Source organism: Mytilus trossulus, chromosome 4 (assembly GCF_036588685.1).
Source record: "Mytilus trossulus isolate FHL-02 chromosome 4, PNRI_Mtr1.1.1.hap1, whole genome shotgun sequence".
NCBI classification, from domain to species: Eukaryota; Metazoa; Mollusca; class Bivalvia; order Mytilida; family Mytilidae; genus Mytilus; species Mytilus trossulus.
In genome coordinates, this window is record NC_086376.1 from 50,132,882 (window position 1) to 50,253,722 (window position 120,841).

General features: G+C 32.8%; 4 protein-coding genes and 1 long non-coding RNA gene across 6 annotated transcripts; 3 read left to right on the plus strand and 2 right to left on the minus strand.

Annotated features, from left to right (window-relative positions):
* The first annotated feature begins 6,994 nt into the window (after positions 1–6,994).
* Positions 6,995–30,838, plus strand: LOC134715456 (TNFAIP3-interacting protein 2-like). The gene is made up of 7 exons (XM_063577636.1): positions 6,995–7,753; positions 9,021–9,317; positions 11,473–11,550; positions 20,441–20,605; positions 25,707–25,964; positions 27,069–27,176; positions 29,883–30,838. The coding sequence occupies exons 1-7, from the start codon at positions 7,328–7,330 to the stop codon at positions 30,249–30,251; spliced, it is 1,701 nt and encodes a 566-aa protein (XP_063433706.1). The 5' UTR covers positions 6,995–7,327; the 3' UTR covers positions 30,252–30,838.
* An 11,721-nt stretch (positions 30,839–42,559) lies between these two features.
* On the minus strand, positions 42,560–80,727 carry LOC134715457 (uncharacterized). Of its 2 annotated transcripts, none has more exons than XM_063577637.1 (7): positions 80,503–80,727; positions 61,187–61,347; positions 60,151–60,222; positions 48,104–48,262; positions 46,419–46,545; positions 46,137–46,261; positions 42,560–45,440 (listed from the first exon to the last, which is right to left on the minus strand). In XM_063577637.1, the coding sequence occupies exons 1-7, from the start codon at positions 80,599–80,601 to the stop codon at positions 45,251–45,253; spliced, it is 933 nt and encodes a 310-aa protein (XP_063433707.1). In that variant the 5' UTR covers positions 80,602–80,727; the 3' UTR covers positions 42,560–45,250. The 2 variants fall into 2 exon arrangements, with proteins under 2 accessions (XP_063433707.1, XP_063433708.1); XM_063577638.1 differs by lacking the exon at positions 42,560–45,440 and adding an exon at positions 45,502–46,009.
* Positions 80,728–83,114: 2,387 nt separating this feature from the next.
* Positions 83,115–87,173, plus strand: LOC134715458 (uncharacterized). Its single transcript, XM_063577639.1, has one exon. It carries the CDS (start codon positions 83,299–83,301, stop codon positions 86,890–86,892), a length of 3,594 nt encoding a protein of 1,197 aa, XP_063433709.1. The 5' UTR covers positions 83,115–83,298; the 3' UTR covers positions 86,893–87,173.
* A 1,555-nt stretch (positions 87,174–88,728) lies between these two features.
* LOC134715459 (uncharacterized) lies at positions 88,729–98,692 on the minus strand. The gene is made up of 5 exons (XM_063577640.1): positions 98,629–98,692; positions 97,257–97,421; positions 92,035–92,243; positions 91,163–91,282; positions 88,729–90,779 (listed from the first exon to the last, which is right to left on the minus strand). The coding sequence occupies exons 3-5, from the start codon at positions 92,099–92,101 to the stop codon at positions 90,640–90,642; spliced, it is 327 nt and encodes a 108-aa protein (XP_063433710.1). The 5' UTR covers positions 92,102–92,243; positions 97,257–97,421; positions 98,629–98,692; the 3' UTR covers positions 88,729–90,639.
* Positions 98,693–98,700: 8 nt separating this feature from the next.
* LOC134715460 (uncharacterized) lies at positions 98,701–112,815 on the plus strand. The gene is made up of 5 exons (XR_010106718.1): positions 98,701–99,087; positions 100,759–100,830; positions 101,605–101,701; positions 102,451–102,563; positions 112,390–112,815. It is a non-coding gene; the product is annotated as an uncharacterized LOC134715460 (long non-coding RNA).
* The last annotated feature ends 8,026 nt before the right edge of the window (positions 112,816–120,841 follow it).

Sequence of the window (120,841 nt, forward strand, 5' to 3'; positions counted from 1 at the left end):
ATATAATACATAATTTACTGTTCAATCAACACAGCCTTGAAAGTCTTACTGATCTATAAATGTAAGCGAAATATATATCTACTAGAACACACCCGTGACCTCGCGGGTCCGTGACTTAAGTATATAACTATGCGCAAGCCTTGCTTTAGTATTAGTATTGTCATCTGATAAAATCATGCGGATTATAAGATACACAGTTTTCTCTGCTTTCAAATCTTTCTGTTTGAACCCGTCGAACTGGAACTTATCAATTATTGGTCATGATAAATACTAATTATTTGGAAAACTGTGTGACAAAAGGTCCTGGAATGGAGTATTTTTTAATCAACAGCATTGTCCTATATTAGTTATAAATTAAGTTGAATTCTTTGATTCGCTGTTTTACGTCACTCATGCCCGCTAATAAATTGAAAACTGTACCTATGTAAACGCCTTATTTTTAGTCCAGATTTTTAGTATTCGTATTGTAATCTTAGAGAGTCTTACTGATTAAAATACTATAATCGGTAACAATTTGACAATTTAGTAGTGTCAACCCTGTGATTATGACCCGTGTATATAGCATATTAATCCTGCATACACTGTTTGGTGGTGCCCCTGTCAGATGCGGAACGTACAGATAAGGTAATAAGTAACAGGTGATTATACTATTGGTATCGGTATCGGACTTGACCCGGAACTTCTTAATTATTGGCAATATTAATTACGTGGAAAACAAAAGGGCCTGGAGTGGTGTAATTTTTAATCTACACCTTTGTACTATATAAGTTGTATATAAAGTTGAATTCTTTGATTCGTCGTTTTCACGTGATGACGGCTGACAAATTGGACCTCGTAATTTTAGTATTATAGATACTATTAACGAGAAGCACAGGCACTTGTTTCTGTCAATATGGGGATTTACTATCCATACCAGTACAATTTTTTTTTGTACTGGTATGGATAGTAAATCCCCATATTGACAGAAACAAGTGCCTGTGACGAGAAGATCTCATTTTTGGTGTCGCTTCTCTTCCTTCCACAATAAATCAATCATCATGCCTCTGTGTCCTATAGGTAACATGCATAGTCGCATTTGTCATCCATTCTTATGATTATTCAAATTGAGTTATTTTGGGAGAAAAACGACAAAAAAGAAGTCCGCTAATGATCTGACTTTTAGTCATAGATAAGACTTCCTGTTTGAAACATGCGCAAATACAACCAATCGTATGATAGATAACAAAAAAGAAAATAGATAAGCCAATCAGAGCGTTCTCCATTTCATGGTGCTTACATTGCAAGAACCCGACAACTATTATACCTCCTTAGAGAGGACAATTATTGTTCGCGTTTATCTACATGTAAACTACGATTATACTTTTTTAAAATATAGAGAATCTCTATATTCTGTCTACTGTTTTTTTTTTTTTAATGTTTACTATTCAGGGGGTCATACCAGTTGCACTTATATTAAAATAAGTAAAACATGTGACACAAGAACAACCAATCGTAGAGCGTTAGATCCGTATCACGGTGTTTAGATCGCAAAAATCACAACTATTATATCCCTTAGAGAGGACAAATATTTTTCGCGTTTACGATTATACTACTTTGATGTCAGGGAATTTCTATATATGATTTATTGAAAAAAGGGAAAATAGTGATTTGGCAAAAATGAAAGTAAGGTAGAGATTAGAGGGAGGCAGGACTTTTTTCGGGGCGTCAGGATCGGGTGTTTTTAAGCTCGGGATTTGGGGATTGATCCTTACGGGATCCGGGAATATATTTTTCGATTTCGGGATATGAATTTCTTTAAATTCTGCATCTCGGGATTTCATGGTTTTAAGCCCGGGATTTCGGGATCAGGACCCCTCCGATCGACAACTCCTCAAATTAGCCTTAGTCGGTATTAGTCATTTACTATATTTTAGTATACATGATTCAAATCCTACCATTGGCATATTAATAAGGCTCTAAAACAAGCACTGAAGGATTGTCATAGAAGCATATTTTTTAATAATAATAATGGTCTATATATAAACAGTTACATTTATTTCATGTTTGAAACGGTGCAAATTTTTAATTTGATTTGACTTTATCAAAAGAAGCATTGTAGCAAAGGAGAAGAATAATTGTGGTCGTAAACCAGAAACACGAATATAATGGAATTTAACAGAAAGGAAACAAATATCGGACTTTGGAAAAGGGGAGATACCTTTTATGTAATTCTCAATATAGATATCTTTTACAAAAAATCATCCTACAACAGTTCACAAGCTGTATATGCCCGCGATTTCGCGTGTGTTTTCTAGTAATATTTAATCAAAGGACAGTAATCGTACACGGGATCCGGGAATATATTTTTCGATTTCGGGATATGAATTTCTTTAAATATAGATATATGATTGAATGGAATGAAAGGATAGGAATCTTTTTGAATCTTAGATAGAAATTGATTAACGGTAAAAATTCTTTCGTGGACAAGATGTAAAATAGATCTAGGAGTGAACGCCTTTCGATTTAAATTTGACAAGAAAACATCCCAATAAGTTCCGGGATAACTTCTTTGCCCCAACCACTAAAATCCAAATGATCTCTTCTTATTGATATATTGTTATAAATTGGTAGACTTAACAAGAAAAAATTAAGGGAAATATTGAAATACATATTTAACCTTAAATATTGTGAGTTTTGTTTTTAAGGTCTTTCCTCTCCGCGAGGAAAGACCTTATTGTTTTTCGCCTGGTTTTTTTTTTTTTTTTTTCATCCAGCATTTGTTTGACATGGCCTCCCTTCGTTTCTATTGGAGTTATCAAGACCAAATATGGACCATCGGTAGACCTCATCATGAAGTATTACCAGATGAGGCTGTGTAGGATTTCATCATCCCCTTTAGAAGTTATCTCCCTTTTATTGTTTTTTTTTTACATGGTCCCCCCTCGTTGTTTTTGAAGATATCATAACTTATTTGGACAATAGTTAGATCTCATCATGATGTGTTACCATATGAGGCTGCTAAGGATTTCATCATTCCCTATGAGAGTTATGTCCCCTTCAAGCAATTTCTTTCTTTTACATTTTTCTCAAAAAGTATTCAAGATATAATCCATTTGAAAACGGCAACATGTACAAGAACAGATGGCAATGTTAATAAACATATACAATCATTTTGTTGTTAACCCTTATAAGGAGTTATTTCCCTTGAAAAAATATACACAATTTTTGAAAAATTGTTTCTCGAGAACCGGAAGTCGTAAAGACTTGGGACCTACACCAATAATCTTAAGTTCATGTGACCTTTAATTTGCACACAAGGTCAAAGGTCACCGAGTGCAAAAAAAAATTACGCTGCAATTTCAAGCTTTCATATTAAGAAAACGATAAGAGTTTGCTGCATACTTACAGCGTATAAAATGTTCCTCTCGACGAGCTCTACATTTTATACACTGAGCTTAAAAGTGTCCGACTGTCTGTTCAAAAGTTACGACGGGATGATTCTTAAAAGTATAGTATTGTGTGTATATCTTCTTAAAGGTAACAGATATCAACCTACTATAAACTGCAAAGATGATCAGTAGTTCAAGACCTTCAATTTGAGGTCAATGTCAGGTCATGATGAAATTTCACCTTGACCTTCACATTATACTATTACCTTGACCTTGTGATATTTGAAAGGTCAAGCGGTCCTGAGTTGAATGGTGATAGTCCCATGTCTCTACGACTTCCGGTTCTCAAGTTTTGTATTGCATCATATATTTGATGATTAATTGTGACCTTGGTTAACTTTGAAATTGTCCCAATTCTTTTTCTATAATGTTTTCCTTCAACTGTAGATCATTTATCATTTAACAGATTTGAGATATCTATTGTCGTTTTAGAGATAATGCAGTTTGAAGTTTTGCGAGCGGAGGCATGTATTTCTGAATCATCAAGAGCTTACCACTTAAAATGTTTTAGAAATTGAAGAGGTTGACATAGTTATATGTTTGACCAAATACCAAAAACATTCCATGGAAAAAAACACCAAAAAATCAATTTGAAATTTTCAAGTTTTGCATTGACTTTGTAAGTTTCATAATTTCTATTTATATAGTTGATATTGCATCATTATTTGCACTTTGTCAAATGGGTCATCTGATATATCAAATTGAAGGTCTTAATAAACTCTACTTAAAAATGAAAATTTTAAACCCCCTTTTCATCCCAGGGGGACGGGTGAGGTCATTTAGTGCAAACATTCAAATTTCTCAGATGGTAAGGTTGTCGCATATCAAATGAAAGAACATAAAGGCGTACATTTCAAATTTCAAATTGACGTCTCCCAAAAATGGGTTGGATGGGGTCATTGAGTGCAAAAAATAAATGTTCTTTTAAGGTAGGTTTGTTGTATATCAAATGAAAGGTCATGATGTGTATATTTGAAATATCAAATTCCCGACCTCCAAAAATTAGTTGGATAGGGTTATTAAGTGCAAAAATCAAACTTTCTAGAACATGGTGTTGTCGCATATCAAATGAAAGCTCATCTACTCTGTTCCATACATCATAATTCCGATCTCAAAAATGTAGGCGGATGAGGTCATTAAGTGTAAAAAGCGAAAAGTTTCAGAAGGTATGCTTGTCATATATCAAACGAAAGGTCGTACAAAGTACAATACGAAAACATCACTTTTACAGGAAAGACCTTTCAATTGTTTTACAAACAATTGAGATACTAGTGTTATCATGGCCTTTCTTATTATATGTGTGTATGTTTCCTTGATATAGTATAATTATAAGTATATATTATTAATTCGTATATTTTAACAAATTTGATTCGTTTAGGGATAGTCACATGTTAAACTATATTTTCGAAGGTAGAGAGAAAACGGCGGATAGCAAAAAGCATATTGACCTGCAAAAAGCATATCGCACGGTTATTTTTAGAATATCTAAAAACCGATATACTTTGTGACGTCATGTAATGAATTTCAGGATATTGTTTAACGTTTTGAAACACATGATATTTGTGATCGATTATTTGACGAAAAAAATCTTCGAATACATAAGATAAAAAAAAAAAACTAATATGTTGTTATTGTCAAGGAGACAATGTAATATCTATAAAATTCCAACACACCTAAATGACGATTTTGATACAAATATGGTCGGAAATTAATAATATAACAAATATAGCCTTTGTATGAGGTCAATACAGGATATATCGACCCAAAGAAGTATATCGACCTCGGACTTCGTCCTCAGTCAATATACTTCTTTCAGGTCAATATATCCTTGTATCGACCTCATACAAAGGCTATATTTGTATAATACATATTTTTTTTTCTTGTTTATTGTTTCAGTTAAGCTTCTATGGAATACTGTGCATATTTCCTCTGTTTTTCATATATCTCATTTTTCGGCTTTTTAGTTAGAGGTGTAATATATAAAAATATGTATTTTGATAACTATGTGACTACCAATTTTGTTAAGGCTGTAGCACTCATACTTTCAACAAAAACACACAAAACTCTATTTCTAATGATAGATAGAGTGCACCTTTAAATTTCTTAAACTGATTCCCAATAAATAAAAAAAGCTATGTTACGACGTATCTATCCAAGATACTCACCGAAACGAAAAAATGAAACTCATAGTAACTCAAACCAATTGGACCCATAGAAGGGACGTGTGGATATATGACATATATATTAAAGTTGTGTTATCTCAATCACTTATCAATCCTTTACCAAACGCTAATTTCGCAATAAAATGAATGGAATATGAACGTTAAACACCAAACAATCAATCAACCAATTGCAAAGTAGATGTATAAATTTCTTTAATCAAGGACATCATAACAAAAATGTTCTTTTTGCATGGATAAGGGAGATAAATCGAACGCATATATATACGACATGTCAACAAACGGAACTCAACGTAAGAAAACGAAACTGTCAACAACAGAAAATGAATTGGAACACGGATGTTTAATGACAACTATAAAATGCAAGTTTGAAAAAAAGGATATCAAGTTGTTTACTGTTGTCTTTTAAAAACACTGCAGTATCGGAAGACATTTATTAAGGATTTTATTATAACAAAATTACTGCTCCATAACGATACGTTCGTAGAGTTTCGTCCGTTCGTAAGATGTTGAGAAACCTCTAATATGAGATTTCTTACACTGTGACAACAAAAAATACGCCAAATCAAGTTCACATTAATTTACCATACACATTGTACTCCTTCCTAAACTTTGAGAGTTTTTGAACATACATAAGGTATATAGGATTTTTTTGCTCTGAGACGAGTGAGGGGGGGTCGGATCTTTTTAGGGACTCCGGGATCGGCTGTTTTAAAGCTCGGGATTTCGGGATTGACCCTTTCGTGATCCGGGAATTCTTTTTTTCGAATTTCGGGACCTCGGGAATTCGAGTTTTTTATGCCCGGGACTTTTGGGATTTCGTGATTTTAAGCTCGGGATTTCGGGATCAGGAGCCCTCCTACCCTCCCTCACGAGTGGAAATACAAATTCTGAGACGAGTGCCCAAGGATTTGTATAGTCACGGAGAGTCTCCTTGGCCGAGTGCCTGTGTCTGGATGGCATAAAAATAAGAATCATAAAGGATTTTAAAATGTAAATATTCAAGGAAAAAGAAAAAAATAAGAAAATGTAGAAAAATATACCCAAGATAATAAAGAATATGAAGAACCCCTCATCAAGGATTTGTATATAAGGCCTTGCCCTAATCAAGGATTTGTATATAAGGCCTTGCCCTAATCAAGGAATTGTATTGACACCTGTCACAATGATTCGTCCTAAGAAAATTGGCATTGTCCCATCAGTGTCAATCATTATATTTTTGCACTCGAATATTTTGCATTCCCCAAATTTCAACAATCGTAATTTTCTTATTCTGTACGTAAGTTTTGTTGTCGCCAGTAAAATTTCTGTAAATTCCCGTGTTTGTCCTATTTGCTGAAATATACTATACGCCAATCATTCATTTAGAAATAGACTATTGGATAGACAAGGGGAATTCCCGTGTTCTAATTAAAGGATTGAGGACATTGAGAAAATGAGTGTGCAGTTGTTCATACATTTTCGTGTGTTAATACGTGTTTACATGTGATTAAAGAAGTAGAATTAGAAGAGAAACTGCGTGCTATTCTGAAATTTTAGTGGATAGCGGAAATTTACGAAGACCGTAACTTAAAAAGTTGGTATCGATGTCAGTGTTGAATAATTTGTTTATGAATGTGTTGTTGTTATGAAACGACTTTCGTCAGTTTTGAGGATTAAGATTATTAATTCAAATTATTTCTTTTTTTATCATTATTCATCATCAAATTGAAAATCACAATGAGCCAAAAATCTTCGTCGCCGGAATCATCACTTATGACGCTTAGTGTTGAACAAGAACGGGATTCTTACAAAGAAAAAGTGGAGCATATGAAACTTATGATTCAAAAATATAAACAAGAGATTCAAGCACAGAAAATACGGAGAGAAGGAGTAGAAACTGTGTCCAGATTGTTGCATGAATCCAGAGAAGAAAATGCCGCTTATCAGAAAAAGAATATCGCTCTTGAAACAGTTGTGAGAAATTTGCAGTCGCGGTTATCTATGAACGGAATATCAGACGGAATGACCTTGGGGGAAGGAGACGTTTTTATTCCAGGCTCATCTAAACAAGTTTTGGACAATTTGGCTCGAGAAAATAAAAGACTGCGTTCTCTTTTGCAAGGGGCTTCTACAGATCCGGAAGAAATAAATAATCTTCAACAGGTTAGTATCTTTTATTTGATTGGCTAATGAGGACACCAATGAATAAGCATAAAAAGGTATTTCCTGGTCTAGGGGTTTTCTCTCAGGTTCGGTTTTCGGTGTTTCTATGATTAATAGGAAGGCCTACTGATACAGAAAAAAAAAGTCCCTAATTTATTACATCGAATTATGAAAGAGGAAATTCTAGAGTTTTGGATTTTTAAGGCCCAAGACATTCAATATTCCATTTTAATACTTTGAGGTAGTATTTGCATGAAACTAAATTGTTCCAAATATCATAAAGGGGCCTGATGGGTTATTTTCGTTCTTTGTGATCTTCACATTTTCGCTATCAGCCATTTTTCTACAGATTTTTTTTATTTATATTTTCGCGATCCGTGATAATTGAAATTTATTTTCAGTGAATTATGATTGACAAAAAATCAAACCTGAATCATGATGAGACCCCCTCCCCCACATCAGGCCCCTCATCATACTTTACAACCTCCAGTTCAGGAAGACAAAAATGAAACAAAAGAAGATGAAGATACTATTATAAAAAAAATATATGAAAAAAAGTGGTACATTCCCTTTAAACAGTGAGATATATATACTCTTCTATAAATCATAAATGTATCATTGGAAATATCTAATAACTGACATATAATGACATAATTATGACATGTATAAGGTTAATATAAGATATCTATGATAATAGATTGTACATGATGTCATCATGAATATTTATTTAGGTTTATATACATCATGTACATATTGTAATTGAAAAAAACTAGATTTAATATACTACAAAAATAAAATTGTAAACTTTGAATGGCATGAATATCTATGCATTTTTTATCCTTAATTACCAATCTTTATTAAAGCACAAATTACACCCATAAGAGGGCCAAAGGCATGACAATTACATGTAATAACAAGTTACAACAATATAATGATGACATTGGAATTTATATAAAAAATGAAAATAAACCAAAACATTAAACACAACAACTGACCTCAAGTGCTCCCTGTCCTCAATTCCATAGACTGTTTATAAAGGCCCCTAAAGATCACTTGCTGACTAGTGGTTCGATTTGGTATATATATATTTCATTTTATAATCAGAAAAATCTTTGTATTGAGTATTTAAATCATTGAAAAAAACATGTCTTAAAATATCATTTATTTTACATATTAGAAAGAAATGGGATTCTTCTTCCAGAACTTTGCACTTGAAAATAAACAAATACTAGTAATTATATTTTTATTTCTATTTGTTTAATTGCAGCTCATTGAAAATAAAAACATAGAGATTAAGGACTTGAGACATACCATTGTAGGACTTTCTGAAAAATTACAAAGTACAGGAAGACTAATGAAATCAAGTGATGATGAAAAACTCTCTGAAATAAAAAAGTTACAGGACAAAATCAGTTCAATGAAGAATGAGTGTGAAACTAGAGACATTTTGTGTTCATCACTTGCAGAAGAAACAAATACTCTAAAGCAACAGTTACATGATGTAGCAGTTCATTGTCAAAAGCTGGCTGTAAAACTGGAACTTAGTGAAAAAAGTAAAGTTCATGTAAGTATGCTGAAAAAAATATGTAAGGGTACATGTACATGGCTCACTGCAAGTGTCACACATTTTTTTAGTGTGAGACTCACTCATTTTATTGCCTATTTGGGGCATTTTCCTTTAATCTATTGTTTTTATATAACCACAAAATTTTTGTGGTCGTACATTGGTATCACATTGTTGTCGTTGTCAGCGTCATCCGAAGACAGATGGTTTCTGGATTTATAATAACTTTAAGTATTAGTAAATTGAAATCTATGAAATTTTAACATTAGATTTATAACCACAAAAGGAATGTTGGGATTGACTAAGGTTATAGTCCCAACAGTTAAGGAATTAGGGGTGAAAAAAGGGGCCCAATTAAGTTTTTTTGTAGTTTCCAGACAATAACTTGTGTTCAAGTGTACATGTATGAATCTCTCTGAAATTATACCACAAGTTTCCATACATCAAAGGGATGGTAAGGATTAACTTTTGGGGGTTATGGATCTAACAAGATAGGAATAAGGGGCCGAAAAGGGGGAAAAACAAGGCTTTTGCTGGTAAAATGGTAATTAATGATAATGATAATGAAGGTAATTTTAAAGTGCTCAGTATATGGCAGGTAAGCCAATCCCATTTGAAGAATAATGATTTAATATTTAATAAATTTGATATTAATTGAAATCATATAACCAATTTTAAGTTCATTGACTACAGTTATTTTGTTTCAAAAACCTTTTATATGTCAAATATTTAATTACAATCAAAAATCAGACCTGTATCAAGCGTGACTATTGGGTCAATTTTGGACCCTGGCTACGGGTATGGGATTGGTCAATTACCAACATCATAGTGTATTGCACAATAGCAAAAATTTAATATTAATTGAAATCATATAACCAATTTTAAGTTCTTTGACTACAGTTATTCTGTTTCAAAAACCTTTTATGTGTCAAATATTTAATTACAATCAAAAATCAGACCTGTATCAAGGGTGACTATTGGGTCAATTTTGGACCCAAATTTTCAGGGTTGGACATCTGCAATCATTTCCAGTTGCGCTCAGTGAAGCACTTTATTTCTCTTTGATCTTTACAATTTTGGCTGAATCTCAAGCATTTGCTTCATGAACTGAGGGTATTGAATTAGGATTAAGGAATGTGGTATGGTGGCAAAAGAGAAGACTAGGACGAGCAACAATATCTCCAGATGTTAACACAGCAATTTTAAAGACATGACTTCATCGGGTGAATAAATGATCTTTCAGACAATTGAACCATTCAATCACATATTCTCAATTGTACTGAATAATACTGGAAATTTGAAAATTAAAAACAATAGCGCTGACATTTGATTGAATTTCGCTGTGGTCTGCCTAATAACACACTGCTGAAATATGATCGGGCTGAATACTGCAGTGCTAAAATAGCCTGGGGAGAAAACTGAATTATTTAGATAAACAGTTATGCTCAATTCATCAGGAATGATATTTCTAACTGCCTTTAAAATTTGGTTTGCATCAACCTTTTTCTGAAAAGCAAATATTTGCAAGAATAGGAAATTTAAATCAAATTTCAAAAAAGATAATAAAAAATAATTGATGTTGTACTTATCTCATTCTGTTGCTTATAGACATACATTATATGAAGTAAAAATTGCTTTTCAGGACACAAATACTATATATTATCAAAAGTCAAATATCCTATCTACACCAATTTTTATACATTATAATTTAATTAAATCCTGAATGTACATGACATATTTGCCTGTTGATATTAAGAAAACAGCAATCAGTCAATCATAATCAATAATTATTCACTTTTTATTCGGGGAGATAAATCACTCCAGGTTATTACACTTATACAGGGAGATAACTCATCATAAAGGGTAACTCATTGTGTTTTTTACTGGGAGATAACTCATTAGATCTATTTAACTTGTCATAAAGGAAGGTAGCTCATTGTGTTTTTTACAAGGAGATAACTCATCACAAGTCTATTTTTAAACTTATCATAAAGGGAGATAACTCATTGTGCTTATTACAAGGAGATAAATCATCACAAGTCTATTTAACTAATCATAAAGGGAGATAACTCATTGTGTTTATTACAGGGAGATAAATCATCACAAGTCTATTTAACTAATCATAAAGGGAGATAACTCATTGTGTTTATTACAGGGAGGTATCTCGTCAAGTCAAACAGATGTAGAAAAGTTACAGGAAGAGAATGCTAGTTTGAAAGACAAATTAAGTGAGGTGAGTTAACATGGTTACATTAAAACATCAATAACAATGGTTTATATCCATTTGACTTTGTCATGTTTGTTGTAGCCTGTCTTATTAGACAATTTTTGAATATATCCAAAGAACATGTAAAAGATAATTCTGAGAATATAAAAAAGAAGATGTGGTATGATTGCCAATGAGACAACTATCCATAAAATACCAAAATGACACAAACATTAACAACTATAGGTCACCGTACGGCCTTCAATAATGAGCAAAGCCCATGCCGCATAGTCAGCTATAAATGAGAAAACTAACGGCCTTATTTATGTAAAACAATGAACGAAAAACAAATATGTAACACATAAACTAACGACAACCACTGAATTTATACAGGCTCCTGACTTGGGACAGGCACATACATAAATAATGTGGCGGGTTTAAACATGTTAGCGGGATCCCAACCCTCCCCTAACCTGGAACAGTGGTATAACAGTACAACATAAGAACGAATTATAAAAATCAGTTGAAAAAGGCTTAACTCATCAGATAGACAAAAATTACAAGTAGACATGGCTGGGTACAAATGTACTTATACATCCCGACACAAAAAGACACAATGAACAGATCTGAGAGTACTTCCAGTTATCTAACAGCTAGTTCAAAGCCACTAACAACTAATAAAAAAATCATGCCTTTAAGACTTAACACTCAATCTGTACACATCCAAAATACAATGGATTTATATATATATAATTAGTGTAAAGACGTCATAAACAGTCAGAGAAGAACATGACCTTGTGCAATGCCAAGTTACAGGTATCCACAGATTGTAGATCCATGAAAATGTATATGAATATAAAATACTAGTAATATTTAGTTAGCTTTTAATCTACTGATAACAAATCAATATTTATACCAATAAAGACAATATTCAATGATCTTATTACAGTGTTGAATAGGTAACCTTTTAGAATAAGTTTATTTAAGGGCATATCCAACAGTTTCAGGGGAAGTAATAACACACGTAGACGTCGTTCATTGTTTTCCGCAATTAAACGTTGTTTCAACGATGTCATAATGGAATTATCATCGGAATTGCTATGGCCGTCTGGAAAGGGAGGTTACTTTCTTCACAGGAAAGAGCGCGGTGGGAATTGGCAAAAAATGTATACAAAATATTAACAGAAATAAGAACTCAAATCTTTAGTTATTTTTTGTCCTTTTGGTCTATCATTAAAAAAATGAAATTATCTTGATTATTATAGACCATACTCACTTAAGTTCCGTTTTATGGAAACTATCCTCAATAAATGCAGTAAAGAACAACGAGAACAAATGCGTAATGATTTATTTTTGCATTAGAATGCAAATTGTAAATAATTCTTTACCAAATTTTTCCGAGATTTTGTCATTCAGAATAGAAAAATCAAAGTTTGGTTTTACTTGAGAAAGATGAAAAAAAAAGATTTCTTGAGAAAAATAAAATACGACGTAAACTAACATTTATCAAGCTTAGTGTTGAAGTGCTGTTAATGTACAGTAGCGTTTTGAATGAATACGACCTTAAACTCTTAAACAATGTAAAACAAAAGATGACAATGTAATAATTTAAAAAAAAAAAGAAATAGGAAAACTTAAAGTTTGTAAAATATCTGACAATTTTGGTGTTTAGGTGTATGAGGAAACAAATATAATTCAGGCGCGGATCCACAGAGGGGTGGGGGGGGGGGGGGGGGTTTCGGGGGTTGGGACCCCTTTTTTTTGGATGATCAACGACCAATGCATTTGAATGGGGACATTTAATTAAACCCCCCTTTTTGTCCTGGGTTATGACCCTCCCCCTTTTTTTTTTAAATGGCTGGATCCGCCCCTGTAATTAAGCAAAAAAAGCAGTGTAGCGGTTCTTTTTTACAACCCATATCATTCAAACGTTAAGAGTCGACATACATATTTTTGTTATAGCTAGAAGCCTATAAAGAATAAAAAGCCTGTAACTGCAAAATGAATGAATAATACGGAGTCAGTGAGTTTTTAGACAAATGTTTGGTTGCAATTTCACGTGCTCATTGTTAATTTCGATACAAGCAAAACGATTCATTGTAAAGTAACGGTAAAATAAATAATGATTAAGGATGACGGACGTCTAGTGGCATACTAAATGAATATTCAGAACAAATACTGTAAAAGAACTTTTATTAGTGGGGTACCAATTTTCGTGGTTTTCTTGGATGACTTTATCCACGAATTTAAGTGCCCAACGAAATAAAACAACCATTGTCCAAATCAAGACATGGAAAGATCCCCATGAAAGTTTGAATACTGATATGATCTAGAGAATACGTTGAATAACCTCAAATCTGAGAATACTTTCATAGCAGTCTCAGATCAACAACTGAATGCAGGATTATACCCATTTATTTTTTAATAACCTAAACTGTACAACTTTTAATCTGTTAAAAAATTCTCATAAAAAAAACCCGATGAAAGTCAGATTTGAGGTATTAATATTCTAGTATGATAAATCCTCATAGTTCTCGTATATATGGGAAATAATAATTTCATGCTGGGCTTGATTTTGATAAGAATTTTTTGACAATTCAAGATATGTTTATAGCATTTATTGATTATACTGGTTTCTTTAGGTGACATGTTTATGGCCTAATTAACACCTTTGATGGTCCTTAATCTGTTGATCACTTTATCTTGGGTTAATTAGTGTTGTCACTATGTTTTACACGGGTCAATGTTTTCTTTGCAATTTCCTTCAATCCAGACTATTTGTATCCTTCGTTTCAGAAGACTTATAAAATTTTTCTAATTTTTTTTTAGAAAACTAAAATCCAGGAATTTAAAAACCCACGAACATGTGAAAATTACTCAAACCACGAAAATTGATACCCACGAATTAAAGTACTTTCACAGTAAATCAAATGGAAATATAATATGAAAATTAACCCTGATTTGGTACTATAAACCGAGACACAGTAAAAGATTTCTAACGGGTGTAATATGTTTGTTTTTAAAAGAGGGATGGAAGATACCAGAGGGACTATTTTAATAGTCAACGGTTTGTATGTTTCACACCCGGGTTTCACAATTTTGACGAACACATATACTGGTTCATTATAAATAAGAAGATGCATTACGAGTGCTATCAAGACAAATACCCAACAAAGTCACAATGTAAATACATTTGTCTGCCACACCATTGCTCTGCCTTTGTAAAATTAGCTGGAAAATATAACGTTATTTTCTGAAAACGTCTTAATTTTTGGCGCAATTAGTGAGGCTTACAGGAGGGATTGAGTAAACAATATTATATTTCTCAATTTTCCTCAAAAACGAGTATGGTGACAAATATTTTACAAAATGGTATGACGGTCTATATTTTTCAAAGAATAACATATCTTACTACGGCAAAATCGACACTGTTAGAAATTTAAAAAAAAATCAAATATGTGTATTTCAAATGGTCATTTCTTGCCGTTGTTTGGATTCACCATCACGTTTTTGGCTTTATTTGAGTAAGAATTAATGCTTTAAATGGCAAAGTTAGATTTTTCTTACCATCTTAAATTACTTAGCTTCAATTTGAGCCCAATTATATAAGTTTATGTTGATTAAAAAATCATAATTATTTTTTTTAGATAAAAAACGTTTTTAACTCCAAAATTGCAAAAATGTTCAATTTTCAGCAGCATTTTTTGCAAAAACAAAAGAGACAACACATATTTTTGTTTGACTAAATTTGATTCTCTGTCAATTGAAGAATAAAATGTCTTAAAGGGAAAAAATTCTCACCTTATGAAATAAACTGTTGGATATGCCCTTAAAGGATCAACAAGTTTACATGGATCATTTCTGAATTTCCGGGCACGGTTAACAACATTTCCATAAAAATGAGGATGTGCTATCCCGTTTGAAATAAGTTTTCTACAGGTACAACCAAACTTCAAAACCAAATCTTTATATCTATGGAAAAATTTAGTAAAGGTTTTAAGTAATATATGGTAACGATATCCCTGGTTTAATAATTTACCCGTAATACATAGGTTGCGTTTGTTAAAATAAAAAACGTCACAACAGACACGGGCATAGCGAACAAGTTGTGAAATATAAACACTGTAAGATGGTGCCTAAGGAGCATCACCATCTAAAAATGGAAAATTAACAATAGGGAACGAAAAATTGTTTCTTTTGTCGTAAATTTTAGTGTGTATTTTCCCATTTAAAACCGGAATATCTAAATCCAGGAAAGGACAGTTATTACCGAATACATTTTATTTATTTAAAGTAAGTTCCTAGGGGTAAATTTCAGCAGTCTATTGAGAAAATTCTTGATTATTTAACGAAAAAATATCATCAAGATAACGGTAAGTGTAATACAATTTAGTCATGTTATTTAACTGATAGATATAGGAAGATGTGGTATGAGTGCCAATGAGACAACTCTAAATCCTAGTTACAATTTATAAAAGTAAACCATTATAGGTTAAGGTACGGCTTTAAACGCTAAGCCTTAGCACACACTGAACAGCAAGATATAAAGGGCCTCAAAAATTACTAGTGTAAAACCATTCAAACAGGAAAACCAATGGTCTAATCTATATAAAAATGGCATATAAATAAAGATGTCAAAGACTTCAACATTTAGATCATCAGACCTTGCATTTGCCATTAACTTTTCATCAAATGACGGGCTTTTATCTACCATCTGTTAACATTAACAGCACTATAGACATATACAATATTATATGTCTCTGACATTAACATGATTAAGTAACATTTCGTCTCATGTTTATTTTGGTGGTTTTTTTATGGTTTAGATTTTAGCACAGTGTTTAAATGGCTGCTGTATTTTTGACATTTTTAGCTCACCTGGCTCATCACTTTGCTTCCGCGTTCGTCGTTCGTCGTTGCCATCCGTCTTCGTTAACTTTTACAAAAATCTTCTCCTCTGAAACTACTGGGCCAAATTAAACCAAACTTGGCCACAATCATCATTGGGGTATCTAGTTTAAAAAATGTGTGGCTTGACCCGGCAAACCAACCAAGATGGCCGCCATGGCTAAAAATAGAACATAGGAGTAAAATGCAGTTTTTGGCTTATAACTAAAAAACCAAAGCATTTAGAGGAAATCTGACATGGGGTAAAATTGTTTATCAGGTCAAGATCTATCTGCCCTGAAATTTTCAGATGAATCAGACAACCCGTTGTTGGGTTGCTGCCCCTGAATTGGTAATTTTAGGGAAATTTTGCTGTTTTTGGTTATTATCTTGAATATTATTATAGATAGAGATAAACTGTAAACAGCAATAATGTTCAGCAAAGTAAGATCTACAAATGAGTCAACATGACCAAAATGGTCAGTTGACCCCTTTAGGAGTTATTGCCCTTAAAAGTCAATTTTTAACCATTTTTCGTAAATTTTAAATATCTTTTACAAAAATCTTCTCCTCTGAAACTGTTGGGCCAAATTCATCCAAACTTGGCCACAATTATCTCTTGGGTATCTTGTTTGAAAAATGTGTGGCCTGACACGCCAAACCAACCAAGATGGCCGCTAAGGCTAAAAATAGAACATAGGGGTGAAATGCAGCTTTTGGCTTATAACTCAAAAACCAAAGCATTTAGAGCAAATCTGACATGTTGTAGAATTGTTTATCAGGTCAAGATCTATCTGCCCTAAATGCTTAGGGTTTTGAGTTAGAATTTTGAGTTTGAATCAGACAACCTGTTGTTGGGTTGCTGCCCCTGAATTTGTAATTTTAGGGAAATTTTGCTGTTTTTGGTTATATTATTATAGATAGAGATAAACTGTAAACAGCAATAATGTTCAGCAAAGTAAGATCTACAAATGAGTCAAATGACCAGACCAACCAAGATGGCCACCATGGCTAAAAATAGAACATAGGGGTGAAATGCAGCTTTTGGCTTATAACTCAAAAACCAAAGCATTTAGAGCAAATCTGACATGGTATAAAAATTGTTTGTCAGGTCAAGATCTATCTGCCCTGAAATTTTCAGATGAATCAGAGAACCCATTGTTGGGTTGCTGTTCCTGAATTGGTAATTTTAAGGAAATTTTGCTGTTTTTGGTTATTATCTTGAATATTATTATAGATAGAGATAAACTGTAAACAGCAATAATGTTCAGCAAAGTAAGATTTACAAATAAGTCAACATGACCAAAATGGTCAATTGACCCCCTAAGGAGTTATTGTCCTTTATAGTCAATTTTAAACAATTTTCATAAAATTTGTAAATATCTTTTACAAAAATCTTCTCCTCTGAAACTGTTGGGCCAAATTAATCCAAAGTTGGCAACAATTATCTCTGGGGTATCTTGTTTGAAAAATGTGTGGCCTGACACGCCAAACCAACCAAGATGGCCGCTAAGGCTAAAAATAGAACATAGGGGTGAAATGCAGCTTTTGGCTTATAACTCAAAAACCAAAGCATTTAGAGCAAATCTGACATGGTATAAAAATTGTTTGTCAGGTCAAGATCTATCTGCCCTGAAATTTTCAGATGAATCAGAGAACCCATGGTTGGGTTGCTGTTCCTGAATTGGTAATTTTAAGGAAATTTTGCTGTTTTTGGTTATTATCTTGAATATTATTATAGATAGAGATAAACTGTAAACAGCAATAATGTTCAGCAAAGTAAGATTTACAAATAAGTCAACATGACCAAAATGGTCAATTGACCCCCTAAGGAGTTATTGTCCTTTATAGTCAATTTTAAACAATTTTCATAAAATTTGTAAATATCTTTTACAAAAATCTTCTCCTCTGAAACTGTTGGGCCAAATTAATCCAAACTTGGCAACAATTATCTCTGGGGTATCTTGTTTGAAAAATGTGTGGCATGACACGCCAAACCAACCAAGATGGCCGCCATGGCTAAAAATAGAACATAGGGGTGAAATGCAGCTTTTGGCTTATAACTCAAAAACCAAAGCATTTAGAGCAAGTCTGACATGTGTAAAATTGTTTGTCAGGTCAAGATCTATCTGCCCTGAAATTTTCAGATGAATCAGAGAACCCATTGTTGGGTTGCTGTTCCTGAATTGGTAATTTTAAGGAAATTTTGCTGTTTTTGGTTATTATCTTGAATATTATTATAGATAGAGATAAACTGTAAACAGCAATAATGTTCAGCAAAGTAAGATTTACAAATAAGTCAACATGACCAAAATGGTCAATTGACCCCCTAAGGAGTTATTGTCCTTTATAGTCAATTTTAAACAATTTTCATAAAATTTGTAAATATCTTTTACAAAAATCTTCTCCTCTGAAACTGTTGGGCCAAATTAATCCAAAGTTGGCCACAATTATCTCTGGGGTATCTTGTTTGAAAAATGTGTGGCCTGACACGCCAAACCAACCAAGATGGCCGCTAAGGCTAAAAATAGAACATAGGGGTGAAATGCAGCTTTTGGCTTATAACTCAAAAACCAAAGCATTTAGAGCAAATCTGACATGGTGTAAAATTGTTTGTCAGGTCAAGATCTATCTGTCCTGTAGATCTGGAATCTGACACAGTTACAGATCTGTTCTCATTCGTATTCATTCATTCTCATATGTTCACATATATAATGCACTGCCACATCTTTGATATAAACATATCACAGTTGTAAAAAAAAATAATAATCTTTTTGGAATAGCCACTTCTGAAAAATAAAGAAGAAGAAAATATTTAAGTCCTATGTATTCTTTGGTAGATGTTTAAAGACAGTTGTCACACTCCTGACATTTTTGGGTGCCTCTCTGTGTATGTTTTTCAAATGGCCCTAAAAAGAAAGTTCTGTTCTATGGTAAAAGATATCAGTAATTGAAATCAATGATATAACAATGTGTTAAGTGAATTTTTGGGCAAGTTTAAAGCATTTTTCAGTCTTTGTAACATATGTCAGGAGTGTGACAAAATACTGAAAATAGAAGGCTTTTTCTTCATACAATTACAAAAAAATGGTACAATGAAATGACATTTTTTTTTTTGGCAAATGATCACAAAAACTCAGGGCTTTCAAAGTTTACTATTTTAACTGAAATATATTAAGATTCTTTTTATTGGTAAAAACTTCAATCACTAGTTATTATTATTTTTTTCAAATTAAGCTATTCAATTTGATTGTTTTTATATGATTTAGCAGAAAACATGGAAATTTTGGTTTTAAATTTTTTTTTATTCTATTGACCTTCATTTGGAAAAGGTTTGAGCAATGTTTTCTTGACTGTTTAATTACCAAACTTGTTTACAAATAGTATGGTTTCTGGTCAAATGTTTTGAGATGTATGTTATTAAAATTAAAGATTATTCAATGTGTCTGTTTCATTCTGCCTGAAACTTTAGAATTATAAAATTTAAAGTATCAGTAATAGGATAAGACAAAAAGAAATACAAAATATTGAGTTTGAAATTGGACCCCCCATGTCACACTTTTGCTTCATTTTTTTTTAAAATGGCCCAATCCCTATGGGTACCCTGTCACTGGGTTTGTTTTATTTGCTTTCAAAGTGATTTTCTAATGTAAGTCTCAACCTTTCTGATATTTTATTCACATTAATTTGAGAAAGTAAACAAGATACTGATTTGAACATGTTGAAGACAGACTGAAATGTTAAAACATTGACTTATACAATTTAAAAAATTACCATAGAAAATATGAAAGTTTACTAAAGTTATTGTAATTTCTCAAAAGTAAGAAAAAATGTTTGAAAATAAAACAATAATTGAAGTGAAGAACAGCAGCATGGATGATCAGCTGGCTGCCTAATGGCTGCTGTTTTTCACTTGACTTATCGGTTTATTTTCATACAAATTGGAAATAAATTTTTCTCACTTTTGATAAATTTCAACACTCTAAATGGAGGAGTCTTACTGAAATAAGGTGCAACTATATATTTTCAGTTAGTTAAAATGAACAAGAGATGGCAAGAATATATGTCACAAAAAGAAAGATACTGGCAACAAATAGAGCAAAATCATGTTCAGCCTGATAGAATTCAAGCAATAAATGCTGCTTTGGAAGATGCTAGCAGGCGCCTACAAAAACTGGAACGTGAAAAGAAACAGGTAATAAGAGGAAGCATCAGTTCTGTCATTACTTAATAATTTAATTTTAGATGTAACACATCTTCGGATTGGCTGAAACTTTTTTTGTGTATAAGCTTTAGTTCATGGACATAATTTTGTAATGTGACCATGTCACCAACATTTTTTTTATGATTTACTCCATAAAAATGGAATTAAAATAAAGTTATATTATATATTTATTAAGTAATGACTAATATGTTTCTGTCTGTTTGAAATAACCTCAAGAGTGTCTTTGGTTATTCAGTGTGCCCCATTTTTTTTTATGTTATTCCTTCATAGACAGAAAAAATATTAGTCACATATAGTGCCATTGCTTAACTAAAAGGTCATTTGCTACTTTTGAATTCTATTAACTAAAATCAATACTATTTTAGTATTAATTTCCCAATACATGCTATAGTAATATAATATTCATTTCCTAGACAAGGCAAACATACCAAAGAAAATATTTCAAGATGATATACTGTATCTTAGTTACAAAGATGTTGTTGATCTCACTTACTCCGGGGTAAGAGATCATTAGTGATTTACTATCCATTAATTAAAATAATGAAAATGGGTTTATTTGTCAAGTCTGCAAAATTTGTCTCAGAAAGCTCATTATAGGCGAAGTGATCCGGCGGCCACAGCATTAATTTACTTCTTACAGTGACTTGAATGTAGGTGTTACTGTAATAGTTTACCTATAGCTCAACCTGTTTTTAAATTTGACAACACAATAGGGACATTTAAATTGACCAGTTGGTATTGTTAGATTTAAATCTACCTTGATGCTACCTGTAAAGATTTTTATTCACCTAACCCAAAGTTTCAGCATGCTTTTTTCCTGAACCTTTTCTTACCTAGGATTATTCTATTAAGAAAGTGATAGGGAGGAAAATAGTTTTGGTTTCCATTGTTTTAAATCCCTAATATATATGATTTATCTATTTTTTACCTAAAATTCTAAATCAGTAAAAGATTAAATTAAATATATGAATTAATATGTTTGAAAATTTAAACTGTTTTTACACACTAAATGCTTCTTTAAAATTCTAACCCCTATATATGTAGTATTGTCCAGCTGCCAGTGAAACAAGAAATAGCTGTTCAGGTGTTTACAGTTTTTTAAATTTTCAGAGGGATATGTTGTTCATTTCTTCACATGACCCTTCAAGATTCTCATTTTGGATTATTATTTGCAATGTTTGAAATCTTTTAATGTCATTTCGAATACAATATTGGATTTATTTTATTTGAATTCAATTCTTAGATTTTTTATAGCAATTTTGCTTCTTAAAATGTGATGTGTTTTTTCAAGATTTTATTGTCACGAAGGACATCAAGGAGGAAATAATTCATTCAAACTGTTTTGTGGGGCTTACATATGATGTTGTACATGTAAAATTCGAAATAATTTTGGAGTATACCATGCAGTGTTTTTCTTTGAAATCTATTATAATATTAGCAGGAGTTTTGTGCAAAAAATGCTGTGTTCACTCAAGGAAATTCGAATTTTCATACAATGGGATTTAGTCATAAGAAACGAGTGACCGGTGAAAAATAATGTTCTTCCAATTCTTAAGGTTCATCATAACCTTTTGGCTAAAATGGCCCAATTTACACTACAAATTTTATTCTGAGTACAGACTAACCTATACACCTGCAACAGTTTTAAGGGATGGCAGGAACTAGATATATAAATTTTAAATGCATTTTATGTTTCAGAAAATTATAAACTTTTCTAGATTTTGCTATCCATTTTTTTTCGTTCCTGCAGAAGGTGCAAAAATTAACTAAGTAGTGAAAACGATTGAGAAGCTCCCCTCATATAATCAATGTTGTGAGTAGTATTGATTTAAATGGACAATAGATGGACAATAGACACCTGTAAAAAATAGGTGATTTAACAGGTTTAAACTGTGTAGCTGAGTGGACCGTATCAAATGAAACTCGGGTGTTTGTTTATTTTGCTATCTTTTGCAGACTGGAAAAAAATGCACATCAAAATGCAGGTAAGTTTTTAATTTTCTGAAACGTAGACTTCATATAACTTTTATATATCTAGTTCCTGCCATGCTTTAAAACTTTCCTGGATGTACCAGTTTGTCTGTACTCATAGTAATTTTTGAAGCGTAAACACGGCCATATTTTTCAATTCCTTATGATGAACCTTAAGGTTCATGTGGACCCTATGAATAAAATGGCCGTATTTTCACCTCAAAATTTTCTCTGAGTACAGGCAAACCTGTGCATCTAGAAAAGTTTTAAGGCAAAGCATGCCCTAGATAAATAGAATTTAAATGCATAGTATGATTTAGAAAATTCATAACTTAACTGGATTTTGCAGTACACTTTTTTTCGTCTCTGCAGAAGATGGTAAAATTAACAAACAGTCGAGTTTACCTTGATATATGGTCCACTCACACATTGAAAATAACCAATTCTTGTCAGGTATCTATTGTCCATCTAATGTCCATGTCAATTAAAAATGCTCACTTTAATTTTTACCTGTGGGGAAGTTCTCAAATCTGTTTCCCAACTTAGTTTATTTTGGCATCTTCTGGAGGAATGAAAAAAAAGTGCACGACAAAATCCTGGTAAGTTTTTATTTTTCTAAAACATTAAACATACTTAAAATTTATTTATCTAGGGCATGCTATGCCTGAATTGTTTTACAGATGCACATGTTTGTCTGTACTCAGAGTAAATTTTTAGGTGAAAATACGGCCAATTTAACCATAGGGTCCACATGAACCTTAACGATTGTCACCTGTTTGTCAACAATTGACGAAAAATAAACAAAAAAGCATGGAAATTGGGCACCTGTTTAACATGTAAATTCAGATAATAGTTTATTTTAAGGACATCCATGAGTATTGTGGTCACCGGATTTTTACGAGATGGGTCACACTAAGGTCAACTTGCATACGGAAAATATATCAGGGGGAATTGCTTGCTGGAAGGAAGCAATTCAAATAAAGTAAACTTCTTCTAAATATGAATAAATTAAAGAATTTTCTTCAGAAAAAAGTATATGTGCATAGGTTTTACAATGAAAACTATCCATTGAGTTATAAAAAACATATGCATTATTTTTTTTTGATTTGAGGTTTCTTATGACTTTAAAGATTAAAAAATTTCAAAACTGGGAATTCAAGTAGGAGATATAGTGTGAGTTCATCCAACATGTTTATGTGGCTTTAAATGTGATTTTAAAAACATTCATTATTAATTTTGGGATCTATTAAAACTAAAGATGAATTACCATTAAATGGGATCTTGGAAATGAAAAAAAATGTTGAATTAATGCAGTGGATATAGTCTAATCTAGTGATAAAGTGAAAATGAAAGTAAAATATTCTAAAATATTCCTAATGTGAGGATATGTTTTAAGTGAATGTGAAATTGGAAATAGTCATTATAAAATTCTGAATCAAATTTTGTTTGATTTGGAAATTTATCATAGGAAATGAAATAAAATGTTTATACTGTGGATATAATAAAATCAAGTGTTATATAGTAAAAATATAACTAAGCTTTTACAAAATATTTGTAAAGTGAGGATAACTATTTGTAATATAGTAATGGAAATGATAAGCAAACTTGAAAGATTCTGATTATGTAAAGATTCTGCACCTGTTTAATTGGGATGTATATCATGGGAAGTTAATCAGAATTTATACTATGGATTTAGAAAAAAATCTAGTAAAGTAGTGAAAAATGAATAAAATTGGGAAATATTTAAAATCTTTGGAATTCTGGATGAGAGGTCTACACTATCAGTGTAAAAAAATAAATGAAATTGTTTATTCAAATATCATGAATATGATTTTGATGTTTCATAAGGTGAGTGAAATGACTGGATTATTTAGGGTATTAAACACTGCTAGTAGTGGCTATGCAAACATTAAGATGAAATGTAGTGCATTTTAGGCCATGCAATTTTAAATAAACTGCAAGAAAATAACATTCACTTCTAATATTTTGAATGACAGTAAAATAAAAAATCTCTCAATAGAATAATCCTAGGTTAGAAAAAGCTAGGAAAAAAACATGCTGAAACTTTGGGTTAGGTGAATACATTTTTTTACAGGTAGCATCAAGGTAGATTTAAATCTAACAATACCAACTGGTCAATTTAAATGTTCCTATTGTGATCTATTGTGTTGTCAATTTTAAAAACAGGTTGAGCTATAGGTAAACTTTTACAGTAACACCTACAGTCAAGTCACTGTAAAAGCTTAATATTTCAGAAGGTAGAAGACCTGAATCCTTCATACTTTGTATATAGATACCTTATTTTATGAAGTTTTCGTTTGTCATATGTTCACCTTATTTTCATGGTTCAGTGACTACTTGAAAAAAAAGTTCAGATTTATAGAGTTCTTGATTTCTTTCTTATTAAATAAAATGTATGAGTAATAAGCTATATTTGGTATGTGCATACCTTGAAAGTTACTTGTATCTGATTATACTTTTCACTTGACCTCAACCTCCTTTCATGGATCAGTGAACAAGGTTAAGTTTTTGTGGTTAAGTCCATATCTCAGATATAAGCAATATTTCTCCTATATTTGGTGTATGAAATGATTGTAAGGTGTGTATTGTCCAGCCGGTATATGTCATCTGACCTTCACATCATTTTCATGGTTCAGTGGTTAAATTTAAGTTTGTGTGTTTTGGTCTGTTTTTCTAATACTGTATGCAATATGTCAACTATGTATCATTTATGAAATGATTGTAAGGTGTATATGTCTGTCTGGCAATTATCATCTGACCATGACCTCATTTTCATGGTTTATTGGTCAGTCTTATGTTTTCCTGGTTTTGTTTGTTTCTTAGATACTAAATGCAAAAGGTTAACTATATTTAAAATATGTAATGATTTTAAGGTGTACATGTCTGTCTGGCAGTGTTTATCTGACCTTGGCTTCATTTTCATGGTCCCTTGATCAATGTTAAATTTTGTAATCTATATTTAAAGCATCTTATAAAATCTAAAAAAAATTGTGATTTCATGGAGATATCATTTATATTTTTTTTTATAGTTAAGAGTCATTTATTACATTATTGCAAAACATCTTTGACAATATTTCAGTGCCAAGAAGAACTAGATGAAAGAAATCAACAACTCATAGAAAAGTCATCTGAACTTATGAGGCTTCAAAATGATGTGGAATGTGGTAATTTAGGACATGATGATGGCCACTTACGTAGTGATGTAGAGACAATAAGTGCATTGAAGGCTCAAATTCAAATCTGTACTGAAGATTTTGAATCAGAAAGAAAAGATCGAGAGAAGGCACAAAATAGAGTGGCTGAACTGGAAGCTGAAGTCTCTCAGTATAAAAGAATGGTAAATTTTTTATTCTTAGTTTATAGATTTTGTTTGAAAACAAAAATAAAGATGATGTAGCAAGCTTGTGTTTAAGGTGGTACCCAACACTTTCACTTAAATCAATTTGGTTCGTTTAATTTTCATAAAATTTTGTCAAAGTATTTACTTTGACCCTTTAACAAAACTATAAAAATTTCAAAAATTTCAAAAATTTTGAACCAACCGCTTTGTCAGAAAAATTACACTGGTTATATAGCAGTTTGACAAACACCAATTTTGATCATTGAGAAGCTTTATATTCCTTTTACAACACAACGTCATTAAAACGTTAAGCTCACTTTACAGAGTTATCTCCCTGTAGTGTTAGGTACCACCTTGAATAAAGAAAATAGCAAACAATCTAAAATTGCACAATATTTAGCAATAGTAAGAAATCTTCTATTACACAGTATTGTGTAATAGCAAGAAATCTTCAATTGCATAGTATTTCACAATACCAGTAGCAAGAAATTTTCAATTACAGTGTTCGGCAATATCAAGAAATCTTCAATTGCAAAGTATTGCACAATAGCAAAACCTCTTCAATTACAGTCACAGTATTGCACCATAGCAAAAAATCATCAAATGCACAGAATTTTGAAATAGCACAGTATTGCGCAATAACAAGAAATCTTCAAATGCACAGTAATGTGCAATAGCAAAAAATCTTCAATTGCACAGTATTGTGCAAAAGCAAGAAATCTTCAAATGAAAATAAGTACAAATCTTTTATCCAATTACAGTACTATGTGGTATGGGTTTTGCTCATTGTTGAATACCATACAGTCACATATAGTTTTAAAATTCTACTTGTTTTGGTATGTTGTTGAGAGTTGTCTCATTGGCAATCGTACCACCTTTTTTATTTCTATATAAGTAATTTTTATAACACAGAGAATTTTTTTTGCGTCATATAATGCTATCATGTTGTCTGCGTTGTCGTCCGAAGATGCATTTAGTTTCCAGACAATAACTTAAGTTTAAGTAAATGAATCTCTATAAATTTTTACAAAAGGTTCAAGAAATAAGTTAACAGATGAATGATTTCAAGATGCTTTCAATAGTGACTTTTATTTATTGTAGAGGCCAGATGATGGACGACTACCTCATCAAAATTTGTTCGAACCAAGAAACCCAAGCTCACCTGAATTATATGGAGGTTTCAACCTTCAGGGACAGTATAATAGAGAAGTGAGTAGCTTTTGGATAATGTGATTCACGCTATAGTGTGTGATAACATTTTGTGAGGGAATTCGATGTTTTCTATACCACTGTTCATTCCAACGCACTTAGTGACAATACCACTATATCAATCAGCAGTGGTGGATCTAGAAATTTTCATAAGAGGGGGCCCATTGACTGCCTTAAAGACGTGACCTGCTCCAGTCATGCTTCAGTTATTCCCTATATAATCAACCAATTTTTTTCACAAAAGGGGGCCCGGCCCATAAAAAAAACTCTAAAATCCACATGTGATCAGAATGATCATTTTTACAGTGTTTTAAGATTTGATTTTACAGAAAAAAAGCTTTAAACAAGTAACATCAAATAAATTTGCAATGAGATTGTTTCTTAAGGCCATTTAATTAAATATGAAAGATTTTTCTTGAAATGTGTGAAGTGTGGAAATGTAGTTTAGAGAGTAGAAAAATTATAACTGTCAACAGAATTAAAAGGACCATCAAAAGCCTGTATTTGATCGAAATCTTCTAAAGAATAGTATGTTTATTGAAGAAGTTCTTCATTTGAGAGACCACACTACTGTTTCATCTGATATTAATTCTTTATAATAGTTTGTGCATATACACACATATCTTATATAGGTGATCGTGTTTCAAGTAAAATTAAGAAAATTTACAATTCATACTTTATATGTGTATGTAAATATCACTAGAAGTTATGAATGTTATGATATACATGGAATTTACTTGTGACTTGTTGTTACATGGATCCATATTTCATTTATATGAGGTTTAAATATAGTATTGTCTGTATTTGCATCACTCCTCTATTGTGCTCTTTCCAATAAATATTGAATTAAATTGAATTGAAAAACCTGTACTAATTTTGAGGGGGCAAGGGCAAGCAGCAGTTTCTGAGCTTCAACTTTCACTATGTGAAGCTTTTTAAAAAATTATAGTCAGGGTTCTCTTTTAACCTTCGACTATAAGCAAACCCATACTGCATAGTCAGATATAAAAGGCCTGGAAATGACAAACGAAAAACAATTCAAATGAGAAACTAACTGCCTAAATTATCTGCAAAATAATGATTGAAAAACTTAGCATCAAATAACAACCACTGAAATACAGGCTCCTGAATTAGGACAGGCACATACAGAGTTTGGCTAGGTCAAACATGTTAGTTGGTGGCCGAAACCTCCCCTAACCTTGGACAGTGATGTCACAGTACAACATAAGGTTTATTATGTGCTCATTGAATAAAATTCTATACGGTGTACCAATGCTTTTTTTATATAACAAAATCCATACGATAAGTTATTGTTAAAGTTATAAGTGAATTTTAGTCAAATTTTGTACAAATTGTTAAACTTTACAAATTATTATAATCAGTACAAATAATGTGTACAAAGTCAAAATACAATACATAATTTGTACACATTTTTTGTACAAAATTAAACATCTAAAAACATGTTCGCAGACAATGGAATTTATTACAAAGAATAAAAATAATATATACTGGAATGGTCCTAAAACTGACTGTTTTTGATATGTTTATGTGATATATGTTACTGGAATCCTTCTGCAGATACATGACCTCCATATCACCAGTGGAAAGACCCCAATAGAAATAAGAAGATGTGGTATGAGAGCCAAAGAGACAACTCTCCATCCGAGTCGCAATGTTTAATTTTTCTTCAATTTCTACTTAAGATTGGCTGTCAAAATGCTAAAAATCCAATTTTCAATAACAGTAAAACAGCAAATACAGTCTCACAATAACAGATAACAATAAAAATAATAGTCCTATAACAGCTAACAAGGAATAAGACATGACAGCTAACAGCAAATATATTTTCAGAATAACAGATAACAAAGAATTGAATTACCCCATAACAGCATAACAGTTAAACCCCTTCCCCCTCTCTAATTTTAAGTCCTGATTTTTTTACGACTGCAAAAATAAACAATAAATTAGTTGCATATTGGTATCACGTCATCAGCGTACTCCGAGGACAGATAGTTTCTGGATAACTTAAATAAGTAAAAAGAAATCAATAAAATTTTAATACAATGTTAAAATGTATAACCTCAAAAGGAAGCTTGGGATTGATTTTTGGGGTTATGGCCCCAAAGTGGCCAAAAACAGCATTTATCTGTTTTTTTAAGCAAGAACTTATGTTTTTCGTGTATGAATCTCTCTGAAATTAAACCACAAGTTTCCATACTTTCCATACCATGAAGGGATGGTTAGTATTGACTTGGAGGGGGGGGGGGGGGGGGGGGGGGGTATTGCTCAAAATGTTTCTGAATTAGGGGCAAATAAGGGGTAAAGCAAGGGGGTTCCACTTCTACGGTCGTATAAAGCTGTGCCCTAAGGAGCACCTGGTTTTTAGTTCAAATGTTTTTTGTCATTTTCTCAATCTGATACGACTGCTAAAAAATTTGCGGTTGTATATTGGTATCATGTCGTCATCGTGCAAAGACAGTTTGTTTCTGGACAATAACTTTAGTATAAGTGAATAGAAATCTTTGAAATTTTAACACAAGGTTTATAACCACAAAAAGAAGGTTGTGATTGTTTTTTTTTCTCATTTTAGATTTCAGAAAAATTTTCAAATAATTTTTTTTTAGGGGGTTAATTTTGGGTTGGACCATTGTGCTCAGTGAAGCAATATATTGTGTTTTATTTTAAATTTTGTACATTAAATTTCAGTCTCAGCTAGCAGCTAGAGGTCCAATGAGAAGAAGGGAAGAAAATGTTTATGATATGTTCAATGTTGTTGATGCTATACAAACTGATTCTGCCCAAACGTCAAAACAAGACAAAACGAACAAGGAAGGAACTAATCTAGCCACAAAATTAAAAGTTGAAAAACAGGATACAGACCCAGATAATTTATTAGATACTGTTCCTGATTTAAATGACTTCAACTCTGTGGACAGTGACACTGAATTAGCACTTGAAATTGCTATGAGGAAAGTAGAAGATATCAATTTAACTCATTGTCCAAGGTGTGATCACAGTTTCGAACTAGGTCATGACCAGGAAACTAGAGAACATCTCGAAAAATGTTGTGATTAAAATTTTTATTATGTGACAGATATGTTTTACCATTGATTTGTTATGCTTCCTCTTTCATAAATAACTTCCCTTTTATGTTTTTTTTATTTTGTAGGTTATATTTTGTATTTAGGTATAGAAAGACTTAAAGGGAAAATTCACTATTTTTTACTAATCATTTTACTTATGTTCGTAATACCATAAAAAAAACATATTCACAAAGTTTTATCTCGATATGAACACTAATTAAGAAGACAATGGGAAATTATTATAATTTTATTTATTCGAACTTCCTGACTTCTGTGACGTGGTTAAAGTCTTTTTGCATACTGGGAGAGGGGAGTGTATTAATCTCATTTTAAGTCTTGTTCCTTCATCAACTTATAACGCGATGTAAAGTGCATTAACAACTTTTGAGGTAGCTATTTACCAACTAATAATTCAGAAAGAAAAGTGATTAACATGTATGATTTATACTTTTGAGAATTTCTGATATAGTAATAGTAATAAAAGTAAAGCATACAATAATCTGTTTATGATTTTTTTCCTCCGACAGATTTGTTTAGATACATTTATAACTGATAATTTAATAAAAATGCATGTTTGTTTTCTCGCCTTTTACTTCAGATGAGAATTTGTCTTAGTATACAAGTCCTTGCTTCAGTCAGCTTATTCTCATTTCACCTAAACTGTCAAAATCATTATATTAAATTAATCACATTTTGTCTTAGTACAAATTTTCAGTTAAAAATGATTAAACTAAGCCGAAATGGAAACTTGCGTAAACAATGTAATTAAGTTATTTTTATACAACCGCAAAATTAAATAAAAATTTGGTCATATATTGGTATCACGTCGTTGTTGTCGTCAGTTTCGTCCGAAGACAGATGGTTTTCCAACTGAAGTATAACTAAATTGAAATCAAATTTTTTTTATCACAATGTTTATAACTACAAAAGAAAGGTTGGGATTGATTTTGGACTTATGGTCCCAAAGGTTTAGGAATTAGGGGCCAAAAAAGGGACCTAAATAAGCAATTTTGTAGTTTTCAGTCAATAACTTATGTTTACGTGTATAAATCTCTCTAAAATTATACCACAAGGGAGGTGTTATGGTTCAAATCAAATAACAATTAGGGTCAAAAAAAGGGGAAAACAAGGGGTTTTCTGGTTAAATGACAATTCAGACAATTAAAAAGGAGTGTAAGGGAGGTAATCCAATTCCATTTAAAGAATACTGTTATATAAATATATATATACTAGAACACACCCGTGATATAGCGGGTCCGTGACTGAATTAAAGTAAATAACAATGCATAAGCCTTATTTTAGTATTAGTATTGTCATCTGATAAAGTCATACCGATTATAAGATACACAGTTTTCTCTGCTTTCAAGATATTTCTGTTTGAACCCGTCGACCTGGAACTTGTGAATTATTGGTATTTATTAATTATTTGGATAACAAAAGGTCCTGGAATGGAGCATTTTTTAATCAACAGCATTGTAAATAAAGTTGAATTCTTGAAAGTGAAAACTGTACCTATGTATATACGCTTTTTTAAAGTCCAGATTTTTAATATTCGTATTGTTATCTTAGAAAGTCTTACCGGTTAAAATACTACAATAGGAAACAATTTGACAATGATTGAATTAAGGAGTGTCAACCCTGTGATTATGACCCGTTTGCCTAATCAACTTTTGGTGGTGCGCCTGTCAAATGCGGAACGTACAGATAAGGAAATAGGTAACAGTCTGGTGAATATACTATTGGTATCGGTATCGGACTCGACCCGGAACTTGTTAATTATTGGCAATATTAATTATGTGAAAAACAAAAGGGTCTGGAGTGGTGTAATTTTTAATCTACACCATTGCCCTATATTAGTTATATATAAAGTTGAATTCTTTGACTTGTCGTTTTTACCCGATGACGGCTGACAAATTGGACCTTGTAATTTTAGTATTATAGATATATATATATATAAACAAGTCTAAATTAAAAACTACATTCAAACCTATGATTGGGTTGGATAAAAACCACAATTATTATATGTGTGCATGTAAAACAAATTTCGTCGTAGAAGGGTTACAGCACAAACAACATTTTCCAAAAGACCAAAGAGTGAAAAATTTACAAAACGCACTTAACATACAGGTCGAACAACTGATGTTCTTTAACCCTGCTGACTGCCATTGGTGAATGCCAAATAAAATTGATCACAAGATGTTACAAAACGGATCTTAATATAACTTCAATACTAAACAGAAAACAATAAACTTGTGGCCACAAACATAAGGTGTCAATATTTTTTTAGTACACAAAATCCAGATAGATTGCAATTAATTCTATCATATGACTGTAAGCTGCATAATATCAAATGAAGATAGAATTCATTGCAATCTATCTGCTTCAGACAATTTAAAGTATTCTGGACATATATTATTGATATCTTTTTCAGGCTGATTACATAAAGATTTATTAATTTTACATTTTAAGAAAAAAAGTGGGTTACATCACCTCATTTATAATTACAATGTTTACATATTCTATTTTCTCTTTGAATTCTTTTATATCGACCCCTCTCTATTTCCAAGAAATGATAACTAACTCGCATTTTACATAATAATTTTCTATTTTCAAAACTATTCTTAGAAATGTGTTTGTCTGTTTCATATTTTGGTTTTACTTTACTGTACAAGAACATTTTACTGGTTTCATAAGTTAATTTTAATTTTTCAAAGAAATTATTTTCAAAGCTATCTTTTATAGATACAGGAAGATGTGGTGTGAGTGCCAATGAGACAACTCTCCATCCAAATAACAATTTAAAAATTAAACCATTATAGGTTAAAGTACGGCCTTCAACACGGAGCCTTGGCTCACACCGAACAACAAGCTATAAAGGGCCCCAAAATTACTAGTGTAAAACCATTCAAACGGGAAAACCAACGGTCTAATCTATATAAACAAAACGAGAAACGAGAAACACGTATATATTACATAAACAAACGACAACTACTGTACATCAGATTCCTGACTTAGGACAGGTGCAAACATTTGCAGCGGGATTAAACGTTTTAATGGGCCCAAACCTTCTCCCTTTTTCTGAAACAATAGCATAACATCACAACATATAAAACATACGATAAAATATCAATTAGCAGACTTAACTCAATCAAAAAACGTATGATTAGTTCTTTTTTAAATTTTTTTGAGAATGAACTCTTTTCTTGTTTATAGTTTATAACCTGTATTTTATACAAATGAGAACCAGGAAATGTGCCGTTTGTGCTAAGCCATTTAGATAAACAGAAGCATCATATAATAAAGTTTTTTTTCATCACTGAAAACTCATGCTAAGTTCTTCAATGATTGTACTTAATTAAGACATCTATGGGATACTGAGCTAGTTCTGTTTCTGCAGCTATATTGACAGATTGTTTACTAAGCCCCAGTATATATTTGCAAAATTTCTCCACTTGGTTACTATCATTTTTTGTTAGAAGATCAAATTTACTCATGTCTTTAATTTGTGCTCATCTATCAGCTCTTAAATGACTATACGATTAGTTAATATAAGGGTTATTCCGAGTTTTGGCGATAAAAAAAATCAGACAGATGACAAAATACATCTATGCATGGTTAATAAATATTAACACTAGAATTGAAAACCAAAGGATATATGTAAAAGAATGAAAAAACAGAAAATATTTTGTACAGAAACTCAAAATTACTTTTTGACAAATCCAATACAATGTGACAGCTGGGAACAGTATATCTAACAACATACAGGGGCAGATCCAGCCATTTTAAAAAGGGGGTTCCCAACCTAGAGTAAAGGAGGGTTCCAACTATATGCAATCATTCAAATGCATTGATCGTCCAAAAAAAAGGGGGGTTCCCAACCTAGAGTAAAGGAGGGTTCCAACTATATGCGTTTATTCAAATGCATTGATCGTCCAAAAAAAGGGGGGTTTCCAACCCCTGGAACCCAATCACCACCATCCCCACCCCCTGGATCCGCCAATGATATATATGGTCCTGGTGCCATTATAAATTTACTTTATCAGTGATAAATGTTGGTAAAGCTAGTAAGATGCTTTTAAAGTGTAAACAATTTCAATGGGTATTTTTTTCTCAATTTTAATGGATCAGTTAAAATAGCTGGAAGTTTCTTATTTAACACAAATAGTGCAACTAGATTAAATGATACCTGAATGTAAGCAAATCATATGATATGTATGTGGAGTCCTTTGGGGGCACTCTACCCCCTCCTGTTTGATAACTTTGAAAGGGATGAAATCCCCACCTCTCAACCATATACATTCATGAACGGGACTATATAACTAATCAAATGAAATATAGGTGAAGTCCCTAGGGTCACCCCACCACCTCCTGCTTTAGAACTTGGAAACAGTAGAGATCCCCACTCCTTAACTATATTTATTCATGTATGGGACAATATAACCAATCAAATGAAATACAGGGGGAGTACCTGGGGTCAAACCAACCCTCCTGTTTGGGAACTTTGAAACATTTGAGATCCCCACCCATAAACCATATATATTCATGTATGGGACAATATAATAAATCAAATGAAATATAGGGGAAGTCCCCACCTTTAAATTAAACCATATATTTTCATGTATGGACTCTACCCAATCATGCCTGTTTGATAACTTGGAAACAGATGAGATCCCCCACCCCCTCCTGTTTGAAAACTTGATAACACCGGTCAAGATCACCACTCTCAAAACATATATATTCATGTATGGAACAATATAAAAAATCAAATGAAATATAGGGTATATTTCATTTGATTTTGGTCACCCCACACCCTCTTTTGTGTGTTTTAAGAACTTGTAAAAGATTGAGATACCAACTCCTAAACCATATTCATTCCTGTTTGTCATTTCAAAAAGATTGAATGACATACAAGGTCAATCTCATAGGCCTCACATATGCATATCACTTTGCTAGACCTAACACATGAGGGCCCTCATGGGGTTTTTGATTATGTGATTACTTGGCCGTTTTTTTTAATGATTATTTGATTATTAAGCCAAATATTTCATGATTATTTGATTACCTTGGACTGTATTTTTAGTTTATGATTATTTGATTACTAAAGATAAGCAAATATTTAATGATTATGTGATTATATTGGCAAAAAAATGGTGATTATGTGATTACTAGGACCCCCCACGAGGGGCCTCACACCTGTCATTTTATTCCAATCTTACACATCATGGACTTGGTGGGAGTCATTTACATTTACTATGGACAGGTCAGTCAGACATCTCCGGGTGCGTGAATTTCTCGTTACATTGAAGACCTGTTGGTGACCTTCCGCTGTTGTTTTTTCTATGGTTGGGTTGTTGTCTCTTTGATACTTTCCCCATTTCCATTCTCAATTTTATCACCATTGATCCCTGTAGTAGTAAACATTTGTCTGATTTGTGTCTCATAACATTTGTAATTTTGTACTGTAGAACACAAACTCAGTTTCCTTTCCAGGGAAGCAAGTCCATTTATACTACAAGCTCGTACTTAAGTCAACTTGAACTACTAACAGTCAACTAATACGAACATTAACTATCAACTAGAAAAACTGCAATCATTGCGAATTTGTACCACTGCAGACACATGACCACGAAAAAAAAATTTACTTGATATATGCGTTGCTTTTGAAAACCTTGATAAAATATGAATTATTTGCCTTAATGATCAATTCATTAAATGAACATAAATGTACAATTATATATGAATATGTTTGTTCTTTTAAATCTTTAGAAAAAATTGAAGCAACATTGCCACAGTTTTTATAATTATATTTGCCTTGCCTTGGTTTTTTGGTTAACTGCCTACAGTGCTTACAGCGCTTTGATTATATTTAAGTGTTTGATTTTCGAAATTTATTCAATTGTTCTTAAAATAACTTATTTTTTTTCAACACAAATTTGATAGTTTCAAGGGTTCGAATTCTATTTTACAATTTTTGTCTTTTTAGAATCTTTTGAATAATTCCATTTTTACTACAACATAATTTTGCAAATACTTTATTTTTGTTTTTGAATTTTTAAAGAGTAATATTTTTAATGCTTAAATATATTGACCGTATTTTAACTTTTATTAATCAAAATTTGTAATAACAACACCTATCGTAATTTGTTTGTAGGCATAGGTTGAATATATATTTATCAAATGTTGGCATAGGTTGAAGACACCAGTTGAACGTTTGGGATTCGTTTTTCAGAATCGAGTACACCCATCATTCTTAAATATTATATATGAGGCTCTGAATGTTAATTTTGTCTGATTGTTTGAGTTGATCAATTGTAAAAATATTCGAATTAGCTCTCGCCGCGATATAGCCTTTTTGTGCTAATGCGGCCAAGGATTTGTATAGTTAGTCTAACTATACAAATCCTTGATGCGGCGTAAAGCAACCAACAATCAATCAACAATTGAGTTGATCAAATTATATTGAAGCAGTTATAAAATCCAAATTTATAATAAAAATATGTTCCGGACCATATGAGTATTTGCACCATACACGTATGGTCATGATCATGAGCAGTGAGCAGTTCATACATGCATATTAAACAATGAAGCCTAGATTCTCAAACAATTGTAAAACTGGGCATTCGTTTATAAATATGGAATGTTTTACAATTTTCATATGATCTGTACATCATGCACAGTTCAGTAGCGGATCCAGAAATTTTCATAAGTGGGGGCCAACTGACTGACCTAAGAGGGGCTCCAGTTAGGGGTTTAGTATCATACCTACCATAAAGAAGAACATAACTCTGTACATGTAAAGAAGAATAACATATATATTATACTTTAAATTAAAATTAAAGAAACATCAATGCGCTTTTGAAGGGGCAAGTTAATAAGAAAATAACAGTTAAAAAAAATACAAAAGAATAATACTGACAAGAAATAATTACTTGATTGAGAAAATTCATAATATACAAAGTAATTAATCATACCTTGGATTTAATATATGATAAATAGTATCAAACACATTTATAACACAATCTGTTTACTGGTATATATATATAAAATTCATCTTAACTTGAGTCCAACAATGTTAGGTCTGAATTTGCTTTCACAATTTTATTTGTTCTTCAAACGCTGAGATTCAAACTTTCAAACTCATACTACTGAGATAGTGTGCCACCAATTCAACTTTCACTGTATCCAACACCTTCGACCACCTATAGGCTTCACATATATTATATTAAAGACAATTCTGATAGCCTTTATTACAGAATTTGTAGTGATGATGAAAGACCTTTCTAAAAAACACTTCATTAAACATGTTAAACAAATACACATTGAACTAATTTTTAATGTATTGACATTTCATTTTTATTAAACATCTTTTAATAAAAAAATACAGGAATGATACATGCAGGTATTGGCGAGACTCAGCTCAACAACTTTTTGTCCTCACTAAATGTCCACTGCATAGATGCAAAGACCTTGAAAATTAGAGAAAATGAAGCCGGCAGTGTTCTTGAGAATCAGGCCATCATGTCACAACAAAGACACTTGCAAATGGAAAAATTGAATTCCACCACAGGTTTGATAACAATTATTGCTATTTTGTATTTGTTTCATTTTCTTAAACTTTACTTTAATAAAAGAATGATAAAGGACAATGACTCCTTAGGGAGTCAATTGACCATTCCAGTCATGTTGACTTATTTGTAAATATTACTTTCCTGAACATTATTGCTGTTAACGGAGTATCTCTATCTATAATAGTATTCAAGATAATAACCAAAAACAGCAAAATTTCGTGAAAAATTACCAATTTAGGGGCAGCAAAACAACAACGGGTTGTCTGATACATTTGAAAATTTAAGGGCAGATAGATCTTGACCTGATAAACAATTTTACACTGACAGATTTGCTCTAAATGCTTAAATTTGGTTTTTGAGTTATAAGCCAAAAACTGCATTTAATCTATATGTTCTACTTTTAGTCATGGCGACCATCTTGGTTGGATGGCCAGTTCACTGGACACATTTTTTAAACTAAATACCCAAAAAAACGATTATGGCCAAATTTGAATTAATTTGGCCCAGTAGTTTCATCGGAGAAGATTTGTGTAAAAGATTACTAAGATTTACGAAAAATGGTTAAAAATTGACTATGAAGGGCAATAACTCCTAAAGGGGTCAACTGACCATTTCGGTCATGTTGACTTATTTGTAAATCTTACACCTAAGTGTATGTGAATATTAAACAAAGGATGCAGATGGATTCATGACAAAATTGTGTTTTGGTGATGGTGATGTGTTTGTACATCTTACTTTACTGAACATTCTTGCTGCTTACAATTATTTCTATAGATAATAAACTTAGCCCAGTAATTTCAGTGACAAATTAAGTAAAAATTTACAAATTTTATGAAAATTGTTAAAAATTGACTATAAAGGACAATAACTCCCTGGGGGTCAATTGACCATTTTGGTCATGTTGACTTATTTTTAGGTCTTACTTTGGTGTACATTATTGCTGTTTACAGTTTATCTCTATCTATAATAATAATCAAGATAATAACCAAAAACAGCAAAATTTCCTTAAAATTACCAATTCAGGAACAGCAACCCAACAATGGGTTCTCTGATTCATCTGAAAATTTCAAGGCAGATAGATCTTGACCTGACAAACAATTTTACACCATGTCGGATTTGCTCTAAATGCTTTGGTTTTTGAGTTATAAGCCAAAAGCTGCATTTCACCCCTATGTTCTATTTTTAGCCATGGCGGCCATCTTGGTTGGTTTGGCGACTCACGCCACACATTTTTCAAACAAGATACTCCAGAGATAATTGTGGCCAAGTTTGGATTAATTCAGCCCAACAGTTTCAGAGGAGAAGATTTTTGTAAAAGATATTTAAAATTTACGAAAAATGGTTAAAAATTGACTTTAAAGGGCAATAAGTCCTAAAGGGGTCAACTGACCTTTTTGGTCATTTGACTTATTTATAAATCTTCCTTTGCTGAACATTATTGCTGTTTATGATTTATCTCTATCTATAATTATATTCAAGATAATAACAAAAAACAGCAAAATTTCCCTAAAATTACTAATTCAGGGGCAGCAACCCAACAACGGGTTGTCCGATTCATCTGAAATTTTCAGGGCAGATAGATCTTGACCTGGTTAACAAATTTACCCCATGTCAGATTTGCCCTAAATGCTTTGGTTTTTGAGTTATAAGCCAAAAACTACATTTTACCCCTATGTTCTATTTTTAGCCATGGCGGTCATCTTGGTTGGTTGGCCGGGCCACGCCACACATTTTTAAACTAGAAACCCAAAAGATGATTGTGGCCAAGTTTGAATTAATTTGGTCCAGCAGTTTCATAGGAGAAGATTTTTGTAAAAGATATATTTGATTTACGAAAAATGGTTAAAAATTGACTTTAAAGGGCAATAACTCCTAAAGGGGTCAACTGACCATTTTGGTCATTTGACTTACTTGTAAATCATCCTTTGCTGAACATTATTGCTGTTTACGGTTTATCTCTATCTATAATTATATATCAAGATAATAACAACAAACAGCAAAATTTCCCTAAAATTACTTAATCAGGGGCAGCAACCCAACAACGGGTTGTCCGATTCATCTGAAAATTTCAAGGCAGATAGATCTTGACCTGGTTAACAATTTTACCCTTTGTCAGATTTGCCTTAAATGCTTTGGTTTTTGAGTTATAAGCCAAAAACTGCATTTTACCCCTATGTTCTATTTTTAACCATGGCGGCCATCTTGGTTGGTTTGGCGGGTCACGCCACACATTTTTTAAACTAGATACCCAAAAGATTTCCCTAAAATTACTTATTCAGGGGCAGCAACCCAACAACGGGTTGTCCGATTCATCTGAAAATTTCAAGGCAGATAGATCTTGACCTGGTTAACAATTTTACCCTTATGTCAGATTTGCCTTAAATGCTTTGGTTTTTGAGTTATAAGCCAAAAACTGCATTTTACCCCTATGTTCTATTTTTAGCCATGGCGGCCATCTTGGTTGGTTTGGCGGGTCACGCCACACATTTTTTAAACTAGGTACCCCAATGATAATCGTGGCCAAGTTTGGTTTAATTTGACCCAGTAATTTCAGAGAAGAAGATTTTTGTAAAAGTTAACGACGACGGACGACGGACGCAAAGTGATGGGAAAAGCTCACTTGGCCCTTTTGGCCAGGTGAGCTAAAAATGAATGTGAGGACCATTTATTCTTTCATGATTGCAAAACATTTCAATATCAAATAATTGACAGATTATGAGAATTATTAGATAAAACTGTTGAATCAAATCAAACAGTGGATGCTTTCATATTTGAGGATTTTTGTAGTGTCAATGCAAAGTCTGAGGCTTTTGGTTATCAAACATGGGGTTGTGGTGTATATTTGAATGTTCAATGAATACACATTATTTTAAAAACTATTTCAGGGCATGGAACCTGATATGGTTGTTGAAATGTTGAAGGAATTAGACGAAAAAGGAGTGGATATATCACAAGTGGTCGGAGATGATGATTCCACAGGTTTTGACCGAGCCAAGCGGTTAATGCCGAATTCAAAAATGGAAAAAATAAGTGACAGAAATCATATATCATATATAGCATAATATCAAAATTACATGAACTAAAGCCAAAACACAAAGAGTTGACTGGGATGGTTTTTTGGCAATTGTGAATTTTTCTACATATGTTGTAAACCAGAACGTAGATAATCCCAGTGGACTTTAGGACGGCCTTCATGCCTCAATAAAACATATATTTGGTGAGCATGAAAAGTGCAAAGAAACATAAAAATTTAATATAATGTAGGTCACCATGTATTTACATGTGTTTGTATTCAAACTTGCGATACACAAGTGTATTTATAATGTCTATAATGTAATCATTTGATATTTGATTTAGGGTTATTATATACCGCAACGCAACAGAGAGGCATAGACTATAAACTCCTTTCCTATATGTAAAATAAATTAAAAACAAAATAGATCCTCATCTTTCCAGCTAATGCTTTTTATCAATTAAATAATTATTCTTTGTTTAGCGTGTTTTTGTAATCGTAAATCCATCTCTAAAGCAATTAACATCTGCCTGCCCTCGCCACTTATTTCAAACCTGAATTTGAAAATGTTCCGGAAAATTAGCTGTAAGAATATTCAGTAAGAAAGGTTTGAAGTGGCGTTTTGGGCCAAATTGACACTAAAATCAAATGTATTTGAATCAGTATCTAAATTTCAGAATCTTGTTGAATCTTTAGATTTTAATAGAACATTGTAGAATGACAGAAAATACATAAAAATTGCGAAATTACACTATCAGTGCTCCTTTGATTTGCATATACCATGGACTATTATTTTGAGAATATAATACGGCAGGCCATGCATATACTTGATAAAATTACCATAGAAAATGCTAAAGCCACAAAAAGATATAAATGAAATCATAGTCGTTATAAATCAAATTAAGTAAGCTTAATTAAACACTAGAGGCACTATAACCCCATAGAAGACATCTTACAATTTCATCTATATTTTGTATTATTTGCAGATAATTATTGTCTTAGTATGTGAAAAGAAACAATTCAGTTCAGAAAACTAACGGCCTTATTTATATATAAAAACAATTTACGAAAAACAAATGTGACAGACATGAAACAATGACAACCGCTGAACTAAGTACTCCTTACTTGAGACATGCACATAAACAATTTGGCAAGGTTAAACTTGTTTGAAGGCGCCAACCCTCCATCTTTTCTGGGACAGTGTTGTAACAGGTACAACATAAGAACAAACTTCCCGGCCACGTCCACTTTCATTTTTTGTCTATCTGATGAGTTAAGCCTTTTTCAACTGATTTGTATAGTGCGTTTCTTATGTTGTACTGTTATACCACTGTCCCAGGTTAGGGGGAGGGTTGGGATCCCGCTAACATGTTTAACCCCGCCACATTATTGATGCATGTGCCTGTCCCAAGTCAGGAGCCTGTTATTCAGTGGTTGTCGTTTGTTTATGTGTTACATATTTGTTTTTCGTTCATTTTTTTCTATAAATAAGGCCGTTAGTTTTCTCGTTTGAATTGTTTTACATTGTCTTATCGGGGCCTTTTATAGCTGACTATGCGGTATGGTCTTTGCTCATTGTTGAAGGCCGTATGGTGATCTATAGTTGTCAATGTTTGTGTCGTTTTGGTCTTTTGTGGATAGTTGTACTCTTTTTTTATATAGCAAGAATGTGCCCCCAGTACACGGATGCCCCACTCGCACTATCATTTTCTATGTTCATTGGACCGTGAAATTGGAATATTAACTATAATTTTGCATTACAATTAGAAAGTTCATATCATAGGAAACATGTGTTCTAAGTTTGAAGTTGATTGGACATCAACTTCATCAAAAACTGCCTTGACCAAAAACTTCAACCTGAAGTGGGACAGACGGACGTACAGACCAGAAAACATAATATGCCCCTCTACTATCGTAGGTGGGGCATGAAAATAAGATGATAAGGGGTTAACTCATCAGTTCATACAAAGCAGAAAAAAATCCGGCAACAAAATCATAGACTCGGCGTGTAGGGATGTTACGATATCATTGTTATACTAGTATGCTAATTTATCATAATTCGTAGCTGCTACTACATACAAATAAGGAGATGTGGTATGAGTGCCAATTAGACAACTCTCCATCCAATTTTTATTATAAGACTACATGATATTAGACTACACAGTTATAAACCCCAGTGTGTTAAATATAGAGAAAGTCAACGAACTTTTAAGCAAGAAAACAAGGCAGAATAATTGCAAACAGATTGGGAATTTATACATATTATAAGTCACAACAAAAAAGATGCAAAAAAGTACAAATTTGAGAGTAAAAATGTTGAGTTTTATATATAAAAAAAATAAGGAGATGTGGTATGATTGCCAATGAGCAAACAATTATTTAAGCAATATTTACTCAGACACCGTCGACTTTCCCATGGATAGAAACAAGTGCCTGGGGTAGTTTTCTAATGACATCTTGGAATTCTGTGCACTGATAATTTATTCTCGACGCCGGGACTCACAACACGGCGTCTGTCCTGGTTTGGCCTATGTGTCGGGTTGAAACTCCGCATGATTAATTGGTTTTTAAACGGATGCATTACACTCAGTTCTGTTTGTATTCCAGCTACATTGGTAGAAGAAGTAACCACCGCATTAATGTTTGCACGAGATGCCACGCGGCACTTTTTCTATTACTATCAACATTTAGTCTTTTTCGCTTCGTATTGTCTTTTTCCTTAATCGATACCGTAAATCAATATTCGTTCGTCTATTTCTCTATTGAGGCTTTATCGCTGTTGGTGATGGAACTGGATTGTTGATAATTTTGAGCAACCTTCCTTATCGAACGTTAGAAAATATGATAGGGACGCCACACAGTGAAGAGGTCACAAACACGTACAAGGTTCAGAATACGAAAGGAGAGATGATGAAGAACAAATACGGAAATTAAACTTTTATCAAACCTGTATTTATCAGTAAACTGATATACATTATTATACAATACTGTACAATACATCTTCACGTCTGTTTTCAGCATTTCAAATGTAGTTGTAATGATTTGAAAAAAAAATCGTTATATCAATAACATTATTCGAATAATTTTGTGAAAATAACGATTTACAAACTTTGTTACACAACAAATATTTTCGCGATAACATACAATACAAGTACATCATCTGGGAAAATGTATACTACTTTTCCCCCTATGATAGATAAGAGCTTTTTCGTAAAATTTCAACGAGATATAATGAACTTTGTGTCATAAAAGTAATTTCTGTTTATGTGTTGGTAAAATGTAAACTACTTGTCTTTATAGAGATTTTCGGCGATTAAATATTTCAAACATTTGTTCTATGACATCTTAGCCAAAAGCTCAGGGGATAACAAACTACATAAGGATTCCTAATGTGCTCTCCTTCCTTTGTGCAACTTCGTAGTCGGTTCGATGATCATGTAAGGTTTTTCTTGTCATATTTTTTGTAATCCGCCAGAATTAAAAGTATGAATTTTTTTTTCAATTAGTTATAAATAACATAATATCCAGCTAGATAGTAACAATGGCACGTATTTCAGCATTTATTGGGTAGAACACAAATCTAGGGTACTCGTGTAAGGCAGCTTAACTCCATAATCAAACAATAAATAATCTGAGAAACAATTCGACATTTTGGCATAAGGTTTTACTAATGATGTTAACGATCCGCCACAAAGTAATATAATAGAACCATACAAATACATTTACGTGTAGTTAGCAAATACATATAAAAAAGATGTGGTATGATTGCCAATGAGACAATTCTCCACAAGAGACCAAAATGACACAAAAATTACTACAGGTCAACGTACGGCCTTCAACAATGACCAACACCCATACCGCATAGTCAGCTATAAAAGGCCCCGAAATGACAATGGAAAACAATTCAAACGAGAAAACTAACAAACTTATTTATGTACAAAAAAAAAAATATGTAACTCATAAACAAACGAGAACCACTGAATTACAGGCTCCTTATTTCATGTTCTCAGATATCATCTCCCATTTAAGAAAAAAATACATGATAAAATAACTACAAAATGTATCCAAAATCAAAGATGTGGAACATATTCTATCATAATCATTTGGTAATTAATGCAATTAGTGTCTCAGTTAACGCAATTAATAACACCATATAGGAAAACATAAAACTCCTTTTGTCATATAAAACACTGTCAAACATCCAGACATACTATCCACACTCATCTGTGTCCACACTTGCTTGGTAAAATATGTATGGAAAGTTCGAACTATGACCGAAACACCTTTCTCTGTATTGATCGAATTATATCATGTTTGATTAAAGCGTTGGTTATTTAAGTTTTTTTTTATGCATTTATGCCTTAAAACAGATATACAAACATATAATGTCAGAAATTTGGAGACCAATTTCTATTCATCAGCGAATCCCTTAACTGCAAAGACATGCATATAATAATTGGCTCCTTGCCAGATGATTGCGCATGCTTGAAATACCATTAGAAAACAATGAGCTATGTAGAAGTTATACCATAGCATCACACCAGTCAATGACACCAAACAAAATATCCAGTTAAACACATAAAACATAATGCATTTGTGTCTGAAAATAAAAGATGCACACATAAAAATACCAAACATCAGATCACATACACAGACATATACATATACATGTAAATATACAACGGGAATAATCTCAATCTATAATACCCTCTTATATCAACAATTTATGTTCTTTTTTACAAATTCTACTAACATGACTAAACAAGCACTTAATATTGTTTTCATATTTTCGCAAATTGCCATAGCAAATTAACGTGGTTCTATCCTGTAAATATGTTTTCTACATGTATTGTGGATCCTTTTAAAAATGTTTGTTTGTAAACTAGAATCTTAACTGACTGTAGGAAAAAGAATTGTGCTTAGCATTCTTATTATTCTCATTCCGGGTAAACATTTAGAAATGTGCTGTAGAGTCAGTCTACGGGTGATTTTTGTTCTACAGTAGTATTTTATTTTTCCCTGCATATCGACAAAGATTGTTCATGTAGTTGCATGTTTTTTTCTTGACATTCCAAAGTTCTCTGCCCTCATGTCAGTCTTTATTAACAAAGTAAAAATTTATGACGATGTAGTTATCTAGAACTGGTTCCGATTGGTACTGGCAAGTGTCTAAGAAATAAAAAAAAATCGATCAATTCGGATGAAAAGTGTTACCTTAGAAGAACATTCATTTGACCTTTCTGATTGGTTCAGACGCAAGTTGAATTTTAAAATTTGTCTATTGAAAGATACTTACTTTTTACCACAACAGTGAAAAAGTTTAGTGAGACAAGCATCTTCTTTTAAACTGAGGTAACTGTAGCTCGTAATGTAATCATCTGTTGGTTTCAATATTCTTTGGACGATGATATGATATAGAATCTGCAATGTAAAATCAATAAGATACCATTTAACCACTATAGTGCCGCTTTTAAACGATCTCTACATACAAATTTGAACAAGTAAATAAAACAGCACTAAGATAACTCTTTTCAACCAATTTTCTTTTTAAAAAGCTGTTTTTTTATTTAATACTTACACTGTGAATGAAAAAGCAGATAAATGGAAACGCTGTCAACCCAACTACCATATTTACGTCAACTTCGGTCGACGGTTTAAAGTCAGCCATCCAATATTGTGATGTGGATTCTGGATACCATCGCACGCTGGAAATACAATATCATTATTAATTATATAGTGGGTAAAGATTGCATGAAATGCATTGATTTCTAAAACCTTCCAAGGTTAACCGCTACTTTTGAGAAACACAAAATATGATGCATTGATCATAACATTCTTAACATCCTATCCATGAACAGGTCTAGAAATGTATCACTGTAATATATGCACATTCAAGTCACAAAATGATAACATTATTGTCAAGAAAATTAAAAATCTTGTGGAAGGGCAGTTATCTAATACCTGTTCTGAAAAACATCAATGATGTCTTTTTTTTTTATAATTAAAGCAATCTGTAAAATAATTGGAGTTATCTTCTTTTATAAAAAATAGATGGTATGATAACCAGTGAGACAACTCTCCACAAGAGACCACATGAAAAAAACTATAGGTCATCGTACTGCCTTCTACAATGAGCAAAGCACATACCGCATAGTCAGCTATAAAAGACCCCGAAATGAAAATGTACAAAAATTCAAACTAGAAAACCAACGAGCTAATGTATGTACAAAACATTGAACGGAAAAAAATACATATAGTTTGTAACACATCAGCAAACAATAATAGTTGAAACATACCATGAGAGATACGTCAATGGGAAGTTTTTACAATTGTTTTACATTAGATCATTGTCCATATATAAGTTTAGTTGAATCAACCAATGTTTTACAATTGAATGTTTAATTTTACTTTCCATTGTAAGAATTAAAGCAATCTTTACCCTCTGTGCTTACAAGCACTTTGATTCATTCAGTTTGGTTGCTGGCAATCCTTTAATTCATCTTAAGATGATTCCCTTTTGTAGAATTTTCTTCATAAATATAAATTTCTTACACTGACAGAAACTAAAACGATTTAAAACAAGATTTTTTTTCTTGTGTTTTGTTTACTGTCTCTTGTTACAGTATACATTACTAAGGCAATCGGAGTTTCTCTCATGGTACCTCTTATGGTATGCTTCAACTATTATTCTATAGTTGGCGATATCTCTTCCTCTCATTACATTTGTGCTTGAATTTAGATAGATTTTCCGAATCTTAAAAGTTTCCTACGATGTGTTTCGCTGTCACGCAAGTTCTAACGAAAACCAAAGGGCCGAATCGTTCTACATTTGATCATATATTGACCTTTTACAGCTTGCTATTTTGTATGGAATTGCACATTCTTTAAGGTTGTATAAAACTGTAGTTACTTTAGTTATCTCCCAGACCGTATGCGTATGAGTATTTGGACCGTACGCGTACAACTATAAAACCAGAGACACATTATATATATTGCATTATATGTCTCTGCTTAACAAAATATTTTGATAAATGTTTGTTTAAATTTATCCCATATGACCCCAAAACATGTATGGTCAGCTGGACCGTACGCGTATGGTCGGACCGTACGAGTTTACTTAAACGGTCCGGACCGTACGCGTACGGTCCAAATACTGATATGGTCTATAACATTTACATCTATGTTATTTGTTGTATGGTGGATAGTTTTCTCAATTGCTATCATACCACATCATCTTATTTTATATTGTGTATAGATACTTACACAAAAGACACTAATGGAGGAAGGTAATGTATATAAGATGATGTGACTTTGTCTATACTGTGAAAAACAACAGCATTCCTGTACACAAACATGGCCCAAATCAATGGTCCGTTGGCTAGACCAAACACGATGAAGAATAAAGTCTCGTTATCAGGTATCCTGTAAATTAAAAAAAAATCGTGTTAGTTTAATTTTGACTTTTATTGAATAAGAATAAATAAACTTTTGTTGTCTGTTTGTTTTGTCTAAACTGGTGCCTTGTCGTTTTAATTGTTGAAGACACCGACTTATTCTAATCTGTAGCGAATTCTATGCAAAAAAAAGTCATTTGAACAGATACAGCAAATCTACTTTTTTACATGTTTTGTTATATTAATATTATGGTCAAAGGCTTAAGTTCGCGTTCATCTAGAATAACTCAATATCTTGGATTATGTATATGAAGGCGTGTGTTGGTCCGAGACCACAATTAATTCGTAATGCATTTCTTTTATAACATTATTAAATGAAAATTTAAAAAATTCCCACCTGCTCTTTCTCAATGAAATTTTTACACTACTGTTGAGACAAATTATATCAAAATTATAGAAAATTTCATCGGCTCTAACTCAAAATAAGGACAATTTTATGTTTAAGGCGTCTTGATATCTTTTGACAGCTTCCGAAGTGCTTATATTTAACCTTTTTCACCTGGACCAAATCACTACTTTCCTTTAAAATTCTGGACCCATTTTTTTTTACAGTGTAATTTCACCCCCTTCATCCAATTTGAGGCATAAAACAAGGGGAAATAAATTTGGAAGTGGTATGAAAAATAAGCCACTTTGTGGTCTCGTATATATGGAAGTGTTTAACGACCTTGACTGGCTTTTCAGCCCTCGCACGGTCGGCTCGGTACCCGAAGGCGATTGATGAGCGTTTGAATATTTTGATGCCGTGGGTCAGGAACAAGTAGTGGAGGTCGCAATATGGAGGCCGCCATCTCGGTTTTGGTGAGTAGATTTTGGTTTGTTTACTTTTTTGGTCTTTATCCTTACAACGGCTGCTTTCAGGGCCAGTTTGGTCAGCTTGGCAGCCCGCTAGCCTCTGATGGAGTACTGGTAGATGATCTCGGACGTAGTTCAAAAGATGACAGGAAGCGTTATCAGGACCAAAGCCGTGAGGCAGTGAAATGAAGGTCGTATCACCCAACAGCCTAGGATACGGACGTTAATCGGCATAACACTCCCCATGATACAATGGTTTTGGAGTGCATTTTAACGCGGATACGCCAACAACTACGTCTATCTGTACGGCATGGATTGGTTTCTGTCATCTTAAGTAGAAGTGGGACATTAAAAGACGTATCGTATCCGTTTCTGATACGTTGACGTATCTGAGAAAATATCTATGTATTGTTGTTTAATAGATTATTTTCAGGTTTAAATATATGTCTTTTTATTTTTCATATCTTTCTTTCATTTATACCCATTGGTACACGGCGGTCAAGTATTGAGCGACGATCGTGAAAGTTCTGGTAACGGATCGTGAAAGACATTTAATCGAGAAGACAAATGAAAGGTCAATGCATATTCTAACATAATTAATTACGCAGAAAAATTTACGACAAAATAAAACTGTCTGTCAAAATGCTTCAACATTGTGATCAGTATGTGAGAATATCTAGTTTTAAAAGTACATAGTTATTACAAAACAACAAAAGGCAGATTGCTTCTCGGCATTTCAGTGACATAAAAAATGTAAACAAACATGATTTTTTCACAAATTCTACTAGAAAACCTACTTTAATACGTATAATGGCATTCTATTTGAATTAATCAAATGCTTCTTATACTTATTTTAAACAACATTATCTGAAACTTGGTAAATAAAGAACTTTTTACACAAAAATGGATTTTTTGGATCGTGAAAGATCACGTACCGCATTTTTGAAGATCGTGAAAAGGATCGTGAAAAATATGATGCTACGAAGACGTTCAGATTATTCTTCAATTATATCATAGTTAATATTTGTTATTGGTATTGAGAAAAGCTATTTAGGTCAACATCCTCAATAGGTTTAAACTTTTCAAAGTATTATATTTTTATAAAATGAAATGTAAAATAGTTGGATGATTGTAGGATGAAGCGTTTTATTGTCATGTGAAGTACTCACTTATCACGAATTATAGGATAACCCACATTTTTTTTATATTGGATCATATAAACTACATGTCCATCAGACAGGTTATACCTGACCCCGAATTTGCCTTATTTCATGGATGAAGATTCATTTTTGTGGTCAAGTCCGTATCGCGGATTCGTTCAGCTTTAGGACTACTGTCTGTTGTTATGATTGTGAGGTTTACATTTTCGACTTCTGCAAGGTTTCAAATAACATAGAACTCATTATCATGCATCATTCGGCAATGCTCATTTTATGTTGTTTAGCCTTTGGATATATACCTGTATGATATAGCGCCATGGTATTTCGTGTATGGTGTACATGTCTGTTTGCATGTTTCATATATGACCATGATGACGTCAATTGTATTTGATATATTGAATGATAGTAAGATGTCTATGTCTGGCTGTCGGGTCAGGGTTCATATACTTTTGACCTTATGTTTCTAATTAATTGGCCAAGCATAACTTTTACATTTGTCAGTTTCTAAGGCACTGTAAAGATCGGAACACATTTATTTGGTCTACGGGATATTTGTACAGATCTGTATGTCATGGTTCATCTTGACCTTGCACTCTTTTTATGAACCATTGACAATCATAATATAAAAAAAGAAGATGTGGTATGATTGCCAAAAAGACAGCTATCCATAAGAGACCAAAGCGACACAGACATTAACAACTATAGGTCACCGTACGGCCTTCAACAATGAACAAACCCCATACCGCATAGTGAGCTATAAAAGGCCCCGATATGAAAATGTAAAACAATTCAAACGAAAAAACTAACGGCCTTATTTGTTTAAAAAAATGATCGAAAAACAAATATGTAACACATAAACAAACAACAACCACTGAATTACAGGCTCCTGACTTTGGACAGGCACATGCATAAATAATGTGGCGGGGTTAGACATGTTAGCAGGTCCCAACCCTCCCCCTTACCTGAGACAGTGGTGTAACAGTACAACATAAGAACGAACTATACAAATCAATTGAAAAGGCTTAACTCACCAGATGGACAAAAATACATTTAACGCATTAAGCGCATTTGACACCCTCTAGTAAAACCCTTGATATTATAGACGTTACATAAAACTAACTATCATGACATAAGTAAAGCAGACGAGACAGGACAGTATTTTATGCTCATGTATTCTATAGTCTGTAGTATATAGTTAAATCAATCCACATCTGCATTATATGTACAGAACTTAAGAAAGTACTGTTGCACACAATGTTGGTTATCGTTCAATCTCAAATTATTCATAAAGATGCTGTTTTGCTGTAATTTTTTGTTTGATGGATATCATTTTGGTTTAAACGTTGCATATCCATATTATTGGCTAAATAGTGTCGGTCTGTATGAATTGCACTTGACCGATTCTCAGAGCTGAATCTTTCAAACTTATTTAGAGATGTTTTAGTTTTTTTTGTTTTTTTTTAACTTTCGAGGTAAAGTGATGAATAAAAAAAATGGCTTTAATGTTCATCCTTATTAAAATAGTCACAGGCTTCAACCAGTTGCAGGTTTATCAAATGGTAAAAGAAATACTGATTTCTGATTACAAGTAATAATTTGGTCACGCATTATCTTTCACGATCGAAATCATGCGTTGCCTGATCTTTCACGGTCAAGTTTGATGGATATTCAACAAATTCAAGGTTTTAATATACAAATTAATGCTTATAAGAGATGAGCATACCATAATTTTACTGTACTATCAGATACACCAAAGATTAAATTTCAAATATATCACGATGAACTGAAATATGACCATTATAGTAACAAAAAGCGTATTATTTGTAATTAATTTCATAGACATGAATTGCGCCTTTTGTGTTTTTTCATAAAGTACTGCATATTTTCTCTTTCTTATTTCACAGTTATGTTGAGGAAGTTAAACAATTTTGACAGACATATTTTTTGGTTCGGATTTGTTCCGCGTTTTGAAAATTATGCGATTTTTTCAAAGATTCTGACCTAGAATTTTCATTAAATGTCTTTCACGATCCGTTACCAGGGCTTTCACGATCGTCGCTCAATACTTGACCGCCGTTAGATATTCTTCCACGATCATTTCTCTCGATAAACCGAATGACACCCGTGTGACTGTAATGGATTATGATGATGGATTGGATTGTTGTGGTCTCGGACCAGTAACGTTAGTGTATAATTTAAGGTAGATTGGTGGTATACCGCCATCTTGGATTGTACAATTACAGTACAAAATCGGTCTAGTTATTTGCCTAAATCTGCAAATTTAGAGCCAGATTTGCAATTCAATAGCTAGACTGGTTTTTTTTCTATTTGAAGAAAACTTGTTAATTAATCGTATTAAGGTGGCTCGGGACTATTCGACTGCGCATAATTTCACGCATGAATTACAAAAGTATTAGTCGTAAATTCGATATATTTTTTTTAAATATTTTGATAGATTAGAAATGTTAAATCATTGTAGTTATGTGACTTATAGAATATTTTCGGTATTATCCGTATTTGTTAAAGGGTCAAAATGACATTTCACCCATTTTCACCATTTTCCCGCCAAAATTTGGGTTTTAAAGCAAAATATTTTTTTTTCCTTATCCGTGACCTATGTTTTTTATTTGCTCATTCTTTGAAGCTATAGTTCAGCTTTTTATATTACAGTTTTGGACCAAGTGTCATAGAACGTTTTTTTTATATTCCGATAAAAATATGTCAAAACCTTTATTTTCCCTATCATTTCATTGAAAAATGGTACCTTTTACATACCTGTTTAAAAGTAAAATTTGGAGCTTAAATGGTCCGTGACCCCCTATTTTTTTTCGACCAATTTGATTCACTTTCTGTTAAGAATAGAATAACAAAAAATACGGCACTTCTGATAGAAACTTCGAATAGGCCCGAGCCACCTTAAACAATATATTTTAACAAATATCAATATTTTGGTTTTAAAATGAAAAAGAATATCAAATAAGCCATTTAAGTGGAGATAACTCTTTTAGTACAAAATTTATACTGGGCTAATAGGGACATTTTTTATTTTTACTTGTAGCAAGAAAACAAGTTCGGTGACACCATGTTTTCTTTTTATTTTCTTAAAACATATTATGAAATCTTTCTTCTCACAATTTATTTCAAAATTCTTAACATAGATTTTTGTATGCACACTAATGTGTTTATTTATGAACAAACTAACCAAATTTTGGCAATTTTCAACGACTCATAGCTTGAAAAATAGCACGGTGACCCATACTTTTACTAAATTTTTGAAAAGAGCATAGTAAAATCTTTATTTTGGCAAATTATAAAAAAAATCTGTCAAAAAAATATATACTTGTGATCTACCTTAAACAGGTTTTACAGTGTATGTAAAGTGCGGATCCTAAAATATCATTTTTACTGTATATGCCATAAATGTCTAATGTAGAATGATAAATAAACAGACGAACTTTTTTTAATTTTTGAAGAAAATGAAGAAAATGAGTTAAAATGTATATGTTCAGAAATACATAATTATTACTAATAAAACAAAGTAAGAGATGCGAGCGGGGTTTTATCGCGCCTAAAGCCATCCAGCTGTGAAATATATACCAAAATAGGTGAATATTTATGACATTTCACGAACAGATCGTGCAGGTGCTTTATAACTAACAGGTAAGATGTTGTTGCAGTAAAAAATATTCATTTTAATACAATTAATAAAGTTGTATAACGTAGAATATGTTTTGTCATTCAGTTTCTTCATATTTAACTGAATTCCACTATGATGATTTCGTAATGCTAGTCATGTTAACTGTCGAATAATGATACTATTCTTTAATTTTCACTGTGGAGCGAATCATTAGTGTTGCATCAGGAGCGCATGCTCGAACAGACAGGACGTTTTTCCTTGACAGCGAAATTTTACTCTGAAAACACTATTAAGCATTACTTTTGGAGCTACAAACAACTTCAAAACTTATTTTATATTGATAATCATCTGAGATCCGCACTGGACAAGTGATCTACAGGAGCCGATCAAAATTAATAACTTTTGACTTTGTCAGATTTGAATACAACAGCTGATTCAAAGGGAGATAATCCGAAATTTGTTTACTTCCGGTTATAGAAATGTAACCTGCACTGAGTAGCAATCCTATATTAGTACTACAGATAATACTGTTCATTTAGGTGGTAAGATACAACGCTCAAATAGCAGAACACCATGCCCCTGATCAAACAAACAATATTTCACTACTACATAAAGATAACTGCCACCCATACACGGGCATATTTCACTGGTGCAGAGTAAACAAAATACACCGGTATCCAATTAAATTTAGTGAGAACTATAATACCAGCCTATATCGAACACTTCTACTTTTAATTGCTGGAATTGAATTAAATCCAGGCCCCCGCCAACTTAAATATCCATGCGGGACATGCACCAAGGCATGTAAATGGGGTGAGAAAGCCCTTGCTTGTGATGAATGTGACACATGGTACCATGATACATGTGCAGGAATCAACACCCAGGAATACTCAAAATTAGCAAATACCTCAGTCTCTTGGTATTGTATGGTATGTAATGCACCTAACCATACAACTGTTTTGTATGACCTAATTGACTCAGCAGACAGTAATACCTTTTCAATGCTGTCCATCTCAAATGAGAGCAAGTCATCATCAATCAACCAAGATGACAGCAACATAAGTATTGGAGATCCCATAGCTTCATCATCGCCAAAAAGAGTCAAACAAACAAAAACTGGAAACAAGAACAAAAAAGCTCTAAGAACTCTCATTATAAACTTTCAAAGTATAAAGAACAAACGTACTGAACTACCAATTCTTATAGAAACCACCAATCCTGATATTATTATTGGAACAGAGACTTGGCTATCAAACAAAATTGGTAATCGAGAAATTTTTCCACCTGAACTTGGATATGACATCATTAGACGTGACCGTGAAAAAGACCCTCATGGTGGCGTACTAATAGCAGCAAAAAATGAATTGGAAATGAGCCAAGTATCTATAAGCAAAGAAGCAGAAATGATAACAGGCAAAATAAAGATAGGAACCAAACAATACATAATTACTAGCTTTTACAGACCACCAAATAAGACAGACAGTAAATATGTTGAGAGAACAATCACAGAGATTCAAAATTTGAGAAACAACAACAAAAGGAGCACATTCCTCCTTAGAGGTGACTTCAACCTTCCTGATATCAGCTGGGAAAGAAATGAGATTAAAGGTAACCAACTACCACAATCAATAAATCGAGCATTTTTACAGATGTCAGCTGACTTGTCAATCCAGCAAATAAACAACAACAACACAAGAGGAAACAACATACTCGACCTGATGTTTACAAGCCATCCAGGACACATAGAGAGATGTAAAACACTGCCACCTATAGGAAATAGCGACCATGACATAGTATTAGTGGACATATCAGCAAATGTCAACAAACCAAAACCATCAAAGAGAAAAATATACCTATGGAAGAAAGCAGACTTGGGGAGTATAGGGAAACACCTTGACAGCCAATTTGATACTTTCAAAAAGACAAACTTTGATGATATTAACAACATGTGGACATCAATTAAACAAATTATAAAGGATTCCATGGAAAAATATGTACCAACAAAAACATCACTTGCTAGACAGAGCCATCCCTGGATGAATACCCAACTAAGACGTCTAAGCAAACAGAAGCAAAGAGCTTACTCTAAAGCTAAACTCACCAACTCAACAAAGGACTGGAAGCGGTATAAAAACATGAAAGCTGAACTTCAAAGAGAGTCTAGACGAGCGCATACAAACTTCATGCAAAATATAGTCAGTGATGACTTATACAAGAACCCTAAAAGATTTTGGTCATACATAAAGAGTAGGAAACAGGAATCGTCAGGAATAACAACCCTAAAAAATAAAGACGGATACCTACACAGCGACACACCAACAAAAGCTGCTATACTAAACACCCAGTTCCACTCAGTATACACCCAAGAAGATCGAAACAACATGCCAGACAAAGGGCCGAGTCCATATCCAACCATGAGACCAATAAACATCAGCCAGAATGGTGTCACTAAACTACTTAGAGGACTAAGACCGTCCAAGGCAACTGGCCCGGATGACATACCAGCCTTCATCCTAAAGAATACGGCTGATCAACTATCACCTTACCTGACCAGACTGTACCAACTGTCAATGGACAAGGGATCAGTACCAGAAGATTGGAGGACAGCCAACATAGTCCCAGTCTTTAAGAAAGGGGAAAAGCATACAGCTGCAAACTACCGTCCAGTTTCCCTGACATCCATCTCATGTAAGCTGCTTGAACACATAGTACACAGCTCTATATTGGACCACTTTGACCGAAACAACATACTCTGCGATGAACAACATGGATTTAGAACCAAACGGTCATGCGAGTCTCAGCTGGTGATAACTATAAACGAAATAGCTAAGAACATGGAGGACGGCGACCATATTGACATCATCCTGTTAGACTTCGCCAAGGCCTTTGATAAGGTACCACACGCCAGACTTCTTCGTAAAATGGATTATTACGGGGTAAGAGGTCCCCAGCTGGAATGGATTAAACAGTTTCTGTCTAACAGAACTCAGTCTGTAATCCTTGAAAACCATAAGTCGGACCCTCTTGACGTGGTATCTGGAGTACCTCAGGGCACTGTGATGGGCCCCTTACTCTTTCTGGCCTACATCAATGACCTCCCTGAAGCAACAACATCAAGCGCTGGACTGTTTGCAGATGACTGTCTTCTCTTCCGCCGCATTAGGAATACAGCAGATGCAGACTTGCTGCAAAAAGACCTAAACTCGCTGGAAAAATGGGAAAAGGAGTGGCAAATGTGTTTCCACCCGGAGAAATGTACAGTCATCCGTGTCTCAGGACGACGTCATCAACACCAGAGGTCCTACACACTCCATGGACACACATTAGATACAATAGACAGCGGGAAATACCTGGGGCTCACTATCAACAAAGACCTCACCTGGACCAACCATATCAACCAGACCATAGGGAAAGCCTCAAAGACACTTGGCTTCTTACGGAGAAATCTTGGTAGGTGTACTTCAGCAACAAAAGCCACAGCCTACTCTACGCTTGTAAGACCAACCCTGGAATATGCCTCCCCAGTATGGGATCCTCACCAAATCACCACCATACGTGACATAGAGCAGGTACAAAGACGAGCAGCTCGCTTTGTTTATAGTTGCTACCAGGACAATTCTCCTGGATGTGTAACTAAGCTACTGGACCAACTTCAATGGGAATCACTACAACACAGACGATGGAAACAGAGTCTTGTGCTGTGTTACAAGACCCAACACCAGCTGATTGCCATTGATCCAGCCAAATACTACATTGTACACAACAGGAGACAGTAGGACCAGGGGCAACCACAAACTTAGACAAACTAGAGTGAAGAGGGACGTATACTACCACTCATTCTTCCCACGAACAACTAGAGAATGGAATAAACTCCCCGAATCTGTAGTGGAGTCCGGATCCCTAGAGGACTTCAGGGCCAGTGTGAATACCATCCCCTGGACCCAGCCACATCTGAAATAGACAGCAGGATAACCAGTGTACATAGATGTAATTAATACCATATTTTATTGTAAATACTGTTCAGATTATTTCCTGGACTTTTACTTTTGGCCAGAGGAGTGGCCTCCTGTCTGTTTGAGATGCGCCCGAGTCAATTACACTTTACTACAGAGTTCGACTCGTAACGGGAAGAAGAAGAAGAAGAAGAAGAAGAAGAAGAAGAAGAAGAAGAAGAAGAAGAAGAAGAAGAAGAAGTATATGCGGTGCATTTTCACTGTATAATTTTTTTATTTTTTTAATCTATTACAGCTCATTTCTTTAAGCATGTAGAGCAAGACTTTAGTTGACATGCTTGCTTTTCTTTTATTGGATAATCAGTATGATAACACCCAATTTAATTCAAATATTAAAAAAAACAGGTTAAACTATGCCTATTCATATTGTTTTAAAATGTCAATCTTATTTACAAAGTTTGTATAAACAATTAAACAAACAAAGCAAGCAAGCCAACCAAAGTTTTGCTTTACATGCATTAGGAAATTAGCTGTAAAGCCTTAATTTGGCCGACTTGCTCATACAATAGATAAAGTAAGAGAAAGATTTGATAAAATTTAACTTACGGAGGAAAGTTTGGTTTTAAAAGACTCTAATAAATTCAATAGAAATAACATTTATTTCAAATGTATTCCATTTAGTTCCTTATAAAGCGTATAGGGATCTTTATCCTTATTTTTTTTTATCCATTTCCATGACACTTCACCACTAATTACGTACATCTTAATATAGATTGAACCTTTGTTTTCTCGCTTAAAAGGTTTTACACAGAAGCCCTTTATAACTTGCTGTTCGGTGTGAGCCAAGACTCCATGTTGAAGACCGTATTTTGACGTATATTTTTAATGGTCTACTTTTATAAATTGTGACTCGGATGGAGAGTTGTCTCATTGTCACATACGACATCTATATATGGCTCAAAAACGAAACGAGACGGGATAAAAAAAAATCCACGCTACTTTTTTAATATATTTATAATGGGCTTAATATGAGTCAGAATCAAGTAAAATAGTGGGTATAAGCGTGACGCCGGAATGCCGATTTTTTGCAAGCGTGACAGGTGAAAGTCAAATGATTGTGTCGTGAAAACGAGAAATGAAGTCGAGCGGGACACGGATAATTACAGAAAATGAGAACTGCATAGTATAAGCGGGATACGGGAATCTGACAAAACAATAAGCGGAATACGGGAATCTGCCAAAACAGTAAGTGGGATCAGGGATCAGAACCCCCCAATGAGATCCCCAGAATAAGATAATTCTGTATATTCATCCTATTGTTACAGTCATGCCTTCAATAACAAATGTATCCGATGCATGCATTTTTTTTTATATTTTGGTCCATTTTTCAATTTTGTGGGGTCCAAATTTATAGACAAAAGTCCTTTAATATAGATATTTGGGATTCGTTGACATGCTGAATCTAACCGTGTATCTAGTTTTTTTTGCCTAGTTGCTGAAATAGCCCACATAGAGTTCCAAAGGGTCTAAAATCAACAAAAATGAATTGTAGCATGCATTTCGTATACAATAACCCAAATGTGCATGGTTTTACCTCTGCGGTAGAATCCATTCGCGGATCTAGAATTTTCATTTTGAGAATCGCTTTTGTTTTTACAAGCTTGAAAAGCTATATATTTGATGAATAATGAATGAGGAGTTTGTATTTTAATTTGAAAATACATGTATCATAAATCCTAAAGTCAAAACTAAGTTTTTTACTTTGTTGCAAGTGCATTTATCACATAAATCTACAATAAAAATTCCTCGCATCTTTGAAAATTCTACATTAATATTGACTGCACTAACAGTGATAATTCATCGCATCTATAGTTAAAATGGATCGCTTTCAATAATCGATATGCTATATTATGATGTTTTTATAACACTTATTTGAACTTTAATGCTATGTTTGTATATTATAAAGACATATCACAATGAAAATATGTTAAAACTTATCTTCAAATCACTTAACTTGATATGTTCAAAACATAAACAAATACAGTTTTCCCATGATCCTTTATTCTACAATAGACATACCCGCATATAACAGTAAAAATGAACTAGCTGGATTCGCACTTTATATACACTGTTTTAGTTTAGTCTACAACCCAATCAAGTTTCGTATGTTGTGTCACGACTTTATCTCCCAATCATATACTTTAAAATAACCATGTAGGTTCCCTTTATATTCGTTTTTATTATTTCTAATAAGTTACTTCTAATTCAATTGGTTATAACTTACCAAATATGCTTTATAACTATAACTTACCAAATATGCACAAAGACGAAAATGTTTGCAAAGTAACAGAAATCTAGCAAGAAATACTGGTAATTCAATTTCCTAAAAGAAAAGATAAAAAAAATCAAGCAAATTACAGCAATGTCTCAATACATCTGGAAATGCTATTTATAAGATTTCAAAATTTCTAAACTTTAATGTAAAGAGTATTGCTCTGCATAAGGGTGCACAATAATTTTACAATGTTTGATGTAAATTAATTAGTAACATTAATTTAGCCTTGAAAGAGCTGTCTAGAGTCAATTCCCAATAGAACTGATTTCCTACCAAGGTAATTTAAAGAAGGTATTTACAGTCTATTATAATAATTCAAAGTTTCACACTTGGGTGAAACATTTTCATTTTATCCTGAATGTTATCAAAATACAAAAGAAGTGTTTATGTGTAAGGGATACGTATCTTTTCTGACGTATTTGACAAATATATTTCACCGTGTCATTCTTGACAATCGTAGTTTTTCAGTGTCGTACCATGCAGCAACCCCCGCAGCAACGGTTGGAGACTTAATGCGAACTTTTGTTGTGTTAGGTTGTATGAACAATAATCCTGAACTGTTATAAATTTCGAAATCGTACCACGTGAAATGAAAAGTTTTGCACACGCCATCTCTGCTGTCCCTCCTCTATAGTGTGTGAAAACATTTTGTGTTGGAATTCGATGTTTGCTATACCACTGTTAAATTCAACGCAATTCATGACAATACCACTATATATATCATTCACAATGAAATTTTTTGAATTGTTTTAAGAAGTGATTTTACTTTGTAGTCGCGCTTTATTTGAATAATTAATACACAATCTATTTTTAAACACATGCAAACGGAAATTTAAGGAAATGTGGTTTGCTTGCAGAGTCCAAATGCTGTGGATGTAAGTAACTATCTTTTTCCTACAAACCTTTTTACAGATCAGCATGCATGGACATATGATGATATATTTTGAACTGACTTTGTTCGTTGGACAGTAGTGGAACCAAAGGTCAAAAGAACAAAATCCTTATTACTCACCAATACATTACCACACGGATCATCAGAAGTATTGGTGTGACTATTGTGTAAATATATGGAATTAGCCATTGTGTATATACTGCACCATGTGTCAAGCTTATTATTATGAAAATGGACAGGAGATGGACGGTCTTTTCTATCAGACGACTTTTCTTCTGTTCCTGTAATTACAAGAAGATTTGATTATAACAGGAATTATTTGTGACAGCAATATTTTCCTCTTTGTTTTATTTCGTGGAAATTCAAACTTTATCTAAAAGCAATTGACTATTTGTTCTCAAAATTGTTAGCTTCTACATGTTAAAAAGTTAATCAATTTTAATCGTAGCATTGTCCATTTTTTGTCATCATATATTTTTCCTATAAGTGGCGACCAAGGTTTTCCTAAAGCTTTAAGGTGTGAAAATTGAATACATTCATCACATTTTAACAAAATGTCCAAAATGGGCCTATTTTGGAGAATATCTAATTATGTTCTTTTATGAAAAGATATGATTTATTTTATAGCAATGAGAATTTTGAAATATACCCATTTACGAATCAAATCGTTAACTTTTTGGTGTTTTATGAAAAAGTTGATATTTTTAGGCCATTTTGTGCCATAAATGAACCTTGTCCTTTCATTAATACAAGTAAGATTACGTAATTAGGTTTTTCCACTTTTCTGTGGAAAGACCTATTGTTTTTCTTCTGATTATTTTTTTTTTTTTTTTTTCTTCCGCCTTATTTTGTTCTTGTGATAAATATTTGTTTCGCAACATGTCGCTTAGATATTTGGTATATGATATCGAACAGTTTATGCGCTTTTGAAATTTACCCTGTGTAAACGCATACTTTTCTTTGTTGGAGTTATCTACCCAAACACTGTTTTCCTTGTTAGCGCAACTCCTTCGCAACCGTAAAATATTATGACAAATTTATTTTACAAAATTGCTCGTTATATCCTTCGCATGATTTGTCCTATTTTGACCGACGCGATATGAACGCTCCATATGAGAGTTATTTCCCCTTATGCATTTGTTATAAGTGATATGCATTTCTATCTTGTAAACCATTAGTGCTAGAGACATAGGATCTTTTGAATTGAGGTCCTTGGTCCAAAAAAATGAAAATAAGGTCAAGGTCAAGGTCAAATTCAAAATTTTGATTTTGGCTTATTTTCACTCTTTTTCATTAACTTTATAAGATTTCGACAAATTATTTTTACTAAATTGTTAGTTGCGACATGTCGTAACTTAAAAATTTTGATTGGAAGGGTGCGTAGACAATAAATGGGAGTTTTTGCCCCTTTTATATTTAGAATTATGCGTAAAGGGATATTACTCATGAACCATACATAATACAGACCTAGGGTCTTTTGATATGGAATCCTTGGTTTATGACCTTAAAATTGAGGTCAAGGTCATAGGTTAATTGGACGTTCTAGATTTTGACCTTTGCTTGAAATTCATATTTATACATCATTAAGCCATAGTAACTGACATTTTCAACTGAATTTTAATATTTTCATATCAAAATAGATACTTATTGGCGGAAAGACCATCAATTGTTCTTTGAATTTTTGTTTTTTTTCTTCCGCCTAATTTTGTTCTTGCGATAAACATTTGTTTCGCAATATGTCACTTAGGTATTTTGGTATATAATATCGAACAGTTTATGCGCTTTTGAAATTTACCCTGCGTAAACGAATACTTTTCTTTGTAGGAGTTATCTCCCCAAACACTGTTTTCCTTGTGAGCGCAACTCCTTCGCAACCGTAAAATATTATGACAAATTTATTTTACAAAAATGCTCGTTATATCCTTCGCGTGATTTATCCTATTTTGACTGAAGCGATATGAGCGCTCCATATAAGAGTAATTTCCCCTTATGCATTTGATATAAGTGATATGCATGTCTATCTTGTAAACCATAAGTGCTAGAGACCTAGGATCTTTTGATTTGAAGTCCTTGGTCCAAAAAAAATGAAAATTAGGTCAAGGTCAAAGGTCAAGGTCATATTCTAATTTTTGAAATTGACTTATTATCTCTTATTTCCAGAAACTGTATAAGATTACGACAAATTATTTTACCTAAATTGTTTGTTGCGACATGTCGTTACACGTAAATTTTGATTGCAAGGGTACATTGAACGTAAAAGGGAGTTTCCCCCCCACTTTGTATTAAAAAATATGCGTATGGTGATATAACTCATTAACCAACTATAAATAAGACCTATAGTCTTTTGATTTGAGTTCCCTGGTTTGTGACCTTGAAATTGAGGTCAATGTCATAGGTTAATAGGACGTTCTAGATTTTGACCTTTGCTTTAAATTCATATAAATACATCATAAAGCCATAGGAACTAACATTATTAACTGAATTTTCCTATATCAATATCAAAATAGTTCTTTACTAGTGGAAAGACCTTCAATTGTTCTTTGAACAATTGGTTTTTAATTTATATTATGTTGTTTCTTTGCAAATGGTAAGTTGGATATCAGCGGTCAAGTGTTATATTCCTATTTTGGGTCTTCTGGTTATCGGGACTGCCTCACACAATTTATACATTTAGGTCAGAAAACGTGGAACATGTTTTTAGCTTTTGTCATTACATTGAGTTGTCGTCTGCCAGTGCAGAGAGCATGGAGATGAAATAAAGATTGATTTAAACAACGTAAAGTTTATTCGTCGCTCGTTGCTTGTGCTTGCCATAGTCCCCCAGCCAAGTACACGATATGGTGGAGGATTTTAAAAGACGATAAATAAGTTTACAGACATTTTTTTTACGTTTCCTGAAATTTTGAGGAGACGAGCAGGTAACAATTGATTGACAATTTTGTGTCTTTTGACCGCACGTCGTGACCTTGTTGAGATTGACAGTACTGATTTATTTTCTGCATCGTTATGGTAAAATGAGTGTTTCAAAGTTGGCTAATATATAGATGATATTTATTGGTGAGGACTGCCTCGCCACTTCAACTGTTTCAACAACAAGAATCCGTTTGGTGTATTAATTGGTGAGGACTGCCTCGCCACTTGTAGTATTGTATACCAATTCAGGGAAGAATTTAAGGTCGTTTGGTGAGGACTGCCTCGCCATATATTCTTGAATCATTATTTGTTTGACTATATCTATAAATACATGAAGGTAGGATTGCACAGTATTGGTGAGGGTTGTCTCGCCACGTGGGCCGATCATGTGAAATGAATATAAGTTTTACAGTTCCTTTAAACAGTAATCTTGACGACGATAATTCTTCCATTTTAAATGATAGTTTTATTGAGGAAAACGAGTTTCCAGACCTTGACCAATCCGAGTCCTCTGTTGTTTCTGCACCAATAAATGATACTGTTCCCACGCCAGGTGGCGAAGGCGAATCTACCCCTCAACCATTTAATATAATTAAAGTCCCAGATACGCCTGTACCATTACCGTCATTTCCTAAATTGTTAACTATGGATAAATTGGCTAAATGTAGCACATTTTCGGGGTACCCACAGGATAATGCTAAGCGGTTTTTAGCAGAATTTGAATCTTATGCATTACTTCACGACTTAGCCGAGCAGGACAAACGCCGAATAGCCGCTTTTCACTTACATCTGAAAGGACCCGCACTTACATGGTTCAATTCTTTAAGTGATGAGTCAAAACAGTCTTGGCAAAATATTTGTGTTTTGTTTAAAGAAAAATACATTAATTTTAATTTACATAGCGCAACTGTAATAATGGAGAGCGAGTTATTTCAAAGTTTGGTCTTGTCCCCTGGTCAGTCGCTCGAGGATTATTATAGTCAGATACTAGAAAAAGCACAAATTTTGCAAAAGCCAGATCATCATGAGGTAGTAGCTAAATTTATTAGTGGGCTTCCAGATAAGATGTCATTTTTTGTCCGTGCTGGCCAACCGATTGATATTCAAAGTTCTCTAACAGCAGCTAAAATGGCCGAGGCATGTGGATATCGCCAACATAATGATGTTGTTAATGCAATAAAACATAAGCCGCAACATCAGCATGTGGGACCACCCGAGAAAGCTTCAGAGCTAAGCGAAATGAAGGAGCAAATAAAGCTGCTTACAGATCTTGTGTCTAAAATGAATACTAGTCAGCAATCAAATACACGAAATGAAATGCCTCCAAACAATGGCTTTTCCCATCAATCTAGGTTTGATAACGCAGAATGCAGAAAATGTAAAGGGTTGGGTCATTTTCAACGAGTGTGTAACTGGAACAGTGCCGGTCCGTCACAGCCGAGCGCTCAATGTCAGCTATGTCACCAGTTTGGTCATACCGCAGCCTTTTGTTTTACAATTAGCGCTATAATTCAGGGAAACCAAATGAACCCGGTCGACAGGCACAGCCGTCCGGGGTTTCCGTAGTAAGTGCCGGCGATACTGCTAACTCTCAGTTTTTGTATATGCAAGTTGTTTTTGATCAGTTAAATGTAGCTGCGCTTATAGATACAGGTAGCTCAATCAATGTCATTTCAAAGAACCTTTTTGATTCAATTTCTGATAAACTGAAAATTTCTTTTGAACAATTATCCGATCCTGAAATAAGACTATATAGCTAATAACGAAAAGATTAAAGTGTTCGGAACAGCGAAATTAAAAGCAATCATTCATGACCAGGAGCAAATTATTGATATTTACATTCTCCCAACTGTTTCGCATCCGCTTATTTTGGGGACTGAATATTTACGGACTCATAGAGTGTTGTTAGATTTTAGTGATTTTTCTTATGGTGTAAAGAATATACATGTTCAGACTACAAAGAAAATCTTCATTGAGCCAAACACTGAGCTTTTGACGTACGGCAAAGTGCCAAATTTTGTAATGGTAGGGTTACAAGGGGTGTGTTCGAATAGTCAATTTGCGGTACATCAGGGACTTATGATAGCAAAATCGCTTGTTGTTGTACCACCTAATCACAGGGTTCCTATAAAGATATTGAATGCAAGTAATGTTCGTATTACACTGCCCAAAGGCAAAAATATTGCAGAATTTACTGTTTTATCAAATGATAATTCATATATTAGGATGAGTGACAATACGGAAAGTTTAAAAGTACAAAATATAGAACTTGTGACTGAACGCAATGATATTGTTGAAGGACAGGACGTTCCTTTCAACTCGAGTAAATCAGATGATTCAAGTGTGAATATGGTTGCCGAGTTTTGTAAAGAATTTCATTTATCCAAACAGAGGATTTTAAGTACGTAATTCCAAATTTGCAAGAGTTAACTGAATCTATGTCCGATTTGGTACCAAATTTTATAACATCTATTGATCTCTCCAGTGGAATTTTCCAAATGGGAATATCACCCGATTCAACTCGTTACACGGCTTTTAACACTTGCTTCGGCACATACAAATTTCAGAGATTACCGATGGGTCTGAAAACTGCCCCTAATACTTTTCAGCTTTTAATGGACAAGGTGCTCCATGGATTAAAATTTAAAACATGTCTGTGTTACTTGGATGACGTTCTGCTATGCTCTGAAACATTTGAGAAGCACTTATACGACTTGAACGAGATTTTCGAGAGATTTCGATCAGCAGGGTTAAAGTTAGGTGCAAAGAAGTGTTACTTTGCAAACCAGAAGTGCGTTTTTCTTGGACATGAGCTATCAAAGGACGGTATACGCCCTCCCAAGGACCGTGTGCAGGGTATAACAGATTACCCGGAACCGAAAAATGTTAAACAGCTCCGTCGTCTTATCGGCATGTTCAACTGGTTTAGGAAATTCATTCCAAATTTTAGTGCCCTGATTTACCCACTTAATAGACTTTTGCAGAAAAATCAACGTTTTGAATGGAAATCTGAGCAAAGAATGGCGTTAAATGATTTGAAAACACGTCTCGCTAATTCTGAAATTTTAAATTTTCCGTCTTTTGATCTACCTTTTCGGTTGGCAGTGGATACGTCTTCTCGAGGCATTGGATATATGCTTTACCAAAGAGATTCACAAATTAGTAAACCGAAAATAATCCGCTTTGGTTCAAAATCTCTCAAGCTTTGGCAACAATCATATGGACCGACAAAGTTTGAACTCTTAGGCATGGTGACGAGCGTACTAGATTGTGCCGATTATTTAAGGGGTGTTAAATTCATAGTCGAATGTGACCACCAGGCGCTTCAACCTCTTTTTCAGAAACAATTTAAAGGGGCCATTTATGAAAGATGGCTTGCCGTTTTACAACAATTTTCATTCGTTATTGAGTACAAACCTGCTGAGCAGATGCAGGTTGCGGACGCTTTGTCTCGTTGTGAAAACCCACACAATTTACAAGCTGAAAGTCCAACGGAAGAAGATCCTTATTTCCCGTATATAACTGATGAAGTCGGAGAAATTGAATTACCAGGTGGTCAAGACTTCGCGGAATTATTTAAAAATCAGAAATATACGTCTAATGATATGTCCGACAACGATATTGTACATACTGCAAAGAAAATACCGGTAGTTCAAGTACTATTTTGCGACAAAAATCAGGACCCATATGACGCCGACACTGATGAGCTTACAGCCACGGAAAACAAAAAGAAAATTACACGGAAGCGCATTATCAAAAATAAGACCACAAGTGGCAGTGCTAAAAGTGCAAATTCTGCGGAGTCGTCAAATGAGGGAAAAACTGACGATCAGAATCATAATGATTTGTGTAATGACTTAAAGGACATGGCACAAGTGAAAAATAAACAACGAAATGATTTTGAATATAAACATATTATTGCTTATTTGGAGGACAACCAACTCCCTCTGTCTCAAAAACATGCACGGCGCATACTACTAGAAGCTCCGGATTATATATTGATAAGTGGTGTACTGTATCGTACTAGAAAAGCTAAATCCGATCGAAATAAGAGAAAGTCCGCCTATCAGTTAGCTGTTCCCCACAAAATGATCGATATGATATTGTTTATGGTTCATGATTCGCCGCTAGGTGGTCATAGCGGTATTCAAAATACACTAGATCGTTTGAGAGATGATTTTTATTTTCCTAGGATGGGAAAAATTGTTACAGATTATGTTGCGTCATGTCATGACTGTCAATCCAGAAAAGTTACGAATCTTAAAACAAAAGCCAAGATTGTTCCGTATCGTACACCAAGTGAGCCATTCCAGGTATGGCAAGTTGATTTGTTTGGGCCGCTCAAAACATCTCCGAACGGAAACCAATATTTATTCACTGCAAGTGATATGTTCTCAAAATATCTATTTGTGTTGCCTATTCGAAATAAGGATATGCTTACTGTTTCAAATGCAGTATTTAGCCTAGTATCTCAATTTGGAGTATGTGAAACACTGATTTCAGACCAAGGATCTGAGTTTATAGGAAGTTGTACACAAGAAGTATGTAAAATGTTTGGTGTTCATCAGGATTTTATACCGAGTTTTATGCATCATTGTCTCGGGCTATGCGAAAGAACACACAGAACACTGGCGGAACGCATTACCCCATATATAGAAAAATGGAAAGAATGGGAATTCATATTACCCGCTGTTGTGTTTTCAATCAATGCATCAATCAATCAAAGTACAAAGTATTCCCCTTTTGAAGTTTTATACGGCAAGAGACCAGCTTTCCCGTTATCTGCATTTCCGTCAACAGATTTGAATAATATACCCGCCGATACAAAATCATACATTGTGGCACAACAGAAGCGCCTCGACACAATTCGAAATTCAGTGAAAGAACATTCTATTGAGGCACAAGATAGGATGGAAAAGGCGACAAATGCAAAAACAAATGAATTGGAATTATCAGTTGGCGACTACGTATATTTGCAAATTGAGCAACAAGGACAAGGCAGAAAATTTAAACAAACATACGATGGTCCATTTGTAGTCACGAACATACCGAGTGATCATTTAATTCTTTTGCGGGATCCAAACGGAAAACGTAAATTCAAACAACCAGTACATATCAATCGATTAAAACTTGCCAATATCCGGGAACCTAACCCTACACCCTATTTTCGAAATGACAGCACATCTAGCTCATCTCACAGTACGACAGAAGCTGAAGTGTCTCAGTCCGATAATTTGTCAGCATCACAAGGCAACGATAGTCCGGATGAACTTAATCCGCAACATGTAAATGAACTTAGACGTTCTTCTAGAAATATTCGTTTACCGGCAAGATATCAAGATTCTGATTTTACAAATTTAGATTCTGTTGCGTCGGAAACAGACAATGGTGGCGTTTTTAAAGTCAAACGTATTTTGGCGAAAAAGCGAAATAAGGGAGGATTTCTTTATCTCGTGCAAAAAGTTGGTGAACCCGCCGAAAATGCGGAGTGGCTTACAGGTTCACAATTACCACCGAAAGCTCAGGAACTCATGATTAAACGACCACCTCCTTTAATTGAATGAGGACTATGTAGTCAAAATATGTTAGATTGCGCTATGTGTAAATAATGTGTATCAAAGATCTATTCCCATTGAAATTTACTGTATTTTGGTGATAATTGTATCGCCAATGTTATATTATGCTGATGTACAGTCGGAGAGAAAATACCGTTGTTATAAGATATTGGTTTCCGTTTTTGTTTGGTGATAATTGTATCGCCAATATCAAAATAAGTGTTCAATTATGTTGTGGTACAGTCAGAGAGAAAATCCTGTTGTTATGTATATCAAAGCCGTTGGTTTCAGTTTTCGTTTGGTGATAATTGTATCGCCAATAATTTAATAAGTGCTCAATTATACTTGTGTGTGCAGTCAGAATGAAAATCCCGTTGTAATAAGACTTTAGTTTCCGTTTTTGTTTGGTGATAATTGTATCGCCTATATTATATGTTCAATTAGGATGGATTATTGTCAGAGAGAAAATCCCGTCGTTAAGACATTAGTTTTAGTTTTATTGGTGATGATTGCATCTCCACGATTTATATGAAAAGAAGACTGCGTTAAGCTACAACTACCATTATGCCGATATTTTATTACTGTATACTAACTGAATTCAAGTCAACCAAATTTACTTGCATTTAAGACATATATTGTGGAACATAAAATTGTGCTTGGTACTTAAGTTCATGTGCGAGTTAGACATAAAATCTACTGTCTCATATGATAATGTTGATCTTGTATGTGTGTGTGATTGTGAGTGATGCGTGAGTGTCTGGTTGTAAGCTTTTGTAGTTTGATATTTTCATTTGAAGTCAATTTAAGAGTATAGATCTCTACTAATTTCACAAAGATAGGAACGCAAAGTTACCATTGCAAAATATACAATATCATGAGTATTGACACATCAATTTTATTATTATCCATAGACATGTATGCTAATTTAAGCAATAATAGCAAGAAATGGTATGAAATATCTTAGAGTATACTAGAGTATGAAAGTAGAAATATATAATGGATTAAGGAAGAAAGCAGTCATTTAAACTATATTGTAATGTGTTCGGCACTTCCGTTAACCAGACAAAATTTTCCAAATTTTATAATTTGGGGCGGGGATGTTATATTCCTATTTTGGGTCTTCTGGTTATCGGGACTGCCTCACACAATTTATACATTTAGGTTAGAAAACGTGGAACATGTTTTTAGCTTTTGTCATTACATTGAGTTGTCGTCTGCCAGTGCAGAGAGCATGGAGATGAAATAAAGATTGATTTAAACAACGTAAAGTTTATTCGTCGCTCGTTGCTTGTGCTTGCCATAGTCCCCCAGCCAAGTACACGATACAAGCTGTACGGTCGGACGCCGTGCATTTAAAGTGACATTCATTGAGTTTTGTATAGAACATTTATTGGAATTATCAATTTGATGTATATTTCGGAATATTTACCGTTGAACCCATATTGTATACACGCTTTGTATTATTGAAGAAGTTATATAAAAACCATCGTAAAGATTAACTTCGTTTTGTTAACGACAGAGAGCCAAACGATTATATGTGTCGATTGGTCCTTACTTTTAAAAACATGCATAGCAAGGTGTTAGACCATGCAAATACATTGAGCTGTTCCTGCTTCTAATGTGACAGCTGTCGAGTTGTTCATCAGGTTGCGTCAACATGGTGTATTGACATGATTTATTACTATCATTTGCATGATAACAACATTCAGATACTGACAAATTGAATAAACGACAAAACGTTGATATAGTGTAAACAATTCTATTTTAAGATAAAAAAAAATAAAAAAGCAGGACACAGCTAATCGACTTGACCTTATTTATAAGTACATTGAAATAAAAAATATATGAGGTTACCGTATAAGATACAAACACAAACCAGAGTCCATACCAAATTTCTTAGTATCAGGTACATAAACACTATTGACCAGTTGTTTATCAGTCATCAGGTTTGATACCAATTCTCCTTTTTGTGATTTTTAAAAAAGTAAATCGAACTTTCGACATTTTTATGGTCGACAATTGTAAGAGAACTACCAATTGACATAAGTAACAATCATTGAGAAACAGTTGGACTTAGTAAACATTTGAACATAAGTCCCAATCATTGAGAAACAGTAGGACTTAGTAAACATATGAACATAAGTCATAATCATTGAGAAACAGTTGGACTTAGTATAAAACATATGAACATAAGTCACAATCATTGAGAAACAGTTAGACTTAGACGGCGTGCACAAAGTTGACGGCCCCTGTAAAATGCGCTTTTAAAAGTAGCTTTATACAACCGTGTCAAACATATATTTTAAAAAGGAAGTTTTTTTAATGATAAAACGATTAGAGCCAGCTATTAAAATCCACTTGATTAAAAAGATTATCAAAATTAAATCTATAAAGAATGAAACGAACATAGAAAAAACGGCAAAAACATATGTAACTTGTAACATTAAATAAGCATAAAATATAGTTTTTGACCTAAAATTTGTACAAATTCAACATATTCCTGCATTTTCGTACAATAATTTTTTTCGGATTCGGAATATGATAACATACGAACTTCACCTGAAAAAATTCAAAATCTGACATTGTGGATGAGTTTGGAATGTAATTCGTTATGTGTAACAAGTAATAATTTGGAAGGATTAATGTCAGAAAAGGGAAGAATCGGTGAAAAAAAATATGTACTTGCTATTTTCTTACATCGAAATGACTCGATATTCCAAATGTGCAAAACAAGAGGTTTAAAACAATCCGCAAAATATGAATGATTCGATAGTCCAGACTTAACACCGGAATTTTTTAAATGTCTAGCTATTATGTTACAGTTTAAAGAAACGACGTTTTAACGCTATTTTCTGAATAGGGTCTACGATATAGTCGCTTATTAATTCCTTTCACTGCTCTTAGCATGTATTTTCTTAGATCTTCAGAATGTGCATTTGCTGTACTTTGTTGTTCGAAAAAATGACACTTGTTGAACTTTTATTTTCAAAATTATGTGATAAACTACGTGTCCAGTGTTTTTGTTACGCTTACGTTTTCTCGGGGGGAAATGCCGACGTCGTAAATGATTTTAGCTATTTGAAGACGTTACGTTTGTGGACTCAGCTTTGTGCACGCCGTCTTAGTAAACATTTGAACATAAGTCACAATCATTGAGAAACAATCAGTAAACATTTGATCATTGAGAAACAATAGGACTCAGTAAATATTTGATCATTGAGAAACAGTAGGACTCAGTAAACATTTGAACATAAGTCACAATCATTGAGAAACAGTGGGACTCAGTAAGCATTTGAACATAAGTCACAATCATTGAGAAACAGTAGGACTTAGTAAACATTTGAACATAAGTACGTCATAGTCATTGAGAAACAATAGGACTCAGTAAACATTTGAACATAATTCATAGTCATTGAGAAACAGTAGGACTCAGTAAACATTTGAACATAAGTCATAGTCATTGAGAAACAGTAGGACTCAGTAAACATTTGAACATAAGTCATAGTCATTGTGAAATAGTAAATGAGTTCTCACCTAAAATTTCAAATTCTCGTGTACAGTTTTTTTTCCATACATTCCGTGAAATAACTAGGAAATAGCATATTTCAATGAAAAGATGCTAATTTTGAATTTTTTTTTTAAGTATTTCTTAATTTTTTAATTGCTTTCATATTTTGGATAAGGTAGCATCTTTTAATAGTACGTATGCTGTTTGTTTTATTCTATATGCTTCTGGCATTAAAATTTGATGTAGATGCTGTTGTTAAAATAATAATGTACTGGCGCATCTTACTATTACTGGGATGCTAGTTTTACATATATTTTGTAAAAACATTTGTTTATTTTTTGGGGATGCTGGATTTCCTATATATTGAAATGCTGGCATCCAGTCATATTGGGATGCTGGCATCCCGTTTTATTGAGATGCTGCATGGCATCCCGTTTTATTGGGATTCTGGCATCCCATTATTTTGGGATGCTGGCATCCCGTAATATTGAGATGCTGGCATCCTGTTTTATTGGGATTCTGGCATCCCGTTATATTGGGATGCTGGCATCCCGTTATTTTGGGATGCTGGCATCCCGTTTTATTGGGATGCTGGCATCCCGAAAAAGCATCCAAAACTGTAGGAGTGCAGACATCGCAAAATATCCAAATGCAGTAATCCTACAAGTTCTGTTTGATATACCGTTGGCCGAATTTCTATAGATGTATTCAAATGCTTATTTTTTGTAATGCAAAAAATAAAGCAACAACAAAAATCCGTTTGTTGTTTTCTTCCCAACACTTTTATCTAATGACGTCAGGTATATTATGACGTAAGAGATGGTTTACCATCATGCGTAGAGATTCGTGCAGACACAGTAAACATGATAAGAAATCAATTCTCAAGAATCACTTATACCGATATAAATATTTTTTGAAAAAGTAATTAAAACAGATAACCCATTTAATATTCTCTTATTTATCAGTTTTTTCTTATGTTTAATACTGTAAGTGCTTGCACTATTTTTTTTACGCTGATTGCGGTAAATCCCACCCGCATGACGTCATGTAAACAGAATGTTTAAAATTAGCGAAGTGGACATGGTTGCAAGGGGAAGGACGAAAAAAACTTCTGTGGCCAGTATGCCGCAATTTATTATCATCTTTTGATATAACAGAAACATATACGTAATAGATCGCTATTCATTCAGTATTGAAAAAAGTAAAATCACAAAAATACTGAACTCAGAGGAAAATCAATTTGGAAAGTCCATAATCACATGGCAAAATCAAAAAACAAAACGCATCAAAAACGAATGGACAAGAACTGTCATATTCCTGACTTGGTACAGGATTGACAGTAAGTAGATTTGCTTATATTTTACATGCACTTCGTAGTCCGAGATTTCTTAGATTTAGCCATTCATAAGGAATGTTCTACTCAACTCAACAGCTGTATCATATGTATGTCTATTTAATAGTCCAAATAAAAAAAAAAAAAATAGCCTTGCCAGACGTCATAATTATTTGGACTAGTCTATTTAAATGGTTTCATATAGGCTATATAAATTATCAGATGCCGAATTTTTCTATAGGATTACTCTGACGTCCTACGCTCATGGGCTTGTCTGGCAAAACAGCTGTTTTAAGTCCAAGTAATCTCGGACGCATATTTCAGTGACTTGATACGCCAGCCGGATAATATAATTCTGATTACTTCTAGAGGGAAAATTACAGGGCAACAATGATTAATGTCAGTCGCCAGATTCTCCCATGTCGTCGGGAAGGAATGCACTTCGATCCGTTTGTGGTAGCAAATGGTGATTCCACAACTTTCTATAAATGGGATTTGGGGGGGGGGGGGGGAGGGGGGCACTGACTGCCATAACAGAGGTACCCGCTAAAGTCATCTTTTAGTGTTTATCTGTATAATAAACCCTTTTTCACACGAAAAAGGAGGGGGGGGGGGCTGACCAGTTAACTTGTGCCCGTCAGAGATTACTCTGATTCTTGGCTTCCTATACGCTTATGGGCCTAGCTTGTCCACAGGGGCTTGTTACTATCCATACGAACCACTAAAAAAAACACAAGGGAGGAAGCTAATTTGCGACAATGCTTCAAATTATTGTTGTAATATTTATCCAGGTCACAAAGTAAGTAAAAGTCTTAGAAAAAAATTACAACAATAATTTGAAGCATTGTCGCAAATTAGCTTCCTCCCTTGTGTTTTTTAGTGGTTCGTATGGATAGTAACCCGGCAATTGTAACAAGCCCCTGTGGCTTGTCTTGCAAAACAGCCGTTTGAAGTATGAGTAATATCGGAGTAATGGTATGATAGCTAATAAGACAACTCTTTACCGGACTAAGACCATAATATAGCACTAACATGACTAAGCAGTTCACAGTTAAATGTCAGCATATGGCCTCCAACAATGAACAAAACTCATACCGCATAGTCATATATAGATAAGAGTGAATGTTAAATTTGAAATACTATGTTTTAAAAGAAAGAAACGCTTACCATGCATAACAGATTTACCGATTTCAAAATAAATTTACTCTAATGTAACGTAAGGGTACCCAAATACGTATTTTTCACACCATTTTTACCTCTGTTATGAAAATCTGCCCCCTATCCAATATGGCCGAACTAACCGTGAAGAGCCCTATTGCACCGAGTACCCAAATTGCACCTATTTAGAAAAAATAGCAACAAAAATCTTACAAGATTTCCTAGAGGCTAAACAATTTGTATTTTTAAGATTTGATAATATGCACGTCTTTCAACATAGGTAAACATATTAAGATATATACACAAAACTTTCATAGTATTTATCAACAGATGGACTGTTGACTGAAAAAAGCAAAATGAACGAAGACGTCATCATGCGACGTCATTAAAACGTCATCTTTTTAATATTAGCAAATACAATCTTATTATAAGTATTCATTTGGTAAAATATGAAGAGTAAGCATGGACAAATATCCAATTGTTCAAAATATTTGAAGAAATTAAACAAAAGCTCAGCCTTATTAGACTTTTGACGACGTGAATTTAAGCATGGATGCAATTTGGGTACTCCTCATGATCATTACAGAATCATGGATAGTTTGGAGGTTGATTCAAACCCATTTTTTAATGACTCAATAAGGATTAAAAATTAAATTGGTGCAAATATACAATAAAGAAGGATAGGGCTACAAAATAAACACAGTAGGGACATTTTTTTCTTGATCATAAAAAAAACGTAGGTGAAAAAACTGTCAAAATAGGTGCAATTTGGGTACCGTCACGTTATATACATTTTGTACTTAAGTTTCCCTATTGGCAGGAATTAATATAATAGGTTATATTACATAGTTTTATGGGTCAAGCTTGTCTTACAAATATGCCTCGGAGTCATCTTTCATAAATTATTTTAAGCTGATATTTTCGTGATTTGTTTCTTTTTCTTTGTAAAAACGAAGCTCGGTGGAAATTTGATAATGAACAGATATATCATGTTATGGAGGGGTATTTGCGAAAAATGCAAGTCGAGGGACTTAAATTTCCCGAGCCGCTAGGCAAGGGAAATTTTGTCCCAAGACTTGTATTTTTTGCAAATACCCCTCCATAACATGATATATCTGTTTAATTACACTGAAGACATTTTTATTTTAACTCTCTGTACTAGGAAAACGAAATATTTATTTGAAGACAAGTACTATCATAAAATATACCGCGGGAACTATACATGTACTTTTACTTACGCGTTTGCGCTGTCTTTATGTAACATCATATCCGAAAAAATGGCGGGAAAATGCTCGCGAGGGTAAAAAAGGAATATCCAAAATGGCAAATACCATGGTATTTGAGGCATATTCCCCGGCAATGGTGAAACACAGTCAGATTCGTTTGAAATGAGGAAAAAATGTTAGAATATGCGAAAAATACACTTGCTATCAGCCAATCAAAAGCTGGCATTCCTATATAAAGTGTAATTATAAAAGAAATACATAGCAAATTTGCAAATTGAATGAAAAGAAAATACGAAAATTAAGGAAAATGTAAATATCGCTACAAGAGTTTTGTGTTTCAGGACTAGGCTAAAATTTAAAAAAAAAAACACACATGTAAATTAATGTGTTAACCGAATGCTCCCTTAGATGGGAATTAAATTTCACGAAAGTCACAAAATACATGTAGGATGTATTTCTGAAAAAAAAATTCGATGAAATTGAACACTTTTCTCCCTTTCATAATGTACAGTATAGTCCTGGGTGTTGTTCCATAAAAATTCAATTGAAATAGTGGTTCATATGTGTTTTGAATAGTTTTTAACGACTATGCAGAAACAACATGCATATATTGGTGTGGAAAACTTTATTTAAAAGAAGTTTTTTCTCGTAGGGAAGGGGATGTGCAAGTATTTTATTTTTAATACCAACCACGAGTTAGGAAGCAATCTTTAAATTTAATTCTACATCATTATGACATCAAATCAAATCAAATCAAATATGTTTATTTCCTAATCAAAGGTCCCTTATAGGCATATGAATTACAAACAAAATGGATAATAGACAAAACATAAATTAAAATACATATTTAGAAACAATATGAAATTTAAACATTATAATATGATTTATATAAAAACAAAACAATAGTACATAATATATATACGACATTGTCAGTTCAGCAAAAGAAAGATAACTCTTCCCCAAATATTATCATTAAAACCTGTATTAATTCACTTGACAGTATTATTTCTCACTTCTAAGTTTGAAGTTAAAAATTTGCATAATTTTTTAATAAAATTATCATTATCATTTGTCAAAATCCATATAAATAGGTTTTGCGAATTAAGTATTCTTAGTTTTGGATATTCCATAAATAAATCATCAAGTAAAATGGTTCTTGAAGTTACATATAGAGGACATTGCAATAAAAACATGACATCATACATGAATATTTACTTTCTGTTCCCTAGTGTTGTGATGTTACAACGAAAAATTATTTTTGATAATCTTGCATATAATTATTATTTCTCTTTTCAGCATTTGTAAAGAGTACAGAAGTGGCTTCACCTTTCTGGTTACTATTCATGTGTTGTGTATTATTGTATCGCAACACTTAATAGTTATTGGACAGGTTAAACTCAGACGACAAATCATCCAAACAGCACCAGATCATTTGTGATTCCAGCTGATTTCAGATTACTAGCAATACATGATAATAGAAAGTTTGAAAGTTTCAGTTCGTGTAACTGATTTGATTAAATGATTAACAAATATTGAAATATCAAAGTACCGAAAAAAGATACAAGTTTAATAATGATTGTAATAAAGAAAATGTAAGTTTTGTTAATGAAATAAAAGACTTCAGTACTAGAAGATGCTGACATGATGTACTGACACATTGGAAGATGTATACAGCAAGTCCAGATATACTCACAATATCCAGTACGTACAGATCAAAGACACTGCACCAGTATCGATAATAGATTTTTTTAAATATTGCATTGTGGTACATGTTTAATATGGTATACAGGCAATAGTGCGGAAAACAAATCTTCTTACTTTATACATTAAATGCACCTCATATTTAGCATCTTCATAAAGGTACAGTCACCAATCTGTTTTGTAGAGTGTATGTCCTGGATGACTTAGTTAATCAGACATTCCAAAGGTTGATGGTCATTGGGCAAATTTATTTGATTGATAATATGCAAAACAAAATGAGCAGCATTTTTATTAATTTTGTCCAAATCATATGTGTGACTGTCCTGTAAAAAAGAATCTCTAGTCCAGTAAAAAAGAATGTCCAGTTGATTTCTGAAAGCCTTGGGAACTACTAAACTTGATATGATTTCAGCCGGCAATTGCATTAAGCTTATTTTCAAAAAAAGTATTCTATGAACATTCGAAACATGAGCAGATTTGAAAATTGTAGTCCTGATGTCATCATATATAAATGTATTGTCTCGAGACCATTATACATGTATAGTCAATAAAATGTATACATCATGTCTTTCATAATGGTAATCAAAGTCAGAAAAATAACATTAAAATCGGCTAATTCTTGTAAACTTACCGGTAGTACATTGACATAGTTTTATAAATATCAAATTGTTAACATCAACATTCACATGGTAAACTAGCACTTAACAACTCAGACTCAGTTTGTTGGTCAAGTATACATTTCACACTCTGACCTATGATGTCACATTCTCATGCATTAAACTGGCCACTGGACATGAACAAAGACAAATAATATAATCTTCCCGGCATTCATCAGTAGCTTTTTTTTTATATATATTAACTTGATTGTTTCCGTATGCATTCAACACACATCAAAACCTTAGGAAATGTACTGGGTGTTATATTGGTGGCTTGATACTAAAATCAATTGATTAGGAAGCAGCATTTAAATTCGTATTTCATTATGAAAAATGATACATGTCTGCATTGTTGTTATATTTTGGGATGCCAGCATCCGGACATTTTGGGATGTCAACATCCATATATATTGGGATGCCAGCATTCGGATAAACTGGGATGCCAGCATGTAAATATATCGGGATGCCAGCATACGGATATTTTGGGATGCCATCATCCAGATATATTGGGATGCCAGCATTCGGATATTTTGGGATGCCAGCATTCGGATATTTTGGGATGCCAGCATCCGGATATTTTGGGATGCCAGCATCCAGATATATTGGGATGCCAGCATCCAGATATTTTGGGATGCCAGCATCCGGATATTTTGGGATGCCAGCATCCAGATATGTTGGGATTTCAGTTTCCGTATATATGTTTGGATGCCAGAATCTATAAATAATTGGAAGCCAGCATTCAAACGTTGAGGTATTCAATGGACTTCAATATGAAATTAAAAGAATTACATCAGCATCTATCAAAGGTGGAGATGCAATTTTAATATTTTTCTTCATTATCCGCAGACACTTTTCTTAAATATGCCATATACAGAAATAAAAAGTGCTTTTTATACAAAAAAAAATCACAACTACAAAAGTTGTAATCGAGAGAGCATCCATTATCTTTGAGAACCAATATAATCTATAATGCAGCATCTACTATTCATAGAGATAAATGAATCAGTTTGATTTTTTTGTAAAATAAGCATATGTTGATACTAAAACAAATGCAATATAGTAGAAATATTCCAAATATGGAACATGGCCGTAACATTTTCTCTGGACATTGAAATATTTAGTAAAATATAACATAATTTTACCTTAAAAATTCAAAAATTGTCAAGAAATTCTCTTTTAGCATATGAGAATTACAAATTTTAGTTGAGAACTCATTTACTCGAGCAAAAGAAGCATTTCTTAAAAATCAACTTAATACGCAGATAAATTAAAAATAGCAAAGATCCGCATTAAAAGCTAAATGTTGTTTTGTTTTGAAAGCGTTTCTTGAAAGTCTGAGGGGTGTTTATAAAAATAAGTTGCAATATTTATAGTACGTCTCCCTACCTTCTTGAATATCGTTACATCATCGGCAGAATCAGAATCAGATTTCGTTTTCTGAAGTTCGCAGTACTCAATAGAAACAGCTGTATCTGCCTCTTCCATTGCTAATCCATTTAATTATTACACACAAGTGGTAAACAAACGTTATTACTTGACTTTTACTCTCCGACCAAAGTTCGTTTCACACATGTAAAGAAAATGATAATTAAAATTCGATCGGCTGATTACATAATGTTATCTTATCTAACGTAATCCTCTTGTTGTCATTTTTGTTTTTATCAAATAATATCATCCCTCAGGCGGGATAAAAATCTATCTTCTTGGCATATAAATTATATTATCAATAATTTAATATTCTGTTATGGATGTCATATCAAGTTAATTTTCCGGTTTTTCTTCCTATGAAAAAACAAAATTAACAATACAGCCATAGGAACAAATTAAAAAAAAAACACATCAAAGAAGAATGACCTGTTATGGATAGTTAATGTGTTGGCTTCTTTATTTAACGAAAGTGGTAATATCCGATTTATTCGTATATAAAAAAAAATCAAAAAGGGGTCTTCAGTAACTATTGCAATGTAAGAGTACAATGGGATGAACTGGGCAAAATAAATCCAATCGTGGCCTCAATCATTATTAGGGTATTTAAATCTAATTATTATGAATTAAACCGACACGGGCCCTTGAGAGCTTCTAGTCGAAATTGACTTTAAAGGATTTTTATATTTTGATTGCTTTGTCATGGTTCGCCGGACTGCATGAAGAAGTTGTTTTGTTGGTTTAATCAGAGACATATAATACAATATGTCGCTGGTTTAAGGTTTATGTACCCTTCTGTAGCCATTTTTGTACGAATTTTTCAAACCTCAATTGTATCAAAACTACAGATATAATGAATAATAGAGATAGGCCATTTAGTACATATTCCACGGGGGGGGGGGGGGGGGGGGGGGGGGGGGTGGTTAACTTCCAATTATTGGGTATACGGGGATGTGCCAAAAATATGGGTCATAATTTTGCGAGATTTTATATAAGAATGACCCTCCTTTTTAATGACATCCTATATTAAAATGCATTTACGTTTGAAAACTGTATTTTGATTTTGGGAATAATCTACATATCATATAAATATGCTATTGAGAATCTTACATTATTAATGGTCAATTATTAATTTCACCTTTCAAATAATTTCCCAAATGACCCCGGAAATTTGTCTCCTGATTTGATCTTCAATAACGTTTTAACGTCATATTTTAAATATTGTATATAAGTATAGGTCATTCTTTCTTAAATATTTATATAACTATAGGTACTAAATTTCAGTGAATGTTATATTAAAATGGGTACGTTTTTTGAGGCAAAAATGGCACACCCCTACCAAAAATATATTGAAGTTACCCCCCCCCCCCCCCCCGTGACATATTCCAAGGGGAAACTTGATGCAAAGCATTATTTTTTACGGTTTCATTGCATTTGATGGAAAAAGAGGACTTTGTGGCATATAGATCAAGATTTTTATAGAAAATCCACAGCCTTTAATACAGAGATTTTTGTTATAAAACTTGAAACATAGATTACTCACTTGATTTTCTATGATGTGCTAGTGTTGATTATTTACAAAAAGTTCTAAGCAACCTGTAAATTCCAAAACACCTCGTGCTGAGTCACTAAAGTCGAGCGCACCCTAAAAGGTGTACTTGATTTTAGCCATATTTATATTTGTTTTTGTTAAAAAATGCATATTTTTTATGACATTTATCAAATACAGAAATTACCGATTATTTAACAAAAAACAATTTATGTTTATCTTTTATAACAAAAAAGTTATGTCTATCTTTCGAAAAAGAATTTACGGCCACAAATCTGAATTTTGAGCAAATATACAAAATTTCGACCTCATTTTACTCAAAAAGTAGCACATGGAGGTATATTTTTTTATTGCATATTTGATTTAATCAGGTAAAAAATTAGCCTTTGTGCAAATTTTCACGAACTTGTAAATACAGGTTCAAAACTGTATCGTATGCCCTTAAAGCAAGTAATATGCAATCTTTAATGATATGACCTGACAACAGTATTGTAACTATATCCCTTCTTATTAAGTCTATTTAAAGATTTTGTTAGCTTCTGAGGTGAATACTGACATTTTTGAGCTTTATAAAGAATATTACCATAAAAGATTGGTCGTGAAATACCTGAACGTATAAGAAGTCTGCATGTTAACTGTGGCTTGAAACAAGGATGTCCCTTGTCGCCCATTTTGTTCAACTTGTTAATTAATTATTTAGTTACTTTTCTTAAGCCCTTTGACTGTGGAATACTAAGGTGATGAAAAACTGGTTAATTTATTATATGCTGATGACGTTGTTATCATAGCAAACGATGAAAAAGAGCTACAAGTTATAGTTATCATATACTTAGACTAAATAACATATGATTTTTACCGTATGATAATAGCATTAAATTAAAGTATTTTCCATATTTTTGGAATTGGTGCTTAGCGGGCTGATATGAAAAGTTTATTACATGCTTCGATTGATATCACATGCCTTTCCGTAAAGTTATCACATGGCATTCCGGTGATACTCGGTGCATGAAGTATATTATGTTTATTTGGTTTTGTGGTAGTTAGTCATTAGTAATAGACATTGTAATAGTTTCTTTCCCTTTTCTTTATAGACTCCTGTAATCATGAATGATGGTTTGGATTTAAGTTGATAAATAAATCATGTATCTACTTGAGAACTCTTTTGAATGATTATTAACTACACTACAGTTTTATCAACTTAAATCATCATGCATAAATATCTCAGGCCCGAACGATTGGATGCCAATCCTGATTCACCTACAGCAGCAAAAGAATGGTTTCACTGGAAACGAACTTTTACGAATTTTCTAACCTCTGCCGGAGAAGAAGTTCCAGACAAACTGAAAATGTTGATCAATTTTGTTTCGCCGCGTATATATGAGTATATTGGTGAATGTGAAACTTACGATACCGCTATATCACTGTTAGAAGCTGTGTATGTTCGACCAAAAAACGAGGTTCTAGCTAGGCACTTGTTAATAACACGCAGACAACAGACAGGTGAGACACTTGACCAGTTTCTACAAGAGCTTAAAGTATTGGCAAAGGATTGTAACTTTCAACCAGTGACGGCCGATAAATATAAGGAAGAATACACAAGGGACGCGTTTATAAATGGACTTTGCTCACAAATTGTTCGACAGCGTTTGTTGGAAAATAAAACTCTTGACCTTAAGACAATGTTTGATCAGGCGCGAACATTAGATCTAGCTCAACGCAGTAATGAAGTGTATGTTCAGCCATATTCTGTGACAGCCGCGATTGGACAAAAACCAGACGAAAGTGTTCCAGATACCACAACAAAACTTCAATTCGTTACTGAAGAAGACAAGATTACAGCAGCTGCTGCACAACGACCCGGAAGTAAACAAAAGTGCTTCTTTTGTGGGAATAATGCTCATGCGAGACGTTTTTGTCCGGCAAAGGATGCCTCTTGTCATAACTGTAGTAAGAAAGGACACTTTTCGAAAGTGTGTAAATCTAATACAACAAGTACTGGGACATCTGCCTCTTGTACTCCCATATTAGCAACTGTAACTGCTGCATCTCCGCAATGTTTAAAGAAAGCAGTCATAAATGTGCGTGTGAATGAACGTCCGTGCAAAGCCTTGATAGACACAGGTAGTTCTGAAAGTTTCATTGATAGACAATTTGCAAAATTAATGTCATTAAATATAAATGACGCTACAGGAAGTGTATCGATGACATCCAGTGCTCTCAGTAGTCCTATAGTAGGAATTTGCAATGTAAACTTAAACATTGATGGACATTTCTATCGGAATATGCAGTTATCTGTCCTCAATAAACTCTGTTGTGACATTATATTGGGACAGGACTTCATGAAAAGACACGACAGTATAAAAATAAGTTTCGGTGGAAGCAGACCAGCCGTAGAAATAAATGACTCAAATGCAGTTTGTGGTTTAGCTGCTTCAAGTGTTGATCCGCCGGAATTATTTGCCACCTTGACAAGTGAATGCCGACCTATTGCTACAAAATCAAGGAAGTACAGTGCAGTCGATAGAGAATTCATAGAAAAGGAGACAACAAGATTACTTACCGAAGGTATAATTGAGCCTAGTATGTCACCATGGAGAGCTCAAGTTTTAGTAACTTCAAATGAAAGGCACAAGAAAAGACTAGTAATCGATTACTCTCAAACTATAAACAGATTTACTGAACTTGATGCTTATCCGTTTCCTAACATTAATCAAATGGTCTCAGATATCGCCAAATACAAGGTATACAGTACGCTTGATTTACGTAGTGCCTATCACCAAATTCCGTTACGTGAACATGAAAAGAAGTATACAGCTTTTGAAGCCAATGGCAGTTTATATCAATTTCGGCGAGTCCCCTTTGGCGTTACGAACGGAGTTGCTTGTTTTCAAAGGGTAATTGACCGTCTAGTGGCCGAAAACAAATTAGAAGCAGTATTTGTGTATATCGACAATATCACAATAGGCGGAATGGACCAAACCGAACATGACGAAATCTTACGTCGATTTCTTGATGTTGCCGACAAACATCAGCTAACATTTAATGAGGACAAATGTGTGTACTCTGTCGAGTCAGTTGATCTACTTGGATATACCATCAGTCAAGGTATTTTACGACCGGACCCTGATCGAATGAAGCCGCTAAGGGAACTCCCTGTGCCCCACAGTCCTAAATCGGTGAAAAGAGCCATGGGAATGTTTTCGTATTATAGTCAATGGATACCAAGATTCTCAGACAAAATCAAACCGTTAGCTAACGCTACTTCTTTTCCGTTAGACTCTATTGCAGTGAAAGCATTCGAAGATTTGAAATCCGACCTTGAAAACGCAAGCATAAGTGCAATTGATGAAGCTATTCCTTTTGTCGTAGAAACCGATGCCTCGGATTCTGCAGTAGCCGGAAGTCTCAATCAGGGTGGAAGGCCTGTTGCTTTCTTTTCGAGAACTTTAAATGCTCATGAATTAGGACACTCATCTGTAGAAAAGGAAGCATGTGCCATTATAGATGCGGTTCGAAAATGGAGACACTTACTTAGTGGGAAACATTTTACTCTTGTCACTGATCAGGAAGCAGTTTCTTATATGTTTGATTCAAAGAAGCACGGTAAAGTGAAAAATGACAAAATAATTCGATGGAGAACTGAATTGAGCTGTTACAGCTATGATATAAAATATCGTCCTGGACAAGACAATGCATCAGCCGATTGCTTTTCTCGAGCGTACTGCTCATCCATCAGCTCCGATTCTCTTTCTGAACTACATAGTGCACTTTGCCATCCGGGCATCAATCGACTTCTTCACTTCGTCCGTTCAAAGAACTTACCTTTCTCAGTTGATGACGTCAAGAGAACAATCAAACAGTGTGAGATTTGTGCAAAAGTAAAACCTCAGTATGCTAAACCGAATGCATCACCTCTTGTGAAAGCTACACAACCATTTGAACGCTTAAGCATTGATTTTAAAGGACCACTGCCGTCTGTTAGTACAAAGAAGTATATTCTTACCGTTGTTGACGAATACTCAAGATTCCCGTTTGCCTTTCCTTGTTCCGATATGACAAGCGCAACAGTTATTCAGTGTTTACGACAGTTATTTGCTCTTTTTGGTATGCCTGCTTATATTCACTCGGACCGTGGTCAATCTTTCATGAGTGCCGAACTCAAAACTTTTCTACAATCGCATGGAGTAGCTACTAGCAGGACAACGCCATACAGCCCACAGAGCAATGGACAATGTGAACGCTATAACGGTATCATCTGGAAAGCCGTGACACTAGCATTAGAATCTTTGGGACTTAAAGAGACGCAGTGGGAAAGTGTATTGCCAGATGCACTGCACTCTGTTCGAAGTTTGTTATGTACATCAATAAACTGTACTCCACATGAAAGGTTTTTCAACTTTACAAGAAGATCATCATCTGGCCAATCTATTCCGTCGTGGTTAGCCAATCCTGGACCAGTTTTAATGAAAAAGCATGTGCGTGCGACTAAATATGATCCTCTCGTCGAGGAAGTAGATCTTTTGGAAGCTAATCCAACTTATGCTCATGTTAGATTGCCTGATGGACGCGAAACTACTGTATCAGTCCGACATCTAGCGCCAAGAGGACAATCAATAAGCAATGACAATCTTGATCATTCCGTTTTGAACGATCATACAACTATGGACATTTCCGAAACCGATGTTGAAAATATAATACAGGAAGCAACCAACAACACGGACAACACTATGGAAACATCTCCCGTTATTAGACGTTCTACACGTGAAGTTAAGAAACCATCTAGATTTGGATTTGACGATTAACTGAAATTTTTAATTGAACTATTGTGTTGACTTTAAGAGGGGGTGAATGTAGTATATTATGTTTATTTGGTTTTGTGGTAGTTAGTCATTAGTAATAGACATTGTAATAGTTTCTTTCCCTTTTCTTTATAGACTCCTGTAATCATGAATGATGGTTTGGATTTAAGTTGATAAATAAATCATGTATCTACTTGAGAACTCTTTTGAATGATTATTACACTACACTCGGCAAATTTCAGAAAATACACCTCAATGCTACGGTTTCAGTGAAAAACATTACAAAGTAGTGTACAAAACAATTATTTGAATACTGGAAAGTATATTGTGTAAAATAATTAAATTCAATTAAAAAATACATATATTAAATAAATGCATTTTTTAAGTTTTTCTGAAACATAATTTAGAAAGTTACTTTAAAAAAGTTGACTTTTCCAAACAATGTTCATTATGTGTATTGTTGAATTATTTTTTTGTCGATCCGTCCATATAAAAATGTGTTTTTTTTTTCTCTCTGCTGAGGCATATGATAGAAAGATTTCTTAATGAAGGTATCAAATTTAGGGTCCGACGTCCGGGACCCTTTAACTCTTTCAACTTCTTTTCGGGAACCACGTAAAAGGATCAGTATATGAATATGTTATTTTTCTCCACTGTTGAAGCATATGATAAAAAGATCATAACATGTCATTTTTCATATCGCATGTATTATCAGACCTCGGTCAATATCAGCCCTTGAGCCATGCGGCTCTTGGGCTGATATTGAACCTAGGGCTGATAATACATGCGATATGAAAAATGCCATGTAATAATCTGATATTATTGACCAAGCAAGTCGGTATATGGAATTTAATCTGCACAGCACGAGATGACCCAATAACCAGAACGACGTAGGTCATCTTGTGCTGTGCAGATTTTATCAATTCTCTGTAATTATCAAACAATGTCAATACTGGCTGGCCACACTACCTTTTCAAATTTCTTTAAACTTATTGTGTGTAGTCACACCACATAACCATTAATGTTTTCAATAAAAAAAAAAAACCAAAATGATGGGTTGCTATGGAAACGGTGTTACCTGTTTTCCGTATAATGGCCTCTTGAGAAAAAACACAAAAACTGCAATTCTGACAAATTTAATTGATAATAACATAGTATAATATTTACAATACAGTGGAATATGCTGCTATTTATCTTAAACTACTGTATTTCAAGGTCTTATCATATAAAAAAACTATTCATAAAAATAATTCTGCATAATTCAAAATGGCACTTTATTTATACCAATTTTGGCATTTTACCAAATCAAGAAAATTCCCTTCGGAAGCCTATTTTGAATAGATTTTTTTTTACCTTTGCACACTGATTTGAAATTAAACTAATGGTAATATATGTAGATGATATATAGTTGGATTAAAACCCCCCAAAAAAATTGTGGGAAATTTCAAGACCTTTTATGTACATAAATCCTAAAAAATAACAAAAAATTGCAAAATATGCATATTTCTACGGAAATGGTAGTTCATTTCAAATTGCTTGACATTGTCTCTTGGCAAAATATTTTACTACAATCAACAAAAATAATGATACTCAGCCACATTTTGTAAAGGTTAATTAATTTTCTGGTTTTCATTAAGAAACGGTTAAAAAAGTGGGGGGGTGCAAAACTTGAAAACTTGAAAATAGCATAATTCTCAATTTTTTTGTTTAATTTAGATGCAAATTGTAGGAGACCTTTGTTTTGTAGTACTGAAACACTGTGTAAAATTTTAAATAAAACGTTTATCTGTATTCCAGTTGTCATTGGGAAACTTTCAGAAAAGGGGGGGGGAAGGGGGGGGGGGTGGTCAGAAAGCATAAACTTGAAAATAGCATAAATCATAAAACTTTTAGTTGGATTTAGATGGAAACTGAACTTGATCTGTTGTTTATAGGATTAAAACACTTTTTGATTGGTTTTCAAGTTATCATCTAGATTCATCAGGGACTGACAGACAAGCCAGACGTACAGGCACACACAAATTTGGAGGGTATCACATAATACCTCACCAATATGTGTGGTGTAGTATTAAAATAGGTGAGGACTGAGGTGTGTACATTTTCAGTATCTTAGCAAATAAAATATATATTCCCTTATATTTCTTTTTAGAATCATATTGCCATCATCTTGCATGAATGTCCTATAAAATGCTATACGGGAATGTGCCAAAAATTTTGGTATACTTTTTTAGAAAAAAAAATAGAGTGTAAATTTTAGAAAAATTGCAAATGATAGTAATATTAAAAATTTGATTTGATTATTTTTGCATTTTCAAGTAAATATACATATATTTATGTAAAATAACTTCAATTAAAGTTTGTCTTTGTCTAAAAACATATGTTAACTTCCATTTAGTATTTTCAGAGGTAAATTTCTAAGTTCAAAGGGGCATAACTCCAATAGAAATTAGTGGATCAAAATTCTGGGTATTATACACAACTTCATATGATTTCCTTGCTACATACCAAGTTTTCTATACAGTTCGGAATTTAAAGATGATTTGTGCTGACAAACTAGTTTATGACTATTTTGACAAATTTCTAAGTTCAAAAGGGCATAACTTCAACAAATTTAGCTGATCCAAATTTCCTGTTAACATGCATAACTACATATAATGTTGCTACATACCAAGTTTCATCATAATTCTGTAGTTTAAGAGGAGTTGCACTGATAAACTTTGTGACGGACAGACAAAAAAGCCCAAAACAATATGTCTCTCCACCAAATTTGTGGTAGTGGGGAGACATAATATATAAATTTTGGGGTTAAGTTTTTCTTTATCTTTAAGTGCCACTTCCCTGCCCAAAAATCAAGTTTGTTAGTACCAGGGGAATGTCTTGATCAAGGTAGTGTTTTTGATGAATAGGTGTCATAAAAGGTATACTGAAAATTAAAAAAACATGGGAATGTTTTAATTAATGCGAAAAATGTGAAAAATGTAAGAATCAGGTTTGCAATAACCTAAATTGGCATTAACATTTTTAGTGGCGATTTTTCTATACAAAAAAAGTTTCAATGGCATAATTAATAGATCGCATGTATGTCACTGGTTAGGGATTTGCAATAATTAATACATTCATTACTTTTTGAATTTACAGTTAATATAAATATTAAAACAAATAGGTATTTCAAAAATACTTAAAATACAGATATTTCACTATAAACATCTTATTCTAAAATGATAGAGAACATTCTTTCAAAACCCTCCTTTTCAAAACAGAACATTTACTGTCTGCAGTTGCAGCTATTAAATCTGTTTCATCTATCTTCTTTTCTTTTTGCACAAGTCTTGAGAAATAGCTAGCTACTTGTTGTGAGGTTAGATATTGAGATCTAGTGAATCTGTTTTCTCCCTTTTTTAAGACATATCGCATCTCCTCAGATACTTTTGATGGATCCTCTTTTCTTCCAGTTGTTTTCCCAATCATAAATTTTTCATGCAAGTAAGACTTTTGGTCTAATGTGAAAATGGTTTTTGGTTTGTTCACTTTTAATGCCCATCCTTTGTTTAGTTTGTCAGTAGCAGCATTGTTGTAGTTGTCAGATTGTTTGGTAAATGACACTCCTAAATTCCCATCTTCTAACTTCTGAGCATATAAAACCTTTGTTCTATCTGCCAGGCTAAGTTTTTCTTCCTTTACATTACAGTTACCCAACATGATGTGTTGATCTAGTGAGGATGAATGTTTTAAAGAACGTGTACATCCTTCCTAAGGACAAGTAAAGATTTTTGATATTGTCCGTCTCTTCTTAGGAACTGGTTCTGTAGTTGTATCTTCATCATTACTCTCATTTTGTGTATCTTCATCATCATTATCATTCTCCTCCTCATCATCACCATCATCATCCTCTACAAAAACACATAAATAGAAAATTAAGTGTTTTGTTATACTAAACAAAACACAGTTTTCATGGAAAGACATCATGCACAATATTAAAAAAATCCATCATAATATAAGATTAGAGTTGTCTATACATGACCTTGTAAGTGTTGTGTCATAAAATGGTTGTGAAGTTGTGAGCTTTTGCTCCATGTTGAAGGCTTAACTCTATTACGAAGAACAACAATCAAAGCACTGTTTATTTGCTTTTTTTTTTGTCATGTATGTACAAGGATTCTGTATCATGAATTTATAGGTTTAATCTTTTTTATTGTATCTGTTGAAAATAATTTCACAAAGAAACACAAATTGTTACATATACACTGTTTTTTTCTCAATAAAACATAACTACCTCTGTCAACAACTACTGAATCCACTGTAGCAAACTGGGAATTCAACCAATTATGATGAACAAAAAGCTGTATAACAGGAATTTTCTTATCAATAATGCTGTTCCATGATATCAACTTTCCTAAAATGTAAAATATAAGCAAATAAATTATTTTTTATAAATTAATTAAAAGGGATCTTGTATCGATGCTAATATCAATATACTGAAGTACATATAGCCCAGGTGGTCGTGTGGTCTAGCAGGACGGCTACAGTGCAGGCAATTTGGTGTCACGATATCTCAGTAGCATGGGTTCGAATCCCAGCGAGGGAAGAACAAAAAATTTGTGAAAGCAAATTTACAGATCTAACATTGTTGGGTTGATGTTTAGAACTGTGAATTACAACTCTTGTATGAAACATGAAGATTCATGTATAGAGCAAAATTTCTTTAGTTGTGAATTTATAACAGATAAATGCTGAAGGTCAAATGACATAACACTCAGTTTTTTTTTAATTCTGGTCACCTGAAGTATCAAAAATAGACATACTTTCTTCCCTTTATTATCGATGCAAACCATTTTAGTTATGATTTTGTAAATTTGGTTAAGAGATATCACATTGTGTAACAAGATACATGTACCATAACAGATTAACAAAATAACTTTATGATAGGAAAGGCAACATATTGTCGTTCACTTAAAATATAATCCAGAAACAATTATGTGGGTAGCAGAAATTGATACAGTTGAAAATCATAATAGAAAAAAACTTTCTTCTGTTCTCAGGAGTGATGAAATATTCTTGAGAAATGTTAAAATTGATATCCAAAGTGACTAAAATGGCTCTTCAAGCTAAAGTTGAGCTGATAAGTAAATCCTAAAATTATATTACCTTGACCAATATCATAAGCTCTCCAAACTTGCAATCCATTATCAGTAAACTTAAAATTATGGAGCATAGAAATCAATGGAATACTTCTAAGTGTGACCTTATCATCACTGTCAGCATTGATAACAGGACTTATCACTTTCACCCTGTACTGGCCTCTTTGTTGCGAGTCCTTTCACCCTGTACTGGCCTCTTTGTTGCGAGTCAACTGCCTGAAAAAAAATCAAAAAATAAATGAGATGATAAAAATCAAAATTAAGAGATAACTGTATTGTATTTGAAGCTTTAAGGACGTCCATTTGTGGTTTTACTGAAGCGCGTAGCGGAGACCGGTAAACAGGTATTTGCGACAGTAAAACTACTAATGGACCTCCGCAAAGCTTCAAATACAATACAGTTATCTCTAATTTAATGCAAAACAAGTTCATAATTTAATTTCAAGCATTATTTCAGTGTAAAATCTTCACTAACATGAATTAAGAAAATTTCCCGAAAAGATGTTATCTTCTTTGGTCCCTACACTAAGTTCAGAATGTGACATTAATTATGTTTTGATTTTTTCATGAACTTAAATATTGATATGAATAGATCTTTTCAAAGCTCTGAATTTGCCACTGGACGTTAAGCAACCAACAATCAATCAATCAAAGCTCTGATAGGGGCAATGCAGAATATTTAACCACGGTACTGTGGTATGTTTGCCAAATATCGGTCATTGTCAATTTGTTTTGTCCCTAAAACGCTTTTATTTTGGCAAGTTCAGAAACTATTAAAAGAAAATTTAATTAAACATTTAATATTTGATAGTTTATAATCATTAAATAGTTCAAACTTTCCTAAAATACTTGTCAGGGTCGATATAAGATGGTCCGAGTTAACTTAACATAGACTAGTCTCCAAAATTTCTCTACGGACCGACTTGTCTAATAATCATCATTAAAGCGTTTGACAGATAATGATTGATTTGCCTTATATTAAACGCTAAGGTTACATTGATGTTGATTTTTTAATATTAATAAATGATTTTTTAATATTAAAAAATCAGCGTATTATTTAATATTAAAAATTCATTTATTAATATTAAAAAATCAGACTGAATATTTAATATTAAAAAATGATTTTTTAATATTAATAAATGATTTTTTAATATTAAATATTCATTTATTAATATTAAAAAATCAGCGTATTATTTAATATTAAAAATTCGATTTATTAATATTAAAAAATGATTTTTTAATATTAAAAAATCATTTATTAATATTAATAAATGATTTTTTAATATTAATAAATAGGGAATAAATTCCACAACGGCTTGCCATACAAAATGACACAGAAATTAACAGTTATAGGTCACTGTATGGCCTTCAACTCTCCTTCAACCATGACCAAAGCCCACACCGCAAAATTATGTATAAAAGGGCCCAAATTTACAAATGTAAAACAATTCAAAACAAACAGCCTAATTTATGTTCCAAACTATGTAAGATATACAATGTATGTTAAACAGCAACAAACTCAGGCAACAAACAACAACCACTTGTTTCTGTTTAGCACTTGAACTATTGACGTCATACATCTATCACTTTTCCATTGGGACTTCAGACATTTTCTCTTTTATTGGAACCTCTGTGATGTCCTGTAAATGTGGACAAATGTTATAAGGTGTATTCATAGAAATGGTACTTTAAATTAAAAGTTCCAGCTGCTACTGAACAAAGAAAACAGCTAACTGTTACTGTACATAAAAGAGATCTCTTTAGTCTGAGTCTTATATTGAACAAAAAATAATAATATCCAACTTCAACTGTACATTAAAAACATTATATTAGATGAGGTCAAACTAAAAGTTAACATAGAAAATAATTGGTGCTTCTGTGCATAAAAGAGATCAAAATTTTAGTGTTCATAGAAAACATCTACCTAATACTGCCATTGGAAGATCCAAAGGGGGGGGGTCTGGGGGTTGGACACCCCCTTTTTTTGCCGATCAATGCATTTGAAAAGGGACATATAGTTGGAACCCCCCCCCCCTTTTTTTTAAATGTCTGGATCAGCACCTGACCACATAAAAGAGCTTCTATTACTTTTGTACATTACATCTTCTATCTGTTTTAAACTTCATAATAAAGACCATACAGGGCCGTTACTAGCCTCTTTTAATAATGAGGCAAAAACAAATTTTTGGCGAAGTGTCTGGGGGCCGCAAAATCGTGCATTCTGAGCGTTCCACGGACTCTTTCTTACATTGAAACGCAAATAATCTTTAGCTACTTTTTCGACAATAGTCTGGTCTCAATGCAAAAACATAGATTCATTATAATTTAAGACTTTTAGGTTTTAGGGGCAATATTAAAAGAAAGATATGTAGGATAAAGTAAAATTCTTATTTCTCATAATCATTAATACCGGGTTTGTCTGTCTGCTCTTGTCTTGTATTGTGCTGACTTTGATAATTTTTTGTTATGACTAGATTTAAATATAGTGACAGTGCAGTATTATACTTTAAGTACAAGATCATAAAAACAAGTTTATAAAATGATGTTCATTGTTTTGTAACGACTTGAAACGGAAATATTTCACAGCCTTTTTCGAGTACTTACGACTTTCGATTATTATCACTGTTTCATTTCCGTTGTTCAATCCGAATCCGAATGCAGTCGCAGACTTAGAATTGTTAAACCGTCTGATTTATTCTTCCCAGCTACTTTATATTTGCTAGATGAAATGAATTTTAATAGCATAAAATTAAGTACTTGGATGAGAAATAAGAAATTACATCTGACAGTCACAATGTTGACCAAAATTCCATGCGAATTTGAATGCGAAAAGACAAGTTGAAGTTCAGCTATAAAATTCCTGTATCTTCTTAACGGTAAGTTTCTTACTCTTTGTTTAACCGAAGAATTAAAACCATTTCAGAAAAATGTTATGAAACCGGCCTTTTGGTCCTGTTGTAGGTTGTGGATAGCTGTACATGTATAATGGCCCTGAGGCGTTGCCTCAGGGCCATTACAACCATCCTTGGCCATTATTAACACCTCAGGCATGTTACAGGGCCAATATGAAAAAGTCCATACATTAATACTATAGTACTGCTTAATTCGACACTAGGGACCATCTTGACCTTCTTTTACAGTATTAATGATATTTTTTTTAATATGAGGAAGGCGTTACCTTAAATGCCAGCTTTATACTAAGACAATGTCCTATGTATTGATGGTTGTTTGTTGTTTAACATCCAGTGGCAAATATTTGATGCATGTTCAGAACGAATGTCGAAGGCTACATTAACGTATTGTTTATGTTTAAAAGAAAGTTCAGATGGAAAATGTTTAGGGAACAAACATAGAACTTGAAAAGGCATGAGGGGTTATGCTATTTTTCCTGAAAAAATATTCTGATTCCAAAATTGATGAATAAAAAATCTGTTCAAGCATAGGACAAAAAAATTATTTTGAATCCAGATCTTTACCAAAAATGATTTTATCTATCAGGTATGCAAAATAAATTTAACTTTTATATATCTAAAAACATAAAAATCTTCCCAAACCGCACATATGTCAGTTTGTACACAGTATTTTTTTAGGTGATAATTATTATTAAGGTCATATTTGCCAATTTGACTGTTATGATAAACCTTAATACTAGTGTTAAATTTTGACTAAATAATTTTAATTGATATCGCTGAAGGGTTTGGGTAATAAAAATCTGACTCGAATAAAAACCATTTGTATTTCTGATCATCTCAAGTTTGTGAGTTCTACATAAATATCATGTACTATTAAATTCTGAGTCGGTTTTAGGCCATAGTTATTATATTTTTAGTTTTACGAAATTTTTTGAAAAAAACCAATGGGTAGGAGGACGAAAAAAAAAACAAAAAAAACTGCTGCTGCTGATTTTTTTTTTAATACCAACCGTCAATATCAAAATTATTTTTTTTTATTTCACCAGGAGATTTTCTACTAGTGTAACAACTATTTTTTCTTTTCTTGACAAAGTTTGAATTGAAAATCCATGTGCAACAGCTTACTAAATCACCAAGAGCATAAATTTAGATTCTTTCATGCAGTTATGAACTTTTTTTGCATGAAAAACACTGGGTCGGAGGAGAAAAAAAAATAAAAATCAATATTTTTAATTTTATTTTTTTTCCTATTTGGCAAAAATTAGGGTAGGAGGGTTCGTAAAACTAAGAATAAAAAACTACAGCCCAATATGGTTTTATGCCCTTTCTTGCATATATTTGTTTTTGTTTATACATGTACATGATGTAGCTTACTTTTCAAGTTCTTATATGACAGCAAAATAAAATTGAGAATGGAAATGGGAAATACAAGCATGGCAAAAATTTGCTTTCCAGTAATGCTTTTAATCATGTCATAGTTGTTTTCAAGAAGACACATTTGGTTTTAGACAATAACTTGAGTATAAGATAATGGATCTCCATGAAATTTCACTAGGAGGTTCAATACACAAAAGGAAGATTAGAATTGATTTTGGGGTTATGGTACATTATTATTGGGGGTATTTTATTTTTTTATTTTGGGATTTTCTTCCAAAAGTTACCTTATTTACATTGATTATACTTATCTAGTATATATATAGATACAACAAATACTGATTTGGCAGGAGATGCACTTAAAATAGGGTGTTTTTAATATTTTATCTGTAATTTGTGTATTTTTCCTATGATATGTACTTCTTGATAATGTCTCTGTGAGTATCAAGATAAAGAAAATATATTTGGTAAGTATATATTCACAATTGACATGCGCCAGTGCGAGATCTTCTTTCCCTTTAATTCCAAATATTGCACAAGATTTTTTTCTCTCACAAAAACACATGAGTGGTAAATAAAACACTTGTCATTGTTTGACACTTTCAGCAATAAAGATTTAGTTTAGTCTGTTTAAATGTTTCACTGATTGTATGAAAATTATAACAGAAAATGTACAAAACTCTTGATAAAATTGCATTATCTGCAGATTTATTGATAACTTTCCTCAAGATATATTCACAAGGACATATAACTAACATGTTGTATTGAAATTGAAAGGGGGGTTCCAGGGGTCAGAACCCCCCTTTTTTTGGCCAATCAATGCATTTGAATGGGCCCCCCTCCCCCCTTTGTCCTGTGTTGGGAACCCCCCCTTTTTAAAAATTGCTGGATCCGCCCCTGTATTGTCCATGCTATTCTGATCTGAGTTTTTATTCATACATACATGTACATGTATACTGGCATGGCTGGTGCTGTTTCAAGTTGTCTTCTTTTTCGGTTTCTTCAGAAGTATTTGTTTAACCTGTTCGGTCACTATGAACTGTTACAATTCTTATTTAGACGCAACACATAAATAGTGACCAAAAAGGTACTGCTTTCACATGAGAAGCTACAAGAAAAATTAAATGTACACATTTTCAATATTTTTGTAGGACTTATTATCATATGAAATTAAGGAGATATGTAGTTAGAGACTTCTGCTGAATAGAAATATTTGGGTCTACCTGCTACCTGTTTTCAAATTAGTCCATATTGAAGTTTACAGGATCTAAAATTAAAACATGTTTGATTTCAACTGACAAAAAAAATTGTGGTATTTAGGGACAACATCAAAAGTTTAATGTAGGATAAAAAACTTAATTCAGATAGTTTTATTTACTGACCCCCCATCCCCCCTCTTAACTTAATTTGGTAAAAATTGATTGACCCATATGAATATATGTAAAATCAATGTAGGTTAAACAAAACTTGCAGCAAGTTTAACCCCCCACCCCCAAACTATTTGAATTCAGTTTTTTATCCTTCATTGATCTTTTGATGTTGACTCCCTTATATGCTCAATATACATATGCGGTCGTATCAGGCTGTGCATGGCAAAGCATTTTATTGCCTTTAAGTTTGTACTTTTTTGTTTGTTTTGGTCATACAAAATAAATTTGCAGTTCTGTTGTGAAGTTGCTAACATGAAAGTACACAAATTGCATCTATATTGTGAGTTTTTTTCACCAACTTTTTCTATGAACCAGACAAAAGTTTATTTTGTGCTTATTTTTTAGAATATTCTTGTTTACAATATAGTTGCACGGTCACCAATTTAATTTTGAGTTATAAAGGGATCTATGTGACATAATCATTGAAAAGATTTGTTGAGAGTTTGCCAAAGGAAGTTATGAAAATAAATTTGTAGCTGTGAAGTTGCTAACATGAGAGTACCCAAATTGCACATTTATTGTTAGTTTTTTAACCAACTTAAAAAAAACAACCAGACAGATTGTGAATTATGGGGGGGGGGGGGGGTGTAATCATTAGTTTTGAATTAGTCTGTGGGTTTCATGACTTACCGTGATCAACAGTATAACCAACGTCATTATCACTGTTCTTTGGTATGGGGAATTATGTGGCAGGTGAACATAGGTAGTCATGGTCAACCACAACCGGTGCACTGGAGTCTACCCCGCATGCCGCATGGCCATTATAAAAAAAAATCCGAAATGTATTACTTGCAGAGTTTTTTACTGTGTTCCCATGACTGGACGGAACTTTTACACTAAATATGTTATCGTTTACTATGATTTTGTGACTTTTAAATGCAGTACCTGTTATTATTTAGGTGACTTGATTTGACCTCACTGATAATGACTTGTAGCAGACGAAACATGGCGTCAGATGTTGTTGTCCTAACTTCGGTAATTTCCGTGGTACGATAAAATTTAAATAAACTACAAAAGTTACCAAAATTTCTGAATTCTTGTTTTTGCAAACAAATAAAAATTCATGACGTAATTAACATCGAAATTATTCCGATCCGTCCCGTTTTTTCAAGATCGCGTTGAAACGAGAATTATGGCAGCCATTAAAAAAAAATAATCGTAGAGTGACGAAACTTTTCAGATGGGTCGTCTAGCAAGAGTTATCGTTCTTTGTCCCAAAACGATGCTTCTACCATAAGTGCCAGCATAGCTGGCATATTATTGAGTACCCTCCAGCAACTATTATGAGATGAAGAACAGGAATAAAAATTTTGACCATTGACTTTGTGTGCGATAAGTTCCCGTGTAAGTTTACCCCATATTCCTTTATTTTCTGTCTGAACACGACTTAATGCAAGTTTAACCCTTCAATGTAAAAGGTAATATGGCAATACATTGTTAATTGTTGTTTTTTCAAATGATTTGGAACTGGGAAATCGGTGGTCTTACTTAATTTAAACCATGTCAGCTATGTAGTTTTGTCCACAGGCGCTTGGGTATATGATACATATATATTTTTATTTGTTGTTGTTGGTGATCAAAATAGTCAATTTTCTATATTTATAATACATATGTATCACTTTTGTGCATGTCTCAGAGAAAATACCCAATTTTACCACACATACTAAGAAAAATTGGGTATTTTCTCTGAGTCGTTTAGATCACTCGAAACTAGGTGAGACATGCACAAAAGTGATATATATATATGCATTATTAATATAGCAAATTGAATATCTTAATCAACGAGAATAAATATATCTGTATCATATGCCCAAGGAGTGTGGTTTTATATACAAAAAAGGCAGTTTTGTATTCTTTGATATTATGTTCAACTATCGAGGCAGGAAAGACAATTTTGTTCTGTGTCCAGTAGCATCATAGAGCATATTCTTAAAATATTTTCCCGCACCATATCTGGACATTGGTGGACATGCAACATTTAGAAATGAAAATCATCACTCAGACTATAGTCATAAAGTAGGAAAATAAAAGAACAAAAGACCGTGAAACACGAGACACAGAAGTACAAACAATAGACCATCAACTCCGAAAACCAAAAGTAAAATAGAAAAATAGATCACGAAAAAAATGCAGGGGCAACATCAGGGAGTGAAGAGAACTTGCTTCTTGCACGACACTTTATGTGAAAAAAATTTGATATGAAGACAATCTTTTTTTTCAGTCTTTTTTTTTTGTTTGAAATTTCCAGCATGAGGCATTTGCCTCATTTGCCTCAATGTAGTTACGGCCCTGCCATATGAGTGCATATAGAAATGTTCCAAGATAGGTGTAAGATGCAAAAGGACATTCAAACTCCTAAAAAGTGATGCCCTACCCCATCCTGACCCCCACTCCACTCTGGAAGTGCTTCTCATATAGAGTTATCTCCCATTAGTTCATCAAATGGCACTTTCTCTGGGCACTTTGGATATATGGCAGACAAAAACAGAGCCGACACAACACAAACAGAACTTTGGATAAACAAGGCATGAAAAGAAATTTAAACAGAGAGCTTGCTAGTAGTGGATGATTTTAGCTTTTAAAGTTTTACATGTACGTTTAATACTTCTATACTATAGAAGAAAAGAAAGGAATAGAAACACAATTTCTGAGTTCAATTATAACTTGCCAACTTTGTAAGCAGCAGTGTTTTTAAGATACTACTTAGACTTGCTACATGTCCCTTCCTAATTATGTTTTTTCCCCTTTTTTTTAATTTTGCCCCTTTAATAATTTTACTCCTTTCTCAAAGGGCAATCAGTAGGCTGGCACTTATCAGTAAACATATAAATTAGTAAGAGAGACATAATAGAAAGGGAATTGTAGCAAGTCTAGATACTACTGTACATGTATACTTATAAGCTATTAAAATTATCACAATATCCATAATCTTTTGGTATTACATAACACTTGAATGCAATATTTCTGCACTTCCCATAATAGAAATTTTAATAATTATATTTGATTTTTTTTTAGATTCAAATTACCCCATATCACATGAAACTTGCAAAACTTCCAGTGAATAAACTTATAGACAGACTAGTGGAGGTAAACAATTATAAATTCTTTAACAATATTCTAAATAATATATCTGATGAGTTAATATTTTTAATCTTAAGTTACTTAGTGAGTAGTTTCAAGTCATGCACTAGTGATTATCTTCATGGATCAATGAGTTAGGTTTGTTATAACCTCTTAGGTTTTACAAGTTTGGGGCATGACAAGTCTCTCTTCTTTACAATGATTGGTTCATTTAGTCACCTGTCTTTTTTTTGGAGGGAAATTCTATTGTCTTGGTTAAAATTTGCTTATATCTTGAACTGAGGGGTGCTGATATAGTTTGTACTCATATTTAATGGACATCTTTAATTTAAAAAAAAGGGGTAAGTTTTCTATTATGACATTTGCAATATCTCAAATTGTAACATATAACTGATATGGTCTGATATGATTTTATTGCATAAATGGTCAAAATAAAAGATTCCAAATATTTTAAAGATTAAACATGTCAGGAATAACTATTGATTTGACGAGTTTTGTGAATCAATTACATCAATGGCGGAGAAATATAAGAAGTCATGTTCCAATATTTCTGGTAACAGGTCTGACCGTCTAGTAATTAAAAAATGTTTATTGTGTTTATTGTATTAATATATGTTGGTCACCAACTGTAAAGTTTATATGACAATAAAATATTTGATTTGATTTGATTTGATTTGATTATTAACTTGTATGTTAAGACGTATTATATGTCTCTGGTTAAGACATATTTGTTATTATAAATTGATCAAACAACAGTTATGATAATGTTTTTTATTGCAGATATTGAACCAGATTGTTCCAAGATTGTACATGATGTAATACCACATCCAGGGTCCCCACAGTTTTGTGTATACAGGACAATTGTACCTCAAACATGGTAAGTTTTGTATTCTGTTTAATATCTGGACTTGAAAAGTCAAAATGCAAGACAGCAATTTGTTGGAGGTGTCAACAATTATATTAGTTCGTGATTGAAGATATAGGAAGATGTGATATGAGTGCCAATGAGACAACTCGTGATTGTGTCAGTTTAAGGGGATCTATTGGTAGGATATACCTTTTTGCACCAAAAATGAACTCATTTGTGCCAATACTACCTCAGCACCTTTTCATTTAAAAGACTATATGTATCATTTGTGCCAATAAAATAATCATCTAATTGAGCCAATTCTGTAAATTTAATTATATATATTTACTACGGTAAATGGCATATCAGGAATGTATTCATCAGCAAAGCTATCATTCACGTATTCTGGTTAACAGGTTTTATCTGAAAATAATGGTGTAACCATTTTCTTATGTCACTTTCAGTTTCCCCGATATTCTTTCCCCGTTAACTTATTTCTGTTTCTTTCTCCACCAAGCCACATATCAGACATTTTTACATTTTGAATTTTTTTTTTAGTCCAAAACATGTTTAACCATAGTTTTTAAAGCTGGCATTTTTTTTTGTTGATAATGTCATATAAAATGAACAGAGTTATCTCTCTTTGTACTGTTTATTTGTAGTGCAGGGTTGACTTGTTATTTCAAAATAACCTAGCTAGTTTAATACTTAATATATATTTTCCAAAAGTATTCCTATTTGTTAATCCTAATTCATGATTTTAAATTAATGTTTTTCAGGACAGTAATAGCAATTGAATCAAATGAAGAAAATGAGACTTAAAATCATAGAAACTTAAAGAAAAGAAATATAAAGATTTATTTGCCAATGGATGAAGTTGCTTATCTTAAAGGTGAGGTCACATCAGAGAAAACTTACATTATTTTGTTGAGCTTGTGACTGTCACATATCCATTGTCCTTTACCTCCTTTTCATGGTTCAGTGACTTCTTGAAAAAATATTTTTTGTAAGGTTAATTTCTATTTTATTACGAGTATTTGGTATGTGCGTACCTTGCAAGTTTTCACTTGCCCTCAACCTCAGTTTCATTTCATGAAACAGTGAACAAAGTTAAGTTTTGATAGTCAAATTGATATCTCAGATACTATAAGCAATAGGTCTTGCATATTTGGTGTATAAAACGATTGTAAGGTGTGCAAGTCCTACTGGCAAGTGTCATCTGACCTTGACCTATTTGCATAGTTCAGTGGTCAAAGTTAACTTTTTATATGAACGCAAAAATTGAAAATTTTTTGGTCATATATTGGTATCAAGTTGGCGTCATCCTCTGCATCGTCGTCCGTATACTTTTAGTTTTCCCACTCTTACTTAAGTAAAACAGAATAGAAATCTATGAAATTTTAACACAAGGTTTATGACCACAAAAGGAAGGTTGGGATTGAGTTTTGGAGTTTTGGTCCCAATATTGTAGGAATTAGGGGCCAAAAAGGGCCCTAATAAGCATTTTTTTTGGTTTTCGCCTAATAACTTTAGTTTAAGTAAATAGAAATATATGAAATTTTGACACAAGGTTTAGACCACAAAAGGAAGGTTGGGATTGATTTTGGGAGTTTTGGCTCCAACAGTTTAGGAATTAGGGGCCAAAAAGGGCCCAAATAAGCATTATTTTTGGTTTTCGCACAATAACTTTAGTATAAGTAAATAGAAATCAATGAAATTTATACACAAGGTTTATGACCACAAATTTAAGGAAGGTTGGGATTGATTTTGTGAGTTGAGGTCCCAACTGTTTAGGAATTAAGGGCCAAAAAGGGGCCCAAATAAAACTATAAATTTAGTATCAGTCAATAGAAATCTATGAAATTTAAACAAAAAGCTTTTGACTGTAAAAGGAAGGTTAGGATTGATTTGGAGTTCTGGTCCCAACAGTTTAGGAATAAGGGGCCCAAAGGGTCAAACTTAGTTTGATTTTAACAAAATTGAATCCTTGCGGTTCTTTGATATGTTGAATCTAAAAATGTACCTAGATTTTTTATTATTGGCCCAGTTTTCAAGTTGCTCCAATTTGGGGTCTAAAATTAAACTTTGTTTGATTTCATCAAATATTGAATAATTGGGGTTCTTTGATATGCCAAATCTAACTGTGTGTGTAGATTCTTAATTTTTGGTCCTGTTTTTCAATTGGTCTACATTAAAGTCCAAAGGGTCCAAAATTAAACTAAAGTTTGAATTTAACAAAAATTGAATACTTGTGCTTCTTTGATATGCTGAATCTAAACATGTACTTAGATTTTTGATTATGGGCCCAGTTTTCAAGTTGGTCCGAAATTGGGGTCCAACATTAAACTTTTGTTTGATTTCATAAAAAATTGAATAATTGGGGTTCTTTAATATGCCAAATCTAACTGTGTGTGTAGATTCTTAATTTTTGGTCCTGTTTTTCAATTGGTCTACATTAAAGTCCAAAGGGTCCAAAATGAAACTAAAGTTTGATTTTCACAAAAATTGAATCCTTGTGCTTCTTTGATATGCTGAATCTAAACATGTACTTAGATTTTTTATTATGGGCCCAGTTTTCAAGAAGGTCCGAATTGGGGTCCAACATTAAACTTTGTTTGATTTCATCAAAAATTGAATAATTGGGGTTCTTTACTATGCCAAATCTAACTGTGTGTGTACATTCTTAATTTTTGGTCCTGTTTTCAAATTGGTCTACATTAAAGTCCAAAGGGTCCAAAATGAAACTAAAGTTTGATTTTCACAAAAATTGAATCCTTGTGCTTCTTTGATATGCTGAATCTAAACATGTACTTAGATTTTTTATTATGGGCCCAGTTTTCAAGTTGCTCCAATTTGGGGTCTAAAATTAAACTTTGTTTGATTTCATCAAATATTGAATAATTGGGGTTCTTTGATATGTCAAATCTAAATGTGTATGTAGATTTTTTACTTTTGGTCCCGTTTTCAAATTGGTCTACAATAAAGTCCAAAGGGTCCAAAATTAAACTAAAGTTTGAATTTAACAAAAATTGAATACTTGTGCTTCTTTGATATGCTGAATCTAAACATGTACTTAGATTTTTTATTATGGGCCCAGTTTTCAAGTTGCTCCAATTTGGGGTCTAAAATTAAACTTTGTTTGATTTCATCAAATATTGAATAATTGGGGTTCTTTGATATGTCAAATCTAAATGTGTATGTAGATTTTTTACTTTTGGTCCCGTTTTCAAATTGGTCTACAATAAAGTCCAAAGGGTCCAAAATTAAACTAAAGTTTGAATTTAACAAAAATTGAATACTTGTGCTTCTTTGATATGCTGAATCTAAACATGTACTTAGATTTTTGATTATGGGCCCAGTTTTCAAGTTGGTCCGAAATTGGGGTCCAACATTAAACTTTTGTTTGATTTCATAAAAAATTGAATAATTGGGGTTCTTTAATATGCCAAATCTAACTGTGTGTGTAGATTCTTAATTTTTGGTCCTGTTTTTCAATTGGTCTACATTAAAGTCCAAAGGGTCCAAAATGAAACTAAAGTTTGATTTTCACAAAAATTGAATCCTTGTGCTTCTTTGATATGCTGAATCTAAACATGTACTTAGATTTTTTATTATGGGCCCAGTTTTCAAGAAGGTCCGAATTGGGGTCCAACATTAAACTTTGTTTGATTTCATCAAAAATTGAATAATTGGGGTTCTTTACTATGCCAAATCTAACTGTGTGTGTACATTCTTAATTTTTGGTCCTGTTTTCAAATTGGTCTACATTAAAGTCCAAAGGGTCCAAAATGAAACTAAAGTTTGATTTTCACAAAAATTGAATCCTTGTGCTTCTTTGATATGCTGAATCTAAACATGTACTTAGATTTTTTATTATGGGCCCAGTTTTCAAGTTGCTCCAATTTGGGGTCTAAAATTAAACTTTGTTTGATTTCATCAAATATTGAATAATTGGGGTTCTTTGATATGTCAAATCTAAATGTGTATGTAGATTTTTTACTTTTGGTCCCGTTTTCAAATTGGTCTACAATAAAGTCCAAAGGGTCCAAAATTAAACTAAAGTTTGAATTTAACAAAAATTGAATACTTGTGCTTCTTTGATATGCTGAATCTAAACATGTACTTAGATTTTTGATTATGGGCCCAGTTTTCAAGTTGGTCCGAAATTGGGGTCCAACATTAAACTTTTGTTTGATTTCATAAAAAATTGAATAATTGGGGTTCTTTAATATGCCAAATCTAACTGTGTGTGTAGATTCTTAATTTTTGGTCCTGTTTTTCAATTGGTCTACATTAAAGTCCAAAGGGTCCAAAATGAAACTAAAGTTTGATTTTCACAAAAATTGAATCCTTGTGCTTCTTTGATATGCTGAATCTAAACATGTACTTAGATTTTTTATTATGGGCCCAGTTTTCAAGAAGGTCCGAATTGGGGTCCAACATTAAACTTTGTTTGATTTCATCAAAAATTGAATAATTGGGGTTCTTTACTATGCCAAATCTAACTGTGTGTGTACATTCTTAATTTTTGGTCCTGTTTTCAAATTGGTCTACATTTAAGTACAAAGGGTCCAAATTAAACTAAGTTTGATTTAAAAAAACAAGAGGCTCTCAAGAGCCTGAATCGCTCACCTTAATTTTTATTGGTTTAATCTCTCATCAATGATTGTTTTGGCTTTTCAATTTATTTAAATGTTCTTTGAATCGTCCTGTTTTCTTCAAAAGAAAAAAAAATCATTTTCTCCTATGTTCTATTTTAGCCATAGGAGCTATGTTTCTTGACATACAAGGGAATAAAATATGAAATTTATACTAGATACTCTGAAACTCATTTAGCCTAAGTTTGGCTGAAATTGATACAGCAGTTTCAAAGGAGAAGATCTTTTAAAGTAACATGATGAACAAATTGTGAAAAAAGTCTTTAACGGGCAATAACTCTTTAAGGGGTCAATTTTGGTCAAATTGACTTATTTGTAGATCTTACTTTGCTTAACATTTTTGCTATTAACAGTTTATCTGTATCTATAATAATATTCAAGATAATAACCAAAAACTGCAAAATTTCTTTAAAGTCATCAATTCAGGGGCATTATACCTGAAAAAGCAGTTACCCAATTCGGCTGAAAATTTCAGGACAGGTAGACCTTGACCTAATAAATACTTCAACTTATTGTCTTATTTGCTCTAAAAGCTGGAGTTTTTGAGATATAAGCCAAAAACTGCATTTTTACCCTGTGTTCTATTTTAGCCATGACGGCCATGTTTTTTTACGAAATAGAAAATAAAACACAAACTTTCTTTTATACACCCTACTGATCATTCAGTTGATGTTTGGTTGAACTTGTTTGAGTAGTTTTAGAGGAGAAGATTTTTTAAAGTTAGCAAATATGATGAACAAATTGTGAAAAATTGTCATTAAAGGACAATAACCCCTTAATGCGTCAATTGACAATTTTGGTCATATTAACTTATTTGTAGATCTTACTTTGCTGATCATTTTTGCTGTTTACAGTTTATCTTTATCTATAATAATATTCAAAAAATGAATTTTTGGGCTTCTTTGATATGCTGAAATAAACATGTACTTAGATTTTTGATTATTGGCCCAGTTTTCAAGTTTGTCCAAATCAGGATCCAAAATTATTATATTAAGTATTGTGCAACAGCAAGAAATTTTCAATTGCACAGTATTCAGCAATAGCAAGAAATCTTCAATTGCACACTATTGTGCAATAGCAAATATTTTCAATTGCACAATATTGCGCAATAGCAAGAAATATCTAATTCCACAATATTGTGCAATAGCAAGAAATTTTCAATTGCGGTTATCTTTCTTTGACCAGAATTTTTTCAATTTTTTTCATTTTCGATTTCATAAATAAAAAGAAAATTTCTTCAAACATTTTTTTGAGAGGATTAATATTCAACAGCATAGTGAATTGCACAACGGCAAAAGAAAAATTTTAAGTTCATTAGACCACATTCATTCTGTGTCAGAAACCTATGCTGTGTCAACTTTTTAATCACAATCCAAATTTAGAGCTGAATCCAACTTGAATGTTGTGTCCATACTTGCCCCAACCATTTAGGGTTCAACCTTGGCATCGTCTAAAGCTGTGCCCTGTGGAGCATCTAGTTCTTAAACTATAAGCAAAAGTCAACTATATTAAGTGTATTGAATGAGTATTAGGTGTACATGTATTTCTTGATTGATTTATGTGATAGTTGTAGTTAAGCTTTATATTTAGGACTATCAACATAATATCAATGTTTATTAAAGAATGCCTGATACTTTAGCGTGTGCACTCTTGTTTTTTTTTTAATATCTTTTAAAATTGAATTGTGTCTTCAGCAGTTTTTCAGAATAAAATATATATAAATTAAATGAAATATATGATGTTCAGTAGTTGTCATTTGTTGATGTGGTTCACAAGCGTTTGTCGTTTCTCCTTTTTGTCGAGCCTTGGACTTTAGTCGAAAAAGCGAGACTAAGCGATCCTACATTCCGTCGACAAATATTCACTCTGTGGTTAAAGTTTTGTGAAATTTTAATAACTTTCTTAAACCATACTGGATTTCAATCAAACAGAAGCTTGTTTATGATCATAAGATAGTATCCGGAAGTTAATTTAAAAAAAAAAAAAAAATCAATTTTTTCAGTATTTTACTTATAAATGGATTTAGTTTTTCTGTGGGAAAACATTACATTCACTCTGTAGATAAAGTTTTAAAAATTTCAATAACTTTCTTAAACAATCCTTGGTTTGTACCAAACTTGGACAGAAACTTGTTTATGATCATTAGATATGATCCAGAAGTAAATTTTGTAAAACGATAAATCAACTTGGACATTAAAGCTTGTTTATGATCAACAGCTAGTATCTAAGAAGCAAATTTTGTGAATATTTTGTACGTGTGTATCTGTATTTTACTTATAAATGGACTTAGTTTTTCTTCCAGTTAACATTACATCCATATAGTTAAGTTTTTAAAACATTTATTAGATTCATTCTGGATTTTTTCCAAACTTGGACAGAAGCTTCTTACAATCAAAAGATAGTACTTAGCGGAATATTTTTATTGATTTTTTTCCGTCATTTTTGTTGAGCCTGCAATTTACAGCAAAAGTAGGCGACACTGAGTTCTGCGGAACCTTTACAAATTTTTTATATAGATTAGACTGTTGGTTTTCCTGTTGGAATGGTTTTACAGATAGTCATTTTTAGGGGCCTTAATAACTTGCGTTGAGTTGAGTGACAGATATATTTTTAACTTCAAATTAAAATAAGATAGGACATAAAAATACTACATTTCTCATTTACTTTGCAAGATGTATAAATCAATTGATAGGATATTGTTTTAGTTTACACAATATCTTATTTCTTTTGTAATTTTACACTAGTCATTTTTCAGGTGGAGGCGCCATGTTGAAGACCTGATACTTTGAACTATAATCATGTATACTTTTATAAATTGTGACTTGGATGGAGAGTTGTCTCATTGGCACATCTTCTTATATCTTATAAGCTAAACAATATCATGAGCTGTAACAAATTATTTATAAAATACTGTGTAAACGAAAACAATATCCTATAAATTTAATTATATATCTTGCAAAGTAAATGAGAACTGTAGTACTTCAAAAATATGATATAATTTTGTTTCATCAGATAATAATCTTTTACAGTAGTTTGTGCATATACATATATATATATAAATATCTTGTATTGTGTGTTTTAAGTAAATATACGAAAATCTATAATAATACTGAAATATAAGTCTATGGTATCAATATCAGTCTATAATGTATTTGTATACATAGAATTGGCTCATGACTTGTTACATGAATCTTTATTTCATTTATATGTTGTTTTAATATTATAATTGTCTGTATTTGGATCACGCCTCTATTGTGCTCTTTCCAATAAAATATTGAATTGAATTGAATTGAAATTAAACATGATATCTTATAAAGATTATAGAATATGTTATTAATTTTCAAATTAAATAAGATATCTTACTGAGAATATGAGATATATTTAAAAATTTGTCACAAAAGTTACCCATTATGTCATCGGCTCCTTCTACAAATATTCACTCTATGGTCAGAGCTTTTGCAATTATAATAACTTTCTTTAACTAGCCTTAAAAAATAAATTTTGTAAAATCCTGTCTATCCGTAATTTACTTAGAAATGGACTTTATTTTTCTACCAGTTAACATGACATTCACTCTGTGGTTAAAGTTTTTAAAATTTAAATAGCTTTCATAAAATAACCTGGATGTCTACTAAACATGGACAGAAGCTTAAAAATTGTTTATGATAGAAAATTAGTAAATGTATCTTTGAAGATAATTTTGTCAAAACTGATTTCCTGTTTTATTATACATTATTTATAAATGGACTTAGTTTTTCTTCTAGTTTATATTACATAAAGTCTGCAGTTCAAGTTTTTAACACATTTATAAGATTCATAAATCTTCCTGGATTTTTACCAAACTTAAGAGGATTTTTTCTTAATATTTTTTTTTTGTTGAGCTTGTGACTTACAGCAAAAGTAGGTGAAACTCTTACAATTTTTTATAATATATTTTTATCATTTTGTCTAGTTCCTATGTACACAATTTTTTTAACCTTTGAGGTCTCCCTTATTCCCTTTTTGATTTATCTGACATTGACACCAGTCCAAGGTAAGGGGAGGATTGGACATCCCCTAACATGCTTAACCCCACCACAATATGTATGAATGTGTCTGTCCCAAGTCAGGAGACCGTAATTCAGTGGTAGTTATTTGTGGCTGTCTCACGTATTTGTTTTTTGTTCCTTATTTTTTACTTATATTAGGCCATTAGTTTTCTTGTTTGAATTATTTTACAATGGACAGTTTGGAGCTTTTTATAGCTGACCATGTGGTATGAGCTTTGCTTATTGTTGAAGGCCATACTGTGACTTATACTACAGTTGTTAATTTCAGTGTCATTTGGTCTCTAATTGTTGAGAGTTGTCTCATTGGCAATCAAACCACATCTTTTTTATAAAATTTACCAATTCAAAATTTATCAAACTAAACTTGTCATATGAATGGCTGAATAAACTCAAACAATAGGTATAGGAAGGTGTGGTATGAGTGCCAATGAGACAACTCTCCATCCAAATAACAATTTATAAAAGTAAACCATTATAGGTCAAGCATACTTTAGGAATAATAAAAGTTGTTTTTACTTTTCAGTACAAATACATATACAATTATTTTATTGGCACAAACACAATTACAATAATTGGCAATGGCCCATACAACTGGTATACAAATAGTAATAATGCATAGAATATCAATAGGCATATTTCGAACAATATAATCGAACGATATCAATATCATCAACAATAAATGTTTAAGAAAAAAAAATATATCAATTTATACATAGTTGGTCAAACATAATAAGTATTGAAAATAATGACAATATTAATATGTAATATTATGAACAATGATTATGAATTAGACATATTGACAATTTTTGTTGAGTCTGCATCTTTTGTTGCAGAAAGCTCGACATAGGGATAGTGATCTGGCGGCAGCAGTGTTAGCTCACTTCTGTAAAGCTTTATATTTTAGAAGGTAGAAGACCTGGATGCTTCATACTTTGTATATAGATGCCTCATGTTACGAACTTTCCGTCAGTCACATGTCCAATGTCCTTGACCTCATTTTCATGGTTCAGTGACTACTTGAAAAAAAAGTTCAGATTTTTTGTAATGTTAAATTCTCTCTTATTTATCAAGTAATTGAATAACTATATTTGGTATGTGCGTACCTTGCAAGGTCCTCATGCCTGTCAGACAGTTTTCACTTGACCTCGACCTCATTTCATGGATCAGTGAACAAGGTTAAGTTTTGGTGGTCAAGTCCATATCTCAGATACTATAAGCAATAGGGTTAGTATATTAGGTGTATGGAAGGACTATAAGGTGTACATGTCCAACTGGCAGGTGTCACCTGACCTTGACCTCATTTTCATGGTTCAGTGGTTATACTTAAGTTTTTGTGTTTTGGTCTGTTTTTCTTATACTATATGCAATAGGTCTACTGTATTTGGTTTTTGGAATGATTGTCAGGTGTACATGTCTAGCTGACAGGTGTCATCTTACCTTGACCTCATTTTCATGGTTCAGTGGTCAAAGTTAAGTTTTTTAGTTTTGGTCTATTTTTCTAATACTTTATGCATTAGGTCAACTATATTTGGTATATGGAAATATTTTATGATCTATATGTCGGTTATGCAGGTTTCATTTGACCTTGACCTCATTTTCACAGTCCATTGTTAAGTTTTAAGTGTTTTGGTCTGTTTTTCATTATTTATAAGCAATAAGTCAACAATATTTGTAATATTGAAGAATTGTTAGCTGTACATGTCTGCCTGGCATGGTTCATCAGACCTTGACCTCATTTTCATGGTTCATTGATCAATTTTTCATTTTCTTGGTTAATGTTGAATTTTTGTGAAAGTTGTAATAAAGCTTTATATTTAGGTCTATCAAGATAGTATCAAGGATTAGTAAAGAAGGCGAGACATTTCAGTGTGTGCACTCTTGTATAGAGTTTGTTCTGCTTTACACAGGTTCAAACTGTCTGAGATGAAAGAGGAAGTTAATTTTAGGATTGTGTATGAATTATTATTTAATAAAAAGATTATATTATTTTCATGTTTTTGAAATTTTGTAGGATCAACGATTATATTTGAAACAGTATGTTGAGAGAAGTTCAGAACAAGCTATTTTGTTTGAGGAGGAGTTGTCAGCACGTCATCATTGAATAAAGTCAATTGTATTAGAAGTGAAGCCTAAACAGAAATGAGACAATTATCAAATAATTCAAAGACTACATGGATGTTATCTGGACTAACATTTGTATGACCCAAATGTGGTATTTTTCATATGAAGACTTACAAGGCAAATAATTGGCTGTGGCAAACATGTGTATGCATTTAAAATGTTTAAAGACTTGATGAACTTGTACTGCCTTCTTCAGATTTCAGTAGAATTTGTTTAAGACAGTAAATTCTGAGTATGAATTGAAGAATTTTTGCTCATTTAAATGAATTATGAAAATGTTTTACATCTTAAATATACAAAAACAACATACATTATTTTTTCTTTCTTGAAACTTATTACAAAATAAATTTTTATATACTAATTCTTGAAATTAACAAGTTTATTTTTAGTCTGAACGTACAACTCAATGCACTGGTTATTCACACAGAAAACTACATTTATCTCTCAGTTATATTAAAAAAAATGATATATGGTAGAATTGCCAATGTGACAACTATCCTTAAAATAAATACCAATGATCAAAGATAATGAATACATATATAGTGTATCATGGATTCAAAGAGAAAGAGAGATTACTAATATAAACATATTTTATATAAGATATCTTATATACTTTATAAGATATCTTATAAATTACATAAGATATCTTATAATATATATAGATATCTTATACAATTTATAAGATATCTATGATATATTCTATATTATAAAAGATATCTTCTATAATTTATAAGATATCTTATAAAGAAAAGCATCTGAGATATTATAGATATCTCATTAACTTTATTAGATATCTCTTTAACTTTATAAGATATCTCATTAACTTTATAAGATATTTTATATAGTTATAAGTTATCTCAAATAGTTAAAAAGATATCTTATATAGTTCATTAGATATCTTACATAATTCATTAGATATCTTATATAGTTCATGTGATATTATATATAGTTTATGAGATACCTCATATAGATAATGAGATATCATATTTAATTTATAAGATATCTTATATAAAAAATATTTATAAGATATCAAATAAACTAGGAGATAAATTACATACTATATCTTATATACTATATAGGATATCTTATAAACTATATAAGATATCTAATATCTTCTATATCATATAAGATATCTTAGAAAAACAGATTATATAAGATATCATATTTGCTATATGAGATATCTTATTTATTATATGAGATATTGTATATATAATATATAAGATATCTTATTTGTTATATGAGATATCGTATATAATAAATAAGATATCTTATTAATTATATGAGATATCTTGAAATTCGAATAAATAGTAAAACAGCTTACCATAAAAAAAATTATAACAATTCATTGTTAAATAGATATAAGAATATGTGTCAGGTATGAGTGTCAATGAGGCAATTCACCATCCAAGTCATTATTTGTATTAAACATAAAAGACTATTTTGAAATTTTCATATCTTTCTGGTTTTACTCTTTAGTTGAGTTGCTGTCACACTGTACTGTGTTTACTGGAATGCAACATCTTATTCAATCCTTACAAAAACCATCAAGGATATCAAAACTAGATATCTTGTATAGAAAAGTTATTTCACTTCTTAACACAGGCAACTTGGATTCAAGGATTTTGTTATTCTTTTAGTTGTTACATTTAAAAATGTTTTTCAGTGACTGAAAATGAAAAACATGACAACATTATGTATCAGTTAGCATTAGATACTTGTGTACACGTATGGGAAGTTAAGTCGCCATCTGTGTTTAGGGTTCACAGATACTATACCTCTGCTCTAGGTATAGTAACGTCCCCTACCATACGTATCAAGTATCCATTCTTACTGATACAAACTGAGAGTGAGGAGGCTCAGTTCGACTGATGTGCGGTGGCTCAGTCTGACTGATGTGCGGAGGCTCAGTCAAAACATTTTTGCTTTTACGGTACAAACTGAGAGTGAGGGGGCTCAGTCTGCATGTGAAGCTCTGTAACATGTTTTTACGATACAAACTGAGAGTGAGGGGGCTCAGTCTGCATGTGAAGCTCTGTAACATGCTTTTAAGGGAAAATGGGTATTTTATTTGTTTTTATCAAATTTTATTGGGGACATTTTACTGTTTTTATCCAAATTTTAATTGGGGGTATTTTACTGTTTTTACTGGTACAAACTGAGAGTGAGGGGGCTCAGTCTGCATGTGAAGCTCTGTAACATGCTTTTATGGAAAAAAAGGGTATTTTATTTGTTTTTATCAAATTTTAATTGGGGGTATTTTACTGTTTTTACTAGAACAAACTGAGAGTGAGGGGGCTCAGTCTGCATGTGAAGCTCTGTAACATGCTTTTATGGGAAATGGGTATTTTATTTGTTTTTATCAAATTTTATTGGGGACATTTTACTGTTTTTACTAGAACAAACTGAGAGTGAGGGGGCTCAGTCTGCATGTGAAGCTCTGTAACATGCTTTTATGGGAAATGGGTATTTTATTTGTTTTTATCAAATTTTATTGGGGACATTTTACTGTTTTTATCCAAATTTTAATTGGGGGTATTTTACTGTTTTTACTGGTACAAACTGAGAGTGAGGGGGCTCAGTCTGCATGTGAAGCTCTGTAACATGCTTTTATGGAAAAAAAGGGTATTTTATTTGTTTTTATCAAATTTTAATTGGGGGTATTTTACTGTTTTTACCAGAACAAACTGAGAGTGAGGGGGCTCAGTCTGCATGTGAAGCTCTGTAACATGCTTTTATGGGAAATGGGTATTTTATTTGTTTTTTTCAAATTTTATTGGGGAAATTTTACTGTTTTTATCCAAATTTTAATTGGAGGTATTTTATTGTTTTTACTAGAACAAACTGAGAGTGAGGGGACTCAGTCTGCATGTGAAGCTCTGTAACATGCTTTTATGGGAAATGGGTATTTTATTGGTTTTTATCAAATTTTAATAAGGGGTATTTTACTGTTTTTACTAGAACAAACTGAGAGTGAGGGGGCTCAGTCTGCATGTGAAGCTCTGTAACATGCTTTTATGGGAAATGGGTATTTTATTTGTTTTTATCAAATTTTATTGGGGACATTTTACTGTTTTTATCCAAATTTAATTGGGGGTATTTTACTGTTTTTACTAGAACAAACTGAGAGTGAGGGGGCTCAGTCTGCATGTGAAGCTCTGTAACATGCTTTTATGGGAAATGGGTATTTTATTTGTTTTTTTTCAAATTTTATTGGGGACATTTTACTGTTTTTATCCAAATTTTAATTGGAGGTATTTTACTGTTTTTACTAGAACAAACTGAGAGTGAGGGGGCTCAGTCTGCATGTGAAGCTCTGTAACATGCTTTTATGGGAAATGGGTATTTTATTTGTTTTTTTTCAAATTTTATTGGGGACATTTTACTGTTTTTATCCAAATTTTAATTGGAGGTATTTTAATGTTTTTACTAGAACAAACTGAGAGTGAGGGGGCTCAGTCTGCATGTGAAGCTCTGTAACATGCTTTTATGGGGAAAAAAGGGTATTTTATTTGTTTTTATCAAATTTTAATTGGGGGTATTTTACTGTTTTTACTAGAACAAACTGAGAGTTAGGGGGCTCAGCCTGCATGTGAAGCTCTGCAACATGCTTTTATGGGAAATGGGTATTTTATTTGTTTTTATCAAATTTTATTGGGGACATTTTACTGTTTTTATCCAAATTTAAATTGGAGATATTTTACTGTTTTTATCTAAATTTTAATTGGAAATATCTTATTGTTTGAAAAGGGACTGGGTATTGTATTTGATTTTATCAAATTCTAATTGGGAATGTTTTTTCCAAATAGGGGATGTTTTACTGTTTTCAGCATGTGAAAGCTCTGTAACATGCTTTTAAGGGGAAAAGGGTATTTTATTTTATTTTATCAATCCATTTTGGGAATGGGGGTCAAAGTGAATATTTTACTTGTACAAGAGACTTGGTTTTTTTTTGTTTTTTTTTATTTAGTAAAAATGTTAAGCCCCCAAGTCAAATCAAAGACTTAAAAACTGGTACTCCAAAAGGAAAAGATAAGTGACCTAACTGTGGGCTTTGTCTTGGTGAACTAGCACCTTAAAGTCCAGCTAACCCACAGTACAAGCAGACAGGTTTTTTTAATACCATTTGGCATTTTTAAACTTTGGCATTTTTCATTTGGCTTTTTGCTTTATGTGTTTTGAACTATTTGGATTTTTATAACATTTGGCATTTTTCATGTACTTTTTTTTCAACACACCCAAAACACTTAAATTGAGAGTTAAATATACACTTTTGGCATTCATAATGTTTATCAATCAAGGTAGCATTCTATTTTTAAAATTTACATTACACAATTTGGCTTTCTGTAACTTTGGCTGTTAATCTTTTGTACGAATGCTATGATAACCATTATGTGTAGAAAATAAGACTACATTTCTAGAAGTGGCTCAGGATCATATTTTTATGTTTGATATCAGTCAGAGATATAACTCTATAGGGTTATTACAGAAAATAACTTGCGTGTGTTATTACAGATACTTTTCCTTAAATTTTCTAAATCTGTAATAACATATGTTTGTTATTTGTAAAATTCTTTAATCTATAGTGGACTCTAGGGAACTCTTGAGACTTTGCGCAGAAACTAAATGCATAGCCTTGCTAATTAATTTTTAAATGGAATTAATACATTTTTGATTAACCATGGTTAATCAATGAGACAAGGATATTTAGGAATTAACTTAGCTGTGATAACAAGGCTTAGTTATTATAGGAATGTAACTTATTATATAAGACACTTGGGAATTACTGAGAAACTTGCGCAGAACCTCATTACATGCTCTGGTCATTATTTCTTACAATAAATTAAAATACATTGTAATTAAGCATGATTTATGTCTGAGCAAATGCTTTGAAGTGATATAGAGAAGCTGTGATAACACCCTTTAGTTATTACAGGCATATTTTTTCTGTAATAACATATAGGTGTACTATTCAAAATTGGAATACTATGAACTGTTACATCTTTCAATAGTTAAGTATACATAAAGAAAATAGTAATATCAATAGAACTTGTATACATTTTAACTAAACTTATGAAGTATATTGTCCCTTTGAAACATGTAACATACATATGTTATCACATTTCTTTGATTTTTTAATCCACAATAACAAATGTATGTTATTTTCCTGTAATAACCCTATAGAGTTATATCCCTGACTGGATATCAAGTTCTAAGTTTCCATCTTATTTCTAAAATTTAAGTTCTTCCATATCTGATACATCATATAATATTGTATTCATCTACTAACCCAATTTTCTCATAGGGACTTAACACGAAGCAGAACAGAGGGGTATAGGTGGTTAAGGGTGTTACGAATAGATGAAAAGGCGAGGAAGGGAGGGAGAAAAATAAAATGATTGAGAGGGTGAGGGTATATGATTGTGAGTGGAATTTGGAGAGGGAGGAAATCTGTGAGAGAATGGAATTTCATGGTAAGGGCAGGATGTACTGGTCTGGATGTTCAGTTTTCTGGTTTGTCTCAAGTAGTTTCTATTTTCTTCATCAATTCTATAAGTTTAAATATTGAAATTGCTGCCGTCTAAAATTTAACAGGGTTAACAGCCTTTCTTGTTACTGTTTATGTGCTGCTTATTTATAACTATTGTAGCACTTCTCAGTTACTAGATAGAGTTGTAGCTTTTCATCAGTTTTAGAAGCAGCTAAGTGTATCCTGTCTATTTCGGATTGACACAAGAATGACCAGGTTGTGAGACTCCAAAGTTTTTTTGATGAGTGTTTTCTCTTGTGATGGCAGGTGTCATCTGACCTTGACCTCATTTTCATGGTTCATTGGTCAATGTTTAGTTTTCTTGGTTACTGTTAACTTTATGTGACAGTTGTGATAAAGCTTTGTATTAAAACTAGTATATTTTTGTTCAGGGACCAGCTGTAAAAAGGACGCCTTCGGGTGCAGAAATGTCTTGCTACATTGAAGACCTGTTGGTGACCTTCTGCTGTTGTTTTTTCTATGGTTGGGTTGTTGTCTCTTTGACACATTCCCCATTTCCATACTCATTTTTTTTATATTTAGGACTATCAAAATAAAATTAATGATTAGTAAAGAAGGCAGGACATTTCAGTGTGTGCACTCTTGTTAAGTTATTTTAGTTGCTTGAAGTTGAAATTTAGGTATACCAGAAAATGTTTTTTAAACAGATGTTGGGTTGAGTGCCATTTTCAGTTTTAGGCATACAGTTGTTTTTCATTTTCATTAAAGCAAGGGACTGATTATTCATTTTCACAACTATATTTATGATATTCGAAAAAACATACAATTTTGAAATGATTTGTTTATTATAAATGTTACATGTATAGTCAAGTGATTATATACCATTTAACTAGAATTAATCATCATCCTCTGCAGAAATGAATCTTTTATATACAACCGGAAATTTCAATACCGCTAAGAATTGTGGGTATAAAATTCCGGTAGCCAATTGCGCAGACTCAAATTGAAGACTCCTGATTGGTCACCTGATTCACAGGGCAGATGAAGCCCTCGAGAGGACACTGACCGATAGAGGGCGCTGAATTATTCGTGTTACCCAGTACCGGGACCTCGTGAGAGAGTATGCTAATAGCTAATACATGGAACGTAGTCCCGGGGACCAGGATAGTGCTTCCCCAACGGGCGATATTTACTGCAGCTGACTAAAGTTCTCGTCAATTTATTTCCCTGAGAAACAATTTTCCCGGGAAACAATGTAATTTTATTTATTTTTTAAATCCATACGCACAAAATAGTTCAACATACATCTATTTTCGCAGACACTGACTCTCTGTATATATACATACTGGTTACATTACGTAACACAAATCATAGATAATTAATTAATAATGTTTAAATTCTAAGAAAAGGGGTGATATTCATTTTTCATAGAATGATTAATTATTTTCTTAATGATTCTAGTATATAGTAGGGGAAACATTGTTTATGTCAAACAAGTTTGCATTCACTAGTGATCACTAGTTTGTCATTCCATCCGTCAGGACAATTTTCCAAACATTTTATCCTCATGTTTGGCAGGGGCGGATTTATGCGGGGGCGTGGCGGGCGTGCGCCCCCCCCCCCCCTAAAATTTGCAAAGCATGGGTTGTCTTCAACTTTTTTTAAGTATCACACGAGACCATTCCATCTTTTTAACATTCAAGTATATAAAACAGATAGTTTAACAGGATAAGCGTGATTACAAATCAACTTACCTACGATTTATTTAAGTTCTATAAATATTGTATACTTCAATGGAAGGTGTCAAACGCGGAGTTGCGTTTTTAACAAATATAATGTTCGGCTTTATAACTATTTTGATCTGAGTGTCACTGATGAGTCTTATGTAGACACACTGACGATGTGCAAAACAACAGTTATTTTGTGGTGTTCTTGTATTTCTTTATGTTACAACTACCCGCACCTTGTCTTTCAAGGTTTAGTTAAGATATTACCCGATATTGCTATATAGACAATTTTACAACAAGTGCTGGTGTCTTGGTTGTAGATTGGTTTGCATAGGAAAACAGAATCAAAATAAAATGTTCACATAATCTTCAGCTTCTGTTCTTAGGGCTGCAGCTTTATAACTGTAGCTTCATAAACACATATATGCAATATGAATTCCTTAGTGGGTTTTAGGAGATTGTTGTAGATTTTTCCAATTTGTAGGAGACCTTGCCATCACTACTCTGAGGTTCTTCGTGGATTAGGGACATATTGTTTTACCTCTGTCCGTCCATCCGCCAGTCAGTCACTTGATATTTGGTACGGAGAAACCAATAGGACGTATACAAATCTAATAAAATAGTTATTGTTTTCCCCCTGAAGATATTTGATTGATTACTATGAATGCAACACAAGTTTTCCCAGCAACCATTGACATAACATCGCTATATTTTTTATATGGAGTCAGCTTGTGTATTCCGGACTGAGTTCTGTCTCTATCCTTATTGTCTTCAGTTCAGTTTGTTGGGAAATATATGGGGGTAGTCTCAATGAATGGAACCTAAAAGATTTCTTGTTAAATATGGCGACTGTAAGTTGTTCGAATACGTTGTTAGGGGAGGATTTATGCGGTTTCAGCTTGAAACTTTAATTTCTCCCTTGTTTTACCACACAATAATTCGAGATATCTACATTGCACCCCTCTTTAGAAAAATATTTCAATAACTTTACCTCCAAAAACAACTTTGCGCCCCCCTAACTTGAAATCCTGGATCCGCCCCTGGTTTGAATATATTTATTAGATATGAACTATGAACATTTCATGATATTTTTAAGGGGTTGGGGGTCATTTTTTTGTGTGTTTCCA

Excerpts from the sequence above, each read along its gene's own strand:
- LOC134715456 (XM_063577636.1), top strand. The coding sequence starts at position 7,328 with ATGAGCCAAAAATCTTCGTCGCCGGAATCATCACTTATGACGCTTAGT. Across the intron at positions 7,754-9,020 it reads AAATAAATAATCTTCAACAG|CTCATTGAAAATAAAAACAT; the intron begins GTTAGTATCTTT and ends GTTTAATTGCAG. Across the intron at positions 11,551-20,440 it reads TGAAAGACAAATTAAGTGAG|TTAGTTAAAATGAACAAGAG; the intron begins GTGAGTTAACAT and ends ATATATTTTCAG.
- LOC134715459 (XM_063577640.1), bottom strand. The coding sequence starts at position 92,101 with ATGCTCCATAATTTTAAGTTTACTGATAATGGATTGCAAGTTTGGAGA. Across the intron at positions 91,283-92,034 it reads AGCTTATGATATTGGTCAAG|GAAAGTTGATATCATGGAAC; the intron begins GTAATATAATTT and ends TTTACATTTTAG. Across the intron at positions 90,780-91,162 it reads TTCAGTAGTTGTTGACAGAG|AGGATGATGATGGTGATGAT; the intron begins GTAGTTATGTTT and ends GTGTTTTTGTAG.
- LOC134715457 (XM_063577637.1), bottom strand. The coding sequence starts at position 80,601 with ATGGAAGAGGCAGATACAGCTGTTTCTATTGAGTACTGCGAACTTCAG. Across the intron at positions 48,263-60,150 it reads TTCGTCTTTGTGCATATTTG|GATACCTGATAACGAGACTT; the intron begins GTAAGTTATAGT and ends TTTAATTTACAG. Across the intron at positions 46,546-48,103 it reads CCTCCATTAGTGTCTTTTGT|CGTGCGATGGTATCCAGAAT; the intron begins GTAAGTATCTAT and ends TTGTATTTCCAG.
- LOC134715458 (XM_063577639.1), top strand. The coding sequence starts at position 83,299 with ATGCATAAATATCTCAGGCCCGAACGATTGGATGCCAATCCTGATTCA.